This window comes from Microchirus variegatus, assembly GCF_963457635.1.
Source record: "Microchirus variegatus genome assembly, chromosome: 16".
Lineage (NCBI taxonomy): Eukaryota > Metazoa > Chordata > Actinopteri > Pleuronectiformes > Soleidae > Microchirus > Microchirus variegatus.
Genome location: NC_139817.1, coordinates 19,666,621 through 19,784,781, shown reverse-complemented (window position 1 = coordinate 19,784,781; position 118,161 = coordinate 19,666,621). Strand labels below are relative to the sequence as shown.

The 118,161-nt window shown below is 41.0% G+C and overlaps 10 protein-coding genes across 11 annotated transcripts in view; 3 read left to right on the top strand and 7 right to left on the bottom strand.

The window, feature by feature from the left end:
• sh2d3cb (SH2 domain containing 3Cb) overlaps window positions 1–7,208 on the top strand; it is a gene marked incomplete at its 5' end in the record, with an annotated part of 12,242 nt that extends 5,034 nt beyond the window's left edge. The window contains 8 exons of the mRNA XM_083902376.1: window positions 658–1,061; window positions 1,689–1,795; window positions 3,528–3,946; window positions 4,244–4,359; window positions 4,536–4,707; window positions 4,976–5,087; window positions 6,066–6,272; window positions 6,971–7,208. Of these exons, the coding sequence (XP_083758502.1) occupies window positions 658–1,061; window positions 1,689–1,795; window positions 3,528–3,946; window positions 4,244–4,359; window positions 4,536–4,707; window positions 4,976–5,087; window positions 6,066–6,272; window positions 6,971–7,140 (1,707 nt within the window). The 3' untranslated portion in view covers window positions 7,141–7,208. The remainder of the gene's footprint in view (window positions 1–657; window positions 1,062–1,688; window positions 1,796–3,527; window positions 3,947–4,243; window positions 4,360–4,535; window positions 4,708–4,975; window positions 5,088–6,065; window positions 6,273–6,970) is intronic.
• A 1,180-nt stretch (window positions 7,209–8,388) lies between these two features.
• On the top strand, window positions 8,389–10,982 carry tor2a (torsin family 2, member A; the record flags this gene model as incomplete). Its single annotated transcript, XM_083902156.1, has 5 exons — window positions 8,389–8,510; window positions 9,026–9,291; window positions 9,577–9,752; window positions 10,143–10,270; window positions 10,738–10,982. The coding sequence occupies exons 1-5, from the start codon at window positions 8,390–8,392 to the stop codon at window positions 10,980–10,982; spliced, it is 936 nt and encodes a 311-aa protein (XP_083758282.1). The 5' UTR covers window position 8,389.
• Window positions 10,983–34,386: 23,404 nt separating this feature from the next.
• On the bottom strand, window positions 34,387–37,423 carry ptrh1 (peptidyl-tRNA hydrolase 1 homolog). Its single transcript, XM_083902262.1, has 5 exons — window positions 37,177–37,423; window positions 36,235–36,454; window positions 35,560–35,659; window positions 35,440–35,485; window positions 34,387–34,663 (listed from the first exon to the last, which is right to left on the bottom strand). The coding sequence occupies exons 1-5, from the start codon at window positions 37,369–37,371 to the stop codon at window positions 34,400–34,402; spliced, it is 825 nt and encodes a 274-aa protein (XP_083758388.1). The 5' UTR covers window positions 37,372–37,423; the 3' UTR covers window positions 34,387–34,399.
• Window positions 37,424–38,405: 982 nt separating this feature from the next.
• Window positions 38,406–40,216, bottom strand: LOC310937984 (natterin-3-like; the record flags this gene model as incomplete). Its single annotated transcript, XM_083902375.1, has 2 exons — window positions 38,406–39,496; window positions 40,096–40,216. 2 exons carry the CDS (start codon window positions 40,214–40,216, stop codon window positions 38,406–38,408), a joined length of 1,212 nt encoding a protein of 403 aa, XP_083758501.1.
• A 4,789-nt stretch (window positions 40,217–45,005) lies between these two features.
• LOC310937983 (natterin-3-like) lies at window positions 45,006–47,037 on the bottom strand (the record flags this gene model as incomplete). The annotated part of the gene is made up of 2 exons (XM_083902374.1): window positions 45,006–46,093; window positions 46,938–47,037. 2 exons carry the CDS (start codon window positions 47,035–47,037, stop codon window positions 45,006–45,008), a joined length of 1,188 nt encoding a protein of 395 aa, XP_083758500.1.
• A 2,048-nt stretch (window positions 47,038–49,085) lies between these two features.
• LOC310938520 (disintegrin and metalloproteinase domain-containing protein 9-like) lies at window positions 49,086–71,794 on the bottom strand. The gene is made up of 24 exons (XM_083903036.1): window positions 71,364–71,794; window positions 67,588–67,688; window positions 64,256–64,314; window positions 63,607–63,685; window positions 61,700–61,776; window positions 61,360–61,552; window positions 61,193–61,258; window positions 60,353–60,424; window positions 60,031–60,200; window positions 58,570–58,651; window positions 58,341–58,474; window positions 57,999–58,170; window positions 57,705–57,797; window positions 56,048–56,152; window positions 55,854–55,944; window positions 55,492–55,597; window positions 55,150–55,333; window positions 54,767–54,847; window positions 54,508–54,613; window positions 53,351–53,498; window positions 52,824–52,926; window positions 51,160–51,189; window positions 50,969–51,021; window positions 49,086–50,663 (listed from the first exon to the last, which is right to left on the bottom strand). The coding sequence occupies exons 1-24, from the start codon at window positions 71,464–71,466 to the stop codon at window positions 50,594–50,596; spliced, it is 2,478 nt and encodes an 825-aa protein (XP_083759162.1). The 5' UTR covers window positions 71,467–71,794; the 3' UTR covers window positions 49,086–50,593.
• On the bottom strand, window positions 71,600–81,060 carry LOC310937982 (uncharacterized protein; the record flags this gene model as incomplete). The annotated part of the gene is made up of 8 exons (XM_083902373.1): window positions 81,046–81,060; window positions 80,888–80,959; window positions 79,946–80,042; window positions 75,535–76,956; window positions 73,394–73,457; window positions 72,927–73,051; window positions 72,678–72,705; window positions 71,600–71,717 (listed from the first exon to the last, which is right to left on the bottom strand). Exons 2-8 carry the CDS (start codon window positions 80,930–80,932, stop codon window positions 71,600–71,602), a joined length of 1,899 nt encoding a protein of 632 aa, XP_083758499.1. The 5' UTR covers window positions 80,933–80,959; window positions 81,046–81,060.
• A 3,594-nt stretch (window positions 81,061–84,654) lies between these two features.
• ercc6l (excision repair cross-complementation group 6-like) lies at window positions 84,655–91,013 on the bottom strand (the record flags this gene model as incomplete). Its single annotated transcript, XM_083902635.1, has 2 exons — window positions 90,976–91,013; window positions 84,655–88,432 (listed from the first exon to the last, which is right to left on the bottom strand). The coding sequence occupies exons 1-2, from the start codon at window positions 91,008–91,010 to the stop codon at window positions 84,655–84,657; spliced, it is 3,813 nt and encodes a 1,270-aa protein (XP_083758761.1). The 5' UTR covers window positions 91,011–91,013.
• Window positions 91,014–92,956: 1,943 nt separating this feature from the next.
• On the bottom strand, window positions 92,957–94,447 carry LOC310938223 (uncharacterized protein). Of its 2 annotated transcripts, XR_014593029.1 has the most exons (4): window positions 94,223–94,447; window positions 93,824–93,955; window positions 93,152–93,396; window positions 93,019–93,098 (listed from the first exon to the last, which is right to left on the bottom strand). XR_014593029.1 is itself a non-coding variant. In XM_083902700.1 (3 exons), exons 1-3 carry the CDS (start codon window positions 94,265–94,267, stop codon window positions 93,256–93,258), a joined length of 318 nt encoding a protein of 105 aa, XP_083758826.1. In that variant the 5' UTR covers window positions 94,268–94,447; the 3' UTR covers window positions 92,957–93,255. The 2 variants fall into 2 exon arrangements, 1 of the variants encoding a protein (XP_083758826.1); XM_083902700.1 differs by having other exon boundaries at window positions 92,957–93,396.
• A 3,036-nt stretch (window positions 94,448–97,483) lies between these two features.
• Window positions 97,484–100,109, top strand: nudt18 (nudix (nucleoside diphosphate linked moiety X)-type motif 18; the record flags this gene model as incomplete). Its single annotated transcript, XM_083903070.1, has 7 exons — window positions 97,484–98,239; window positions 98,327–98,516; window positions 98,619–98,729; window positions 98,863–98,965; window positions 99,143–99,266; window positions 99,375–99,499; window positions 99,730–100,109. The coding sequence occupies exons 2-7, from the start codon at window positions 98,352–98,354 to the stop codon at window positions 100,107–100,109; spliced, it is 1,008 nt and encodes a 335-aa protein (XP_083759196.1). The 5' UTR covers window positions 97,484–98,239; window positions 98,327–98,351.
• Between the last annotated feature and the right edge of the window lie 18,052 nt (window positions 100,110–118,161).

Here is a 118,161-nt window from a genome sequence, read left to right as displayed (position 1 = left end):
TGTGTATCTGCGTCCTTACCTTGTTTAAGAAGCCCTGAAGGTTCAAAACAAACAGTTCAGCCACTGCTGAGAACGCTGTGTTTTATTGTAATCTCGGGCTCAGCGAGATCTCTGAAAAAACCCGGTCCGATTACGTAAACACCGAAACAGCAGATCGTCCTGCTCCGGGCACTAGTCCGGGCACATCCGGTTGCGTACATTGAACCGCAGAAGAAGAAGAATAACGTCGGTTGTGGAGGTGTTTCACGAGCGACAGTGTCTTCTGACTCTGGGTCTGACTCCTGGTCAAAGTCATAAAAGGGACTGTGGCGGGGAGTCGTGACGAAGCTATTTTTAAACATTGTTAAAACAATGTTTTGATAATGAGGAGCAGTGCATCCACCGTTCCAGAGGGGGGAGCTGCGCTTCTGAGAGCGGGTGTGATAATTATGTCACTTCCGGGTATTGGACAATCACAAGACTCTGTCTTCTGGGTGAGAGAGTTGAGTCTCAAATCTCGCGGCTGGGAAACACCGTCAGAAAAGAGGATTTCTATGGGTTCGTTTACAGAAACTAGGAGGTTTTTGACCATAAAAACAAGTTAATGTATGTAAGTAGACCTCCATAACTAACATATGTGAGCTTTAATAACTTGTAGTGACTAAACTGTCTTCTCAGGTGTCAGAGAGCCTGCTGATGAACCAAGGCGACTTCCTCATCAGAGACTCTCAGTCCAGTCAGGGTGACTTTGTCCTCACCTGTCACTGGGAACAGAACATGCATCACATCCACATCAGGACCACGTCAGTTCAGTCCAGCGAGACCTTCCCCCAGATCCAGTACAGCTTAGAGGGTGAGGCCTTTGACACGTTACCAGCCCTCGTCCACTTCTACGTGGGCAGGAAGATGCCTGTGAGCCGGTGCAGCGGCGTTCAGATTCAGCAGCCGGTGAACAGGACGCTGCCACTCAGAGATCTGGAGACGGCCTTCGGCACCGATGTCAGTCAACAGTTCTGTCATCGAGGGCTGGGTCATGACTGCACAGGTGGAGAGGAGAAGGTGGAGAGGCTCCGCCCATGGAGGTACTGACTCACTTTAAATTAAACTGTTGCTCAGATGCAAAATAAGCGATGTTTCACTCACATGATCTCTCAGTGTCTTTACTCTCAGTCTGTTTCCATTCCAATTTTTCACATTAACTTTTTTTGATGAACCAGCTTTTCTCTTTTCTTTTTCTCTCAGACCAAAACACTTTTATCTAATATTTAATTGGTAACAATAAACAATACCAGATTGTTGAATCCTGAATATGGATACAGTGTCTGTAGGGCCCTCTACTGGATAAAAATGTATAGCAACCACAAGTTGACAGTAATACAACAATAATGTAATCTGCCAGGTTTGCCCATTCCCTACCACGCTACAACTACACAGAAAAGGTCTAAAAGGTCCACTGTGTCTGGACCACTGCCATGTGTCTGTCTGTTTAAATCATGACTTTCAAAGAGATTTTACATCTGAACGGTTCATGGGGGGAAATGTGCAGCTTGAAGCCCTGAATGTGATTTTGTGAGAGGTTAATCAATAAAAGTAGAACAGATAAAATACAACAAAATCTCCTTCATGTGACTGTTGCCAACATATAAATACAATGATGTCCTGCTTTCTGTGTGCCCACTCTCTCTCTCTCTCTCTCTCTCTCTGTACAGTCCTTCCTCTCTCCACCACAGGGAGGCAGATAAAAACCAAGTAGAGGATGAGCAGACTCAGGTGGCTGCTGAAGAATCCATCCCATCATCTCTAAACAGCAATCACAGTAGGTTTGAAACCAACACAAACTCTTATGTATTTAATGTTAAGGTTAGATGTAATAATGTGTGAAAAAGCACAAAGATCTGCTGTGAGTCCATTAAAAAATAACACAATTCATTGCAGAATTGAATGTGATTAATCGCATCTTCATTGATATTCAAATTATATATAATGAAATAATTCAAGTAAGCTTATTAAAATGCAGATACTAATATTAGAAGAATCTTTGGAGATTTTCTCTCCATCATCGTTCACATCCATCTGTTCATGCTAAGGTGGCATCAGAGGTCAAAGGTCAGCCACCACAGTTGTATTATTGTAAATCATTGGTTCTCAAAGTGTGGCCCACGGGCCAATGGCGGCCCGCAGAAACATTTCTGGCGGCCCGCAATGAATTACAGTTGATAGTTTTGATCCAGGAGGTACTAAGCTTGTTAAATGTTTATTGGACATTACTGGATACAGATCAATAAGTGTAAACAAAAATACTGGGTATATACCTGGTTTCTATATGGTGAATTTTAGTGTATTATTGGGTTATAAGCTGGTAATAAGCAGGTAGCTACAGCCCCCAATTACTAGCTATTTACTCAGTAAATATATGGTAACAGAAATGTGTTACTTGGTATTAACCTGTAATTAGAAGGTAAGAACAATGGCCAAAATACTGGGTAATTACCCATTAAATTATAAAGTGTTATTATATTAACGCTTAAATAACATTATATTAACGCTTATATAACTTAACGCTAAACTGTAGAACTGCAATCTGGTCATTAAAATGATTACTAATGGGATTTCTTTCTGTTTTTTTGGGAGGGGGGTTTCCTTTGGCGGCCCTCAGTCCAATGTTGGGTTCCTAAATAGGTATCAAAACTTTGAGAACCCCTGTTATAAATGAATCTATAATTCATTAATGAAAAACATAATTTAAATGTCATCAGACTCATGTCATGTGACTTGTATGACAGTCACATGACATTCCAAACACAAGAAAACTGCTGAATGCAAAGTTCACCGAAATCGCAATGAAGAGAAAACATGAATATTCTGACTTGAGGTCCATTGTTTTCATGACAAAATAATTGGTCTACAGACTCCAAACTTACAAGAACAAAACAGCAAAGTCATCACCCACGCATCGTACATACAATATCGATCATTTCCCACTCCTACCTTCCCCAAGGAGATTAAAAAGTATGAAATGTAATAAAGCCTGCTTCAGCAGAGGCCTCATACCTTCAGTCATCTCCAACTTAAACAAAACAAAGATGTATATGTGCTGTGTTACGACCAGGCCTAGAGGGAAAACCTGATCACAACAAGAATAAAGAGACTCCCTCTTCCCAACTCCCAAGAAACCACCATATCAACACATCAAACTAACCATGTTAAAGGTTTATTAAAACCAAGCACAAAATGTCTGCTGGCAGTCTGGCTGTGAGAGGTTTGACGAAGTCTTCTGCAGCTGGAATGTTCAGGCCTCTTATTCAGATTCACAAGGTAGAAGCACACCACGTGACGACCGTGGTGTCGTAACAACTGTATGTTATGTTTTTTCCTTTGTGTCTTTGTGTCTTTTCATGTCCTGTATGTTTTTTCTGCTGTGATTTTCACAAAGTGAGACATGGAAAATGAAAACAAATTTCTCCAAGGGGACAATAAACTTACTAAATAACTATCTAACCAACTAACTAACCAACCATCTTTGTTGTCCTTTCTCCTTCTATCTTCAGCCTCACAGTGCAGAAGCCTGTGCAGGAGTCAGGCATGCAGCGCGGCAGGCAGCGCTGCTCCATCTCCATCCCTCGCGATAGTCCAACCCACATCCTCTTGGAACAGCACCCTCCCCACATACCTTCCCCACCTGAACCAGACCCCCACCTCTGATCCAGAGGGAAGCTGCTACACTGAGCTGTACCTCGGCCCACAGACTTATGTGGAGAGGCTGTGGGATGAGAAAGGCTCAGGAAATGTGTACTCCTCACCTGTGGTGGAGGCAGTTTCTTCTTTTGGTCCAAGCCGGTACAAGTCCAACCTGATACCTAAGGAGAATAAACCATTGGAGGTGGGCATTCTGCGAAGGGTTAAGGATCTTCTAGCTGAAATCGACCCCAGGGCGGCGGCCAAACATATCACCAAGGCTGACTGCATGGTAGTATTTAAATTCCTGTTATTCATATTTTTTCCATCATCTAAGTCATAAATCATAGTTTGCCTGAGTGGGTTCCTTTGTTTGGGTAAAGAACAATCTCACAGAGCCACAGAGGATCCATCCTTCTTCTACTATCCACATGCAATAGATAAACAGTGGATTAGCAAAAAAAAAAAACATATTCACAAAACAGGGTGAGAGAGAGATGAGAAAGTAGTGCTAGGATAAGATGTGACAACATTTTGTTACACATCGAAACATTAAGTTCAGCCTAATAACTGTGTCTGTGTTTTCCAGGTGGCCAGAATTCTGCAGGTGACACCAGAGGTGCAAAGGATAATAGGAGTCAGCTCTGGGATGGAGCTGCTCACGTTGCCACATGGTCATCAGCTGCGACAAGACCTGCTGGAGAGGTTTGTTCTCACGCTGGCGTACACAGAAAACAGATTGTCATAGGTTTAACTCTGCTAAAAAACATTTAAACAGTGTTAAGGCTAATAAGACTATATAGATTTATGGGCTATATAGTACATACATATAACAGTAAATTACATGTTTCTTTCTCTGTTTAATCTATGTGTTTGTTCAGGTTTCACACCATGGCGATCATGTTGGCTGTGGACGTGTTGGGTTGCACAGGGACGAACGAGGAGAGAGCTTCTCTGCTTCATAAAATCATCCAAATCGCCGCTGAGCTCAAGAACACCATGGGAAACATGTTCGGCTTCGCAGCCGTCATGAGAGCCTTACAGCTGCCACAGGTAAACAGTACGTGACTCCACCACCAGTGAATTAATACTGATAATCAATAATTATTTTATTTATATAAATGACAGCAGGGAGTTGACTAAAAGAAACCCATAGTTGTAAAATGACCAGATTACCAGGATTATGTGACGATGTGACAGATGGGGCCTCTCTCATATCATCAGAGCGTTAAGATGTTTCTTAGCTGATTAAAAGAAGTGTGCAGCTCGTCACTCGCCGTCTCACCATCACTCACTGTCACTCATCTTTCATGTCCTTCAGGTGTCCCGTCTGGAGCAGACATGGGTGGCACTACGGCAGAGACACACAGAGGGCGCTGTTCTCTACGAGAAGACTCTGAGGCCATTTGTGAAGAGCCTGAATGACGGCAGAGGTAGCTGTTTCAACACATGGTTATAGATAAAATATTAATATTTATGGTCATTCTACTCTAACATTAGAACAGCTGACATATAATACAGTGTACAAGACAGATATAATGACAATTTCTGCCACTAGGGGTCTCTCACTCTCTCTCTCTCTTACACGTGTGTAGAAAGTTATTTGTGATAATGTTTTATTACATGTACAACATGTAACCAGGTTTGACTGACATTTCTACAGAAACTAGGGATGCAACGGTACAGTTTCTCCACAGTTTGGTATGTATCGCGGTTTTGGGGCCACAGTATCGGTAGAGTTTCGATATCTTAAAGGTGCATTATGTAATAAATCTAAAGCAACTGGCCATAAAATCCTCCTAATATTTCACAGAGACTCAGGAATAATGTTCATATAACAAACTGAACTCACCACCAACAACAGTACAGTCAAAATATTTGCATTAAAAAATAATATTTTGCAGACTGCAAATCATGTTTATGTTTTGCAATCATGTTTTGGCATGTGGCGCCACCTACCGCCGTCTACCGATCATTGCAGTCAGTAGAGTCTCAGCTGCCGAGCAACCATGGGTTGCCAGTTACGTCAAAATATGAAACCTAAAAGACTGCGGAATTTTGAATTTGAATGTAGTAACCGTTTTTGGCCACATTCTTACATATGGCACCTTTAAACAATAGTGCTCAGATCAAATGAAACAGCAAACATAAAACCACTCCTCCTGAGTGGATCTAATCACGCACCATTGTGCATTTTAATACAGTTTGACGGACTGAAACGTACCGAAATACCGTTGTTTGCCATTGCGTATTGAATTGAACAGGGTGTACCGAACGGTTCGGTAAAATACCGAATACCATTGCATCCCTAGCAGATACTCATGGACTTGCAGTGAATGTATTGATAAACAGTACAGGTATCAGTATGAGTGTTGAGCTCACCTTGACTGTGAGCATCTGTCTTCTTACAGAAAGCTGCCCGTTGTCAAATGTCACTTTTCCCCATGTCCTCCCGCTCTTGTCTCTGCTGGAGAAGACAGTGGCAGTGGGTGATGGGACAGAGCAGTGGGACATGGCAGAAGCCAGCATGGACGCAGTCATGTTCCACTTGGGAGCAGCGAGGACCATTGCACAGCTGGGTGGTATCTACCGCTCTAATGCTGAGAACAAGCTCCAAGGTAAAAACTAAAAGAGATCAGATGTGACAGGAAGTCTGGCAGACGATGACATCACAGTGGAAGAAAAGGTGCAGTGAGCAGGATCACTAGGATCCTGAGTTTTATCCACATACGTACTGTACTTATATACTGTATATACAGTTGTGCTCATAAGTTTACATAACCTGGCAGAATTTATGATTTCTTGGCCATTTTTCAGAGAATATGAATGATAACACAAAAACTTTCACTCATGGTTAGTGGTTGGCTGAAGCCATTTATTGTCAAACGACTGTGTTTACTCTTTTTACATCATAATCACAACACAACTACCCAAATAACCCTGATCAAAAGTTTACATACCCAAGTGACAGCTTGAAGTCTTTTGTGGTAGTTGTGGATGAGGCTCTTTATCTTCTCAGATGGTAAAGCTGCCTGTTCTTCCTGGCAAAAAGCTTCCAGTTCCTGTAAAGTCTTGCATGAACTGCACGTTTGAGGTCTCCCCAGATACCTCTGTCCTGTATGATCTGTCTCTGTCACAACATCATTCATTCATATTATTTAAAAAAAAATATATAAAAATAATAAAATAAATTATTATTTTTGTGCCATGAACCTGAAACGAGAAGTTAAAATAAATAAGAGACATTATATGATACAATTTTAACTGCTTTGTTGTCGACTCTGAAGTAACTAAGTAGTTACGTTGAATGTTGCAGGTTTCCAGGAGCAGGCGGAGGTTCAGGAGATCTTCCTCACCGACTTCCAGTTGAGGTTGCTCTGGGGAAGTCGAGGAGCTACGGAGAACCAGGCTCTGCGATACGCCAAGTTTGACCAGGTGCTGACCGCCCTGTCCAACAAACTGGAGGCTCCTGTCAGACCACACTGACCCCAGAGCTGAACGAGTGGACTGTCATAATCTACAGTGTCCCACGGTGTCCTATATTTAAATAAAGATACATTACAATAATGAGGAAAGCCAAGGGAAGTAAGAAAATAAGAAAATGAAAGTTACCAAACATTCTGCGAACACAAGAAGAGGAAGACGACGACGGCAGAGACGAACGATGTGGGATCATACAAAAACGTCCGGTGACTCAGGGATCTTCAAAAAGAAGTTGCATCCATGGAGATAAAACAATACAATAAAAACAGATTCACTGAGAGTTGTTTTGGTGTGGACATTGACTTCATCTAAATATTATCATCATAAGGTTTGGACCGTTGTTTGTTACTTTATAAGGGTGCTTTCACACCTACAGCATTTGGTGCGCACCAAACGTCTTTGGTCCTTATATAAATATATGCAATATACTCAATAGAAATGACAGGTAGTGTAATAGCATTGAGATGGATTGAAGAAGTCAAACCCCTGAAGTCAGTCATATGTTCAGACTCCATGGCTGTACTGCAAAGTTTTATGTCTGGAAATTCTTACATAACAATACATATTTCATTGGGTAAAGGAGAAGGAAAAGCTATGATTAAAGTGGAGATTATGAAAAGATGGCAAGAAGAGTGGGAGGCTGATTGCAGTGGTAGAAAATATTTCAAGGTTCACAATCAGGTTGGGGGGAGAAGAATTAGAACAGTGGGGTTTGACAGAAGAACAGGAGTAGTGTACACAAGACTGAGACTAGGACACACAGGCCTTAATTCAACACTGCAGATATTAGGGAAAAGTGATGGTCTGCGTATAGAATGTAAAGTTGATGTTGAGCAATGTACTGTACAAAATATAATGTTTTCAGACGGGAATGGAGTGAACAGGAAGTAGAAACAGGAATACACAACATACCGGAAGAACAAGGTATGCAGAGGAAAATAATTAAAGCCCTTATCAGTTACTTAAAGAATACAAGATTAATGGAAATAATTTAGATAAATGTATTTACTTTTTTATTAAATGTATTTATTTATGTATGTATTGTTATTATTATTACTATTATTTTATTGTACTTATTTATTTATTTATATTATTTTCTCCTGTGCGTCTATCCCATCAAGTCCCTTTACACACTCCTGTACAGTAGGTGGCGGTATACGCAAAGAAAAGCTGTAACCCGCCATTAATAAGAAAGAAGAAGAAGAGTGCTCCGGTTGTATTTAGCTTGTTTTCGTTTACGGTATCCGCAAACATGTCTGTGATTCGTTGTGTTGTCTTTTTATCACTTTATAACCAAGTGTGCGGCGTTTTTCACAAACTTTACTGCAGCGTGGCAGAGAACTGTGAGTGCGACTTCAGACCCAACATCAAAGGTAACTCAGCCTTTCACGATTCACCCTCCCGTTTCCGTGTCTGTGTCCCGGTGTCTGTGTTCACTGTCCCGGTGTCTGTGTTCACTGTCCTGGTGTCTGTGTTAGTGTTGGTGTGTTCTGGTGGTGAACCGGACAAAGTGCCGCTCCTTTTCATCTTATTAAAAGTCTGTGTTCACGAAGAACGACTTCACATTTTCACTCGTAGCTAACGACAAAAGATGAAGATCACGTCACTGTTGTGTCGTACTTTACAAACTCACTTCACTCCGCAGTGACTGAAATCCCCTCATTTACAGCTTCGTCCTTTAAGAAGCTGCTGTCATACTGACACTGGTGCAGGAAACATGGACGAAATGAGAAGACTTTTACCAGGATTGGTAGATACTCGGGGTTGTGATGAACGCACTGATGATTCCAGTTAATTAAACTTTAAGAAACAACCTCTTCCTGTAAAACCATGTTAAAGCGTCAACGTTAACGTCACTTGTGTGTTCTGTGTTTGTCTCCATGATCAGACTTGGAGTGGGACCTCTACAAGAATATTTATGGACAACACCTGGCCCAGGACATTGTGTCAGAGGAGGTTTCCACGTTCCTTCAGAATAAAAGCCCCGGGCGGCCCCTGGTGCTGTCCTTCCATGGCTCCTCTGGGACCGGAAAGACACTGGTCAGCACAATGCTGGGAAATCATCTGTACGGCTCAGCCATGAGCAGCCCATATGTCCACCAGTTTGTCCCCACCCTGCACTTCCCCTTACCTCACCTCATCAAAGAGTACAGGGTAAGTTAGAGTTCGGGTTTCTCTCTTTTGATTCTCTAATGTACTGGGATATGGTAAAGGTGCAGTTTTCACACACGAGACATGAGTTTCTCCAGAATCTATATTTCAATCAAATTTTATTTACAAAGCCATGTGGTCACACACTGGACAGGTCACCCGTCCATCACAGGGACACATAGACAAACAACAACTTTTCACTCGGGCACAACATGAGTAAACAAAAACAATCCCATGACAGGACAATGATATGCTGCCTCCAAGACATTTCCCTCCTTTCATTTGCAGGTGGAGCTAAAGAGCTGGGTTGAGGGGAACCTGACAGAATGTGGTCGCTCTGTCTTTATTTTTGATGAGATGGAGAAGATTCCTCCTGGTCTCATCGATGTCCTGGAGCCTTTCCTGGGCCCTGATCATGTTGTGTTTCGTACCAATTACCGCAAAGCCGTCTACATCTTCATCAGGTGACTCACACTGACATCTGAACATGGTGGTGGTTTTTCCGCTGCTCCACATCTGCTGTTTGTCTGTGGGACATTCAATGCCACACTAAACCACTGCAGTAAGCTTTTTAACTGCTCTGCTTCCAAACTGACGCTGTACTATACTGTAATAGAATACATTAATATAGTACACACTGATCTGTGCATATTATACACAGTCTCCTGCTGGTTTTCAATGAGCCAGCCCAACTGTTCCTGGTCAGCCAACAGTGCAGAGATATTTAACCGTCCGTGTCTGCAGAATTGGCCAAAAGTCTTCAGTAATGAGTTGCAGAAGTTTGTGGAGGTTGTGCACAGCTGTGATGTTGTCATCTCTCTTTTCTTATGTGATTTATTTCATTGTCCCTTTAGCACCACAGGAGAGAAGGTGATTAACAAAGTGACAGAGGAGAATCGTAAGGCTGGGCGGGAAAGAGAGGAGATCAGGCTGACTGATCTGCAGGATGACATCGCACACACACTTTACAACCACAACACAAGTAAGTCGCCCACAAATCATTTCAAATTAAGTTTAAAATGTATGCATAATACATATAAACATGCAATTTATCAGTGATAAACTATTAAACTTCTGTTAAATCTGTGAATATCAAAGGTTGAAACATCTAATTTAGAGAAGAAGTCATTTAGTAAAAGTTTAGCAGTAGCTTTTCAAACATCTGCTTCCTGTTGAAAGTTTAATGAAACATAAGATGACAAACATGTTCAGAGTTCAGCTGGAGTATTCATTAAGCTTTTTGTTAATTGGTTAAAGTTTGGGCCTGAGACTAAGCCTCCGTGTGTCAGAGCTGGCTCTCAGAGCAGATTTTGTTGACTGAAGGCTCTTTGTCATAGAAATGACTATAGAAGCTACAGTGTGTTTTTGTCCCCTCCTCATGTTCAAACCAAGCCTGTGCCTGCTACTCTTTTAAAAATGAAGAAAACTAACATGAATTTCTTTCTTCAGACGGCTTTTTTCAGTCCAGCATCATCAAGAAGAAGCTCATAACCCGCTTTGTTCCCTTCCTGCCGCTGAGCCGGCACCACATTGAACGCTGTGTCCGTTCCCAGCTCTGCCAGAGGGACAGCTGTAACCGCAGTGACGTGGTGGAGGCAGTAGGGGGCGACATGATCTACACTCCTGTCCCTGGACAGTATTTCTCCACCACTGGCTGTAAAGCAGTTTCTGCCAAAATCAACTTTTTCCTTTGACTTGAGGGGAAACTGCGATGGAAAATCCACACGAGGCCAATCTGTTTGAATGAGTTCGTGCCACTGAGATGTCCAGAGACAAGATGTCCAGAGACATCCAGATAATGCACCTCAGGCTGATGTTTCTTCACTAAAGACTCTACATGTCCATCTGTGAGGACAGGACAGTTTGTCCAGGGTACAAGACACTGATGGTGAGATGTCTCATTCTACCTCAAAACCCAACTTCACCGTACATTCATGAAGTTGGTTCCATGTGGGATGAACGTGACTCTTTGTCTTAAAAGAATCGTCTTTTCACATTCTGGTGGAAATATGGAAAAGATTGTCTTTCTATTCGAGGGTTCAAAGTGTTCATTTTTAATATATTATATTTATTGTAAAGAACGCTGAATGTTTTCATTTGACAGAGAGATGCAGTGTCAGGATTTTACATTTCAACATGTTAAAGAGTGATGTAATAAACGTGCACAATCACAGTCTTTCTCTCTATGACGACTACAGATTCAGACTCTTTTACTTCACTCATTTTGACGCTAAACCACATGTGATCAAGTTAATTGTAAGAAGATGTAATAATGTTGGTGAGGATTAGGATTAACTGTGTTAGACGACTGAAAACACATGAAATAATAATCACAATAACAATGACTCGTTGACTTGAACTTAAACAAATTTGAATTTATTGCATATAAAAAAGTGAAAGGTTTAGAATTGACTTTAAATAACTTGATTGTATATTTATATTGTATATTGTATATCTTTACCCAGGGATTCCACTGAATGCCTGTGTTCTATTTTTAACTGATGACGAGGGGAACAGGAGGTATTAATTTCAGTATAATTTTTTTTATAAATATAAAAATTTATGAATACATTTTGTAATGGTGTTGTTCTGATTCTTGGGTTTTTGGAATCATTTGAATAATAATCATAACTAGGACTGCACACAGTCGTTCCCTGACCGGACTGTGAAATGTGAATCCGTAAAACCGTTCGACAACTTTTCACCTGTGAATCATTTAAGTTGGATTTTGTGGCGAATGTTCGAAATTCGCCAAAACGGCGAGGGTTGCCGTGGCCACAACGTTTTTGAATCCGCCACGCCTTTCAACATTTCAGCTTTGATGTTTCTGGTACAAACTGGCATTTTTTGGGGGTACGACAACCACACTCGGACAAGGGTGCAAATTTCAAAAATGGGTGCCGAAATTCAAAATGGCTGACTTCAAGTTGAGTTGAGGAGAGAGGAGTTAACCCTGAGGATTTTGGATTAGAGGTAATTGGAGTGGATTTTAGGATCATAAATTGGATCAAAGCTGAAATTGGATGAGTTTACATAATTTTATCCTGTTTTTAATCTGAAGCCAAACTTCAAATGTGTTTGGTGAGAATGGGAACAACATGATTATTGTAAAGATTAGACTTTGATATCAAACATATTAGACTTTAAAGTGAAATCAAACACAGATTAGACTTTAAAGTGAAATCAAACTCAGAGTAGACTTTATTAAACCTCTGTACAAAACAGACTGTTTTCTCTTGGTGTCTCTCTTCATAATTTGAACATAAACTGGTTTATTATAATTATCTCTATCAATGACATATGCCTTTAGCCCTTTATTAATCTTAAATCTTAATCGTAAAGTCCTTTATTTTAATCAAGTGAAATATGACGTCGTCTTCTCACATTAATCATTTCAAACGACTGCACTCTGACTATGACTTTACACTGGCACTTTTCTGCCAGCAGGTGGCAGTGAAGGTTTTACACTATTAAAGTGTGGTGGAGGTGTGGTTTTAGGTCACTGATATAATATATCACTGATTCTTGAAACTTTGGCAAAAACATGTCCCACTAAGAAAAGTGGTAATTCTGTTGGAAATTAATAACATTTTCATGAATAAAAAGAATCAACGTCATAGCCAGGGAGTCCTTTGCACATATGTAAAGTTCTTTTATAGGTTCATATAATAAGTATAAGTTTTATTAATTTAATGATTATATGCTGGCCCACTGCCTGCAAAATCAGTTGTCCTCGGATAGGAGATAATAATTTCAACTTGATTAAAAAACAAAAAGTAATAATTGAATTGAATAATATCTTTACCAAATTAAAGAGCACATTGTAATGTGTATTAAAAACTACAAACGGTGCGTTTTGAACAATATTTACTATTATTTTGTGGTTGCTGAAAATATGTCCCACATATTCGTCTCCACGTCAGATATTTATAAAAAGCAATAAAATCAGGCAAATAAAAGGTCAACTATATTCCTGAGGACCCCATTTTCAAACTCTACTGCATTCTTCAAGGTTACTCAAGCTCCTGTAGGTTTGCTATTTTCTCTTAAACCTATTTTTGGACACTGCTACTGTCACAACCATAACATGTCAACACCGTCTCTGTTGTATAAAAAAATATTAGATTAGATTATGTTTGTTATATGTATCTGGTAAAGGTTGTGAAAACTCTTGATCCTTGGTCAGTTCATAAATACTTGACTTAAAGCGGACCTAGAGTGTTCCTGTTGCACATATATGTTAGTTATGGAGGTCTACTTACATACATTAACTTGTTTTTATGGTAAAAAATCTCCTAGTTGCTGTAAACGAGCCGATAGAAATCCTCTTTTCTGACACTGTTTCCCGGACGCGAGTCCTGTGATTGGCCAGTATATTCAGCACACCCGCTCTCAGAAGCGCAGCTCCCCCCTCTGGAGCGGTGGATGCACTGCTACTCATTATCAAAACATTGTTTTAACAATGTTTAAAAATTCTTCACGACTCCCCGCCACAGTCCCTTTTATGAGTTTGACCCGGAGTCAGACCCAGAGTCAGAAGACACTGTCGCTCGTGAAACACCTCCACAACGGACGTTATTCTTCTTCTGCGGTTCAATGTACGCAACCGGATGTACCCGGACTACTGCCCGGACCAGGACGATCTGCTGCTCCGGAGAACCGGTGTTTATGTAACCGGACCGGGTTTTTTCAGAGATCTCGTTGAGCCCGAGATTACAATAAAACACTGCGTTCTCAGCAGTGGCTGAACTGTTTGTTTTGAACCTTCAGGGCTTCTTAAACAAGGTAATGACGCAGATACACACTAAAAAACAGCGTTAATTGGAACTTCCGGTCTAGGTCTGCTTTAATATTCTGCCCCTGTCTTTATGTGGTTGCTGGACACATCTTGTGTCCGGTTTAGCTATTTTACATCATACATTAGATTCATGTAAAGTTGCCATCTAGTGGACACAAGAAGGACTCTGTTAACACAGCTGTGACGTCACTCTGGGAAATAAGATTTGTCTGGGCTTTTTATGGCCTTTAGGAAGATTTTTCAAATATGAAACCCCATGAATTAAAAATATAGATCTATAAAAGCCTGTGTCCATATCTCGAAGTGCTCTGTGGACACTTTTACAGGCGTCTCTTTTACTATTGTGGTCAATGGGAAAATTGCTTTTTGGGCCCCATGAGTATCTTTTTTTGTTGCAGTACCCAGTGTGGCCACCATGACAAAATTGTCTTCAAGGCACAAGGGGCGATTTTTTAATACATCCATAGTCTAACTGCAGGAGATGACACACAAACACCATTTTAGACTTAGGCCTCCTGTTAATGCTGACACATCCCCTCTCCTTTACTTACATATATATGTTCATATATGTATATGCTGTGATGACTTCATTACTCACAGCCTCTCCAGAATCACACCAGTGATGTGAGGGAGGGAAATGAGGGTTTTGAAGGTCAAAGCATAAGCACAGGTCCTCTTTTTCTGGACAATGAAACACACACTAACCCCTGATGACCTTCCAGCCTATTTTCACACGCTCCCTCCCTGCAGAAGGGCCTGTTTCCTTGTTTTTGTTTTTTCCTACTCGTATTTTTCTTTTTTCTCCCTCCTCATCCCTCTATTCCTCTCCCTCCTCATCCCTCTTACCTGAACTTCATGAAAAACAGTGTTAAAAAGTCACTTTCACCTCTTGCTTTAGCTCTTCTCTCCATCCCAGCCCTCCCTTCTTCCTCCCCTACACTGGAGGCATGGAGGGGGCAACAATAGGACACTGCTCCTTCCTCCCCTCCTCCCCACCCACATCCACATCTGTGAGTGTCCCTCTGTCTCCTCATTCTTCTCCCAAACCGCTCCATTATTGGGCCTCTTTCACTTGTAAATGCAGCCAGTGATACTTGTGATGGGTCTTTTATGCGTGTGGCCGGGGTCAGGAGAAAGGTAGTGGCAGGGAGGGATGGGGTGGGGGTGAGGACTGAGGATGGCATGAGGGGAAAGTGACGGGGGGGGGGGGGGGGGGAGGTGCGAGTTTAGGGAGTCTTGTGCTGTTTTTGTTTTTCTTGCAGGCCAAAGTGTGCAGGGACAATTGTGACAAAGAGTTGAATTCTTTTTTTAGTGTGTGCAGTCATTTGGACAAACCCAGCTCCTGCCTCAGATTCCTGCAGCTGCAGTTAATGATGAGAGGGAAGGGAACCAGGATTTACTCTGCTCATCCCTCAAACTCACAAGTTACATATGAAAGCAGCTACTTCAGACTGGCACTGACGTCCAGACACTAAAGACACTAACGTCCAGACACTGCCGTTTTACTAGGTTAACCACCACTTAAACAAATCACTAATAATAACCTATGTCTCCCACCAAATAATATCATAATTATTCTGGAGCTGACCCAAAATGAAGATCACGTCATGTATAAAGTTAAAAATATAGTTTTATATTGAAATATAATAACTGTAGTTTGTTGTATTTGGGAAATTTAAGGACAACAAAGTAAAACACAGAACTATGCAGACCAGTGTGTGTCCTGCATTGTTTGTGTAAAATAGATAACTTTGGGTCAGTCCGTGAATCACATGACTTGTGTTCTTCTTTACAGTAATTCCAGCTAAAGGCAACTTTTTTATGGCGCACTAGAAAATATTGGAAAGTCCAGTGTGTGTGTGTGTGTGTGTGTGTGGGTGTGTGTGTGGCAGAGGGCAGACCAAAAGCTAAAACAACACATAATCCCATAGGACAGTTGTCAGGCCTTGACACGATGGAGGCCACTCAGCACGCACACACACACACACACACACACACACACACACACACACACACACACACACACACACACACACCCACACACACAAACACACACACACCCGCACACACACACGCACACAGTGAAGGGGTGGTCTCAGTGGCAGTCAGGTCTCTTAGGTCTCCAGGACAACAGGTTAACAAAGGGGACACTGTGGGGGGAATGTGAGGCCGTGTGTGTGTGTGTGTGTGTGTGTGTGTGTGTGTGTGTGTGTGTGTGTGTGTGTGTGTGTTTGCATAGCTATCTTTGTGAGACCCAGCGTGATTTTTAAACCTTTGGAGTGAGGACCTTTTTGGAAAGTGAGGACATTTAGGTCGGTCCTCACTTTTTTTTCACTGTAATGGCCTCTAGAGACTGTTTTTAGGCTTCTCTCAAAGTTTCAGAGAGGACCTCAGAACGGTGGCAAACTGCAAAAATCGAGTAAAAAATGTGTGTGTGTGTGTATTACCTAAATACACACACATTTACTCTCTGCTGCCCCCTATTGTCTTTGCAAAATTACGACACCCTTTTTATGCTGTGGTGCCCCCTATGGTCTTGCATATTTACTACACCCTTTCTACGCTCTAGTGCCCTCTATGGTCTTGCATATTTACTGCACCAAAATGACTACAATTACACAAAACACAGTCACGTTTGTATTCATTAAAAACAAGCACATATTTTAAATTGTATGCAGAAATGTACCATTGTGTTATGTTTTATTAACAAAATTAGAGTTTTTTTTAAAGTAATTCTAGCAGTTTATTATAATGACAATGTAAAAGTAAACAATTACGTTTTTCCCAAATATTCCATGTATTTTAGGGCTGTGGTGGTGATAGTGACTGACTGGTGACTGATACACTGATAAATTGAAATAACAGTTTTATATGTTAAAAGATTTATATATTAAAGTTGAGTTATAACTGTTTTATCAGATCCAGAGTCAAATCCATGGATGATTGTTTTCATTAGAGGCTAATTATGGCAAAACAAATGTATTACTTTATCCAATTCCCTCTGAAACAACACACACAGAACAGATATGAGTATGATAATTACCACACAGCCAAAATAAACCATGTACTCACCTAAATTAAGCAGAGTAAATTTAGATTTAGTCAAGTTTTTACTCACAGTTGATGGTGTAGGGTCACTACATTTGTCATTTAGAGTAAGCACAGTGCACACCACTGAATGTCCATTTTCCATCACCTGGAGGAGTTCACTTTCTCTGAGCTTGTTCAAATGGAACGCTTGATTTTTTACACAAAAACTCAGGAAATACACAACTTTTCCCTCTATTTCCTGCCAATCACAGGGCCCACATATGATTGACAGGCCTCTAGCACCACTGACTGTCATGATGCATTCACTGACCAGGAAATCTCATTAACAATGCTAACTTCGTTCTTAAATTTGCAGAATTAAACCCAGTTATACACTGCTTTCATGTGCTCACTTGTTGGTTGGTGTCTGCGTTACAATGATATGCCAACATCTGTGTACTGTATTACTGATGCGTGTCTTTGTCTGGAGACATGGAGGTATAAATAATGCAACAATTATGTAAAATAATAAAATAACTTATTAACAATATATATATATTGATATTAGCAAAATCAACTTTAGAAATTCAGGTTCAACTGAATGCCCAACTCTTTCTGACAGGCATTTGTGTTATTGACTATCCAACCAGACCTAAACTAACCCTTAGATATAAGTATTCTTACACACACTGTGTGTGCGTGTGTTTAAGGGGTGTTATATGTAGCTAACTTACATAGCTAGGTGAAGTTTAGCTGTGCTAATATAGCTACACTACACTGCCTTCTGTCTAACTGTTCTATAGCCACATTAGGAGCATGTCTTTCTGGTCACTCTTTTGCTCAGTTACTTTGGCTCTTACTAAAGCCTCTTTTCCACTATAGTCCCAGCTCGCCTCGCTGTGGCACAGCACGGTTCAGGTTGGTTTTCCACTACAAAATAGTACCTACTCAATGTGAGCAGAATCATCACTGCACAGCTCCATGAAACTGCTGTGACTTTGTTTGTGACACACAAACGAGTGACAGTGACTTGTAAAGCAGTTGTTTTCAGTGTAACTGAATCATTAGAATCAGTTAAGCTCTTAACCAGCACTTAACATAATGTCTGTCCAATTAAATGTGGTCCAGTGAAAAGAACCTATTCTGTGTCGTCACAAAGACAACAGTTGATATCACTGATTCAACTGAGAATAAAATAACGAGCCAAGTATCTTGGACATTAGTGCTGACATGTCATCATCATGAGTCTGTGATCTGAGATGTTGTCAACTTCAAACCTGACATTGGCTAAAGTTCTTTAAATCCTTCTTAAACACTTTTTTAATTTCTTCTGATGGATCAGCTCACACATGACATGATTAAGATTTAATGTTAGTATTAATAATATTAAAAATGTATTTATAATTTAAAATAAGTAAGGTTGTATGTTCATGTAAGTGACTTAAACAGAGACACATTCATGTTAACATCAGTATTTTGTAGTTAATTGTTGTGACATCTATGAAACTTCAGGCCTGAAAGTTCAGGTTCACTGTGAGTCTGAAGCTCAGCCTCCTCTGCTCCTCCTCCCCCACCCTGCCCTGAGCTAACCTCTGAGCATGTGCTCACCTAGCTAACACTGCACATGTTCACCTAGCTAACACTGCACATGTTCACCTAGCTAACACTGCACATGTTCACCTAGCTAACCCTGCTCACCTGCCCCTCTCTCACCAATTAAGCACAGACTGAGCGGAGTCGCATGGACAGAGAGGACAGATTTAGGAGAAGACTGTGGAGATTAAGAAATCATCATCAAAAGGATGAAAAACACTTTTTTCAAAGAGACGGACATGAGGAGAGAGACAGACAGGATTCATGCAGAGAGACAGACAAGAGACAGACAGGATTCATGCAGAGAGACAGACAGGATTCGTGCAGAGAGACAGACAAGAGACAGACAGGATTCATGCAGAGAGACGGACAAGAGACAGACAGGATTCGTGCAGAGAGACAGACAAGAGACAGACAGGATTCGTGCAGAGAGACAGACAAGAGACAGACAGGATTCGTGCAGAGAGACAGACAGGATTCGTGCAGAGAGACAGACAGGAGCAGTGCAGACAGAGGAGAGAGACAGGAGGAAAAGTCTGCTGCACTAGTTAATTTTACATCCATGTCACTTAATTATTAAGTTTTAATGTTAGGATTAATAATATTAAAAATGTATTAATAATTTAAAATAAATAAAGTATTGTATTGTATGTTCATGTAAGTGACTTAAACAGAGACACATTCATGTTAACATCAGTATTTTGTAGTTAATTGTTGTGACATCTATGAAACTTCAGGCCTGAAAGTTCAGAACTCTGAGGTTCACTGTGAGTCTGAAGCTCAGCCTCCTCTGCTCCTCCTCCCCTCCCCCACCCTGCTCTGAGCTAACCTCTGAGCATGTGCTCACCTAGCTAACACTGCACCTAGCTAACCGATTTAGTGCAGACTGAGTCTCATGGACAGATTTAGGAGAGTATTGTGATTAAGAAATCATCATCATCAAGTGTGAAAAACACTTTTTTCAAAGAGACACAGACATAAGGAGACACAGAGAGACACAGACATGAAGAGACACAGACACAGAGAGACACAGACATAAGCAGACATAGAGAGACACAGACATGAAGAGACACAGACAGAGACACAGAGAGACAGAGACACGGACACAGAGACACAGAGACACAGAGAAACAGAGAGACAGAGACACAGAGACACAGAGAGACAGAGACACAGACATAAGGAGACATAGAGAGACACAGACATGAAGAGACAGAGACACAGACAGAGAGACAGAGACACAGACACAGAGAGACAGAGACACAGACACAGAGAAACAGAGAGACAAAGACACAGAGAGACAGAGACAGACACAGAGAGACACAGACATAAGGAGACATAGAGAGACACAGACATGAAGAGACAGAGACACAGACAGAGAGACAGAGACACAGACACAGAGAAACAGAGAGACAGACACAGAGAGACACAGACAGAGAGACAGACACAGAGAGACACAGACACAGAGAAACAGAGAGACAGAGACACAGACAGAGAGACACAGACAGAGACAGAGACAGACAGAGACACAGTAAAAATGTCTTTATAATTTAAAATAAATAATGTTGTATGTTCATGTAAGTGACTTAAACAGAGACACATTCATGTTAACATCAGTATTTTGTAGTTAATTGTTGTGACATCTATGAAACTTCAGGCCTGAAAGTTCAGGTTCACTGTGAGTCTGAAGCTCAGCCTCCTCTGCTCCTCCTCCCCCACCCTGCTCTGAGCTAACCTCTGAGCATGTGCTCACCTAGCTAACACTGCACCTAGCTAACACTGCACATGCTCAGAGCACACGCTCCTCCTTCACCAATTAAGCAGACTGAGTCTCATGGACAGCGTGGACAGATTCAGCAGAAGATTGTGGAGATTAAGAAGCCATCACCAAAAGTGTGAAAAACACTATTTTCAAAGTCAGTCTTTGCAGGTAAGAACTTTTTTAACACTTTTTTTTTAAACTTGTTTTACTTGTTAATTAAGAGTAATACATTTTAGCTTTTTTAACTTTTGTTTTGTTCAACAACCTGAACTTTGACATTACTGTTTCACTATCTGAATGTTTAATATAGTTTTAAAGTAAGATAAATTTAAAGTGCAGTACTGCAGGTGTGTGTGTGTGTGTGTGCGTGTGCGCAGCAGGGTGAAACTTTGTCTGTGACACAAGAGTGGATTAAATATATGACATTTGTTTAATATTGATTTAGAATTTATCTGCACTGCCTGAAACTAAGGTTTCAAATGTTTAGACCTGATGACTGTAACATGGTAACACGGTTAGCATCTAGTTAATGATGGTATAGTGGCTCAGTGAAGATAGATTTTTATGACGTTCTCATGATTGTGTTTTACTTGCAGCTGGTCTCTGTCCCTGTGATGTCTAGTGAGTCTTCTGATGTGGATTGTGACGTAAAGGACCCACACTATGATCCCATTTATAATGCATCAACGTCCAGTGATGAGGATGAAAATGTGGACACGAAGTTTGACAGTGAGCAGCCCAAATCTAAAGATGCAATGTTGGCTGACGAAGATCAGGATGAGGATCAGGATGATGACCAAGATGTTGATCAGGAAGAAAATCAGGATGATGACCACGATGAGGATCAGGAAGAAGATCAGGAAGATCAGGATGAGGATCAGGAAGAAGATCAGGATGAGGACCAAGATGAGGATCAGGAAAAACATCAGGATGATGACCAGGAAGAAGATCAGGATGAGGATGAGGAAGAAGATCAGGATGATGACCAGAATAATGACCAGGATGATGATCCGCTTAAAGGCAAGTTCACACTTCGAAAAAAAAAGAACCTAAGAACTTATGTGAAGCGGCAAAATAAGAAAACAAAGACAGACAAAACTGAAGTTAGAGTTAATGTGACTGTAAAGACATGTACAAAAAGAGAAGACAACAAAAGAGCATGGGACAAGAAACATTATTGTCTCTATTGCCGTCAGCCAAATGCCAAGATGGCGAGGCACTTGCAGAGAAAGCATATGGAGGTAAAGGATGTGGCACATGCATTCAGCTTTCCATTGAGGTCACCACAAAGAAAAGTTCTTTTAGAAAAAATAAGAAAAAAAGGTGATTTTAAGCACAATGTGAGGGTCCTGGCAGAAGGCAAAGGACAGATAGTAACTGTTAAACAGCCGTCTTTTAAAACATCTGCAGGGGAATATTTGCCTTGTAAATTCTGCTATGGCATGTTTTCTAAGACTGAATTGTGGAGACACCAGGCCTCATGTAAATTTAAAAGTACAAATAAGACAGATAACAACAAAAAGACAAGGGGGGCAGTACAGAGTGTTTCAGCACGCCTGCTTCCTATAATGGCTTCATCTAGTGGATGTCAGACTATTATTAATAAAATGAGACAGGATGATGTGTCCTTCCACATCAGGGGCGATTCCTTGATCTGCAACTATGGTGAATCACTGTATGCAAAACACGGCCGTGTGAAGTCCAGGCACAACTACATATCTCAAAGGATGAGGGAGCTTGGCAGATTCATGTTGATTGTCAAAGGTATGGACAGTACTGTGAAGACTTTGGAAGACATATGTGTACCCAAGAAGTTTCTGCTTGTTGTGAATGCAGCCAAGAAATTAACGGAATTCAGTCCAAGAAAAAATGAATACGGGAAACCCTCAACAGCAGTGAGAGTGGGATTCTGCCTGAAAGGAGCACTGGAGGTGTTGATTGGGCAAACTCTCATGAATGATGATGACCTGGCAGAAAAAAAGGCAAAAAAGTTTTTGGAGCTATTGGAAAAAAATTGGAAAACTCATGTTTCGGTATCTGCTCACCAGACCATGCAAGAGAAGAGATGGAACAAATCCGATGACATTCCCCTGACAAAAAATGTCATGGCACTTAGAGACCACCTCAGGATGGTGGAAGACAAAGCCAGGGCTGAACTTGAGCAACAGCTGAGTTTGCCAGCATACAAGGTGTTAAATGAGAGCGTTCTGGCACAGCTCATTGTTTTTAATAAGCGTCGTGAAGGGGAAGCATCGCGCTTGACTCTCGAAGCCTACAAAAAAGTCAACACCAATCCTGTCAATGAGGATATTTACAGCACTCTGTCTCCTTTAGAGAAGGAACTGAGCAAACAGTTGACTCGCATTGAGGTCCGTGGAAAAAGAGGGAAGAAGGTGCCTGTGTTTTTCACACACAGGATGATGGAGTCAATCCAAGTTTTGATGAAATGGAGAGATGAAGCTGGTGTTCCCACTGACAATCCCTACCTTTTTGCCAGAGCTGGTGTGCTAACAAACATACGTGGATGTGACTGTCTGAGGAAATATGCAGAGGAGAGCAAAGCAGAAAACCCTGAGCTCCTCAGGTCAACTAAACTAAGAAAACAGGTGGCTACACTTTGTCAGCTCCTGGATCTCGGCGAACAAGAGCTGGAACAAGTGGCTCGGTTCATGGGTCATGACATCAGAGTTCATCGTGACTTTTACAGACAGACTGACAAAACCTTTCAGATAGCCAAGATTAGCAAGCTTTTGTTTGCTATGGAACAAGGAAATACCACCTTAATAGGGAAGAACCTCAACACACTCGATCCCTCTGTGTGTGGTATGTATGTACACACACTGTTGTTTTTATGTACACACACTGTTGTTGTGTAACAGCGGTCTGTGTTGTTGTTTTTTGTCAACACTTACTATAGCTGGGCAATAGGTTTGATAATTACACAGACTACATATTTCTAACTGGATAAAATTGTTTCTTTAAAAATACTCTGTATTAATATTTGATTATTGGCTTTTTCTTAGGTGAAAGTCCCCCACTGACACAGAGTCAAGTGACCTCTCTGATAGAAGCAGAACAAGGTGAAGTGAATGAAGGTAAGGTTTTCAAACTAAAGTCTATTTTTTTATCTTGTCTCTGTTAAAGCTGCAGCAATTCATTAATTCAATTCAAAAAGTGAATTTTAGCAAAAATATTCATACAATATTTGCTTGTCAAATGTAAGAATAATGCTCATCTTGATATCTGAGTTATAATTGAAATGTTTTACTTTTTTTCAGTTGTTGTTCTCACATACAGTGAATTCCTTTTACAGACACAGAATAAGGTCTATGGGTTTGTTTGTTTTGTCAGATAAAGGTCATGACCTCTGTTCCCCCGCCCCCTGCACTGAGGATGGGGATTCTAATGATGATGATGATGGTGAGTGTGATGTGTTTTTAATCACAGATTTTATATTAAAAACAAACTTCCACCTATTTCATTAATTAAAAGACCACAAGAGTGATACTTTTCTCTTAAGAATATTAATTACTTTTCTAAATTATAATTTTATTTTATATATATATATTTATATATATTTTTTAGGTATTTTTTTCTTTATTATTTATTATTATTTCTTTTTATATTGCTCTTAACGTATTGTGTTATTGTGATACATTTGTGAAGAACAATTGTTTAATAATGTTTACATATGAACCTCGACTGACGTGCTTTTGTGTTTTTATGTGTTTCTGTTGTAGATCAGAATCCAAGCTCAAGTCAAATAGCTTCACAGAAGAAAAGACAGAAACAGACCAAGTCTATGAAAGCAAGAGGTCATTTCCTGTCAACTTGACAAACATACTTTGACTTCACTTACTCCATATGTAAATACAATATCTGTTTGATAAATAAATGTTTGTTTGATTTTCAGACAAAGGCTCTAACCTCATCTCTGCTAAAAAGAGAAGTGACCCCTGCAGTGAGGATGAGAGTTCTGATAATGATGGAGGTGAGTTCTGTGTGTTTTAATCAGGAAATCTAAAAGACTTAGACCAGGTTGTTTTCTGTGAGAGACTTTGACCACAAACACACACACGGAGACCCTCCATCCATCCATTTCCTACCACTTTATCCTCCACATGAGGGTCGTGGACTGCTGTAAGATATTTAAGTAAAAATAGGTTTTTATTAGGCCTTATTTTACAATTCAGTTTCACTGTTAAACTTCAGTCTTCACTCGTGTGTCTGAAGTGTCCTCTTGATCTGTGTCTTTTCAGACTGACTTTAGTTACTTTTTATTAACATTAGTTGGTAACACTGTCAAACTATCACAACACAAGACAGTGAATGACAGCAGAGAGAGAGGCAGGGCTATGACATCACTGTTTTCTTAAAGTAATGTAGTGCAGTAGTGTATCTGTTTGTGGTCTCTTATCTGTAATATTTTTGTTTTGTTTGATTTTCAGACAAAAGCTCTGACCTCATCTCCACTAAAAAGAGATGTGCTCCCTGCAGAGAGGATGGACATTCACGTAACTGTGAGTTATGGGAGTTTGTTACCAAGTTGATTGTACTGTAAAAACCTCAGACCGTGTTTTTAATACTAGTTTTATCCTCTGAAATTTGAACGCGAGTAGCCAAATTAAATACACATGAGCCTGACTATTCTGACCATAGATATACATAATACAGGCTAGATGTCTTACGGCAGAGTCTCGAAAGTCTGCACTGGCGGCCATCTTGCCACAGTCAGCTCGCTCACCCATAACGTGTTGTAGTGGTTCATGGACTTTTTTAATACCCATAATTTGCTCAATTTTCTACCGATTTTCAAACGGTTTGGTTTATTATAAACATTTAACAGAACAGAAAGGTGCAATGAATATACACACACACACAAGGTATTTATGTTATCAATATATGGGTGACTAAAACTCAGAATAAAGAATGGCAACCTGAGTTATATGTATACTTTTCTAACAGGAATATTGTATGTTGTATTTTAGTAACCCTTATATTGATTTAACATAAATACCTTGTGTGTGTGTATATACATTGCAACTATATGTTAGGTTTAATGTTATTTAAAGCCCATGGTTATATTTAACTACATCGCTGACATTCATAAGAAAATTGAGCAAGTTATGGTTATTTAAAAAGTCCATGTACCACTACAACACATGTTATGGGTGAGCGAGCTGACTGTGGCAAGATGGCCGCCAGTGCTGATGTTCGACTCCATTGGCTGGCAGTGTGGTCGAGACATCTAGCCTTTATTATGTATATCTATGATCCTGATTATTTGTGTGATTTCATTGACTAACAGCTGCATTTGTCTGTTCCTGTTATAGACCAAAGTCCAACATCCACTTGTGCTCCAAGTCTTTCAAAGAAGAAAGCAACAGGCAAGTTCTTATAAAACAAAAGAAAAAGCATTTGGAGTCCAGACTGTGTTTATATCTCCATCTTCTGTCATTTACAGAACTACCCAGAGTAAAGGAAAGGAGGGTATGGAGTGAAGCAGAGAAAACTGCAGTTCGTAAACATTTGACAAATTACATTGAAGAACGCAGAGTTCCTGGGAAGGAACCGTGCATGAGATGCAAGGAGAAAGAGAAAGTCTTGGAACAAAGATCCTGGAAAGACATCAAAAATTTTGTGTACAACACCATTGTCACTTTAACTCGAAAGGAAACTTTCAGGCAGTGAACGTTTTTTTTAAAGTGCATTTTTGTGCATTAAGGCTGTTTGAGCCAATAATGTGTTCATAACACTGGTTAAGTTTTCTGCTGCTGCAAAACAATGCAGCAATTGCAAGTTACAATATAAATATATATATATATATATATATATAAATATATATGTGGGTCTTCCTCCAGGAGTTTCCATGTTCTCCATCTGTGTTTGAGTTTTCTCCGGGTTCTCCGGTTTCCTTCCACAGTTCAAAAACATGCAGAGGTTAAATGTTTAAATGTTGACTTAATTGACTGTAGGTGTGAGTGTGAATAGTTGTCTCTGTGATTGACTGGTAACCTGTCCAGGGTCTGACCCCGCCTCTCACTCTGTCAGCTGGGATTGGCTCCAGCCCGTGACCCTCATGTGGAGGAGAGAGCGATAGAAGACGAGTGAGTGTCAGAAATTTCAAGGAGAGAATTTTAAATTTTAAACACATTCTCAACGTTTGAGATTTTTGAAAATATTTAATAAAACTAATACAGTCAATGTTTGAATTTGCAGATTTATTTGTTATTTTTTAATGTTGATGTATATTTTAATATTAGTTCAGATGTACATCTGTACTTGTTTACAACTTTTTATTTATTTGGGTCATCATAATTTTATAATATCTTAAATTTACTCTTCTTTTCAGACTGTAATAATATTTATCTGAGTCTTAACATAAAACTGCAGCAAAGGAAGACAGTTATTAACATGTTTTGGCCACAAATGACCACCAACAGTTCCCCCATTCAAAGTCCTCACTTCACTAGTGATACCAATTTTTTAATTCTTTTTTCAAACACCATTTTTTAAGATGCTGAAGTGGTAACTGGTTTCAGGGTGCCATCTTGTGTGCAAATGTATTTTTTTTTTCCCCTTCAGCATAGCAGAAAGGGTGGTCCTCACATTGATAGTGCTGCAGCTCGGACCTCACTTTGATACCCATACAAGAATGTGTGTGTGTGTGTGTGTGTGTGTGTGTGTGTGTGTGTGTGTGTGTGTGTGTGTGTGTGTGTGGTGGGGTGATCTGAAGGGGGTTCAGGTTGACCTTGGCCTCTGTGCTGTGGTCAGATGGGGTGCGAAGGACACTGGTCATGAAGAGCAGGGAAGAATAAAGGCTGTGATACTTTTCACTCTCTTCAAACCTGATTTATGACACACACACACACACACACACACTCACACACACACAGCTGACCCTGGGTTTTTTAGCATGGTAACTTTCCCACCACAAATGATTGATGGAAATAATGCTGAAAGAACACAGATCGTCCAATCAACTGGTCACGCCCAAAATGAGGCTAAAAACCAAAGGTGACTTTGTGGCAGCAGCCCTCAGGCTCAACAACAACCTGCCCTGACACATCCACTCCGTGGGATCAATTGAGGTTTTTAAATCCTCCCTTAACCCTTTAAGCAGGTATACTACTCAACCATTTGGTCGACCACACTTTAAGTCACTATATTGAAAAACGCATCAAGCTGAACTCACTAACACTTAATGTGTTCTGAATGTTGTACTTTATGGATTATGCAAACAAGGTTTATTATGAACAGACGTCTCAACCGTTTGGTAGAGGCCTGTATCTGAAATATAGTAGGGTCTAATAGGGTAGGGTCTAAAAACATATATATATATATATATATATATATATATATATATATATATATATATATATATATATATATATTGATTTTCGTTATTGTTATAAATAAATAAAATAAAATAATAAAAAATGCAAAGAATTTTTTTTTTTTCTTGGTGTGTGCTCCATAAAGTTTGTGTTGAATTGAGTTGAGTTGAGAAAGAGGAGGAGGTGCAGCTGCTGAACCCTGACTCTGACTCTGAGGGATGATGAAAAAATACAGAGGAATGTGCAGAAAGGTGATGTCACCTTTGTGATGCTCCTTCCTTCATCAGCACCAGTGTCCTTGCTGCCCGTGCACATGTGTCACAGTGATGTCACAGTGGTGTCACAGTGATGTCATCAGACTGTGGAGGCAGTTCTTGATACTTGGAAACGCTGTGATATTTTGTAAATCCTTCTCCTGTATTGTGAGCATCAGCAATCCTCTTTCTCAAGTCTAAACTGATTTATTTTGTTTTTGATGATATATATATATATATATATACAAACATATATATATATACACACACACATATATATATATATATATATATATAAAATGATGATTTTATCGACTTTACACAGCTTAGTTTGTTTTAGTTTGAATCAAAAATGTGCTGAAAAATAAAAGCTTTGATCGTTTTCAGGCCTTCACCACGCACACACGAACGCGCAGATCACAGCATCAATTGAGGCGAACGAACGCACCCAGGCCGTGATGACGTGGTGTTAAAATCAAACAAACCCCCAGAAAAAGCAAGAGGGCAGAGTTAAAACGAGATCTGCTGACGCTGCTAAAAATAAACTTTTGTTTTTAATTAACGAATTAAACATATTAATTCAATTCAACTAAAAAAAATAACTAAAAGTTTTCTCAAAAACAAAAACTTGCAAAATCTCGCGTCAATGAGCCGACAATATTACATAGTAATTTAAAATAGAGACATTTAGTATTTATTGAATTTATTTAACACTAAATTAAAATAAAACATTTAACTAAAAACAACTTAACGAAGAAAAACATAATGACATTATGTAAACATACACACACATATTTACTTAAACATACAGGTCACCGCATCAAATTCAAATTTGAATTTTACATTTGTGACGTGAGTGAAAATTGAAAAGTAAGACATGCACGGATTTAAAACAATAACAAAAAAATGTTGCTGCTAATTCTTTTATTTTACTTTATTTTATTTTTCTTCACACAAACGAAGTCCGTCTTTATTTTCTTGTAATGTGTCTTTATCCAAAGGATGAAAAAGGGTCACGGTTTGTTAAACAAAATTAAAATGATACATTCCTGAAGAATTATGCAAATTAAATAATCCTCAAAATGGCAACAAAGGGCAGCAACAAAGACTCAGCGGTGGAGCGACAATAAAGCGACAAATAAAGGGAAAGTGAGCTCAGGCCTGACGCTCTCTGTGTGTGTGTGTGTGTGTGTGTGTGTGTGTGTGTGTGTGTGTGTGTGTGTGTGTGTGTGTGTGTGTGTGTGTGTGTGTGTGTGTGTGTGTGTGTGTGTGTGTGTGTGTGTGTGTTTGTGTGTGTGTGTGTGTGTGTGAGACACACTCTCTCTCTCTCTCTCTCTAGTCACAAAGTTCACTGCAGATCCAGGTCCTTCAGTTAAAACAGAAAAGAAAAATTATTTAAAAAGCAAAGCAAAGTTAAAGGAGGAGCGTTGCGGCGCGCGGCCCTGCGCGAGGCCGCAGAAGTGAAGAGGAGAAATAAAACATTTAAAACAAACGATCGAAGAATTGTGTTTATTATTGACGTGGATGAAGGTGCAGCGCAGAAGCTTCAGCAACAGATGTCCATGCACAATTCTCGGGCAGGATTTGAAATTTCACAAGAATTGCGTTTGGACAATCAGCAGCTACAGCTCAGTGATGATCATCATAATAAACATCATTATAATAATGAACATATAACAATGATATTAACAATAATAATAAAAAAGAAGCAGGTCAGTGTCTCTCGTGATTATTGTCCTGTTTCATTCTCAGTCCGCTTCTTCACAAACAATCCTGAAATCCTTAAAAACGCATGAGGTGCAAATATCTGCACCTGTTCACACGCAACTCTCTGCTTCCTTCCTTCCTTCCTTCCTTCCTTCGTGCATCCTTCCTTCCCTCCTCCGTTCTGCCCTGGTTCAGCTCCAGAATGAAACGCGTTCGTCTCTCTTCACATAAACCTGTAAAAAAAAAAAGTGATGGAATGGATGAAATCAAATGAGTGTGAGCTCGTGCACCTGCTCCTCCGCGTGTACTTCCAGTTCAGAGTCAGTGAACGCATCACGCGTCCACCGGCAGGAAGGAAAGAGGAGGAGGAGGAGGGGGCTGATGGAGGGAGTAGGTAAGAGAGGCGGGCTGCAACAGCAGACGTGCTCCCCCTCCTCACTCCACTTCTTCCCGCCCCGGATGGACACAGTGCGCGGGGAGCGGACGGCGCAGATCGCCACCATCATCAGCGCTGTCTCCACCATCAGCATCATCAGCATCAACTTCCTCCTCATCGTCAGCAGCAGCGGCGGCTCCATCTCTCTGTGTCCGGTTCAAGGGCCTTTATTCTGGAGGGTCTTCAACAGCAAGTGCCGGTGACACAGAATCACCGAGAGAGAGAGAGAGAGAGAGAGGGAGAGAGAGGGAGAGGGAGAGAGTGTGGACACACACACACACACACACACACACACACACACACACACACACACACACACACACACACACACACACACACACACACACACACACACACACACACACACAGCGGAGGTGATGATTAATGTCCATTGTGCCCAGAGAGAGAGAGAGAGAGAGAGACCAGCTGTGAGTGAACAAACCTCTTAAAGAAACAACAGTCTCATTTATTTATTCATTACATATCAGCAAATCATTCATTCATTCATTCACAATAACATCATCTGTTAAACCATGACACTCACTCACTCACTCACTCATTTATTCATTCATTCATTCAATCACAAGCATACTTACATATGAGTGTGTGAGTGTGTGAGTGTCAGTGGTCTGTTTCTGCAGAGTCAGACCTCCCACAGGGTCTCTGTTAGACCTGATCCTGAAGAGCATCAGGAGGAGGTGGGAGGAGGAGGAGGAGGAGGGGGAGGAGGAGGTGCTCCTCCATTCTTGAATAAATCTGGGGCCTGGGTGTCCAGCCCTGCTGACCTCTGACCTCTGACCTCTGCAGAAGAAAAGTTATTGAAGCCACTGCTGAAGTTGACCAGTGATGAGGGGCTGGGAAAGTGGTCTGATGGAGTGTGTGTGTATGTGTGGGGGGGGGTCCACAAGTGTGTCCCTGCAGGACGGAAGATCCCAAATAAACTGAGTACAAACAAAGTCTGGTCTCGTTTGTTTCTCGTCTGCCTTTCTTCTTCTTTTTCTTCTTCTTCTTCAAATGAAAGGAGTGAGCGTGGAATACTTTTTTGTCTTCTCTGTTCTTTTTCTGTCCCTTATTCTTTGGTTTGTTGTTAGTTATAGCTGTTTTTAGTGTTTGGGTTTGATTTGGCGTAATTTAATTTAGCTGTTAGTTTGTTTTTTGTGTGTTTTACCGACCAGACTCTTGTCTTGTTGGTTTTGCCACTCGGTCGCCGTCATGGCTTCCAGTGGTGGCTTGTCAGCACTGTCACGGAAGCACAGCATTACAGTTTTTCTCAATTGTTTACACATGCACCAATCCCCTGAACCAACTCTGCTAAACTACAAGCACAATTCCTGCTTTACACTCAAACTGCAGTTGTAAAACACACTTTTTTCAAAACACTACACACAATTCTCTGCATTTGGCACACTTTTCATGAAGAAAATCTCTTGTTTTCACAAAGAACACACTGTCATTCAAAATTCTAAAGTTAATTTCCCTACTATGCAAACTGACTCATCACATGGGAAAACACCTGTCACACAGTTTTACAATTTGCAATCAGTGCGTTAGCATAAAAGGGTTCTGTTTTGTATGTAGACCACTGTGCAACTTTGTGTTGGTTGGGATGGACACTGTGTACATTGTTTTTGTGGGAAATATATAGGAATACAATATATTTGTTACTTTGTATTTGTGTGTTTTGAGTATAAAAATAATCCATCCATTATCTACTGGAGGATGAAGCGGTAGATAATGGATGGATTATTTTCACCGTTAGTCGCAGGGTGACATAGGGCGATCGGGGGTCACACCCTGGACAGTTCACCAGTCCATCGCAGGGTCTATAAAAACAATATTCTAAAATATTTTACACACTTATGTATGTAAAGTGTTATGTAGTAAGTGTAACACTAAACACTAAACAAGGCCTAAGTTATTATGATCGATGAAGAAGAAGTGTTTTCCATTCATCATAGTGTTTTACATTGATCACATCAGTGTTCAAATGGTTCTTATAAATGTCTAATGATGTGATGGTTTGTCTGTGTCATTTGAAAACAAAATACCATTTTGAGAAGAAATAACATTGTTTTGAATGTAAAGTTTCATTTTGCAGGAGAATTGAGGGGTTTTGCCCATAGTGTGTGTGTTTTTGGATTTTGTGTGTAGAGTTCTGAGAGCATGAGGCATGCTTTCAGAAAATGTGTGTAAATAATCGAGAAAAACTGTATTAGGGCTGTCAAAATTACCGCTTTAACGCAGGAGGATTAATTTGTGGAATTAATCACATTAAATTAGATATGGCATCATCAGGACCTTTGCCTGATGAACTCACATGATTGTTGTTTCGTTATTTAAATGCTGACACAGTTCCTTTTTAACTTGTTTTGTTGCAGACTTCTAGTCTAATCTTGATCTTGATCATATTGATTAACACTGTTAGAATGACAGCAGAAGGAGGTCATGCACGTTGTTTAATTTTCTGTGTAAATCTCACTTTGTTGTTGTTGTTGTGACTGAGCTATTGCAGGAGCTACAATATGTCTGAGCAGACCAGCGCTGCATACAATTACCTGTGATAGATAGAATAAAGCTTTTTGCTCAACTGTTCTTCATAGTTTAAGTCTCATCACTCAAACCGTTGTGAATTGATCCAAAGAATTGGGCTGAGGTAGCGAAGGCTGACCTTAACTCCCCTCAAGAAAAGAACAGCCGACCTCCAGTGGAGGATTTTACACGGTGCCATCACCTCAAATGCTTTTATCTCTGTTCTTAATCCTTATCTCCTTTCTGTTGCATTCAGGAGACAGTTTTTCACATTTTTAGCGAGAGTATTAGAGACTCACAGTTCACTCTTCACACTTTTAACCAGTGTTTTTTAATTTATTTGATGAAACTGTTCGTATTGCTAGTCTTATTTACGGTGCAGGGTACAAGAAAAGTAATCCAATAAAGTGGCAGTTATTAAATTAAATACAACTTAATTAAAATTAAATTGTTATTGAAAAATAAAATGGAAAATGGTCCAAGTCAAGAAGCAGCCTCGATGTGGTGGTGTAACACAAAATGCAGACTGAGGCTTGAATTCAGTTTTTACAAAATTACTGGAGATGTGGAAACTTTTAAAAACATATAATGCGATAAAAACATTCTTTGTACTGTTTTTAAAGAAAAACTTCAATTTGCAAATTTTCTTAGTTACTGATCTGTTTATTTTAATATTTATATTTTTTTTATACTTTGTTTAGCATTCTAGCACTACAATACAATGTCGTAATGTACCCTGTAAAATGTAAATGTTAAAAAAAAATCTATTTTTTCCCTTTCTACTTCTTCTTCAGCCTCCATCGTCAGAAACAGCAAAGTTAAAGGGCACTTCCTGTTTTGGGTGACGTACTTCCTGTGTGTCTTGCAGACATATTCAGGTTTTGAGCCGATCAGTCAATTATGTGCGATTTAAAGAGAACTTGATTCAGACAATCTACTTCCTGTGTGCAGGTAAAAAAAATTTGCAGATGTGTGCAGGGCATCTGCGAAACATTCTGATAACTTTTGATCTTGGATGGGTTTCGTACAATTTGACATGTTTTTCGCTTAGCTACAATAAAAGCCCTAGTGAGATGGAGGTTAACGGCTGTCCCTGCTCTGCCAGTCTACAAACCTCTCTTTGTTGGTGTCATGATGTGATATCGTTTCTCTTCACAAGGACCAAACTAACAACACCAATACATCAGCAACAAAAACCACCAGGTTTCTCTCTGAAGCTGCTGTGAACTACTTTGTGTATATATTTGTACACACGTGTTACAGTAGAAAAGATACAATGATTATATTCAGATTTTATTTTAGTGTCCATGTCATGTTTTTCACCAAAAACTACATGTATTGTCCCTATAAGTGCATAATTGATGTTACAAAAAGAACATATAATTCTGTTGATCACAGACTTTATTGATATAATATTAACCTCCATGAGTAAACTCACAATGCTTTAAACTTCTTCTTTTTCTTCAATCAGACAAAATCACATTGTCCATTAATGAGACAGTGAAATGAAGAATTAGAATAGAAGAATAGAAAAACAATAGTTTGCTTGTAAAAACATTTAATTTAAAGGCAGCTTTGATTTGTGGTTAAACTTCTGCTCGTGTTGCTTCAAGGTCTTTGACTTCAAGAAATCACTCAGATGAAACAGAATCAGTTTCTTTTCCTGAGTCAAAGTTCAGCAGCAGCTGCAGTAGAGTCTGAGCATTTGTCCTCATCCCTGCTTTGTGCTGCTCGTCTGCCCCCTTCTGGTGAGGAGGAGCTGGACTGAGAGTCCTGTTGCTGGGACAGCAGGGACAGGAGGACGTCCACACTCTGGACGAGCACAGAGTCCAAAAGCTTCCGCTCCTCAGAGGAGAAGTGACCGAGGACGTGACGCTCCACCGACATTTTCTCCCGCGGCCGACCGATCCCGACACGGAGTCTCTGCATGACCTGCAGAGGAGACATTTGAAATGTCCTCATCTATGTCCTCCACTTACAAACATTAGATTGAGATTGGTTGTTTCAGTAACGCAACAAAATACAAGAAAACATGTAGCAATTTTAAGTAAAAATGTAAAGGGAGACTTATTAAATCCCAGGACTTCAGGATATGACTTACATACACTCACCGGTCACAATCAGACAAGAAAATATATGACACTATATAATACATGATTTCAAAAAACAGAAAGCCTTGATTTAAAGTAAGTGACTTTATTTTTCATTGTCAGAAAATATGCTCAGTACATTTGTATTTTCACAATAATAGAAATATTTAATGACCAACAGTTAATATAATTTAGTCTTTTCAATTGTCTTTCATTTAATAACTAGTGAGCTCATATAACATATGGTTCTTTACATCTATAATAATCTATACTCATCATCTATACTCATCTATAATCATCTATCAGGTAAAATCTCATTGAGACCCAGGGTCTCATTTACAAGAGAGACCTGTTCCATAATCATCATACTCATCAGGCTTTTAGCTAGGATTTTTTTAGAGGGTGTCCCCTCCTAAAATTTGCAGGGCATGTGGAGCTTTTGAAAATTTGAGGTAAAAATGGGGCATTCTGAGGCTTTTTGAAGGACCATTATGGTGACTCATGAAGTAAGGGTCCTGCTGGCTAAAAGCCTGATACTCATCTATAATCATCTTCACATCTATAGACTGTGAGTTTAGGGGAAAGATTCATTCCTATCCATAAATGAGTGATACTTACATCAGTGTGAAGACAGTCCACACAGGACCGGACTCCATTATGACCTCTGCAGAGAAGAGGTCAGACGTCATTCTGCATCATCACACTGACTTTAAACAGAGAAAACAAAAGATGAGCGACCTGGCACTTCCTCCATGTTTGACTGCGATCTTTCCCAGAGGTTTGTCCAATTCATCATGGACCAGAAGGATGTTCTCAGGCTCAACGCCGTATTTTTTAGCTGGAGGAGAAAAGAACTCATTAAAACTTCACCTAAACAAATACTCAACAAACTGATGTTTAGCTATAATTCAAGGATTAAAGGAGCCAGACTTTATATGAATGATATGAACACACAGTGTTAGACGCGCAGCTTGTGAACAGGCTAACTAGTAGAAGCAGTATTTAAAAGATGCTGATGAGGAATTGCCTGCTGTGGCTTTAGTACCCCCAAGAACAAGAATTTAAATCCTATACTTTATATTTTGTTTATAAGTTTATAATGTGAGTTATTTACAGTGTAATGTATGTATATTTACCAAGTTTATATAGGTTTTTTTTTTTTTAAGTGATTTACAGTATTTTATTGTTCTTTACATTTATATTTTCACATACTTTATTTACTTTCAAAATTACAAGGTTTTTCCATATTATTTCATTCATTTGGAATACAAACCTTTTGAATTCTTACATTTTTCGTTGGCGTCAGATTATTTATAACATAATGGTAATGAACACTGTTTCGGAAGGGCCCCCTGGGAATTTTTACTTAGGGCCCCAACAGACTCTAGAATCGCCGCTGCACAGTGACCTCACCTGCTTTGGCCACAGACACTCCATTGATGTTCATCAGCAGCCTGGGTCGCAGCAGCACCACGTGTGTGTGCTGAACCTGTGACACGATGACCTCACCACACACATGCTTATCTCCACGCCAGCGCTCAGCCACGTTGAGACGAGAGGCCAGAGCTCCGAGCACCGCCATGCCCACACTGTGCCTGGTTCCCTCCATCCCAGTGTTCCCCAGCCCCACCACCTGAGACACACAAAAATACACACACAAAGAAAACAGTCCTATCAAAACCAGTTTGATTCATTTTTTTTAAACAAAACGTAAAGAAAAAGAATGATGAGAACAGTTTAGTTATTTAAAGATTCACGTAAAACTCCCTATGAATATTGTGGGTTACTGTACTTCAACAAACAAACTGATGATCACAGAAAATGAGCAATGATAAAGTTAAAGACTCTGACATCAGCTGAGACACAAACAGCTGCTGCCTTGTTCTGGTGAAGGTTCTGGTACTGATCCACTGCTGTCAACACAAACAAAAGTGGACTCTGTTGTGACTCTGTGGTGTCAGTCACTGCTCACAGACCTTGAAACACTGTGTAAACACTGTGCTCTGACAATGAAAAGGTCACGTCATCACAGCAGAGGTCAACGCAAAATGTCAGTCTTTCATCCTACAGATGACAAATATGACACATTCAGGTAAATTCTTATTTAAATGAAGCAAACACACAAAGTGTTTGGTTTTCTCTGTGTTGAACTGGGTCCGTTCATTATTATTATTACCATCAGCCAATCATTACACTGATGCAGTTTTGTTTCTAAAATAAGTAAATCTAACACAAAGCAGCACATGGGTGTGGTAATTTAAATAAACTGTGTCAACTTATATGTATAATGTGAATAATGTGTGCAGAGATTGTTGAGTAAAGTTGAGCACAGACCCATGGTTTTAAAACTCTTACCATCTTTGTGCGTTGATGTGAATGAATCTCCGCCTCTGAACGCATCACAGCCGTGAACGCATCACTCACTAAAAGCCGGTTTATCACTCTGCTCACGAGCTGACGCATTGTGAGGAAATTTATCAACGTTTTGAAAAAGTGACAGAAACAGCGAAGAAACTTGTTTAAAAGTGAGGTTTGTTTCATTCTTCGCATCAAACAAACGTCATTTTACTACGTTTTCGCAGTATTTTTTATAGTAGCGTCATTAATGTGTCACTGCTAACATTAGCTTACAGTAGCTTCTAAACTAACAGTGACTTAAAATCACGACAGAACTCAACGAAACAACGTAGGACGGCGCGATTACATCCGATTCAACGTCCTATTATTTTCTGTATCCGATTATTGTTGTATTAAATCAGTGTCCTCTTCTAAACATGAGCATGTAGCATTAGCATGTATTCCTCAAACGTCTCCACCATAAACTTTGGTCAACAAATACAACAAAGACAACTCCGTCTGCAACCTCCCTCTCTACACTGAGCGACACCGCCATCTAGCGCGGAGACCTAGTATTGCACTTATGTAAAGCCACCACAAAGGTCATCTCCCCAGTTCTTCATTAACTTACATTACAATGATTGTGTTGTTATTGTGTTATTTGTCATCTTTGTGCTGCTTCTTAAATAATGTGAGCTATCTTCAAACTGCAATAAGCCATTAAAAAAAACATGTTTTCATCCTATTTTCATCCCAGTCTTATGTATAGACTTCTATTTTCAGGAATAAAAGATCATGATACATGAATGAACCCCTGTGTAGAAGCTTCATATCCATTATTTCATAGTAAACTTTAAAGACGTGAAAAGTAAAATGAGAAATGATCCCTGGGTGTAAAAGTGTGCTCGTGTAGAGGTGGAATTCATAATTCTAATGTTAAATACATATAATGTTAAATAATTACATGTTAAATAATGTATGCTGTAGATCTCACTGACACACTGTCTTCCCCTGAGCACCTGAATAAATCTGTGATAAACCAGAGAGGAGTTAGACATATACAAATGTAAACATAATTTCACTGTCTCTGAAATCTCTTTGAATAAATTATCTAATAACTGATCATCATATTGATTTATTGTCTATCAGTGAAACAGGTTAGAATATGACACAAATACACAAAGGCTTTGATATTTTTAATGTTGTTTTTATTTGTGAAACACAATGTTTTCTTCCGATCAGCTTCTTCATTCCTGGGCTGGAGGACAGGGAACAGCGTCTGCCACAGGCTGACACCTCTCCACCACAGCGTTGATCTCACCCACGCTCAGGTCTTTGTATGTTCCTGTCACGTAGGTCCAGTGAGTTTCCCCCCTGTGGTTGGTTCTGCTCAGTCTGCCGGTGAAGGGGATGTCGGCCGTCATCTTACGTCCGTCCATCCTCACAGCGCAGGAGTGGTTGGGCAGAACCAGCAGCTCCACAGAGAGAGCGTGGCTGATGGACTCCACTGTGGTCGTCCCCTCTGAGAAGGTCACCGTCTGCTCCTTGGTGAAGTCCACATTTCCTGGACCAAGGATGGGCACTTTGGCCTTCATGGTTGAAATGGAGCCGTTGCGGGTTTCTCTGCCAATGTCCCAGAATTTCTCCACTGTGCTGGTTTTCTCCAGCGTCACCGTCTTCTCCACAGATCTGCACTCCAGGTTGGTGACCTTGGTGATCTTCAGGGCCTCTGGGGGATGTTGAAACAGCTCCATTTGATCGATGCCGTACTCCACGTGAGAGATATGCTGGCTGTAGCTCTCTCTGTTGATGGCCAGGACCTGGTAGCTCTTGTACCAGTACTCGTCGCCCTCCCAGGGGAGGAAGAAGGCCTCGTGTTGTGTCACCACTTTACCGAGGCCGTACTTGTTTTTGCCGACATAGATGTCTCTGTTTGAGCACGTCTTCACAGCGTACTGAGGAGTGGACCCATATGAATCTTCAACCCACTCTAGGAACTCAAAGTGGTCCACGTTGACCAGTACTTCAAACTTTGATGATGCATATTCATTGTCAGCATACGGGTACTGGCAGAAGCTCCCTTTGCTTGCTGTGTAGAAGCCAGCTTCACAGTTGACTTTGCACACGTAGTCGACGCGCTCAGTGTAGCCGTTAAAGATGGCGACGGCACCGTTGGGGAGGGAGCCATTCCACGTGACCCACTGGAGGTTCACGTGTTCGTCAAACATGGCGGTGGAGCGTGAAGAAAGCTCTGTTTCAGGGATATCGTTGACTGTAGGAGCGTTGAGGCGTTCCCGGGAAGGGACGACATTTTCCAGTGTGGGATTGAGCCACGGCTCTGCATGGACAGACAGGTTTGAAATAGTTAAATAAAAATATACAACTATGTTATGTGTGTGTGTGTGTGTGTGTGTGTGTGTGTTCTTGTACTTGAAGCATACTGAGGACCAGGGAGGGTTTTTAACCAACAAAGTGAGGTCAAGTGTTGGACCAAACATTTTTGGTCAAATTTTTTTTTTAATTTTGGTCGACATAGTATAAGTATGATGTTTTTGTAAAATTTTGGACTAAAAATTTTTTAAAAATCCTAAAAGTTTTCCAGCCCTTTTTGCTCTGGGGCTCCACCTGCAGACATTTTATGGTACTGCAACCAATAGTTCTATATAGATGATAGATTCTATATATAGATTCATAAAGTAGATATTTGTAATTGTGTTGATTTATAAAGTGGAAATGCTGGTCCTCACTTTGTCAGCAACCCAGTCCTCAGTATGCAGCAAGTACAAGAATGTGTGTGTGTGTGTGTGTGTGTGTGTGTGTGTGTGTGTGTGTGTGTGTGTGTGTGTGTGTGTGTGTGTGTGTGTAGCAGATAATAAGAGAATAAAGAGGATAAAGCGGTTAGAAAATGGAAGATGTTAGGATGATAGAGTGACTCACTGCTGACTTTCTCCTGTCCCTCCTGTATTTGTGACATGTAGAGCAGATGGCCAGACTGTGGCGCTGAGCTGCAGAGCTGCAGCTGCAGCACTGTCAGGACCACAGCGACACACCACCTCATCTGGACACACAGAAAAGTCAACAAACTCAGAGTGAATCCCAGCAATAACCGTGATGATTTGTGATTTGATCCCATCATGCTCTTCTGTAAACAGCTTATGTCACTTAATGTCCTGTTCTTTTGTGAAAATGGGATTCAAATCTTAAAATAAGTCATTTAAACAACACACACACTCCTTATCACAGACAAAGATCGTACAATAGTTGAATATTTATATTAGATTTATTTAGGTTTTTAGAGCAAAAAGTAAACACACATGTTTATGTTAGTTTAACATGTGTAACACACACTGTACAGAAATATAAGTGAACAAATAGTTCAACACACACACTGATCCACAGGTCATTATTAATTATTATCAATTGTTCTCTAAAACCAGGAATAAATGTTTAATCCGCTCTTTCAAATGAGAACAAAGCTAGTTTTTACCTCGACAGAATCCTCCCGCAGTGATGAAACCTGCAAAATGTGCAGCGTTTTAAAACCGTCCACTGATTACCCCCCCCCCCCCCCCCACACACACACACACACACACGCATGCACGCACGCACACACCACGTACAATAAAAGAGTGCATTGATAGTGATCGTGTTAAAGTGTTAAAGGCAGCAGAGCACAAGGTTAAACTGAAGAATCACTGATTAAAGTCTCAGGAGCAGGATTTGGGTTTGATTCATTCATAATTCTCAGTGTAATATTTACTTATGTGATCTCAGACAAATTTAGACTTGTCCACCTCCTCTGAACTCTTACTCTTTTCTAGTTGTGGCCCATCACAAGAGACACAGACAGGGGGCGCTGTTACACTGACTTTTAGGCAGCCATTTATTAATCACCGCAGGGTTGTGTGTTTTCACTGAGATGAGTCTCTGTGTCTCAGGCTGGACCTGGTGCTTCCTTACAGTCTCATGCTGTCCTGCACCACAACCACAAGCACCTCACATTGAGTCACATGAGTGTCAGTACTGAAGTGAAGTACTAGAAGTGTATAGTGTCAGTAGCTCGTACTTTAACAGAGGGATCTTTAGTCTTTTCTCAGTGTCCTTCACGTGGGTGAAGGTCACATGAGTCTTCCTTTATCCTTGATGAGGCCACGTCCACCTGTCCAACAACAGTACGCACTGTACCGATAACAGGGTTATTTAGTGACTCCGCCCCCTCCTCCTGTGGCGATTGTGCTCCGATGAGACGATTAAAAGTGCTTCGTAAGTATGTTTGTCTGGGACGTCTCTCGTATCTGCGTGATGTCCAAAGTGCTGCGGCTCTGTCTCCGTGGAGGACGCCGGTCAGATAACATTGATTAACATCAGCTTTATTAGACGCTCATGTTGAGTCGTGATGTCATCGGTGTCCTTCACTTATCTTCAGCTCGGTCTCAACAAGGCAGAGGTCGTGGAGACAATTAGAGGTCATGACTATAAAAGCAGCGAGATTGGGGCATCAAGAACACAAACTCCTAATCTTTGCTGACGACACATTGGTCCTAATAGCACATACTCAAGAATATGTCCCCCCACCACTTGATACTGTCAACACATTTTCTGAAATCTCGGGATCCAAGGTGAATTGGAGCATATCGGAGAACTTAGGCTCCGTAATATGCAATTTTATCAAGAGGCTTTTCTAATGACTCAAATATGCTCACTCAGGCTGGAAAGTAATAATAGACCACTATGGGTTCAGATAGAGCAGGAGTTGAATGAACCATTTAATGCAGCTGACTGCCTAAGCCTAACCCAATGATGTTGCAGACTAAAACCATATGGCATAAGATACACAAAAGAGAGAAATCGTCTGCCTTCTTATCGAACTCCACATCCCTCTGGAATAACCCATTATTGAAGACAACGGGGAAGCCATTTTACTGGAAAGACTGGTGTTAACAGCGTCTCTACCAAGGAAACGTCTTGAAATCTGAGGGAACAATTTAATTTACAGAGGAATGACTGGTGGAGATACTTCCAATTTAGAGACTGCTTATTTCAGGTGAGCAAATCTGAGTCAGAACCTCCCTTTATGATCAGATATAGATGAACAATTAAAAAAAAAAAAACTGTCTCTTACCACACAGCAAGCTCACTTTATACCTATCTAATAGGAAAATACAGTGTAAACACCAGAGGACTGAAAGCATTATGGGAAAGAGATTTAGGGATAGCTTTTGAGAATGATGATTGGAACTCAGCAGTAAACCAAATACTTCTCCCTAGAGATGCCAGATCGAAACTGACTCAATACAAGCTCTTCAATAGGATTTATTTTTTTCAGCAAAGTTACAGATTATGGCTCTGATACCATCTAGGAGACATATTGCACAGATCCGCGACAACCTGGGAACTCAGGCTTGTGTCTCCTGAATATCACTAAAGATATTAAAGGTGCATTATGTAATAAATCTAAAGCAACTGGCCATAAAATCCTCCTAATATGTCACAGAGACTTAGGAATAATGTTCATATAACAAACTGAACTCACCAACAACAACAGTACAACCAAAATATTTGCATTAAAAAAAATATTTTGCAGACTGCAAATCATGTTTATGTTTTGAAATCATGTTTGGCATGTGGTGCCACCTACCGCCGTCTACCAATCATTGCAGTCAGTAGAGTCTCAGTTGCCGAGCAACCACGGGTTGCCAGTTACGTCAGAAAATGAAACCTTAAAGACCTCGATATTTTGAATTTGAAAGTAGTAACTGTTTTTGGCCACATTCTTACATATGGCACCTTTAAATATGTTAATATGTGAGTTAGATAGGTTAAATATGTTAAACACTTGAAATGGCTGAACATTGCCATCACCACTGCTAAAAGGGTAATAATGAGACGTTGGAAGGACAGTGAACTGCCAACTTATCAAGAATGGTTTAACACTCTGGCAGAAACAGCCTCTTACGAGCGTCTCACTTACAAGATAAATAATAACTTGGACACTTTTTCAGAAATCTGGGAACCGTTCCTGACACATTCCAAAGAAACAAATACAGATTAATGTACAGCTTGTTTTCTTTCTTTTACATACATAATACATAATACATTTAGCCACTAAAACAAAACATTGCTTCCTTTATGGCTTTGTTAAATATTATTTATTGTTGATTTTTGCACTAAGCATATTGACCATATGGACCTATATGTATATGTGTATGTATGTAATTTTACATGTATTGAATATCTATTTTATAATATTTGTTTGTAATTTTTTGTTATGCAATCAGATGTACAGTACTGGAAATTATCATTTGATTCGTCATTGCTTTAAAAGGAAACAATAAAAAAAAGTATGATGGAATAAGTCAGAGGTCAAAGGTCACAGACAAATATTCAGCTCAGTCTGAGCTTGTTGTTTATCATATATCATATATAGAAATCATATTTATAAGTTGTTGAAACAGCAAACCCTGTGTTTAACGGGGTTGTTCCATTTGAGGCTCAGACTCTCTTCATCTTGATTTATTTATATTTATTATGAATAAACTCAGGTTGATTTTTCATGGAAACAAACAAGAAAAACTATTCAAATGTCACTATATGCGACCAACAAAGGGGAGTTCTAATATGTTCAGAATGTGCTTTAATGCGGTCAGAAAACTGTTTGCTGTGGCCTTCTCAAAAGTAACTTTGCCTTCCTTATAAAGGCATTCTCTCCCCTGGAGCAGGACCTGAACCCATCTTTTCACAGGTGAGACCAGAATCAATCACCAATAAAACATAGAGATTAATCCCGACTCTAAATTAGGTTCATATTTCATTACCATAACTCAAAACATTGTTACTTTAAAACTATTCTAAACAAAAAACCTCTAAATGGCTCCAACAGTTATGTTGTAGTGACTGTGTATAAGCATCGTTGCATCGTGGCTGCCTGTGACCACGGTCCCTTTAAATTGCTTGGTTGACGTGGTGTCACGTGCTGATGGGTAAAGAAAAATAAATCTGCGTAGTCGATGATGGAGATCGTCTGCTGTTGTTTTCTACAATTTCCACAATGTCATATAAGTTATAAATCAGACTTCATTTGTGTTTTCTTGATTAAGCTGCAGAATCCGTCTCTGTAGCAGGACATTATGATGATTATGAAGTGAAAGATATAAAGCTGTAACCATGGTAACTTTGTCATAATGTTTGTGTTGTGTCACTGGATTATTTGTTTCACCATCTAATTTAACTCTAATTTAACTTCTCTTTTTTTAATCCCTCTGTTTCACGTGCAGTGATTAAAGCAAACAAAGTCCATGTCTTCAGAGGATTCATTGAGTCATTGGTGCCAAAAGTCTACGAGTGTCAACTATTACTGGATGCCACCTGATGCTTTGTTATCGCCATAGTAACCAAAACCCATCGTCCAGTTGTCTCTTTTACTTGAATTATACCAAGCTGATGACCGTGTTTGCATTTACTGCATATTTATTACTAGCTTTGCTTTGATGGCTTGAAGAAAGAATGGAGTCAGGTGTTTTTATTGTTTCCTTACCCTAATGGAAACCCTAAAGGACAATGGGAGGACAATAAGAGGACAGTGTCTTTCATCAGTCTAAAACTGCAGGGTCTCGCTCTCTTTAAGTGTTGTGTGACGTATAAATCAGGCTGGACTTTGTAATAAAGCACTCTACACTGTACTGTAAGTCAAGTGTGTGTGTGTGTGTGTCAGATAAAGAGATTGACTATAGAAAATGGACATGATCTTATTTTTATTGACAGACGAACAAATATCAGCTCTTTGAAGGTTTTTTTTTCTTGTCTTTGTCTCTGTCCGTCCATCATGGTCATGGCTCAGCGTCCGTCCATCATGGACATGGCTTGGCGTCGGCCACAGGTTCGCATCGGTCCACCACAGCCTGCACTTCTCCTATCTGGACTCCGTCGTATGTCCCAGAGATGGATGTCCACTGAGTGTCTCCGTTGCGGTAGGTGCGGCTGAGGCGCGCCGTGTATGGGATGTCAGCTTTGATCTTGCGTCCCTCCATGCGGACTCTGCAGGAGTGGTTGGGTTTGACGCTGAGCTCCACAGACACAGAGTGGCTGAGTGACTCCACCCTGGTGGTTCCTCTGTCAAACTGCAGCGTCTTCTCGCCGCCCAGCTCGATGCCTCCAGAGCCGAGGAGGGGGATTTTGGCCGTGATGCTGCCCGTGATGCCGATCATGGTGCCTCGGCCGATGCTCCACGTGGTCTCCACCTCTGTGACCTTTGAGATGGTGACTGTCTTTTCCACCGTCTGGCACTCGTTGTTGGTGACCCCGGAGATCTGCATGGTCTCAGGAGGATACTGGAAGATGGCCACTTCATCAATGTCATACTTGACATCGCTGATGTGCTGCGTGTAGGCATCTCGGTTAATGGTCAACGCCTGGTACGTCTTGTACCAATACTCATCACCTTCCCAAGGCAGAAAGAAGGCCTCAAACTGGGGAACAACCTTTCCAAGACCGTACTTGTTCTTCCCAACAAAGATATCAACACCCGAGCAGGTGCGCACAGAATTCTGTGGCACTGAGCTGTATGAACCGTCCTTCCACTCCAGGAACTCAAAGTTGTCCTTGTTGACCAGGAACTCAAACTCAGGAGCATAGTACTCACGATCTCCATAGGGGTAGCGACAGTAAGGGCCCAGGCTGGGGTTGTAAAAGCCCGCTTCACACTTGTACTTGCAGACATAGTCTGTGCGCTCGGTGTAGCCATTGTAGATGGAAACGGCGCCGTTGGGCACCGAGCCGTTCCAGGCCAGCCACTCCAGGTTCACGTTATCAGCGAACATGAAGGAGGACGGCTTGTCCTGTTGCTGCTCCAGGCCAGCAGGGGTCAGAGGAGACGACACCACATCGTTACCAGTGGGTTCAGGCTCCAGACCCTCCAGCTGTGGGTTCAGTAAGGAAACTGCAGAGAAGAGAGTTCACGTTGTTATTTCACCATTTATTTCAATGTGTGTGTGTGTGTGTGTGTGTGTGTGTGTGTGTGCATGCGTGCGTGCGTGCGCGTGTGTGTGTGTTCTTGTCCTTGCGGCATACTGAGGACCAGTGAGGGTTTTAAACCAACAAAGTGAGGACATATTGGCCGGTCCTCACTTTGTTTTAATTGAAATCACTTCCTTAGGTTGCTATAACATGCTATTCTCAATTTGTAAAATATATATATATATATATATAGTATGACTTTTTTTGTCAAATTTTGTACCAAAAATCTTGGGTACATTTTTTTTTCAAATTTTGGACTACATGACATTTTTGTCAAAAAAAAAAAAAAATTTTGGACGATATAGTATAGTATGACGTGTGTTGTTGTGTTGATTTATAAAGTGGAAATGCTGGTCCTCACTTTGTCAGCAACCCAGTCCTCAGTATGCAGCAAGTACAAGAATGTGTGTGTGTGTGTGATGGTATCACAAATACTGTGTGTGAGCAAATAATAAGAGAATAAGGAGGGTGAAGCGGTAGAAAATGGTGTGAGTGACATGTATGTGACGTGTGTGTGTGAGTGTGACGTGTGTGTCCGTCCAGGTATTACTAATGTTGTTGGGACCTAAATCTGTTTACACAGTCACATTATGGGGACAAAAAGTAAGCCCCCTAAATGACTACATTTTAAGGTGAAGACGTGTTTTATGGTTAGGATGAGGTCAGGATTAGGGTCAGGATTATGATTAGGATTAGGAATGTACTGTAAGTCAATGCAATGTCCTCAAGTCATGTACGTCGAACACGTGTGTGGCGTGTGTGTTTACCTCTCCTGTGCTGTGAGCTCTTCTTCACAATGTCCTGCAGACGAGCGGACGTCAGAGTCAGCAGCAGCAGCAGCACAGACGACACAGACAGAGACTTCATCTGGAGAAATAAAATAATCTGTCAGAATATTTCTACACATTTATCTTCATTATTACTTTTTAATTAGTTCAACTACACGAACAACTTCATATTTGTACGATTGATAAAATATTAACTTATAAAAGAAAGAAATATTGATCCACCATCAGAGATTATTATTATTTTTATTTTTTATTAGCGATGATGATTATGATGATTATGATGAAGCAGCACTCACCGTTGACAGTTGCTCTCTGTATGAGCGTCTCGTCTTCACTCACTCGTCGTTTATATACTCACTGGTTTATGACTCAGCTGTGACTTTGACTCTTTGTCCACAGCTGATCACGACTGTGTTTGGATTATTTACAGTTTAGGATTATCTTCACTCTTTACAAGCTGAAACAATGAGTCCTTTATTATTAGTAGTAGTTTTATTATTTTCATCATTCACCTTTAGTTTAGTGTTCAGGAATAGTTCTGGTTATCTAATAAATCCACTTTATTCTCTGTGTTTGACCAATATTCTATATTATTATTATTATTATTATAATATATTGAATATTATGTTGAATGCTTTACTTTAAAGCGGACCTAGACCGGAAGTTCCAATTAATGCTGTTTTTTAGTGTGTATCTGCGTCATTACCTTGTTTAAGAAGCCCTGAAGGTTCAAAACAAACAGTTCAGCCACTGCTGAGAACGCTGTGTTTTATTGTAATCTCGGGCTCAGCGAGATCTCTGAAAAAACCCGGTCCGGTTATGTAAACACCGGTTCTCCAGAACAGCAGATCGTCCTGCTCCGGGCACTAGTCCGGGCACTAGTCCGGGCACATCCGGTTGCGTATATTGAACCGCAGAAGAAGAATAACGTCAGGATATTCTGACGTGTTTCACGAGCGACAGTGTCTTCTGACTCTGGGTCTGACTCCGGGTCAAAGTCATAAAAGGGACTGCGGCGGCATCCACCATTCCAGAGGGGGGAGCTGCGCTTCTGAGAGCGGGTGTGCTGAATATGTCACTTCCGGGTACTGGCCAATCACAACAGTCCGTCTTCTCAGTGAGATTTATGTCTGAAATAGCGCGGCTGACAAGTGCTTCGAAAAGGACAGATTTCTATCGGCTCGTTTACAGAAACTAGGAGGTTTTTGAGCATAAAAACAAGTTAATGTATGTAAGTAGACCTCCATAACTAACATATATGTGCAACAGGACCACTCTATGTGAGCTTTAACATCAGTCTGCAAGTTTGTGACACTTCACTGTATCATTGTTCACTCCACTTATTAAACAGCTATAATTGTATAATAACAGCTGTCAAACAAAGGCTTTTAAAAACCAAAGTCACAATAAAACACATTTACACTGAAGAAGAAGGAGGTGACTTTCTCTTGGTGCAGGAGAGTGAGCGTTTACAAAGAACACACACTTTTCTATTAAAGCTGTGGAATATTCTTATAAGACACAGCCTTTGGTTAAAGGTTTTTTCAGTCATGCGTGAGAAGAGCACACTTTTTAAAATACTTCATCTTTGTCCTTCAGGTCAAACACAGCTGATCATTTTAAAGATAAAGTTTCTGCACACAGTAAATGAAAGGTGACATCATTGAACAACCTGCTGCTGTGATTGTGTTCTTCTGAACATGAACGTTATAAAGTATTAGATAAATTATAATAAAAGGATAAGATTCAGGATTATTAACAAGTCAAACTGATAAAATGATCAATGTGTCCTTTAAAGCTGACCTTCAGCTCATCAATGATAACAGATTAACAATCTGCTCAGCACACAAAGTTGATCCAGGACCTTTGCTGAGCAGTTACTGAGCTTTCAACGCCACCTGCTGGAGGTTTGACACACAAACACAGATCTGTTTAAGAGACATTCTGCAATAAAAGGTGTTTAAAAATCTAGATTCTTGCGTCTCATCTCTGATATGAATGCTCCTCCCACATTGACGAGTTACGTTGTGTTTAGACTTTCTTGTCTCCAGAGGAGGAGCTGGTCCCTGAATGAGTGTTTACAGCAAACAAACTTAGAAAGAAAATAATTTATTATCAAAGCAGTGACAGCGTTTTGTTTGTTGTGGTGATGAGATGGTCCTCACAAGGTTAGTACTTTAATACACAGTTTCAGCATAAATACAACTGCATTTCCTTTGACACACACACACACACACACACCCCTGAACATCCTCTCAGGTAGAATCATTAACAATAATAATAATAATGATAATTATATTATTATTGATGTTATTGTAATAATAATAATAAAAACAATAATAATAATAACCACAGTGTACAAATATTCAGTCTTATGTACCAGAAACAAAAAACACCCACTTTCTTTATGATTGATCCTATAGTTTGATTAGATTATAGATTATAACAAAAAATTAATTATAGGTAGAGTTTTTTTCATCCTTTATATTACATCGTCATTTCTTGTACTGCCAGATAAATGTAAGATTAGAGCAGAAGTTTCCTCTGAAATGAAAAAGGTAAAGTTCCTCAAAACTAAATACAACACTGCAGGTGATTCATGTGAGGGGAATTTTTTTTTAAAGTTACTGCGTTAATCCCAGATTTTCTGGCAAGTTTCAAACTGCTGATGAAATGAAAACGACAGAGATTTGGTTGAATACTTTAAGTCTTAAGTTCTTTCAAATTTCACGACATCAGATAAATGAAGTGAGGTGAACTAAAGTAAAATATGGAAAGAGATTCAATTATTTATACAAAAATAACAATCTGCAGGGAAATAATCATTTGTTTCCGTTTCCCCCCAAAACCGAAACGGTATTAAAATCCTTAACAACACAAAGGGTAAAATTAAGATTAAAACAACTTGATTTGAATCTGCGCGTGATTGTTTTAATCCTGGTCTGTGCAAAAACACGGCAACTTAAAAACACACTAAAGTGGATAAAATAGCAGATTAAAGATTTACTGAGCATCAGTCAGATTATTGGTGGTGTAAAGATCCCTGTGGATCCAAGACACAGTTGACTCCAGGGCTCAGGCTCTGAGGACCTGTCCTTCTCTGAGGACCTGTCCTTCACTGAGGACCTGTCCTTCTCTGAGGACCTGTCCTTCAGATGATGCAGGGACAGGAAGTCTGGACACCAATCAATTCCCCCTTGAAGACACTTCAGACCGGGCTATGGATTCTGATGCATATTGTATTTGTACCATTGTAAAGAAAGAGAGCAGCAGGTGTTGTCGACCAAGCGCTCCTGCACAGCAGTAGCAGGCGTGCATTACATTCCTATGACAGTGCAGTGCAGAGAGAAGAAAAACAACAACAAAAACGTAAGTGACGAGAATCTGTCTTCAAACTGACCAATCAGAGCGAAGCACTTAGCCCTCTATGTTTTTACTTAGCATGGGATAGCATGATAGCATGTGTTTAGCTGAATTATATTTGAAAACAGGACAGGTGATGTCATGTGATGTTGGTTTGTTTCAGAGTCAGACAGCAGAGCACAGTCTCATAAAGTCTGATCCTGGTGGTTCAGTTTGGCTGTTGCTAGGTAACCAGTCGTGAGGGTGACAAAAGAGGCAAAGCATCAAGGTGGTTAAACGGGTGGAGCGGGGGCCGCTCTTTGAGGCATCAGAGGTTGTCCTGCAGCAGAAGGTTTTGGTTTTCTGAAGAAGAAAAACAAAGTGATCGCCTCTACAATCAGAACATCACACAATATTCAATGTGTTGTTCAACTTTGGCAAAAATGTGACAGATGAATTTTACAGAAGTGTGATTGACAGGTGAAGTTTGACATCAGAGAGCAGAGGACAGTCATTGGTCTGTTTCCTCATGGTTCAGTTAATATTTTACACAAACAGACATTTGCAGACTTTGTTTTTTGTGGGTGACAAAGTCAAAGGAGATGTTACTAACATTTTACACAACCCTTAATGTAACATTGTAATATACTGTGTGTTACTCTTCTTACAGAGGAGGAGGAGGAGGTCTCAGAGCATGGCCTGGAGTGCTGCTCTCCACCACCTGATCACACAAACACCAACCATTTAAGATTAAAGCCAGGGTGACAATGGTAACAAGTATTACAGTAATATCAGGAGTATTACAGTAGTATGAGGAGTATTACAGTAATATTAGTTCAATGTGAGGAGAAGAGTTTACCTCCTGTGGTGGCAGGAGCTGAGCGTGATGCTTCACATGGAGAGATTAAAGGATGTTAGTGTTAGGACATGAACTGTCAGACACCATGATCTTAACTGACTCAACTTAGACCGAGTTAAAAGGGAAATCTATGACAGGCCGTTTGAGAAATAATTCTGTCTTGCGCTCACATCTTACATCATACTCTCTCACACACTACTACTGTACACTACTATAGTCACAAACACACACTTACTACTATAGTTAAACACGCACACTTACTATCATACTCGCTGACAAATACTGCTATAGTCACGCACACTTACTATCATACTCTCTGACAAACACTGCTATAGTCACGCACACTAACTATATTACGCTCTCACAAACACTACTATAGTCACGCACACTTACTATCATACTCGCTGACAAACACTGCTATAGTCACGCACACTTACTATCATACTCTCTCACAAACACTATCATACTCTCTCACAAACACTACTATAATCACACACACTATCATACTCTCCGACAAACACTATCATACTCTCTCACAAACTCTACTATAGTCACACACACTTACTATCACACTCTCTCACAAACACTACACTAAAGTAGTACGTTGTAGAATATTTTCCACCCCCGCAAAATAATAATAAAATCGGCACATGGACCTCGACAATCGACTCTCTAAATGTTGTGAAATTCCCATCCCTAGTTGCCATTAAGGTTAGCTTGAGAGGATCCGCTCCACCCTGATACACTTGTTGCTCCAGGTCTGAAGATCTGCCACATTTCCTCATTGTGTGACTATAGTAGGATTTATGAGAGCGTATGATGGTAAGTGTGCGTGACTATAGTATTGTTTGTCAGAGAGTATGATAGTAAGTGTGCGTGACTATAGTATTGTTTGTGAGAGAGTATAAAAGTAAGTGTGCGTGACTATAGATGTGTTTGTCAGAGAGTATGATAGTGTGTGTGACTATAGCAGTGTTTCGCAGAGAGTATGATAGTAAGTGTGCGTGACTATAGATGTGTTTGTGAGAATGATAGTAAGGTGTGCGTGACTATAGCGGTGTTTGTGAGAGAGTATGATAGTAAGTGTGCGTGACTATAGCAGTGTTTGTGAGAGAGTATGATAGTAAGTGTGCGTGACTATAGTATTGTTTGTGAGAGAGTATAAAAGTAAGTGTGCGTGACTATAGATGTGTTTGTCAGAGAGTATGATAGTGTGTGTGACTATAGCAGTGTTTGTCAGAGAGTATGAAAGTAAGTGTGCGTGATTATAGATGTGTTTGTCAGAGAGTATGATAGTGTGTGTGACTATAGCAGTGTTTGTCAGAGAGTATGAAAGTAAGTGTGCGTGATTATAGATGTGTTTGTGAGAATGATAGTAAGTGTGCGTGACTATAGCAGTGTTTGTGAGAGAGTAGGATGTAATGTGAGCACAAGACTGAATTATTTCTCAAACGGCCACTCATGGAAATCTACAGATTAATTTAATCATCTCCAGGTTAGTCAACTACAGGTTAATTAACTGAGCAGCTTCTTCAGTTTATCAAAGAAGAGATGAACAACAGTAAATCATCATCATCATCACTTTTATGTGATCTGTTGCTGAAGCATGAAACAAAGTTGTGATGTTTATCCAACATGAGAACACAAGCAGTGTTGTCTCTTACCCCATCTTTGACAATGTTGCCAGCATTACTGCGAGTGACAGGTGGAGGTTGTGCTCTGGGAGGGGGCCCCCTGCTGGGATTGGCTGAAGCTGCACCGTCACCTCTGAGGACAGAAGGTGAGAAAAGTGGAAGCTGAAAACATTTCAAAAACATTCATGTGGACAGGGCTGAGGACATCACAGACAAGAGGACATGCGGACTATATCAGACATGATGAGACAAGGAGGTGCCTGTGTCTTTCTGAGGAGGTGAACTACTCTGCTTGTTTTGAGAAGAACACCAAGCTGGAAGTTCTCCTGGAAAGCTCCTGACATCCAGTAACGCAACATTAGATGAACATTCAGTATGAAGACGGTAGCTCATCTCTTTCATAAAAAGTAAACATGATAGAGAGCTGTTGTTGCCCGGGGCGACAAAACAGTCGAGGACGAGACAGCAAGAACATTTTCAGATCACTAAACAGAGTGGGACATAAAACACTCTCAAAGTGAGCAGAGAACACAGACTGTGTGTGTGTTGACACTCACTGGTATCCTCTTGATCTCTTGTGGCGGCTCAGCCCAAATCGTCGCATCAGCTCATTCCGTCTGAAAAAAACGAAAACTCCCAGAGCGAGCAGAGGAAGGATGAAGAAGAAGAAGACGAGCAGACCATCTCTGAGCGAAGTGTCTTTATCTGAGGACACACAGACACAGTTACAGCTCCACTGAACTCACACTGCTGCAAATACCGTTATTTTCCCACTAGTCTTGGTGACCAACCATTCACACATTCATACAGTGCATATATGCAGCTCTTTGTCTGTCACAGGAGCTAGGGATTGAACCCCCAACCTTTTTGGCTGGAAGACAACCTTCTCTACCACTGAGCTGCCCGAAACCAAAAAACAACACTTGACACTGTGAACGTTGAAATCTGGCCACCCAAAAATTAAGTTGTGTTGATGATTAGGGCTGTAACGATACACAAACTCACAATTCGATTCGTATCACGATTTCTGACCCACAATTCGATACATTCCACGTTTTTTTTTTTTAATTTAAAAAACATTTTATTTAAACAACATTTACTTATATAGCAACTTAATGTAACATTTAATAACACTATTTTGGAACACTGTGAACAGATTTGAACATAAATAAATAAATAAATAACCAAAGATTTCTCTCTTTTCTGTAACAAAATAATACTGTTTAAAAAACGTAAATGATCAATCAGACTGGGATTTGTCCCCAAATGCTGGGAAATGTATGTGTTTGTTAGAGTTAGACATGGTTTTATGACGCTTTTGTTGCTGCGTCTGACGCTGCCCCAGGTAGCGGGGACATCAGTAAAGAAGAGATTAACGCGATTAAAAAACATAACGCGTTAATGATGACTGTAATTAATTAATCACAATTAACATGATAATTTGACACCCTAATAAAAATAAGTTTGGTAGCACTAACAGCTCATATCTTGTGGCTGACTGGAAAAATAACTGGGAGTTAGAAAGAGCGTGTCGCTCTGAGTATCGCGACTTCAATTTCGATACGCATATCGTTACAGCCCTACTGATGATACATGTACAGAGCTGGGCATTGATATTCTCGGAGGATTTAACTGCCGACAGCCCTGGATCTGGATCTCAATGAATTTAAACAAACAAGATGGATTTAGGCTCTGATTAGGCCACAGTGTGTACCATTCCACGTGGGTCCACTGTCAATGCTGCCGCCATAACCTTTGACCTCACAGAAGGGTGGAGCCCAGCTGTCGTCGCAGTGACAGTTCCTGTTACTGTTGCACACCTGGAAGCAACAGAGAGACACGTGAGTGTGTGTGATGGACTTAGAAACACACACGATCAGGTCAACAGACAGACAGACGATCAGGTCAACAGACAGACAGACACGCACACGATCAGGTCAACAGACAGGAACAGAGAGACAGATGCGTCTCACCCCGTGTCCGTGACACTTGGTGTCCACATCACAGTCGTAGTTGAGGACGTCAGCGCTGCGGCACTCAAAGTTCACACACACCTGAAATCCACAGAAGCACAGCATCAACACCGTCTTCCACTCTCCTTCACCTCTAGTCGCCTCCTTAACTTCTCTCCTTGTTTCTTCTTCCTTCCCCTAAGTATCTTTACCTCCTCATTTCCCTTTCTCTCCTCTTTTATTGCCACCTCTTTCCTCTCCCTCCCTCTGATTTTCCCAATCCCATCTCTAGCCATCTCCTTGTTTCTTTGCCACCTCTTTCCTTCCCTCCCCACTTCCCTTTCCCTCTTCCTCAACTTCTCTCTCCTCCTCTCTCTCCTTCCTCTGTCCCCCCCTGGCCTCACCTTGTTGTCTCCACACTTGGTTCCTTCGTTCACCATGCCTGGATCAGGGACGTCTGATCCCAGCATGAAGTCCACGCCGTAACATTTGGTGCCAGCGATTGGCGTGCTGATGATTGACGGTTCTATGCCAAAAACTGTCTGCGCCTGAACGTTGGAGCACTGTAGTTTCCCACACAGAGCGTTTCTATGGAGACGGAAATGGGCATCATGTGGCTGTGGAGGTTTCTCCATGTGTGTGTGTGTTTAAAAACTCCTTTGTAATCACCCTTAATTTTGTTTGAATAAATCTGAAGTTCATGTTGTCATATGCAGGTGTGTGTGTATGTGTGTGTGTGTGTTTACCTGCTCTCACACTTCTTGTAACCGTAGTTTAGGTAACCACAGTTTCCAAAACGATCTCCTTTACTGTTGACATCTTTGAAACAGATTCCTGGAGCAGCCTTTGCCTCTGAGGAGGGAAGAGGAGAAGAAGAGAAGAGGTAAGGTAGGAGGAGGATAAAAGAGGAGGAGAGCAGGAAGTATGAAAGAAAGTTTGTGATGGAAGATTCTCCCTTAGAGCTAATAGGACATTATACCACCACAATATTTCTGCAGCTCTAACAAATGAAACTGAGTGAAAGGTCTGTCATTTATATCATATTTCACACGTTTGAAACCTTACACTGATAAACTGTTTCATTGCTTATGTATTATAAACATTATACTTGGTCCAAATATGGCCTGACACTGCCCGTCATGGTGCTGGCAGTTCCCATTGTAACAATAGGCCTGCCGATCCTTGCAGGGCTGCCCATTCTGAAACACACACACACACACACACATTATGATTGTATGTTAATACAATACATTACTATTATTGTTATTATTATCAAAGCTGGCTAAAAAGATGGAGTGTCACCTGGGCGAAGACGTCACTCTGGCACAAGGACGAGGAGCCGTTACAGTACTCTGGAAAATCGCACTCACTTGTGCTGGAGCGACACACTGTTCCACCAGGGAGGTACTACACACACACACACACACACAAAATTGTATAGATTAATATTCATGCTTCAAAGAATAAACCAATGAAGAATCTATGAAAATATTTAGGAGGCTCTCATGAACAGATGAGAGGATTCATGCCCCTCATCTCTTTTTTGTCCTCTCTGTATGAAATGCAGCCCGAATTCTTTCTCTACACACTGCTTTATCCCCACATCCAATAATGATCTTTATGAGGAGGATAGAGTACAGTCACCATGAAGTGCAGGGGATCTGAATAGATCTTAGTAAAGTTGACAGACACTTTTCATTGTTTTCACTCCTTGGTCTCAATCTTTGTGTAGAAGACGCTTTAGCACTGTGATTAAAGGAATAACAGATGCATCAGATGAGCTGATGTCTTAAGTTAACTGTTCAAAGAGAGAACCTTCTCTGGAGTGAAGTGAATGTTGCGGGGAGTTCATGATTTGTAACGTATGCAGCCAAGTTGCACTTTTGCACAAAGAGACATTTAATAGGTGCTGTTCCACAGTGTACTCACATCTTGTTGGAACCGTATTATTGGTGTTCAAACTGATCTTGGACAGACTTTAAGCAGGAATAGACAGGCGCGTGCTGGCGTCATCACATTTCAGTGATAAAAGTATTTCTGCCAAAAACCGAAAAAGATCCTTTTTTTTGCCTTTTTTGGCCACATTTTCAGTGCATCTCTAATCATCAAAGTGTTAAAGCTATGTGTACCTGTGTTTAAATCTCACATAGAGTGGTCCTGTTGCACATATATGTTAGTTATGGAGGTCTACTTACATATATTAACTTTTTTTTATGGTCAAAAACCTCCTAGTTGCTGTAAACGAGCCGATTGAAATTCTCTTTTCTGACGCTGTTCGATGTTTCAGAGTGAACTTTCACCCCCAGAAGACAGAGTCTTGTGATTGGCCAGTACTATTCAGCACACCAGCTCTCAGAAGTGCAGCTCCCCCCTCTGGAACGGTGGATGCACTGCTCCTCATTATCAAAACATTGTTTTAACAGTGTTTAAAAATAGCTTCTTCACGACTCCCCCGCCGCAGTCCCTTTTATGACTTTGACCCGGAGTCAGACCCAGAGTCAGAAGACACTGTCGCTCGTGAAACACCTCCACAACGGACGTTATTCTTCTTCTGCGGTTCAATGTACGCAACTGTATGTGCCCGGACTAGTGCCCGGAGCAGGACGATCTGCTGTTCAGGAGAACTGCTGTTTACGTAACTATTACAGGATTTTCAGAGATCTCGCTGAGCCTGAGATTACAATAAAACACAGCGTTCTCAGCAGTGGCTGAACTGTTTGTCATTGGTAATGACGCCTATGAACAAGGCGTCATTACCTTGTTCATAAACAAGGTAATGACGCAGATACACACTAAAAAACAGCGTTTATAGGAACTTCTGGTCTAGGTCCGCTTTAATATGTTGATATTTTAGCAGCAGCTGTTTGTCTCTGCTGAACAACACTGTCTCAGTCTACACAGATTCCAGCCACTGGGTGTCACTACACATGCACACAACTGTCAACAGGCAGGTGTTTACCTGACACTTGTAGCAACATTCTCCATAAGCACACTGAGCTCCAGACTTCAGTCTGCATGTGTGATACTCACAGCAGGGGTCCTTCTCACACTCCTGCACACACACACACACACACACACACAAAGAGGGAGAATAAGTGAAAAGTTGTAAAGGCTGTTTTCAGATTTAGTGGAGACAGTTTTGTGTTGTTGTTGTTGTCGTTGTACATGTGTGTTTCCAGCTGTATCACTTCAGATTTAGCATGACACTGCTACTGTTTCACACAATCACATAAAGACAGATGAAAGAGTCGACCTGCTGGGATCCACAGTCACACTCCTCGCCCGTGTCCACCAGTCCGTTTCCGCAGTAGGGGGCGCTATAGGCATCATCAGACTGGGGGACATTCAAGAGACACGTTCCCCCCGTCGACAAGATCATCTTCTCAAAATCATCAGCGCTACAGCTGCTGAAGTTTCTGGAACCTCTGCAGAAAGGAGGAGGTAGAGGGAGAAGAGGAAGCAGAGGAGGAGAAGAAGAGGAGAAAGATGGATAATATGAGACATGGGGGAAGAGGAGGAGAAAGAGGAAGAATAATGGAGAACATTTTAATTAAAGTGTTTTGTTGGTGACTGTGCATGCGTGTGCGTCACATACGTGGCTCCAGAGTTCATGATGCAGGCGTTAGCGGGGCAGCTGCAGGAGCGTCCGTCGTCGTGGTTCATCCCAAGATTGTGACCGAGCTCGTGGGCCACGATGGAAGCGAACGAGGGAAGCTTATTATTAGTGAACTGAAAGAGAAAGCGAGAGATGAAGTTACCATGTTTCCAAAGCAAACAGTCACTGAAGGACAGGTGGCACAGCCAATGAGAGGAGAGCAGCATACCGCGTTGATCCCTCCCCCGTGACTCCTGGAGCAGACGGTGGAGATAAAGGCCATCCCAGCCGTTTCTCCAAAGCCCCTCCTCCTGCAAACACACATCATCTTCAGACAATAACAGTGTGTACATTTCTACATTAAAGTCATCATTCATATTGTTTAGAGCAGTGCGACCCCCAATTTAACATGCACGGCTGTCCGCGACCCCCCCCACCCCCGCACACACACACACACCGGTGTGAACGCATGATGGGTATGATGGATAAAGCACTGTCCGCGGGGCTGAAACAACGCCCGATCAATACACCGTTGGCTACGTCGCATTAACAAATCTGACAAGCACTTATGATCACACTTCAGCTATTAGTATTTATTTAGAAACACTTTTGGATTTTTTGAAAAACATACAGCAGCATTGTGAGGGTAACTTTTCACGTGAGTAATAGACCGACAATTGTCGCTACATCCCGTCGTATTGCTGATAGTTGAGCCGGTTAAAATGTAAACAAATAACGCAAACTTTATTTTTCTTTTTAATGAAATAAAATGATAACTAGGGACGGGAATTACACGGCATTTTGAGAGTTGATTGTCGAGGTCCACGTGTCAAATTTTGTCTATTTTTTTTTTATATTTTTTTGCGGGGGTGGAAACTATTCTACGCTGTACTAATTCATTTTAAGCTCAAAAACATGGCTGTACTGTCCAATATTGACCATCAAAGAAGCGCTAAAAAAATGAGGGGCAAAAAAAAAGGAAAAACTCGCCGCTGGCACGGATGCGTCTCCAGACGGCTCAGGTTTTTGAACCTGCGCTCGTTAGGTGTCCACCAGAGTGAAGGATCTTGACTGGGTGACATGCCGTCTTCATTTGTGTAGCGCTTGTGTTGTGCCCCTCACCCCCGTCCTAAACATAATGGGGGGTAGGGTAGGGTTGTGCGCATGCCGGGAAAGCAGTCAAACTGCTCGTCGTCATTCTAACGTCTGATCGGACGCTACATTAATTTTGATTTTAAAAAAAAGATATATATATTTTTCCAAAATGATTTGGCGACCCCCAGAAATCATCTCGCGACCCCAATTGGTTTAGAGAACGAATGTGACACTTTTCTCTTGCACAAACACTGTAAACAAACCAAACATCTCACTTTTGAATGTTCATGCTGTCATATACAGGACTTATAACTGTCTATATATAACTGTATAACTGAAAAAGGCTGTCTAATAAATAAAAATAAAGCAACAAAACATTTTGAAATTAGCATAGATCTGCATTTGAATCATGGAAAACAAAATGACTCCTATTTAGAAAACAGTTTTTTAGCCACAGTTTTCCTCTGAAGCTTCATGAACTTCAATTCCTTTACAAATCAAAGGTAATGATGATGAGAGTGCACTGACTGACACTCAGTGTGTGTGTGTGTGTGTGTGTGTGTGTGTGTGTGTGTGTGTGTGTGTGTTCTCTGACAGGATAAGTTGTGCCGAGTCATGGCGGCGGCGAGGAACCAGTTCCTTCTCTCTCCACTGGATGAATCGACTCAGCACTTCTCCTGCTCCTCCTTCAGTGCTGATCTTGTTCTGCTGAGTCCAGATCTCCAGACCGACCAGGACCACACGGATGTTCAGCTGTATGTAGATCTGCATCAACACACACACACACGCACACACAGCAATATTTGTCTGCAATATTTGTTCACATACAGAAGAACTGCTTTGACAACACTGCAGCTTTGTTGGTGTGTGTGTGTGTGTATGTGTGTGCGTGTGGGTGTATGCGTGCATGTACTCACACTGTCGATGAAGTTGGCCAGATGAACCATCTCCTCTCTCACTGCCGTTTCATTTTTATTCATGAAATTATACTGAACACAAGAACAAACACAAGACAAACTTAGTTTTTCTTGATTCAGTTGTTCACCCCTTTCACATTCACCCCGTCAAACTAACCCTAACCACAAGGTTTTCCATGTGTATGAAATGAACTATAATGACTACGTCCACTGCTACACCATAAAGGTTTAATTCATATTTAACAATAGAGAGGACGCAGAGTCACCGTGATGTCTTTAAGTGAATCGAGATGATGAATATATGACAATGTAAAGCTGTGGTTCATATTCAACAATTATTATTTAAATAATGAGCAGTCGTGCCTTCACCTCCCTCTCCTCCTCTTCAAAGCCTGTGATTTTGATTCTGATATTTATAATTATTGTTTCATTCGGTGAGAAACTGTCCACTTGCAAAGTGCTAATGAGATGAAAACACTAATAGATTTTAGATTGTGATGAATAATCACTAAAAATCAGTGCTGTGCAGCTTAGCAGCCCAGTTTACAGCTGGACTGACTCCGACACTGACCACTATTTTTATTACTACATCCAAAAAATAAACCACAAAATAAAACTGTTTTCTTTGACCCACTCAGCAGAATGACTTTGTTCTCTGGCAACAGTAATATATGTAGTGTTAAACAGCCGTATCAGTTTTAAACAACTTGCATAAGATAACGGCATGTGAACAGTGTGATACATCTGGACATATTTACTCAAATACTAACAAGTGTATTTGTTGTTACTGTGAGTGTCCCCACTATGAGCGTAGTGTGTTTGTGTGTGTGTGTGTCTCACCCTGTCATTGTCGACCACCAGTAGTAACTCCACGTAGTGAGTCTGATGAAGAACATCTCGCTTCACCTGGAGAAAAATAAGTTCCTTTATGATTTCAAAGATCCCCAGATTATAATATCACACCTGTGTGTGTGTGTGTGTGTTTTTGTGTGTGTGTGTTAACCTACTCTGCTGTGCCGTCTGTGGTGAATACTCTCAGGTTCATGCTCAGTGGTGTTGCTGTGGACATGTCCATCGTGTGATGTCCCACAACCCCGGGGCTGTGATGTCACATCCTGCAGGCGGTACAGCAGGTGTTGTTCAGGGGCGGAGTCTAATGGCTCAATACCAAAACTGTCATCAGTGAGATGTAGCACTCCTCTAAAGACACAGAATTAAGAAAAGGGGAGGTAAACATCACAATTACACTAAATTCTCACAGCACCCATAATCCACATTGGTTTACAGTTTCTGTGTGTGTGTGTGTGTGTGTGTGTGTGTGTGTGTGTGTGTGTGTGTGTGTGTTACCTGAGGCCGTTGCAGACGCTCATAGCGACAGAGGAACCGTCCATGCCTTGAACGAAGCCCCTGTAGTGACAGTGATTCTGTAAAACACAACATGGGTGAACCATTACTGCAGTGACACCAACAGGGGGCAGACATCAGCAGACGGATGTGGTTCTACTGTTCTTAAATGACTGCAGTGTCAGTGACAAATGAATGACAACCGCTCCTGCCTCGACATCAGAGGTCTTGAAGCATTTTAGATGACACAGGGACATGTGCTGCAGCCGTGTTTGCGTGTTTGTCACGTAGGGTTCGAGATCGGTCGGAGATGAAGAGATCAAAGGTAAATGTGAATAAAATATAAGACATTTGAGACATTCGTCAGACCGCCGGCCACCGATTGGCCAGAGTGTCGTTACAGGAAGAGACGTCAGATCCAAGATTAAAAGCCAAACAATGGTGAACTGTAGATCAGTTAAAAAGACTTAACAGTCCTAAAAATGTGGGTTAATCTCCAACAATTACCAGGGAAATGTCTAAAATCTCAGTATTTAACAGAGAAGTCTGGTGTATTTAGGGACAACAGTGCTGATCACAAACCCTGCTGCTATATTTCAGTCTGAGTCTGATTCTAATGATTCAGTTACACTGAAAACAACTGATTTACAAGTCACTGTCACTTGTGTGTGTCACCACAGTTTCACACAGCCGTGCAGTGATGACTCCACCCACTTCAAGAAGGTACTATTTTGTAGTGGAAAATCAACCTAAAGTGCGCTGGGACCATAGTGGAAAAGGGGATTTACCTCTGCCCCTGATCCCTGAGTGCAGTCACCTGTATGTAACACATTGATATTTATTAGTGGTGGGCATGTTAACGCGTTAACGGAGGTTAATGGCATTTTTTTTGTGTTTTGAAATCCACAAATAAAAAAAATCCAATTTGTAACTTAAATAAAGATGTCATTTGTAAATAATGTGACATTTGTAAAACTGAAATTTGCATCTGTGAATTGTGATTTCGCATTTGTGGAAACGCCAGAACACGCATTCCTCGCTTTCCACAGTTACGTATTTTTGAGACATTCTTTGCATGAAAGTCGCACAGATCCACACGCATGTGTAGATTGTGATCCACGCGTATTTCTTGATTTGTATGTGTGTTTTGAGATCCACAGATAAAAAAAAAATCAAATTTGTAACTTGTATGTCGATTTTTACAAACAAAGTGTGCTTTTGTAAATAACGTGACATTTGTAGAACTGAAATTTGCATTTGTGAATTTTGAGTTTGCATTTGTGGATTGCCAGAACACGCATTTCTCGCTTTTGTGGATCGCAAAAAACACACATTGGAGTGCATGGTATATTTGTCTCAGTAATGCCTCCCTTCATCAGCAGGTGGCAGTGTTTTCCAAGTAGAATCTAGCTTCAATCCGCGAACAAGACGCTCATTAGTTTTTAATATAAAACCAGAAAAAAAAAAAAAAAACACGAAAAAACCACTTGTTTTCTCGGGTTCTCGGGTTTACAAAACCTAAATGAAAAAACGGATAACGACTCGTTACTGATCAGTTCTGTCAGTCAGTGGTCACTCGGCTTGACTGCGGTCAAATCAGCCGTCTCTCGTTTTTGCGTCGTCAAGCCAGCCACTCCAACCACAGTGCTGCTGACTGACAGTTCATATAATACATCCATGCTCTTGTTTCACGGCCCGTAAACATGACGCCACACGGGTCTTTTTCCGGTCAGTCGTCATGGAAACGGCGTTGTGCGTTAACTTAGTGGCCACCTCTAATATTTATACCTCATACAAGACCACTTCACCTCAACTGTCCCTTCAAGGTTGTACACCATGGCACATGTGAGGGAGGAGTGTGTGTTTGTGTGTGTGTTTGTGTGTGTGTGTGTGTGTGTGTGTGTGATTACCTGTACAGGGGGTGTGGCTGTGATCACTGCTCCGCTCTGACTGTAGGTGAACACAGTGAAGTCTGCAGGGAGCAGCAGTCTGAGAACAAGCACAAGCTGTTGTTCAGCTCACTGTAAACAGGTCATTGCTTATTTCTGACACAGATGGCGGAAAGATCTAAAATGCTTCTTTTTTAATGTATCTTTCATCTTGCTTATCTTTTTTATGTTGTTTTTATTGTTATTTTGTATCAGAGTGATTCAGAATCACGTCTGTTAACAGCGTCAGCAGCGCCTCTTATCATGTGAACTTCATCAGTGCGTTAGTACACTGATGCAACACTGGAGATACAAGAGCACAAAACAAATCCCTTCTGAAAGAAACACATGAATTTAAAATATCGGACAATAATATTTAAAATGTGTATTAAAAGAACATTTTAAAAACACAAAAAAAAACTGAATAACAAAGCAAATATCTGAAAAATGACTTCACACAATCAGAGTTTTGATGATCAGGGAGAAGGGGTTCTCTCTCTGTTCATGAGGGCAGGGTTAGGGCTGTGTGTGTGTGTGTGTGTGTGTGTGTGTGTGTGTGTGTGTGTGTGTGTGTGTGTGTGTGTGTGTGTGTGTGTGTGTGTGTGTGTGTGTGTGTGTGAGACAAACTCACTCATTTCTCTCCAGATGAACGACATGATCATTACCATCCACCGTGATTACGTAAGACACCTGCAGAAGCAGAAAGAACCTGTGAGGACCATTCACAGACACTGATGGAGCAGGGATTGGAACTGTAACTCAGTTATTAAAGGAGACATATGATGCAAAATTAACTTTATAATCATTTCAATAGTTATATTTGGGCCTCTGGAGGCCCTATGAGCAGGCAAAGTGTCAAAGAAGATCTCTGTGGTCATCCTCAACCCAAGTACAGGATATAAAACACGCAATGTTGGCTTTTTGCAATCATTGTGACTTCACAATTAGACATTCCTGGAATTGTTGTCTCGTGGAGCTCCGCTTTGTCCCTAAAAAACATGAGAGTGCTGGCAGAGGGCAACGGTATCCGAAAAAGCGGAACTTCGCAAAGTGTTCTATTCTTAGCTGCACGAGCAGGGACTTCGGGCAAGATGGCGCGTTGAACTTGAGTCGGACGCTGCAATAAACTTGTCCCAACGTTCCAGCAACTCCGAACAAGCCTCCAGGCGGGAAGAAAAGTCAACATGACGTGATGGAAGTCTCGAACCTGACCATACTAGAAGCCATTCGAGGTATGAAAAAGCTTTGAGCTAAACAATCCAGCTACATGCTAGCTGGATTGCCGAAAGCGGTGCAGTTTAATGCCGAAGAAGTTAAGGAATGCAAGGGAAAAGTGAATGAATTGGAAAAACAACACCAACTCCTCAAAACTGAAAATGGCGAACTGAAAGAGGGAATCAGAGAGAGCAAGAAAGATACAAGATGTGGTGGTGCCTGTAGCTTTTAGGTTTGGAGGAGAAAAGTGACGAATATCTCGGAGCAGATACCATACAGCTCTTCAGGAAGATCACTTCTAATTTGGAAGCGCGCCAGCTAGAAGAAGCCGTCGATGTCGTTCACAGGGTCAGGGCGAGAGAAGAACAACCAAGAGCAGAACTGCTGTTCGTACGGAGGTTAGTCAAGGAAGAGATCTGCGATTTTGTAATAAAAGTATTCCTCAAAAATACAACTTGCCTAATAATTGTGCACACAGTGTATCAGAAGTTTGTTGTTGAATGCAATACTAGAAAGGATTGAGAAACAAGAACTAACACCCAGTATGAAACAAGGTACGATTATTCCCAAACACAGCAAAGATAAAAGAACATTAGACAACCTAAAGACCTATCACACTTCTCAACACTGCTTATTGTCACAACTTATTGATGAAACGCAATTTGGTTTTCTGGGTGAGCGATCTACTCAACAACATACGACTGGTTTTGTATCTGATTGATTATAATCATGTATTGTCAAAGGACGGGTTCATTCTTTTTCTAGACTTTTATAAGGCTTTCGATTCCGTGGAGCAATAATGTGGAACTGAACTCCTGGTTACTTCTGTATTTGGGAGGGTTTTGTTCTCTAAAATGGAAAGTTTATCAAGAGCTATTTAACCAGACTGAGACTTTTCAACAATATAAACCTCAAATGTATTTGGGAGAACAAATATAAAACAGTATATTATGTTATGAATGGTGTTCTCAAATTAAAATGGCTCAGTGATTTTATTCTGCACGACTCTTTCTTTTAGCATTCCCAATGCATTTTTTTTTTTTCAAAAATGGGAGGCATCGATTTTCTGTTGTGCTGTGATGATGATATACTGTATGTAACTGTATGTATGCTATCACTATCAGCAGCAAGTTCTCCTTTACTGGAATTTTTTTATTTTATTTTAACTGCTGACGTAGTTTTCCTGTGTCTCATTTGCATATTTAAAGAGACAGGCACTCAAAACCGACTGTTCTGAACAGGGCTGCTTTGGCAGGTGATTGAGCTGCTGTGGTGCTTCATCCTTAAGGTGTTTTGACCAAAGCATGTCACAGACATGTTCATTAGGACACCAGGGAACTAGGTTCACTTACAGAAATAGGGTATAATATGTCTACTTTAATATCAAACGCAGAAAGGTCAGTGTGTATGTGTGTGTGTGTGTGTGTGTACTCTAGCACAGTGGGGTCAAAGGGCATTAGAGGACAGGTTGTTTTTGTGTTTTTTTACAGAAAAACTCTAAGCCAATCAGGTTTTAGAGAGAGCCAGGCTCACAGAAAGCTGGAGTTTATGCTTAACTAAGCTAAGTAGTTGCAGATCTGCTGCAGTGTGAACCTGAATATCTTTATATCGCGAACGTCAGAGAAATAACACAAGGACGTTAAAAGACACATTCACACGTTCACAAGCTGAACTGAACTCCGGTTAAACATTTGTGTGTGATGTCATTTCATTTACATAATTAACACAAAAAACACGTCATCATCTATATAAAGTTCATTTATGTTTATGTCTCAGTAAAATTTAAGGTTTTATTTACATTAATACTTATTATAGTAATTACAGTGATAGTTCACACAGGTTTATTTAAAAGAAATTATATAATCTTTAAAAATGCTTATAAATTATTTCATCAAATATATCTGTGCACTTTTTATATGGACACCAAAGGAACTAGGTCACATGACTAGAAAGTGAGTTCAGACCATGTCCACAGTGAATGCGTAATCTATTCTAATCTAATCCAGCTTCACATGTAAATAGATTAGAGCAGCCAGTTCACAGTGAAAATTATCTGCTGTTTGTCACTAACACAACACTTCCTGTACACATTTAGATAAAAATAACTCAGCTGCAGAAATTCAATCTATTGTGAAACACTTGACTGACAGATCCACAACTTCAAACTGTGTAGTTACAAACTACACACACGCACTTTAAAAAGAAATGTGATAGCGTGCAGACACTGTCTGAGTCGGCATCAGTCACTGCACAAATGCTCACATTACAACAGTTTGTGTGCGACATGATCTACACAAGCACTCGTGCATGCGTGCTTTTAGCGGCAGGCAGTGCGAGAGTAGCAGGCTGCGTCTCACTGAACAACACAAACGCGAGCGCGGCAGCCATTTACCTTTTCACATCAGTATTTTCCCCCCCGACTGCGAAAAGTGTTGAAAACACAGAAAAATCTAGTCAGTCAGTCAAAATTCGACCCTAAAGACGTCGACCCGAAAGAGAATATTGATCCTCCCGTTGGCTATTATTGTTTACGTCCCCAGGACGACGGGACGCTGTTCATTTTAATCCCTGGCCGACAACCGCTAAATAACAGAGGAGGGCTCATGTGACAGAGAGCTGAACCGACCAATCAGCTGCTCCAGTGCTGAGTTTGCTTTCTAAGGTCAGAGGTGACAGAGCAGCCAGATAATGAAGCACCCACAGGGACACACATGCAGAATATTATTATTATTCAGTCAGAATAATTACCTGACGGGGAAGTCTCCCATCAACGTCCCGCCTCAGCCTGCCTCCTATTGGTCGAGGGATGGTCAGCTGATAGGCAGTGAGGTGTTCTGTCTGCTGAGAGGCTGTGGGCAGAAACAACTGTTCAGGGAACACATTCATATACACACAATAACACATTCATATACACTCACACACATATTCAAAAGTCCTGAACTGTCCTTTTGAGAGAGACAGAGAGAGAGAGTGAGTGTGTGTGTGTGTGTGTGTGTGTGTGTGATGACTTTACCCCTCTCCATGCAGAAACACAAACAAAAGCACAGACACACAAACACACAGTTTGCCTCCATTTGTTCAAACAAACACGAACAATGTGTGTGGGTAGCGTTGATGATGATGAGTAACCATGGTAACAGCTGTATTTTTCTCGCGTCCCCCCCCACAGGCTGCCTGGAGTAACAGCAGTGTCCAACAGTAGTAAAATGATTTTAGTGGTAGTGAAACCTCGCGTCAATGATTAGGAGGCTTTGAAATTAATCTGCTGGTCACCCTCGGTTTCATTCATAAAGGTTCCACTTCAGCTGAAGTCACGTGTATGCATTTAAGCTCAAACTGAATATTTACCAAACTGAGTTGTTAGCAGCTTTTTTTGTCCGTTTTTGTCAAAAAGAATGAGCCCAACAACAGCTGACATGACGTCACCACTGCTTTAGACAGACACTGCTCATCAGATACACCATCGAGCCTGGATGTGACACGTACATGTGAGCGTACTTTACTAAGTTTACCAAGTTTCACATACTTTTTCTGCATTACATCCGTCACATGGTCACTGCTCCACTGCTCATGACATTAAGACCTGCACTACTGTTACTGTTGTACAGGGAGAGTCACTGCAGTCCCAGAGCCCAGAGAGCAGGATGTTTCCAGTGGTATAGTCACCGCTGCAGATGCTGCTGACAGACCATCATCACATGACCTCCACCCACTGAATCACATCCTTTCTCTCACTCTTCCTGACCATAACCTCTGTGCTCAGCTTTCTCTCCTTCCTGCAGAGATAGACTTAGGCCAAACAAGTTTCACACACTCATCTAAAACTCACATAAGTGACAAGCAACTGAACAAAGGCCACGCAGTCCTGTGATTTACAAAAATCACAGAAGAGAAAAGTAAAAAGTCAGAGCTAAATCCAAAAAAACTGAGTGAGTCACCCTTCAGGGAAACAGGTTGTGTGTGTGCCCACATATTTAAGTGTTTGTGAATATCAGCTCACAGACACACAGTTTATTTCTTGTCAGAACTGAAGGACTTGGGTGTGATCAGGAGCCGACAGCACTAATCTGCTTAATGCTCAGGCCACAAGAGTACACACACTCTCGAGCCGTGTGAACCCTGACTCCACACCCCCGCAACGATTACATGCGTCCCTCCATACTGTAGAGAATGTCCCCATTTCTCAGCTTTACAAAGTAAACAAAACATACAGGAGGAACAAAAAAAAAAGGGTGTGCATATAGCATAACACAACACACGTGTACAGCCAACAGGCCATGAGATCCCATCCCATAAACACCACCATAAATCACAGCAGCAAAAAAACAAAAACAATAAAACACAACATTCACACAACCCCCCTTAAAATAGAGGGAGTCAGAAAACCTGAACAGGTAAGTTAACAGTCACTCCATCACATAGTCCCCAAAGCGAGCAGGACGCGGCGATGACCTACCAACGCCAAGGACCACACAAGGTCCCCAACCTTGTAAGGTTCGTGCCTCAACTTGGTGTCATAGGAAGTCTTTTGCCTTTTGCTTGCCACAATGTATTTGTCATTTGTCAGACTAAAAGCAGTGTCCAAGCGCTGTAGGAAAGTCCTCAGGGGATCCATCCGTCGGCCTGCATTGCACCATCGGCCCCAGCAGCACACCACACCCACCGGGCGTGAGGAAATAAGATGTGAACCCGGTGCTGGCGTGAACACTGGTATTGAATGCAAAGGCACCATGCAACAGGAAAGAGTCCCACTCACCCTCACATGACAAAAGTGTTTTAGCCAACTGATCGATAAGGGTCCTATTAAACCTTTCCACCATACCATCAGACTTTGGATTGTATGGGGTGGTATGTGTTTTCTTCACCCCAAGCATCCCTGCCTCCTCATATCCGTGTGCAGCGTTTCCATGACACCATGTTCCAAAATGTAACTCTGAAAGTGACACTCAGCAACTTGTGCTGGCCTTTTGGTCAGTGATGGCATACAGGTTTACGAACTTAGTGAAATAGTCCTCAACAACCAAAACATACCGGTTGACTTTAGAGGTGACCGGCAATTCAAGTATGTTGGCTGCAACGCGTTGGAAAGGCCTCTCCGTCTGTGAAGTTCTCATAGGGGCATGATGTCGGGGGAACTGGGGACTTTCTCCTTTGACAGGCATAATACTGATCACACCAAGACCTACCATCACTTTACATAGTGGGCCAATTACATATACACTCCTGGCGTGTGCCAAGACCCTTTCATTGGCAAGGTGAGCTGTCAAAGGCATGCCATGGAGGTGTCAGAGGACCTCGGGTACCAAGACTGCAGGGACAACAACTTGTGTCGTTCGCCCCACATCAGACAGCCACACAACCCTGCACAACAGTCCATCAATGAAAGTCAGTCAGGGAAACTCATACCACAGTCTCTTCAAACCCCGACCAGCAGGCTTTGACTTCCACCTAGGGCAGGCATGTCCAAAGTCCGGCTCAGGGGCCAATTGCAGCCCATGTTCAAATTTCCACCCCGCAGCCTGTTATAAAATCAATGATATGTGGCCCGCCAGCACTGTTGACCTGAGTATTAAATGAATGTGTACAAAAAACAACCATTTTATATTTTTCCTGATGATCAAAGCCACCGTTTTGAATTTAGAAGCATTTAATAGTGAATAAATATGTAATGTTTCAAATGAACTGAGATTATTTAATATTCACTAGTGTTTCTTTCCACAGACAGACTCTTTCTTCATTTTATGTGGTCTTCATATACGAAAGGCAGAGTGATTTTGGGAAAAACATTGAAGGATGTCATTTGCAATAAAAATTTCATAAAATAGATCATTTGTATTTAATGTTAATGGTTCAAAGAATGTCCCACACATTTTCACCTTACCAAATCTGTCCCTCTATGCAAAAAGTGTGTGGACACCCCTGGTGTAGTACTACAGTGTTTATATATTAGTATAGAGCAGGGGCCTTAAACTCAATTGACCTGGGGGCCAATGCGCATCTATTGTGGTCAAGAGGGGGCCAGCCTAGAGAACAAAAAGTGGGGGAAAAAAACAACTGTTCACAATATTGCATCATGATATCACACATATACTTAATAATACTATTTATGATGCAAAAATGTATAAATATCAAAAACAGACATTTATTTTAAATCACATAAATAATAGTGTAGACAACTGTAATTAAAATTTGTTTCGGCCCCTGCCATTTGTGGCTCAGGCCCTAACAAGCGTATTTATATAATTGAATGTTGTATATAATACTTTTAATCATGGGGTAATAATAATGACCAAATGTCTTATTATTACTGTTATAATAAACATTGCTAGCAAACATATATTATGTTCTATCACCTCGCTGGCAGCTGTGCCTCAGGTGTTTAACTGTGTTTAAAAGACGGTGAGGTTGTGGGCCAAGTTTTTCATTATAACATGATATTAAGTGGGGGGCCGCATGTAATCGATTGGGGGCCACATGTGTCCCCCGGGCCGCCAGTTTGAGACCCCTGGTTTAGAGTGTCTTACCCCCGCAGAGACTCTCTCCGCTGAGCAGCAGCAGCAGCAGTAGTAGTCCGCAGACCTCCAGGACTTCCCCTCTCGCTCCCATCTTCTTCCCGTTCTGCTGCATCCTCTGCCGGGGACTGTCCTCCTCGAAATGTGCTCGGTCGTTCTGCTGCGGAAGTTGTAGTAAATGTTGGACTTGTAGAAGTAGTACTTGTAGTTGTAGTTGTCCTCCAGGCGTCGTCCACGCCCGCAGAGTCTCATGCTAAACACTCGGCGTTGAATTTCTTCCTCGGCCGAGCCATGGCTGTCTGTCCCCCGCTGATGATCCGACCTGACAGCGGCACCGAGGAGTGGTTCTGTGGGACTCTAGTTGACCTGTGAGCAAAGACACGGACTCTATGGGACTTCGTAGGACCGTGGACCTGCTGCAGTGGTATAGTCCCTTTCCTCGTCCGCTTGTAAACTCAACCACCCAAGACAGTGACGTCAGCGGAAGCTTGGAGAGATGTACCGGAGACTGCCGGGTTAGGCTGCTGTAGCGCCACCTAACGACATGGATAAGCACTAACAAGTAAAGGGTCATTCCACTCAGTTCCAAAAGTTTATTCCAGACGAATACCAATAATAAAATAAGAGTTGCATCAGGTCAAATATAGATGGAATCTTTGAATCAATTGAAATTCTTTAAAAAAAAAAAACTGTTTTTAATAATTTTAATAACAGTTATTTTATATAATAATAATTATAACACACACACACACACAAACAAACAAACAAACATGTAATAGACCTGTGGTGTAACAATAAAACTGAAGTGTAACAAAGTTCCCTGAACACAGAGTGTTGTTGCTGCTGTTCTAATGTAAGACATCGTCTGTGGATAAAGAAAGGTCAATTATTTTATTATTATTTTGTGTGTTTCTAGTGAGTTGTGTAGGAGATTTTAGAGATGATTGATGAGTCATTGAATCATTAAACATTTACAATCAAACATGATCCTACTGAACTACAACTAACTAAAAACCATGGCTTGTCAGTCTCCAGTACTGCGGACACGTTATGCTGAGTTGCACTACTCACTCTATTAGTTTAAGGACAGTATATTTAATTTTCTTTAGTCAGAAACTAAATATAAAATCTAATTTAAAAAAAAAAGGATCTCAAACATGCATACATGGACAAAATCTGAGGTTTTATTTTCGTTTCACATAAAAGACGCAACAACTGAATCAGCTCTGTCGATTCAGGCTAAAGCTGACAATGTGCAGACAGCAGAATGAACAGGTTACAGGAAAAAGTTGAGACAAAAGACAAATGAAAAGTGCTGATGTTTACGTCTGCGAAACTTCATCCAACTTGGGCTCTGAAACACAAAGGACAGCTGTTGTTAGGACACCGTTGATTATGTAAAGTCCTTAACATCAGTAATAGAATACACATATGTGATATATGAAACCAGAGGTTATAATATGGCACTCTGACCATAACCTGCTTATTTATGTCTGCAGCATTAACTGACGTGGTGAACTGTTGCTCATTTCATAATCTAATCTTGAGGAGAAGGAACATATTCACTTAACCCACCTGGGAATTTGAACTCAGGAAAAGAAGAGAGGTCTCCACCACCGTAGAGTCTCTGTAGCTTGCTGATCTCCTCTGCTAACGTCTTCTCAAAATCTGAGTCTATGTCAATGAGTCCTCCACTGGCCCTGAAGAACAAGGGCAAACATCACAGAACATCACATAAATCCTCTGACTAATCAGACTGCTCAAATGTCATCAATCATCACATCGTTGAAGAATTGTCTTTGTTCCCAGTGCACAGTGCAGTACAGTACAGTATGCAAGGTCTCCCTCCTGCCAGCAGGGGGAGACCTTGGAACATTATGGTGTTCCTCCCTCTTTGTTTTTGGGTGTAACCCTGGCAAGAGTGTGTGTGCATGTGTGTGTGATATCCTGGACAAACATCAGCAGTTGTGTTGATCTTTGAGTAAAACACGAGCAAAGAAAACAACACAACTAAAAGAATAAGTGGAGAGAGTGACACTTACTGGCTTTTTGTGGAATACTCGCGTATGGAGTCCAGGAAGAGCTTCTGAATGGGGTCCAGATGACCTGAAAGTCAAAAAAACAATGAGTTTTTCTACAAAGAAACAACGATTATGATCCCTCTTTGACTTGAACATTGTCACATTAACAGTAACTCCCATGCAGAGGTGAGAGTGGTGGAGGTAGAGGCAGCTACAGAGGACAGACGGGAAGGAACCAGTGAAAGGTGAGATGTTCATCAGTCCACACAGCAACCAGGCTACAATCTCACCAAGTGCTTCAACAGTGAAAGTTCACATTTACAATTTACCCATTACCATAAAGTAAAAAAAGGGAGGAGCAACGTAAAAAAAAAAAAATGACAGGAAAGGGCCACGAAAGAAAACTTAACGAGTGAAAACAAAAGCAAGCAGAACAGAAACGCGTCACAACACAAAAAATGAGACATTGGTAGTTGTGTTAATTATCGATCACTACAGCAGATCATCTGCCTCCGACTTGCACTGTCTCTCATGTCCTCTTCTGTTACACCACCTGTCCTCATGTCCTCTATGAACCCTCTCTGAGGACATATCCATCTTCAACATCCTTTGTCCAATATCATCATTATCCTCCTATTGACCAAACCATCTCACCCTTAACTCTTACTTTATCTCTGAACCATTCAGCCTGACCTGTACCTGGAATATGCTCATGTTTAATCCGGTCCATCCTGGTCACTGCCAGTGAAAATCTCAGCATCTTCAGCTCCGACACCTTCACGCCACCTCCTGTCTTTTAGATGCTGTATCCAAGCCATGCATGAGAGCAGGTAACTAATAACATTTCGATTAATGGTGTGGACTGTCCCTTCCAGTGCTATCCTTCTGTCACTTCCTGACAAGTGCTCTGGTCTTTGGATGGTTGACCCCAGTCATTTAAAACTCTTCTACTCCTTGCATCTTCACTGTATCACCTGTCTCACCTTCTTAAGGCCACATTATACTTCTCCGTCTCCGTCGTGGTGACAGATACGCACTGCAATTTCTCGCCCGATCACTAGGGGTCGCTACGCAAGGTTGTTGTGCTTTTGGCTACAGTGAGCAATGGTGTCTGAGAGAGAAAGACTGTTGTTGCAGAATAACATTGAAACAGTGGCCGTTTCTCACTTTACGGTGTCCCAGAACGCACTTTTAATATAATTCGAGGCAAGAAATTAGCCATTTAGAGTCTAAACATGCACTGTGTGTATTAAGATATGAAGTATTTATAGTTTGGGCAGACACGTTGTCCGCGGTGATCAGCTCCGCCTCTGTGGACGCTCAGTGCGCACTGTGGCCAGCACAGAGCAGCGTTAGCTTGGCCTGTCCTGAGGACCAATCGCAGCCTTTGCCGTCTCCGCTGTCCCCTGACCCTGTCCCTATATATATATATATATATATATATATATATATATATATATATATATATATATATATATATATATATATATATATATATATATATATATATATATATATATATATACAATATTTTGTGCAGCCGGAGACGACGCAGAGGCTCTCCATCGACACAGAAGTATAAATAGGGCTTTTCTCCTAACTGTCATTCCTCTTCTCTTCAGTGCTTCCTCCACCTCTCCAGCCTCTCTTCTACCCAACTCTCACCACCATTCAACCAAATAAAATAATAATGAGTCAAATATATTCAGATATAAGTGCAGTTAATAGGCGAGGAGTGGAAAAGTGTCCAGACAAAGCAAGACAAACATTAATGCAGGTGAGGTGACACAACAACGATGATGACAACTACAATAACGTTGACATGCAAGACAAAAACTGAAGCAGCACAAACACACAACACAGCGAGCTGAATTAGCTACATCAAAGACTTCATATGTGTTTGATATTTTCTGGCATGAAGAATGGAAGGTGTTGTGATCTGGTTATGGACTAAAATGCATCAGGTAACACAGTAAAATAAAAAAAAGTTCTGCAAAGCTGCAACAAAACTGTTTGTGATGTTCTTATCTTTACAATATATCTGTATATTCATCACAAACGGCTACTGTGTATTTGTATATGGTGATAACTGCTCATAGACCGCAGGATCCACAGAGGAAAAGGTGAAGGATTATGGAAGAGAGGGAGGTTGTAGTGTGTACCCTCAGGTGTTTCAACTGGTTCAGCCAGGGCCTCCATTTGCAGTTCTTCTCCTGCAGCTTCAGCTACAACTAGAGCAGGGTCCACGAGCTCATCAACACCGTCAACAGGAGCAGAAACCTCAGCCACAAGCTCTGGGGCCACCTCGGCCGTGGGCTCTGGAGCAGAAATCTCAGCAGCGGGAACAGATTCCTCAGCAGGTGGAGCTGCAACATTTTCAGCTATGGATGCAGCAGCAGTTTCTGCAATGGCTTCACCCCCTGATGCAGCTTCAGCGACAGCCTCAACCACGGGTACAGCTTCAGCCACGGTTTCAGCCACGGCTTCAGCGACAGCCTCAACCACAGGTACAGCTTCAGCCACAGCCACGACCACGGGTACAGCTTCAGCCATGGCTTCAGCCAAGGCTTCAACCACGGGTACAGCTTCAGCCACGGCTTCAGCGATGGCTTCAACCACGGGTACAGCTTCAGTGACTGGTGGCATAATGGGTGGAGATTCAGCTGCAGCAGTGGGATCAGCAGATTCAGAGGTAGCAGCTGGAACAGATTCCTCAACAGGTGGGGCTGCAACACTTTCAGCTATGGATGCAGCGGTTTCTGCAATGGCCTCAACCCCTGATGCAGCTTCAGCGACAGCCTCAACCACGGGTGCAGCTTCAGCGACAGCCTCAACCACGGGTAAAGCTTCAGCAAACGCCTCAACCGCGGGTACAGCTTCAGCCACAGCCTCAACCACGGGTGCAGCTTCAGCCACAGCCTCAACCACGGGTACAGCTTCAGCCACAGCCTCAACCACGGGTGCAGCTTCAGCCACAGCCTCAACCACGGGTACAGCTTCAGCCACAGCCTCAACCACGGGTACAGCTTCAGCCACAGCCTCAACCACGGGTACAGCTTCAGCCACAGCCTCAACCACGGGTAAAGCTTCAGCCACAGCCTCAGCCACAGCCTCAACCACGGGTACAGCTTCAGCCACAGCCTCAACTATGGGTAAAGCTTCAGCCACAGCCTCAACCACGGGTGCAGCTTCAGCGACAGCCTCAACCACTGGTGCAGCTTCAGCCACAGCCTCAACCACTGGTGCAGCTTCAGCGACGGCCTCAACCACTGGTGCAGCTTCAGCGACGGCCTCAACCACTGGTGCAGCTTCAGCCACAGCCTCAATCACTGGTGCAGCTTCAGCGACAGCCTCAACCACAGGTACAGCTTCAGTGACTGTTTGCATAATGGGTGGAGTTTCAGTGGCTGGTACAGATTCTGACAGAATTTCTGTCTTGACAGTTGATGCTTCTGTGACTGCATTAGTTGCAGCAGCTGCTGCTGCCGTGGCTGCTGCTTGAGAGACGTCTTTCTTGGGAGGTTCAAATGGCTTGTGCTGGACAAGTTTTTCGACATCGAAGTATGTTTTAACCTGTTTTTTATCTAGGATGAAGGAGGGCAAGCAAACAAGATGCATTATTTCAAATACACATACATGGTTGAAATAACAAAGTGTACAAACCTGCATTCAACAACATTTACAACATATGGTTATCAAATCTAGATAAAAATACTAGGAACTCAAAATAGTTGAATTCAGACAAAATGCTTTCACAAAAAAATTTGAATGATTTCTCAGTACACACATTAAGAGGTCAAGCACAAAGCCTGAGACGCCGTCCCATTATTTGCCACATGACCACCTAATAATGTCATGAGTGGGTAATACTGGTCAGGCTGCTAGAACATTTTGTTGTAACAGTTCATAAGCATACACTGACAGATGCAAACACACTGGTCAGCAGCAAAGATGGGAGATCTGAGGTAGTAGCAGAACTGCGGTTGTTTGTATGACATCTGTAAATAACCTAGGCTAAGTGAAGAAAGGCAGAAAGTAAGGGCCAGAGGAAGCATTTTGACAAGGAGAGTCAAGACAGCAAGAAACCGGGATCACTTCATCTCCCTCAGCAACATCATTAAAGGGAGGGAAAGGTGTCATTTATCCCTGGAAGAGGGGAGAACAGCCGAGGAGGAGAGATGATGCAGGTTATTTAGAATGTGACAACAAGGGACAGGGACAAGATGGGAAGAGAATGCTACTGAGAAGAAGGAAGAGCTTGGGCTGAACCACAGTGATCAAGTTTCTTATACAGACAAAATATGAGGTTGTTCAATGTCCAGAGAACCTACTAAAACTCAGGGTCGAAAAGTGGATTCACCATGTCTGTGCTCCAAGCTGGAACGTTTGGCATGGCCTATAGAAATCTGCTTACCAATCTAATTTGGGCTGCATTCTGAACAATGGAATTAGATTTGTGTCAATCCATCTATCGATAAAGCAAGTTGCATCTGTGTGTCTGTGACGGGCATATCTCACAGACTGTTAGTCAGATGCCCCTAATATTTCGGATATGGGTTAAGCATGGCCCAATGGTGTGCATCCTTGATTTTAGAGTAATTTTTTTAAACACCAGGCAGGCAGTGGCTCATCAGCAGCAGCTGCGCTGTCTGGAACAGGGAGGTGGGAGTGAAGAGGCTGTCCTCACGGTGGGTGAGACATTTTCACATGGTTCAACGCAGAACATGGTGTTATACTGAAACTACGAAGTCGGTGTCCATTCACCAATACACAAGCACATATTTATTTAGCATTAGCATGCTACAACTTTGCGCCTAACTTGGCAAACCTGTTTCCAGAGGTAAGCTAGTGAGGCTACGATTACCATTATCGTAGGGCTAATATAATACAAACTCTGCAACCTCATTAGGCACAATGAAAAGTTTATTTTCTGTTCTTTAATTTTTTGTTTTGTGACCGTCAGCCTAATTGAAAATGAAAGCATTTGCGTTGTGCCTAATGAGGTTGCACAGTGTTTGTATTATGTTGGCCTTTACCTTCCTTATCATGCATTATCATAACTGAAAAATCTTCTTCAGCTCCCACTATAGGAATACATACATATAGTATTTTCAAACAACACTTTTCATGAATCAAACAACACTTTTACAGAAGCAAAAAATGTTATTGATTCAATCATTCAAAAAATATATTATTTTATTGTTTGCAAATACATTTGTTCTTTGTGCTCCCGGACTTGTTCTTTTCTCAGTGGTTTTTAGCAGATTTATGAGATTAAAAGTACATTTCCATTTTATTAAATATATTGACTCACACCCACGACTTCTCCCGCTGTTCATGCGTTTTAAACATATGAGCCGTATCTATATTGACTGATCAGTTCAGTCTGTGTGTGTCACCTGCTGCTGGCTGGCTCGCAAAAAAAAACAGAGCAGAGAACACATCAGGGAGCACAAAGAACAAATGTATTTTCAAACAATAAAATAATATATTTTTGAATGATTAAATGTGTTGTTTGATTCTGGAAAAGTGTTATATTGAAAATATTGACACAAATCTAATTCCATAGGCCTGAGAGCTGGGGGTTCTCTCAGACCAGAGAATAACCAACTAACTGGATGTGCTCTGGAGACAAACACATGGATAGATTGGCCAAGCTCTTTTTTTAGAATGTTTAAGAAATGCATTTTCACATCCAAGTGTCTGCAGACCACTTCTTTTCTAGTGTTAAGTGTTGAGGGGACAGAAAGTACAGAAATAACCTGGGTTACATTCTCACATGCCATGCCACCCTTAACTTCAACCTGTGTCAGCTGCTGCTGCTGCTGCCGAAACAGCATCTACAGTTATATTCATTTTTCACTGATGATGGGAGTGGGAAACGCTAGATTAACTTTCCTCCAGCACAAAGATTTTCTATGGGATTAAAGTTTGGACTCCAATCCGAATGCTCTTGTCTGTCTCAATTAGACAGACGAGAGCATTTTGGAATTCACCCAAAAAAAACAATTTGATTTTTAGCCTGGGTGAACACAGCAGTCTGCCAGTAATTTCATTATGCTCTGCAGACACGTCGGGCAAGGACGAACCATTCACAATGCCCTGGCATGCTAGAGGCGGGCTTAACGTGTAAGCGATTGAGAAGAACGTCTAGCAGCTTTTAATCCCAAAATGGCAGCCAGCGAGGAGCAGCGGTCTTTTGATTTGGCCCCAGCTTCTATCTTAAGCAAAGAGTGAGATGCTCTCTGGCGTTAACCAGGCTATGGTCATTCGTTGATTTTATTCATTAGTTGACCCACATTTTTCATCAGCTAATGTTCCTGATGACGTCATGGAGAAGGGGATGGTAATCACCTCTGATTTATTCAAAGATAAACTATTCAGATGAGAGTTATGATGCAGATTCAGCCTAAATAACATGTACTACAGTATCTCTGTGGCCCGTGTCACTCAGCTCGAGTCCGTCTGTGTTCTTTCCAAATGTAAAGCTGTATCAAATAAGAAAATAACTACACAGGTACCTGGCATGTTCATTTCTATAGAATCAGCCACATGTTTGAAGTCCAAACTCACCTGAGCTGCTTGATTTCAATGATTTCTTGTTCCCACCAGACTTTGTACTTAAGGCCACAGCTGCAGGTGCTCTTCTTAGAGAAGTCCATCTCTCAGCCTGCACACACACACACACACAAACACACTTCAGTTCCAACCATAACTGAGTCAACTGGAATAACTAATAAAAAGTGATTAGCTCTGAGAAAAAGCAGTGACACAGCTGTGTAAGTTAGTGAGGCTGCCTTGTGTTGCATTTTTAAATCCTTTTCAAAGACATTTGTTATTTTGATGTTGACAAGTTTAATCCTGTTAATTGACCTTTTTTCTTTTCTTAACAGACACTGGATACTAAGGTTCTGCACAATACAAGTGATACATAATAATGTTCACTTATTATCACATGACATTTAAGTGACCTCTACTCAACACAACAGCTGAGTTTAACCTAAAGCACAGAGGTCATTTAACTGCAAGTTAACTAACTCTTTAATTGACCCACTTATCTTCACAAAAACACTTTTTAAGGTAAAGCTCAGGATAAACTTGGAACGTTTGTTAACTTTAGGGATCAGGACCCTTTACATTGTTCTGTAAATACTCTGAGGCCTACACATCCATACTGTGCACATTTCAAGAACATTGTGTCCAGTGTTGGCCCCTGAGATGTTGCATAACTACAGAGAGACAGTGAGCACAGTCATCTTCTGTTAAATTCACATGCATCACTTTTTCCGTTTTTGTTTTTTAATTTTACAATCTAGTCAAGACTAAAAACTTTGTTGCCCTGCTTCAAAGTAGCTAAATAAGTGATTCCAGTCTAATATGATGACTTTCCTTTAGAAAAGCATCCTGAGGCTGAGGTCACAGACTGAACAGCACGTGGAGGAGACAGAAGAGAATTTAATTTAATTGAAAATAATTTACATATAATATTTTTTTTTACATTTAAATGTAAATTACCGTGACACAGCCCATGCGTCCCATTCTCAGCAGAGAGGCCGCCATCTTTGTGTCGAGCCTTCCTGAGCTGCACTTAACAAAAACATCAGGAAAAAAAAAAAAACATCATTAACACACATTTAACAAAGTCAACGACAGCAGAGGAGACTCTTTCTCACCTCGTGTGAGGAAAAATGAAAACGTCCAACAGCAGCAGCAGAGCTGGAGAGTTTTAAAGTCAGGACTCGAGCAGCATCTGAACCAAGCAGCTTTTATGTAACACACACACACACACGGCAGAAGCGACATGGGTCACGCCCCCTTTTCTAACATACACACACACACACAGACAGCGAGTTAACTCAGTATGACCACATTTAAACGTATTATCCATCATGCACAGCGGCTCGCTGCGTGTTATTTACTGTGCTTTAGTTCTTAAGTTTGCATTTTTGTTTAAAATGTTGGTAAAATGTTATTCTGATGCGTGAGGACACTTTGTTACCGACGACTGAACACATGTGTAGTACATTTTGTACCCTGTCGAGGGGGCGTGTCGTGTGTGACGTAATACTCTGACAGTTCACCGCTCCGTTCATTCCTATGAAGCATGGATGTAAATCTGGATCTGGATCAAATCTGGATAGAGCAACGCCCCCCTCTGCCTTTTTTGTGTCATGGTGGCCACTGTGGGTACTGCAACAAAAATCCCATGGGGCCCAAAAAGCAATTTTCCCATATATATCCCTATATTTTAAATTCATGGGGTTTTATATTTGAAAAATCTTCCAAGGCCAGACATACGGAGCCCCGGACATGACAAGGTAAAAAAAAAGATTAAATTGTGGACACAATATAGCTATAATGTGCGCACGAAATGTTATTCCGTGGCCACAAAAATAGTAAATTGTGTGGACAGTGATTAAAATGCAGACTTTTTTTTGACAGTGAGTGATGCGTTGTCACTTTTCAGCACCTGTGTGGTGAGCTTTACACACGTTGTTTTCTTGGCTTGTGATGTTCTTGCCAACTCAAGTGAAGTAAAACAGTTATGGTACTAACCTTTCCTGTGTAAGTCTCCACCATGCAATATCAACACCACACTGTCTTTAAGCCTCTGGAGTTGTGCGTAACCATGTCTTCAGGCGGCGCAGATTGGAAAATGTTCTCTATGATGATTACCAGGACATTTTCTCTCCGCAACAATTTATAATTATTAGTTTAACTTTATGAGAAATGTGAATAAATTAAGACAATGAGGGGGTTTTCGTTTACATTTGTTGAGTTGAGTTGAAGATAAACGGGTTAAGTGAAAGAATCAGGAGTTATAAAACTACTTTTAACACGTTGTTATTGTTCCTAATAATGAGTATTTAATTCTATAAGGGAAAGTCAGGCAAAAACAACATGATTCCTGTAACACATATAAACTAATCGCCACAGTCAATTAAACAATTTTTAGTGATCATTTTCATTTTTAATTAAGTCATTATACTTTACAGCTTACTGTATTCACTATTGTTGGTTTTGCCATTTATTTACAAATCCATGGTTTAAACTCGAAGCTAACATATTAATTTTGGGAATTAGTAACGATGTAAGACTTAATACAGAAATAACAAAATGGGAATATCTTAAACTTGATATCAGAAAACAATTGATTACATTTGGGAACAAAATTAATGAGGACAGGAAATTAGAAGAGTTAACAGAAGTGAGGAACTTATGAAACTTTACAGTAAATAAGTTTGGGGTGAAGAAGACAAAGAGAAGGTTAATATTTTGCAAACCAAATTGGATGACACGTTCATGAACAAAGCTAGGGGTGCATATTTAAGGTCTAGAGCCCGGTGGATAAAAGAGGGAGCGAAAAACACCTTATTTTTGTAAGCTGGAAAAACGCAGACAAGAACAAAACTCTATTCGCAACCTTGAGATTGATGGGGAAGAATGTATGGATCCAAACGTATTTCTGAAGAAATTGAAAAAAAAATGAAAAACTGGATCCCAGTTATAGACGATCATTTTAAAGAAATTTGTGAGGAGCATTTAAGAATGGCTGAATTTGATTGTGCAATCAAAATGACATCTGACCGTTCTCCAGGGCAATGAAACAAGGGATAATTAAATTATTACCAAAACCGGGTAAAGATAAAAAATAAAAATAAAAAAAAGAAGTTAATCTGAGACCAAAGATCTTCACAAAAGTATTTGCTTTAAAACTAAATGTAGGATTTTCTGAAATAATAACCTCGGCAAAATCTGGTTTTCTCAAATGAAGATCTATCCACAACAATATCTGCCTGGTTCTGGACCTTATTGATTACATTTAATTATTTAATTGAGGATGACGGCTTCATGTTGGTTTTGGACATTCAAAAGGCATTTGATTCGGTTGAATCTGCTTTTATTATTGACACATTTAGAAGGTTTGGCAATTTATTTCTGGATATGATCACGATGATACATACATACGACATTAACAGCTGCGTTTCCCTCTCTGAAGGCATATGTCCCAGGTTCAGGGTAGAAAGAGACATTAGACAAGGTTGCAGTATCTCACCCTTGTTATTTATTGTTGTGGCAGAATTATTAGCAATAGCTGCTAAGAATTCAAACATTAAAGTACTAGAGATAGACGATCACAATTTAATAATGTCAATTAGCTGATGATACAACTTTTTTTTTGTAAAGAACAAATTCCATTAACACTAGAAATAATAAACATGTTTTCCTAAGCCGCAGGTTTACATCTGAATCTGGATAAATATGAATTTACGAGTATCCACAGTCTTCATTCTATAATATTCCCATAAAAACGATGGAAAATATCTTGGTATCTGGGTAACCAAAAGCTCTGATGTGAGTGAGAAGAAGAATATTATTGATAGAATAGATCAATGTAAAAAATCTGAAATATTTTTAATATATAAAAATCAAATGGCTACAATACTTTTTGAAAGGTGGTCAGGAAATCTGGTTTGCAGTACCTCATCTTGTCTGTAAGTGGGAGGTATTCGATTTTCATTAGTGTGTGATTTTGAAGTTTTTAAGTGACCCATGAAACTCAAGATATCACCAATAAGTATTGTTAAAGTGGAAATTGGCTTTCAAACATAATTTCAGCCCTCATAATGTTCTGTTGCTGTAAATAATCCCTAAAATGCCATTTTGATTGAGAGTGAAAACATTGCACACACATTTATGAAGCTAAATAAAATCACAGAACATTTTAAAAACAATTCTAACTGATTAACAATCATTAAAATTAAAATAAGTGCACATGTGGTGGACACACATCAAGACATTTGACAGAATAGACAGCTAATCAACTGGACAAATCAACTGATAATGAAACATATTTAATAGACATTTAACACATTCATGTTCAACTGTTGATGAAACCGAGTTTACTTAATAACCTAATCACCTACAAATGTAGCTGTTCTCTCTGTAAAAAAATTATATTAATATGGTGACCACATTTACTGTCTGCTGCTTTAATACATTCAAACACTGCTGTAAATGTATGGAAAGATTTAAACGTGTTAACCAGTGGAAGCTCAGGCTACATTTATGTCATGTTTTCATTTGAAAAGAGCATTTTCAAACAATCGAGCTGATCAGGAATGTTCAGGGCTCTAAACTTAAGAGTGGGCTGGAAGGCAGACATGCATGAATACGAAAACATTGTGTGAATGCAGCCTCAGAGTCACAGAATTGAACTTGTCAAACAGTCATTGTTTGTTTCCAACATTATTCACCAGAGGGAAGAGTTTGAGTCCTCTCTAACTCCTATGACTCAGTTGTCGGTACAGCTGAATGGTCATGAGCTGAATCTCTGGATCTCCAGGTTTGAGGTCAATTGCTCTCAGGAAGTAGCTCAAGGCGTCATCCAGCTTCCCTTGGCTCACGTATTCTTTCCCTTTACTGACCAGGGAGTTGTAACCCTCAACATCACAGTCAATGAGGCCATTTTCCCCACACATCGTGTCCATATTGACTGTGCACTGGTCCATCCTTTCGGTGGAAGAGAGCTCAGGTTCGCTCGTTGATTCCTCAAGATTGCTGCCAATGTCCTCTCCTGACTTACTGGTGACTTCTGCTGACTCGGAGAGCTCCTCCTCCTCCTCCTCCTCCTCCTCCTCCTCCCCAGAGCTCAGAGTCTCTCCTGTGGTCTCAACCAATTGAAGCTCACTAGATGAATTGATAAAGTTTTCTTCTTCGGCCTCATCAGAACGCTTCTCTGAGCTGCAATCATCTTCATTGTCGCTTTCATCACCTTCTACCATGTTCAGTTTGTGGTTGTCCATGCCTTCAACGATGGACTGAAGGAGAGACCTTCGAGAGGCTACAGAGGTGTTTCCTCCGACACTCTTTCTTGACCACAGAGGGGTGGAACCAGAGGGTACCGATTTGGGTGTGGAGGCTCCAAGCACCTGGAAGGAGTTTTCAAGTTGCCTCACATTGTTGTCAACATCCTGTTCATCTTCACTATCATAAATCACTGCTGCCCTTTTCTTCTTGGTAGCTACAATAGAATCGTTAATTGATTCTTCCATTTCATCAGCATGGCCCCTGATGAGGCTGTCTGCAAGAGCTTCTTTGTGTTGCCTCTCAGAAAGGGATTTATTTACATTGAAACTCCCCTCAAACTGCAGCTGTGACAGCAGTTTCTTCTGTTCACCTTCAGTCTCTTCTTGAACATCATTGTCTGAAAACATGTCACTGTCCTCCAGCTGTAAATTGAAGTTACCTTCAAAGGATTCCAGTCCAGCACTAACTCTGGATGATGCGTCCGCTTTAAAGCTTGTGATGGATGTCTGCAACATGGACAGTCTTTTGTTCTTCAGAGGTGTGCCACAACTGTGCCCAACATCCATTTCAGAATGTGAAGTTAAATATTGCTGTTGTTCATCTTCATCAGCTACTGTGACATATGCTAGGCTGTCCTCGGCTGCTGAATGATGTGCAGCCTCAGAATTTGCTGATTGGTCCATCGGCTCTTGTGCCAAGTCATCAGCCACATCTGATGCATCATTAACAGACTCCACCAACAACAAAGACTCCTCAATCACCACCTGTGAAGAAGTGTTGTCTTCTTCCAAGTAACTCTGATCCGGCTTGATTGGCTGGTGTTTTGGGGAATCCAGGTTGTGCTCAGAAAGCTTGCCTTGGCTTATGTCTACCACAGGTTGCTCCTCTATCACACTTCCATCTGCAGTAAGGTCAATAACTGGGCGACTCAGATTCTGTTGGTCTTCCTCATTGCCTGAACCCGAGTGGTTTAAGTCCACCACAACCTGTGACCCGTTTGAATTGTAGTCATGTTGTGAATTCAAAGAACTTGGGCTTAGGTTGCTTGTTTTTTTCTCATGTGAACGCTCTCTGTTGTTGTTCACTGGTTGTCTGAGCCAGGCAGGCTCTGTGCTGGAAGCCATGCTCTCAGTAAGCTGCATCTGCAAATCCGACTCCGCCTTCATCAGTTCCTGCGCCTTCTGAACACGCCCTTCTATGTAATTGTGCTCCTGCTGGTCCTCAGGGGCCTCATCATGCTTGATTTCGAGGGAAAACATGAGGTCATGATCAGAGATGCCAAACATCTCCATGCTGTGTAGGTGGGCAATGTGCTCATCGAGTTCTGGGTCTGTCCGTCTGTGTCTGGAATGCATGGCCTGAAGCTGCAGTTGAGTGGATGAAGACTGAGTATTCTCCAAGCTAAAGAGCTCTTTTAGTTCCTGTTTGCTGAAGTATCGGAAGGGGTTCTTCTTGTCTCCAGTGTTTTGTCTGATGAGAGAATCTTTGAAAATCTGACGTCTGTAGATTTTCTCCTCCACTGTTCCACAAGTGATCAGCCTGTAGATGACAACATTTTCAGTCTGGCCAATGCGATATGCCCTGTCAACAGCCTGGGCATCTGTTGCTGGGTTCCAGCTGGGGTCATAAATCACCACTCTGTTTGCTGCTGTCAAAGTGATGCCAACACCACCAACCTGGGTGGTCAGTAGAAAGACAGAGTAACTACTGTCTGTCTGGAACAGAGAAATGCGCCTCTCCCTCTCTACAATCTGTGTAATCGTGCCATCCAGTCTCAAAACTTTGAAGCCTCTGTTGCCCAGGATGCGTTCGATAATGTCCAGCACCTTCCTGTAATGAGCAAAGACGAGCGTGCGGTGGCCTTCCTGTTTCAGCTGCTCAAGGAGAGGAAACAAAAACACAAGTTTCCCAGACTCGGCTATTAAAGTGTCGTCAGGAATATTGGCGATACTGTGAGCTTTGGTCTCCACGTCATCATTCACCTGGTTTTCAGAAGTGCTCTCCTCCAAACCCAGCTTGGCAATCGCTCCTGCAGAGAGGAGTCTTGGGTGGTCGCACAGCTTTTTTAAAATGGTTAATTCAGCAAGAGGTGACCTGGTAGTTAAGAGCAGTTCCTTGATGTGGTCCAGTGAAATAAACTGCCTGTATATGTCCTCCTGGATGGGGCTCAGGTATGTCCAGACTATAAGGTCATTTTTTCTCGTCAGTGTGGGCATGACTGCTCCGCCATCTTTTAGAGGATTTGGAACGAGAGTATCAATGTTTTCTGAGTGTTCCTCTTTACCAAGACGTGCGCTGTTCATTTTGTTTTTTTGCACCTCCGATTTTGTTCTCCGCAGGAAATACGGTTTAATTATTGCCATGAGGTTCTCCGACATCCGGGAGCCAAGAGCCTTCTCCCCTGGTGTGGCGTCCTTCTCTCTAGCACGGGTGATGGGGTTTTCATACTCTGTTTTGAAGGTTTTGGCTGTACCGAGAAGAGTGCCTTGACAAGCAAAATCAAAAAGTGCCCACATTTCTCTTAGATTGTTTTGGACTGGAGTTCCTGTGAGAAGAACTCTGTTCTTTGAAGGTATGGCAGTGGCACTTTTAGCCGTTTTGGTAGTGCTTGTTTTAATTTTGTGTGCCTCATCCAGGATCATGTAGTCCCATGTGAACTCTTTGCCATGATATGAAGACAGCTGCTGCCAGTTGTTCATAAGCATAGTGTATGTGGTGATGATAACGCCACCTCTCCTCTGGACTTTCTCTAGATTCCTGGTCCTCTCTCCTTTGCTGGTACCATGAAACTCCTTGACTCTCATGCCAGGAGTCCACTTGGCAAACTCCTTCATCCAGTTGGTGATGAGTGAAGTTGGCATGACCAACAATGTGTGTTTGGCCAGCTCATTATCATACATACCAGAGAGGAAGGATATCACCTGGATGGTTTTACCAAGACCCATGTCGTCTGCCAAAATCCCGCCCTTACGACCATCTCTGTAGAGACTGTACAAGAAGCCAACTCCATCTCTCTGGTAGTCATAAAGTTTGTCGTGCAACTCTTTAAAAAGTAATAAACCGCTGTTGTTGACATTGACAAACTCTTCATCTTCATCCTCAGAGTCATTCTGAGCAACAAGTTCTTCAATTTTCTTTATTCTCCTTTCAAGTTTCTGACTCTGGTGAAGGTTGTGAGCGAGTTTAAAGAACTCGAGCGCTTTGTGCATGTCCCCTTGTCTGGCAACATCTTTACCATCCTGAATGAATCTGAAAGACAAAAAAGTAATGGGAAGTTACCAAGCTGGATGATTTGGTGAAAAGCATTATCATAAAAACACTTTAAAATGACTAAATTTCTACGTTGATATGATATGGAACTAGACAGAAGCTGAAACTATTATTAGAAATGATTAAGAAAAATGCAAGCAGTAAGGTACTAAATGAGCTGAACATTTATATAAACATCTTTTTAATAAAATTTATAAAAAATTATAGCAGTTAGATATTTATTCAAAATCGTTCAACACCAGTTTACAATTAAGGGACTGGGATCTGGGAAATCACTGTCGATTTCCATTTGATTCACCAGGTCCCGATTTGATTACATTTTCAATTAAATTTTGTTTAACTTAGAGCCATTTCAATTTCCACACCAATTCTGCTTGGATATTAGGGATGCAACGGTATCGGTATTTTACCTAACTGTTCGTTACACCCTGTTCGGTTCAATACACAACGGAAAACAACGGTATTTCGGTACGTTTCAGTCCGTCAAAATGTTTTAAAACACACAATGCTGCGTGATAAGATCCACTCAGGAGCAGAGACATGAGCACAGCGCCTTCAGCGCGAGTAAACGAGTCTCTGAAAAAAGGAAGTTTGAAGCGGCACCGTATTTGTATAAGTCCGCTGTGTGAGATCTTTTAGGATTTAGCGTAGACTACGATGAGAATGAGAAAATGAATGTCAACAAACAAACCACGGTGTGCAAGCATCCGTTATGCAGCGCAGTGAAGTTGGTTTTGAAGTTGGCAAGTTAGATATTCGACAGACACTCGCTCTACAGCGCCACCCAGAGCAAGCCTCTCATTTACATCGTCATCACCCGTCTCTTTCACTTGGAGCAGCATGGTGTATTTGTAGTTGTAGTTTCTGTGAGTAGGTTAAAATTGTGTTTATTTTTGTCGGATAGCACAAAACTTTATTTATTTTTAATTTGTGTGGTTTTATGTTTGTTGTTTCATTTGATCTGATGTGCACTATTGTTTAAATAAAGTTTGTGGTGTGATTATATCTGTGCTTTTAATTATTTTTACAATGTAATATTACCTTTGCTGGTCTGAGCAGTTTTATAAGATATCGAAACCGTACCGATACCATGGCCCCAAAAACGAGAAACTGTACCGTTGCATCCCTATTGGATACGAAAGAGAATTTCTCAGAACTAATGCCACAAGCTGTATGTCCTTCTCACCCGGAGCATCTCAAAATTATTAATATTTATAAAAACCTCCATCCATCCATCCATTATATATTGCTTTATCCTTTCTGGAGGGTCGTGGGCGGTTGCTGTGCCTATCTGGGTTATTTTGACTAAAGCATGACACAGACATGTTTATTAGGGCACCAGGACCTAGTTTAACAGGGTATAATATGGGACCTTTAAATGACGCAGGGCGTTCAAGTCTTCACGATGTGCGCGTGTCATTCAGAACGCAAGTCAAAATAAGAGATCTTGCAAAACAAAACTTGCAAAATAATCAATTGTATTATTTTGGTGATCGTTGGGAGCCCTAATCGAAATTCAATTAATTGCACAGCCCTACTTGATCTTACGGTTCTCCTAAGAAGGCAGTTAAGAACACGTCTGGGAAACACCCATATCTTAGCGCTCCTTCTTAGCCATTCCTTCTTAAGTCCTTAAGAAAGATCGAATCTGGGAAACGCGGCCAATAACTGTTGTAGAACTTTCCAGCAGTTCAACATTTTTAATAGTTTTCTGAGTCTGCTCACTTGCTCGGACAGCTGCATCACCTGGTATCTTAGGGGTTTGAGAAGTCAAAACATAAAAATAATATAATTATTTGAATTTCCTAAAAAATTTATGAAAATTAATCGGTTTTATAGAATAAAGTGATAGATGTCATGAAAAAATTAATTTTAGTTTTTCTTTTAGATAATGGACTTGGACACAAAAATATGCACGTCATGTCATTGACCCATATATATATAAATATATATATATATATATATATATATGTATATATATATATATATATGTATATATATATACATATGTATATATATATACACATATATATATATATATATATATATATATATATATGCGTGTGTGTCTAAGTCTAAAATATATATATTATTCTACAGTGCTGAAATATTTGAATTTTAATTTAACAAAAATGTATTCACAAATTAAATTAAATACTTAAAATGAATGAAAATAATAACAATATATGTACATTTATTAAAATGATTTTCTATGTTCATTTATCAACACTGTATTGATTCTGCGTAAAAAATACAGTGATTCTGCAGTGGCTCAGAGAAACATCTACTGAGTAAATCTCTAATCTGAGGCATCGCTTTCATGCAAGCTCAGAAACGTGACCATGTGAAAATGAGGGCAGATTTGGGAACACTCAGACCAACTGATCGTGACATAAGAATTTACTTTCACTTGAACTCCCACAAGAAAACCTTTGTCAGCAGACTCAGTGGATCTGATGTGGGTTATTTTTTTTGCCTCACCTTGATGAATACAAACAGTGTGTGTGTGTGTGTTCCATTACCTGTGATATGCTTCCATCGTGTCTTCTGTATCCATGGACAAAGATCTGTGGAGACAATCAAATAGCCGACATCTTCAGTCATCAATACACAGATCTACCTCCATTACATTTAATCACTGACACAACTACAGAACAGCTGGTTTATAATCTTCAATGTTTTATTATTATATTTCATGTCAGAGACACGGAGTTCTTATTCCTTAAAGTCTGAAATGTAGTCAAATGTGCGAGTAGTGCCTCAGAATGGTGCAGAATACAGTAAAATAGCTTAAGAGCTTCTTAGATGAATACTACAGTAATCTGTCCTCCTGCTCACCTGGACTGGACCTGTATTCAACACCTTCTAATTTCTGTAAACATTTCAGATGAATATTATAGAAGAGGAAACTGAATAAACGCGCTTTGGAATAACAAGAGATGCTTCGCTGCAATGCATTCTAGTGAGAACTTCCTAGAGTTGCCTTGCAGCAGCAGACACTAATAACAAAAACACGTCTGCTATTAACGTGGAGCTAACCGTTCACCAGCGTTAACCATGGAGACGTTAGCACTGAAGCTAACTAACTGTTCACCAGCGTAAACCGGGCAGGTGTTAGCATTTAAGCTAACTGTTACTGTTCTTTACTCACTTTTCCAGCTTCTCACAAATATCCGCAGCTTCGCCATCGTGATGAGAAACCTCCATCCTGACGCTGGTGATGGTTCACCGGGTGAGAAACGCCAAAGTACCGGTGTTTAAACGGGTGTTTGAATGTTTAATTCCGTCGTCACATGAATCAGTCCGTGTGTGTGTTTTTGTTTGAACCCAGCCCGCTTCCCCCCGCCAATTCTCTGTAACCAACCAGAAAGGATACGGAAGTGACGTCACGATGGCGTTATCCAATTGTAAATGCAAACGCCTAGTACAAGACACGCCTACTCAACACTGATTGGGTCACAGAAGAGACTGCGTCTAAAACGTGATGACGTTTATGTAGGCGAAGAAGGACGAAGAGAGAGAACCTGAGAGTTTAAAAACAACACAAAACGAACACGAAACAATGTGTTATTCTAACAATGACGGAGGAAAGGGCAAGAATGTATAAAGAACACATTTTGATAATGAACACTATGAATTGTCATTATTTGTATATATTAAATCAGTCATGCTGTAACTACAGCGATTGTAACAGCCTGTATTGATATAACAATGATCATTGAGACAGGGGTCTCATTTCAACCAAGACACGTATAAGATAAACTACAGGCTCTTCATTTCGTTTTTATCCCTTTTTTTTTTTAAATCTTTAAATGACTCTGAGAAGTTGCACACAGCTTTGCTAATTTGAAAACATGTGACCTCAGTTCTACAGATAAAAGATTTGATGATGAATAATATATTTCATGTTTAGAAATAAAAAGTTATGTGAATCACAGCCAACAGTGTCAAATAAAATTTGATTTGATTCAATTCCGTTAGCCTACATATATTTTAGGACAGGGAAAGTCTTCATCCATGTGTATTTTATTTTCACTCTTGTTTTGTGTCAAGATTCCTGCATTTTTATAGTTGCTCCAGATAATAATGATTGTTCTCTGAACCCCTTCATTTAGAAGTAATTTAACAATTTGCCTCTCAGACAGGGTTTAAAACAATATCTATATATCGCACCGCTCTCCCCCAGGGGGGCCCACCCCACTGTTTGAGAAGGACTGAGTTTGACCAACTTGTAATTGGCAGCATCTGTAAGCACCTACACACCGGAAGAGCAGCACAGTTTACTGCTTTTATATATTATTTTAGTCATGTGTTGTCATATCAATATCTTTCATTAAAAATAAATAAATAAAAAATGTAGAATTAATTATTTCCTGTAATTAAATGGAAAAATTCTACCCCCCCCCCCTTCTTTAAATGTATCATTCTTATATTAATTTATTTATAAATCACTTGGTAAAACAGTGAACACATGATGAATATAAAAATGTCAAACGAGAGGTGAAATGTTTTATTAGAGAAAATGAAAACAAGTCCAGTTCCAAATTAAATTTAAAATTGTATCTCTTTTAAAATAATACATAACATACAATAACTCACACATAATTTGAAACAGGTGGATTCTGTGTGTGACAGTAACAATCAACTGTTAAGAATAAAACATCACAACACGTGATCAAATGTCTGTTATAACGGCACTTTTCAGACTTTCAAGGTTCAGCTAAGGAGAAATAAAATACATGTTTTTACATCTTTTTTTATTTTAAATTTTTTTAAAATCAGTGATGAATTCATAGATGAATTTAGAGTAATGGAGCTGCCTCCAATGCTTTGACCTTAGCAGCAAAGGTCAGGACCCTCTTCTCCACTTCAGCGTTGATCACGGCCTGAGACGCTCGTGGGTTCTGACGGACAAACTCTGAAATGCCAAGGATGCACTCGCTCTGCAGGGAACACACACACAGAATGAGCACCATAGCGTAGAACACAAACACACGCACACACACACGCACACACACACACACACACACACACTTTTTCGGGTTAACTGGCACTTTGTGAAATATAATTATTAATTGTGTCGTGCAATAGCGCCGATACCAAATTATTTTTTTTGTCTACACTGTTGTATTGTATACAAGCCTTTATATAGCTAGTAAAATAGTCATTGATTTTCCAGTTTGTCTATGGTTGTCATTTTTAAGTTCTAATTCCTTTTTTGAGCAAAGATGGCCCACCCACTTTTGCACTGGCCCACCCAAAATATTATTTCTGCCTACGCCACTGACACACACACACACAGAATGAGCACCATAGCGTAGATGACACACACACACACACTACAGTGCAGCTGTGATTGAGGAACAGAACCTTGAAAGCGTCGACTTGGTCCTGGCCGCTGATCCGGTTCAGCAGCTCTCTGCCCACCTGAACACCTGTGACTGCAGCCAGAACGCTGCGGTCCTCATCCGTCTGCGAGGACAGCCACTGCAATAGCGCCATCTGCATGAAGGACAGAGACATTTTAAACATTTGACTTCTGAGCAGCAAAGTTTACGTTGTAAGAACTGATTTCTCCTGAAGTGCGACGAACAAACTTTAACTGTAAGAACGTTTAATATTAAATATATAATTATTCATCTGGTTATGACCTGAACTGAGGTTACACAGAGCTCTGCACTAAATACACTTTGCTGTTGAATAACGTAAAGTTTGAACAAAGTCATTGGAAGTGAGTGAGTAATATAATATAGTCTATGATTTTCTTACCTGTTGAAATAACTGTGCGTTCGTCATTTCTCCTGAACGCGACATGACTAAAACACGCGTGTACACAGATAAACACAGGAAGCAGGGATTTAAAACGATCTCCACTAAAACCTCGAGACTTAACCTCACGCAACAAACAACAGCTAAATCCTCACTTTGACACAAAAACACAGAAATATACGAAGATTGAAGCGACTTGAAAGGAAGACGAGCAGCTGCACTTCCTGTTTACGTCACTTCTTCTACGGTGTTTTTTCAGAGATCCTGGTCTGCTGCTGCTGCTGCCCCCAGCGGCCAAAGCACGAACATACATTGAATAATTAATGTAACTTTTTTTAAGTTACTTTGTAGAGGAATAATTTGATTATGACTTCGATCATTATTGATTCACAAATGCTGCTTTTTCAGGTGGAAAAAGCATCAGTTTATAATAAAATAAATAGACAGTATTTCCCTGAATAATGTGCAAGTACCATCTAAGGTGAATACATGAAGACATTTATTTATTGATCTTTTTGAACAAACACCCAAAAAACAGTGATTTAATTATTTGACATTCATCACACTGAGCACCTATCTGAAGGTCAGAGGTCAGCTCTTGGGTCTTTGGATTTGACGAAGGATCCCAGCTGTTTGGTGTTGACGTCCCTCAGCTGCTCCAGCTGTCGCTGTCCTCGCCGGTACAGATACTCGATGTGCATCACGTCTGTTTTCTTGATGCGAGCGTTGTCCCTGAACTCGTCTCTGATCCGTGGGATGAAGCCTGGCTTGTCCCGCCCGGCCCGGAGGAATTGACGGTACAATGCCAGGACCTGCTTTTGTAGCTTACTGTGACGCAACATCGAGAGCCAAACGAGAAACACACTTCTTCCAATGTCCACCAGTCCAACGTGTGATTAATCTGAAGGGAATCAGCTGATCACCGAGTTCTTTAGTGTGAGACCCACACTGATGGTGATGTGGAGGACGAAACACCTTGAACACATTTGTCTCTTCACTGTTTTGTCTTATTGCAGTCGAGCTGGAGGGGAGCGAGGCGAGCTCTGATTGGCTGAGAGGTGAGAAGAGCTGTTCAGGGAAACTGCAGGAAAACAAAAACACACACTGTAAAATAAAGGCAACAACAACATCAGTGCAACTACGAGAAAGAGGAACACACAGACCAGGATCCTCACAGACCAGGATCCTCACAGACTAGGATGCTATACATACATATGCAGTGATATGCAAAAGTTTGGGCACCCCTGTAAATTTTCATGATTTTTTCTTTATAAATCATTAGTTGTTTGAATAAGACATTTCAGTTAAATATATCATATAGGAGACAAACGCCGTGATATTTGAGAAATGAAATAAAGTTTATATGATTTACAGAAAGTGTGCAAGAATTATTTAAACAAAATTAGGCATGTGCATAAATTTAGACACCACAAAATAAACATTTTGTGCATCCTCCTTTTGCAGAAATAACAGCCTCTAAACGCTTCCTATAGCTTCCAGTTAGAGTCTGGATTCTGGCAGAAGGTATTTTGGACCATTCTTCTTTACAAAACATCTCCAGTTCAGTCAGGTTTGATGGTTTCCGAGCATGGACAGTCCGCTTTAAATCACACCACAAATGTTCAATAATATTCAGGTCTGGGGACTGAGATGACCATTCCAGAACGTTGTATTTGTTCCTCTGCGTGAATGCATTAGTAGATTTTGAGCAGTGTTTAGGGTCGTTGTCTTGTTGAAAGATCCAGCCCTGGCACAATTTCTCCTGGACATTGTTCTCCATAATCTGCTGATATTGAGTGGAATTAATGCAACCCACAACAAGATTCCCAGTCCCTGCACTGGCCACACAGCCCCACAGCATGATGGAACCACCACCAAATTTTACTGTAGGTAGCAAGTGTTTTTCTTGGAATGCTGTGTTCTTATTCCGCCATGCATAACGTCCCTTGTTTTGCCCAAATAACTCTATTTTAGTGTCATCAGTCCACAGCACCTTATTCCAAAATGAAGTTGGCTTGTCCAAATGTTTGTGGCGGGTGCAGAGAAAATACTTTTTCTGCATTACTCTTCCATACAGCATCTCCTTGTGTAAAGTGCGCTGAATAGTTGAATGATGCACAGTGACACCATCTGCAGCAGGATGATGTTGTAGGTCTTTGGAGCTGGTCTGTGGGTTGACTGTGACTGTTCTCACCATCCTTGGCCTCTGCTTATCTGAGATTTTTCTTGGTCTGGCACCTCGGGCCTTAACTAGAACTGTGCCTGTGGTCTTCCAATTCCTCACAATGTTCCTCACTTTATTTCACTTCTCAAATATCACTGTGTTTGTCTCCTATACGAGTCAAAAGTTTTAGAACAACCCAATTTTTCATTTTTTGTTGTGTGAATTTGAAGCCATTGAAGTCCAATTAAATAGTATGGTTGAATTGAAATGGTAATCAATGACACCTTGACTTTCTTCTTTTTCTTTTTACCTCTAGCAGTTCACTACTTACATTTGTACCAGTTCAAGCTATTCATCGGACTTGAATGGCTTCAATTTCACTAAAAAATACTAAATAAAAATGGGGTGTTCAGATGTTGTACGTGTTCTGCTGTAATAGTACAGAGCTGGTATTTGTAATACTCTAGTACCAGCAGTACCACAACAAATATTGCGGTAAATACTGTGGTATCAATAGTAGGCATACCATTATAAATACTGTGGTGTCAGCAGTACATCAGATTACTATTAATGCTACACAAGTGTAAGTGAAACAAACACGACTACAAACGTTGTTACAGCTGTAAAGACAAGCGTGAAAGAACCAGAGTCACGAACCTGCTCGACTGTGACGATGAACAAATGGAGCAAACCCCACGACAGCAGCGTTAACTCTTTGACTTCTATTATCTGGACTAAATTACACAAATGTGACCTTACAAATTACAAAACGTTACGTCACATAACCACAAACACGTGACTTGCTACAATATTTCACAATAAAACATCAACGTGAATTCCAAAAGCGATTCAAAGCTGGAAATACACCAACAAACAATTTCATACAACGTTTCAGCTTTTGGTGTAAAACGAATTTAATTAAGTCTCAATCATTTATTATAAAAACATTCTGGATGGGGAAAAAAACACGCAAGTACAATTATTTTGAAGGTCGCAACCCGGAAGCAGAACTCCGCGCTCCTTGTTTAGGTTCTGGGTTAAAGATTATGTGAAAACGACAGAAGCAGCAGCAGCAGCAGCAACAACAGAAGCAACAACAGAAGCAGCAGCAACAACAGAATCATCAGCAACAACAACAGGAGCATCAGCAACAACAGAATCATCAGCAACAACAGAAGCAGCAGCAGCAGCAACAGAAGCAGCAGCAACAACAGAAGCAGCAGCAACAACAACAGGAGCATCAGCAACAACAGAAGCAGCAGCAGCAACAACAGGAGCATCAGCAACAACAGAAGCAGCAATAGCAGCAGCAACAGAAGCATCAGCAACAACAGAATCATCAGCAACAACAGGAGCATCAGCAACAACAGAAGCAGCAATAGCAGCAGCAACAGAAGCATCAGCAACAACAGAATCATCAGCAACAACAGGAGCATCAGCAACAACAGAAGCAGCAATAGCAGCAGCAACAGAAGCATCAGCAACAACAGAAGCAGCAGCACCAACAGAAGAAGCAATAGCAGCAGCAACAGAAGCATCAGCAACAACAGAAGCAGCAGCAACAACAGAAAAAGCAGCAACAACGGAAGCAGCAGCAACAGCAGAAGCAGCAGCAACAACAGAAAAAGCAAGCCGCAGCAACAACAGAAACAGCAGCAACAACGGAAGCAGCAGCAACAACAGAAGCAGCAGCAACAACAGAAGAAGCAAGCAGCAGCAACAACAGAAGCAGCAGCAACAACGGAAGTAGCAGCAACAACAGAAGAAGCAATAGCAGCAGCAACAGAAACATCAGCAACAACAGAAGCAGCAGCAGAAGCAACAACAGCAGAAGTAGCAGCAGCAGATTACAGGTTGGTCTTATTTATTCCCGTCATTAAAGAAATATCTAGTTTTAATCTCACCCTGGATTAAATAAATCTAAATTTTGGTTCTGGCAGAATTCAGAGCTCTGAGCGTGTGGATATGATGGAGGACGGGTCCTGGCAGGTTGAGGAGCAGGTGGAGAGGCTGCTGAGTGGACAGGGGTCAGAGGTCACCACCTGTGACGTGGCCCTGGATCAGAGCAAACCAGCGACTTTGAGAAAGAACGTGACTTACATCGTCTGTGCCGTCATCTTCAACCAACAGGTGAACATCTGAACATCTGCAGGTGAACATGTGAATATCTGAGAGGTGGTGTTGAGAAGAGAGGAAGTAATTTATGGCACGTGTGTGTGTGTGTATCTTCAGGAGGAGGTGCTGATGGTGCAAGAGGCAAAGCCGGACTGTTACAGACTGTGGTATCTTCCTGCAGGGAGGGTGGAGGTGGGGGAGAGTCTGGAAGAGGCTCTGAAGAGGGAGGTGAGACACACTCACTCACTCACTCACTCACTCACTCACTCACTCACTCACTCACTCACTCACTCACTCACTCACTCACTCACTCACTCACTCACTCACTCAAACCTACCTACCTACCTGTGTTTGTGTGCAGGTGAAGGAGGAGGCGGGGTATGACTGTGAGCCAATCACGTTGCTGCTGATCCAGGAGCAGGGACCACAGTGGATCCGCTTCATCTTCCTGGCTAAAGTCACAGGTCAGTGGTCAGAGGTCACATGGACCAAGCTCATATCACATAACATAACATAACATAACACATCCATGGTTTTATTTTGACCTTTGACCTTTTGACTGACACGGCATAGAGTTGTGATGAAGATGCATTTCTTCTGTCTCCCTCTGTCTTTTTCTCTTCTTCTGTCTTCTTCTTCAGGTGGGGACATAAAGAACCTGTCAGCAGCAGATCAGGACTCTCTTCAGGCATCGTGGTGGGACAAACAGTCGGTCCTCCCTCTGAGAGGACGAGACATCCTTAGTCTTATTGACTGTGGACTCAAGTATGAAGATGTTTGAAGAGATAGTTCCATTTTTTTGTGTGGTTGTACGAGGTTCAGACTCAAGACTGTGCCGTGTGTGTGTGTGTCCTGCACCTGTGTTGTCTTCAGGTACCTTCATGATCCGTGGCATCCTGAGACGTTACCTGTTGACCTGAGCTCTCGCCACCTGGTGCAGAGACTTGTTCTTGTCTTCACTAACGCTGAAGACCAGATCTGGATCCTGCTGATCAAAGGTATGAAAGTGAAAGTTGTGGGTTCAATTACAGGCTCCACTATTCTACATGCGAATGTGTCCACAGGCACAGAAGACACTTAACCCCACATTGCTCCTAAGTGTGAAAGATGAGTGAATGAGTGAGTGTTTTATAAATCCAGACCATTTAAGTGTCTAAACTCAGGCTCTGGAGTCAGCAGTTAATATTTCACACAAACACAGGGGTATAATTGTGTGTCTCTCCTGCAGCACCAGTGCTTCACCTCCCCACAGCAGCAGCAGTGAAAACCCACGCAGTGACCTGGGCAGCAAACATGGTGGTGCAGGAGGCCATGCCGTCAGTGTACCACGACCATGACGTCAACACACTGGGTGTCTTAAGCCTGCAGCACAACGGCCGGCAGCACGGGAAGAGCGACGGCGTGTGCTTCAACACCCTGGTCAAGCTGGTGCCAGACCACGTTCAACGCAACGAGGACGGAGAGACGGTGTGGACACAAACTGCACAACCTCCACCTGTAGAAAACCCTCGATACGTGTGGTTTGAAGTTCAGAAACCAACGCTGCGAGAGAGACTGCTGGAAAAGACCAAAAAAACCTCAATCTTACCTCTTCATAGCCTGTACTGACCACAAGGAGGCAGCAGAGACTCTCTCCTGTGGGACAGTTACTGTACATAATAATAATAATAATATATAAATGTATATATGTACTGTCTAATTGATTGAAAAAAAGGAGTTTATACTGAAATTAAAGTGTCATTACATTTTGTTTCACTGTAAAATTTAATCTCGTTTCAGGGGAACTTATATATATATATAAATGTAACAGGAACTTTGTTATGGGCTGAAATATATGTGCCACCAGGAAACTGAATTTGAATCATTTATATTTGAATTTGAATTGCTAAACTTGAATTATTGCATTAAAAAACTGAATCTGAATAGTATAATTTGAAATAGAATTTTTCAAATTCAACACTCCATATACTGTATCTTCGCATTCAGTTCAGTTCTCACAATTCAGATTCAGATTATTGTGACAGACGAAGGAAGAACAATTGAGTGCAGATACAGGATAATCGCTTTTTCCCCCCGCCAGAACAGCAGAGAAAAAAAATAAAACCCTGAAATAAATATTTTTTCTGTGTCCAAGAACACGGTTATAAGATCAATTGAGGCGAGAAATTAGTCATTTCGAATTCAAAAATGTGGCTTGTGTATTAAGATGTGATGTATTTCGGCAGGGTGGGCCGTGCCTACTCTAGGCTGTCAGGGAAAATTTGAGGTTGAGTTAATGTGATTTGATTATTTATTTATTATACTTTTACTGTGTACTTTTTGAGTGTAGCAGATTGTTCTCATCTCATCCTGTCAAAATCCCTAACAGAGGACAAGGTTAAGTCTATTTCGCCCATCTTTAACATGGAATAAAAAGCTTATTTTACATAAGTAGTACAATATTCATACACTACTGAACTAAGTACTTCCCAGACTACCTGTGTGAATAATATCAAGTACTTTTACTGTGTACTTTTTGAGTAATCCTCTGTCAAAATCGTTAACAGAGGACAAGATTAAGTAGATTTTGCCCTACTTCGACATTGAATTAAAAGCTTATTTCCCATAAGTAGTCCAAGATTCATAAACTACTGAACTAAGTACTTCCCAGACTACCTGCATGAATAATATCAAGTACTTTTACTGTGTACTTTTTGAGTAATCCTCTGTCAAAATCGCTGACAGAAGAAAAGACGAAGTCTATTTCGCCCAACTTTAACATGGAATAAAAAGCTTATTTTACATAAGTAGTCCAAGATTCATACACTACTGAACTTAGTACTTCCAGACTACCTGTGTGAATAATATCAAGTACTTTTACTGTGTACTTTTTGAGTAATCCTCTGTCAAAATCCCTGACAGAGAAGATTAAGTCGATTTTGCCCTACTTCGACATTGAATTAAAAGCTTATTTCCCATAAGTAGTCCAAGATTCATACACTACTGAACTTAATACTTCCAAGACTACATGCATGAATAATATCAAGTACTTATACTGTGTACTTTTTGAGTAATCCTCTGTCAAAGTACCCAACAGAAGAAAAGAAGAAGTCTATTTCGCCCAACTTTAACATGGAATAAAAAGCTTATTTTACATAAGTAGTCCAAGATTCATACACTACGGAACTTAGTACTTCCAGACTATCTGCGTGAATAATATCAAGTACTTTTACTGTGTACTTTTTGAGTAATCCTTTGTCAAAATCCCTGACAGAGAAGATTAAGTCGATTTTGCCCTACTTCGACATTGAATTAAAAGCTTATTCCCATAAGTAGTCCAAGATTCATACACTACTGAACTACATACTTCGCCGACTACCTGCGTGAATGATATCAAGTACTTTTACTGTGTACTTTTTGAGTAATCCTCTGTCAAAATCCCTAATAGAGGACAAGATGAAGTAGATTTTGCGCTAATTCGACATTGAATTAAAAGCTTATTTCCCATAAGTAGTCCAAGATTCATACACTACTGAACTTAGTACTTCCAGACTATCTGCGTGAATAATATCAAGTACTTTTACTGTGTACTTTTTGAGTAATCCTCTGTCAAAATCCTTAACAGAGGACAAGATTAAGTAGATTTTGCCCAACTTCGACATTGAATTAAAAGCTTATTTCCCATAAGTAGTCCAAGATTCATACTCTACTGAACTAAATACTTCGCCGACTACCTGCGTGAATGATATCAAGTACTTTTACTGTGTACTTTTTGAGTAATCCTCTGTCAAAATCCCTAATAGAGGACAAGATGAAGTTGATTTTGCCCTAATTCGACATTGAATTAAAAGCTTATTTCCCATAAGTAGTCCAAGATTCATAAACTACTGAACTTAGTACTTCCAGACTATCTGCGTGAATAATATCAAGTACTTTTACTGTATACTTTTTGAGTAATCCTCTGTCAAAATCGTTAACAGAGGACAAGATTAAGTAGATTTTGCCCTACTTCGACATTGAATTAAAAGCTTATTTCCCATAAGTAGTCCAAGATTCATAAACTACTGAACTAAGTACTTCCCAGACTACCTGCATGAATAATTTCAAGTACTTTTACTGTATACTTTTTGAGTAATCCTCTGTCAAAATCCTTAACAGAGGACAAGATTAAGTAGATTTTGCCCTACTTCGACATTGAATTAAAAGCTTATTTCCCATAAGCAGTCCAAGATTCATAAACTACTGAACTCCTCTGTAGGCCAGGGTGAGAGGGCGATGGTTCAGTCCAGCTTTCCTGAGCAGTCTGATGAAGTACAGTCTCTGCTGGGCTTTTTTCACTGTGGCTGTGGTGTTGCAAGCCCAGCTCAGGTCAGATGTGACCTGCAGTCCCAGGAATCTGTAGCTGTCTGTCCTCTCCACCTCGGCCCCACTAATGAAGAGAGGCTTTAGAGGGGGAGGTTTCTTCCTGAAGTCCAGGATTATTTCCTTGGTCTTGTCTGTGTTGAGGAGGAGGTCGTTCTCATCTCCATAGACAACGATGTGGTTGACCAGGGCCCTGTATCCTGACTCGTCTCCCCCCTTGATGAGCCCCAGGATGGTGGTGTCATCAGCGTATTTAATGATGATGGAGCTTTCCTGGGTGGAGACACAGTCATGTGTGCACAGGGTGAAGAGTTTTGGGCTGAGGCAGCAGCCCTGTGCTGACTCTGATCTCAGCAGACACCCGTCCTCCCATCTTCACTGCCTGTGGCCTTTCGGTCAGAAAGTCCGGGATCCAGTTGCAGGTGGGAGTAGGGACTCCAAGGTCTGCCAACTTCACGATCAGTCTGCCTGGACGGATAGTGTTAAATGCAGAGCTGTAGTCCAGGAAGAGCATCCTGGCATACACTCTGCTGCTCTCCAGGTGTTGCAGGGTGTGGTGAAGAGCCAATGCTACAGCGTCGTCCACTGATCTGTTGGGGCGGTAGGCGAACTGGAGGGGGTCGACAGTGTCTGGAACCATGTTGTTGATGTGGGTGATATGTACATATATATGCGTATATATATGTATATATATTAGGGATGTAACGATACACTCGACTCACGACTCAATATAGTTCATGTTTGTTTGTTCACGATACGATTTTCTCACGTTTTTTTAATTTTTTTTTATCAAAATGATCTACAGACAAATTATGACCAAATAAAATTATCTTTTATTTGTAGGAAATTTTATTTAGAGGAGCTTTCTTTACAGAAACTCTGTAAAACAGTTTGTCCTCTTATAAAAAGTGCAACTTACATGGTCATCTTAAACAACAATACATGAAAAATATCTCCTTTCTTTAGAAACACTCTCACAAGTAAACTGGTGTTAACTGTTGTCCTGATAATTTCTTGCGCTCTTGCGTTGTTATGGGGGAGAGGAGATGCAAAGCCTCTCGTCAGGGTGGTTTGCCCCCTCTGCAATTTTTGCTCACGAGGTGGCGTAACGTTACTGTGGTGGCAGCTAATATGCTGCTGCATGTTGCTCGTGTTGCCGCTATATGTTAGCAGTCTCTTGCAATATTTACATGCTGTTTTGATTCTGTCTGTCCATTTCTCACCGGTTGAATATGTGTATATAGGGAATCCAAAATGCCGCCACACAGGTCTTTAAACTTAATGGGTCACACTACAGGGTCATGTACTATCACCCTGAAGTGGAATTAGTCTGTGATAACAGGGCGTTTCCTTTTAAATTGAATCCAAAATCATGTGTAATTTGTGTCGAGTGTTGAGGGTTATTTTGTCACTTAGAAATGGGACACCCCTTAAATGCAGATACGTCTTCAGACTGTAGGGGGCAGAATAACGCGAAAGCTGCGTCCAGTCTGTCAACTCCAAAAACAGAAGAAGAAGAACACATTTATGTCACGATTATTTATTACGATCCGTTTGTCAGTCAAGTTATTAGGTTGTCAGTTAGTTATAAGATGATACTCATACAAATACCACAACCACGGACATATTCAGCTGACAGTTACCACACACCACGGCTTATTGAAGGGTAAACGATAGCAAACGATCGTGTGTCCGCACCGGCCGGCTATTGACAAAAGATCGTAAAATAAAAATAAATGTGACGCAACAATAACGTCAGTAATCCATAATATGGGCCTAAACTAAGATAATACAATGGTTTTCATAATTATTATATCTCTATTAACAAAGAAAATACTTAATTTGTAGCGTACTCGTTTCGCTGCTATCGACGCCATCTTTCTTATGTGAAAACACGCAATGCATCTTGGGTAGCCCTTGCTCCCAAGGGGGGTCTCGGAAAATCTCAATATTGAGGGCGATACAGCCCTTAAACTTGCCCCTCAACTTAATTTTTCTGAGAATCGGGACAGCACTTGCACTAGAGGGAGCGCGCATTTTTGAGCTTGAGGATTGAGGGTTAAGCAAGGAAGTGGAATTCACCCTAAGTCTCTCGGTTGGCCTGGGGAATGCCTCGGGATTCCCCCGGAAGAGCTGGACAAAGTGTCCGGGGAGAGGAAATCTGGGATTCTCTGCTCAAGCTACTACCCCCACGACCCGACCTCGGATAAGCGGTAGAAAATGGATGGATTGATGGATGGATGGATGGATGGATGGATGGATGGATGGAGGGATGGAGGGCAAGTTAGATTTATGTGGGTACCAGCGCATGTAGGGGTGAGGGCGAATGACAGGGCAGATAAATTGGCAAAGAGGTGCATTAAAGAAAGGAAAAGTAGAGATGGAAGTGAGTGTCAGTCAGAGGTTAAGAGTGTCATCTGGGGGAAAATCAATAAAATGTGGCTAGAGAGGGTAGAGGGAGGCATTTGCATTAAATACAAAACAGCATCAGGGTAAACAGGGCAGGTATGAGACACAGAAGAGGGGAGGTAATGATAATGAGGTTAAGGTTAGGGCATTGTGCGCTGAATAAGTTACTTAGATTAATAGAAGCAGCAGACAGGATTGTGTGAGAGGTGTCAGGAAAAGGAAGAATCTGTGGAACATGTACTTTTGAGGTGTAGGGCATATGAGGCACATAGAGTGGTGATGAAATCTAATCTAAAGAAATTAGGAGATCAATAATTTAACTTCAAGGGAGTAATGGAAATGAGGGAGAAAGCACAACTCAGGGTAGTAATACATTTCTTAAGGGATACAGGGCTATTTCATGGGGTATAATATAGGATAAAATTGGGAAATATGTAGGGTAAGAGTATGTGTATGGTGTGAGGGTGGCCTATCTCTGGTCCACACTCCAGAGCAGAAGGGGGTGGTAATCCCACAGATGGATGCCAACCGTCGTAAAACTAAAAGAAGAAGAAGAAGCGAATGAATAGTTGAGACGGCGACCAGAGATAGTGAGCGTGTTGAATGTTACTGTGCAATCGGCTAATAAAGCCGAATTCTCTTCAGCAAAAACGGCCTGTCGTGTGTGTGCCACCACGTAACAACTGTGGAGTAAAGTCTTGGCCGTTCCCAACCACGGTCAGGAGATAAAGCAGGAAAGGTTGATGAATTCATTAATAATGTGTTCGTCTTGATTTCAACCTATCAACGTAAAGCCGGCAGATCCTGTATCTGTGCTCGATTGTTCTTCCTTCATCCTTGAACTACCCAGACGTCTGTCACAGTAATTTGAATTGTGAGAACTGAATGCGAAGCTATATGGAGTGTTGAATTTGAAAAATTCAATTTCAAATTATACTATTCAGATTCAGTTTGTCAATGCAATAATTCAAGTTTAGCAATTGTGTAGCGAGCAAGCACAATGCTGTCTTTCCAGAGAGCATGCGCTGTTGCCCACAAAGTGACACAAACTGAAGATAAACGTGTTTCACTTCTCACTTAACACTCGTCCTCATGAAAAAAGCAACTTTAAACTTCGACAATCAGTGACCAAACAAAAGTTTAAGTGTTAAAATTCAACACCGGACTTGTGGGTCTGAGGTGAATCATCGAACACACAATAAAAGATGTTTGTGGGATTAAAGTTCCCAGCATAACTTTGATCACAGTGAAGTAAAACTCATCCACTCACTCATCTTACTTATGCTTGATTTTTATTTACTACCATCATCATCATCATCATCTTCATCGGCATCCTCTTCCTCATCATCATCATCATCATCATCATCATCATCATGTGTGGACAGCTTCCTCCTCCGTCTTCACCTTCCTGATGAAGTTGTCATTAAGGTTCTTCAGGTGCTTGTTACGGTTCTCCAGACGCACCAGCCACCCGTCTCTCAGCCTGAAAACACACACACACACACACACATATCCACTGGTGTTTATGTTGTAAATAGCTTGTGTGATTTAAGCTTTAGCAAGTAAGATTTATTGATTCAAATTATTAAATGATCATTATGCTTTAATGTTCATTGACTTAGATCAGGGGTTCTCAAAGTTTTGATACCTGAGGGCCAATTTAGGAACCCAACATTGGACTGAGGGCCGCCAAAGGAAGAAAAACGGAAAAAAACCAGAAAGAAATCCCACTTGTAATAATTTTAATGACCAGATTCTACTGCAGTTCTACAGTTTAACGTTAAGTAATATAAGCGTTAATATAAGGTAATTTAAGCATTAATATAATAACACTTTATAATTTACTAGGTAATTACCCAGTATTTTGGCCATTGTTCTTACCTTCTAATTACAGGTTAATACCAAGTAACACATTTCTGTTACCATATATTTACTGGGTAAATAACTAGTAATTGGGGGCTGTAGCTACCTGCTTATTACCAGCTTATAACCCAATAATACACTAAAATTCACCATATAGAAACCAGGTAAATACCCAGTATTTTTGTTTACACTTATTGGTCTGTATCCAGTAATGTCCAATAAACATTTAACAAGCTTAGTAGCTCCTGGATCAAAACTATCAACTGTAATTCATTGCGGGCCGCCAGAAATGTTTCTGCGGGCCGCCATTGGCCCCCGGGCCCCACTTTGAGAACCAATGACTTAGATCATTTAATTAGTCGTGGATATTTAATGTTGGTGAATCAAATTGTTTCACTGATTCTTGTTATTTAATAAATGATTACTTTTGTTCACCTAAAGGAACGGTCTGTGTCTTTTGTACATGAATATTGTGACAAACGGGGGTTGAGAGAGTCAGTGCTTGGATTCATACCTTCATTACTGTTCAATTGGGATATCTTTGATATTATAGTCAATTACTGTGATTATTTAGACTGATTTTGAAAGGCATAGGTTGATTGTCTTTTCCCTGATTTAGGGTGGTGCCCCGATCTAAAGTTAATTAATTATTAAAAATAATTAATCATTCATAGCCATATTTTCTCACCAATTACAAGGCTGGATCACAACACTTATGTCATTACATATCCTGCTTTCCACTATCCTGCTTTTGGACAATTGGATCTTGGATAAATTAAGCCAGGATAACCAAGATATCCTGACTTTATCCCTTATCCTAGTTTTGTGCAACGGGCCTCAGGGGCCCGCTTCAGAGACCAGGGGCCCGTTTCAGAGACCAGGTTTAGTGAAAACTCTGAGTTAGTTAACCCTGAGATGAGGGGAAACTCTGTTTTTTTGGTTTCAAAACGCCAGTTCAGCTTTACTCTGAGTCAATTACCCTGGCAACATACTCCGTGTACCTAACCTGCTCACTGGCAGGTTTTCTTCAACTAACCCTGAGTTTCACCTGCTCTTAAGTTGAAGCCTGCAGACTGAAGGCAGTGGCAGACATTATGGTCTGTCCTTTTCTTCAAGAGCCAGTTGATGTCAAGGCGCAGGTACTAGTAATCTGCTTTCTGAAACCAGCAGACATTATACTGGTTATATACTGGTTATACTGGTCATATGCAGTTTATACTGGATATATATTGGTTATACATACTGGTTATACTGGTTATGACGTTACACAGGTGAACAATTCCTCCTGGGAACATTATGGGATTGAGGCAGTGGAATAATCTTCCTGATCGACAGGAAGTTTGGCACAAACTCAGTGAGGGAAGAGCACAGAGCTTTTTTTAAACAGCATTTACAGAAGATCACCATGTGCTCGCTCTGATGGTTCAAATAAAGCCTGGTGCCTTTCAATGTTGTCCAGTGCAAGTTTAAAAATATCTTCGGTCTCTGGGAACAAAGAGTGAAGCAAATGTGGACGTGCTTGAAATCTGTCTTAAAAAAAAAAAACTTCCCATTTGATTTATATGATTTATGAACATGTCAGTCACACGTAAACATATCATGTCACACATAAACATGTGATGTCAGTCACATGTAGATATGTGATGTCACACGTAAACACATGATGTCCCACGTAAACATGTGATGTCACACACATAAACATGTGATGTCAGGCACACGTAACATGTGATGTCAGTCACATGTAGATATGTGATGTCACACGTAAACACGTGATGTCCCACGTAAACATGTGATGTCAGGCACACTTAAACATGTGATGTCAGTCACACGTAAACATGTGATGTCAGTCCCACGTAAACATGTGATGTCAGGCACACTTAAACATGTGATGTCAGTCACACGTAAACATGTGATGTCAGTCACATGTAGATATGTGATGTCACACGTAAACATATGATGTCACATGTAAATATGTCACACATAAACATGTGATGTCACATATGACGTCACGTAAACATATGATGTCACACATAAACATATGATAGTCACACATAAACATGATGTCAGTCACACGTAAACATATGATGTCACACATAAACATATGATAGTCACACATAAACATGTGATGTCACACATAAACATATGATGTCACACATAAACATGATGTCAGTCACACGTAAACATATGATGTCACACATAAGTAGGAGATGCTGTGCTATGATCACACCAGGTGACCAAGTACCTGCAGACATTATACTGGTTATATACTGGTTATACTGGTCAAATACTGGTTATATACAGGTTATACTGTTTATGTAGAACTTTCCAGCAGGTGAAACTGTATGTGTTAGTGATGGGTCGGGCAACACCGATGCGTCAGCGCATACAAGGGGCGGATGAGGATCCTGAGCCAGAGGTGATGACTGAACAGGCCGAACCCAACCTCGATGTCGATGATCTCCTTTGGGTAGGTAAACGTGAAACTCCCAGACTCAGATGCTGAGAAGGCCACGGGCAAGACGGAGGCCTCTGCTGAGACAGGCCCAGAAGATGACATGAAGTACCAAGAGTCTGAGGGCCACAGAGATGACGACGGACTCAGGGGTGATGGGCTCGGATATGACCCCACGGAGAAAGACAGCGGAGACTGGTCTGGTCCAAGTGGGAGGAAGGACGAGACAAAACCAACCCAGACTCTGGTACTTCCCAAACAACTAAGGGGAGAAGACAACAACCTTGTGCAAGAAGACAAGCTTTTGGTGATAGCCCTCATTAACTTCTCTGAGAGAGGGAAGAAAATGAGAACCGGGATTGACCACACTGAAGAAGAAGTGGATGTAAAGACACCAGGGCTCTGGAGCCCTCGTTGTGTCCCACTTCCGTTCGCTGGACGGAACCCCGTCATGGTGTGTTTTGGTAAAGGATCGAGACTTTCCCCTCCATCAGTTGGTGGCGTGTTTTGGGGAAGGATTGCGTCATCAAGGACAAAGTGTGTCATCTACAGACTTTAAACCCTTTAATTATTCATGTTGTATGTAGTACATTCCTACCCGATGTAACCCACTAACTGTTTGGATTAGTTGTGACCTATTCAAAAATCAGTAGGCCAAGTGGGAGGTGTAGAACTTTCCAGCAGGTGAAATTGACTTGTATGTGTTAGACGTTACGATTAAGTTCATGGAACATGCGCAGTTTAATCAAAGCATCAAAGCGCAGTCGTCACCAAAGCTTTGTTTTGTGTCATCAAGGCTTTTGTCATCAAGGCTTTGTGAGCAAAGCTTTGTTTTGTTATGCTGAACCTCTGTTTTCCTTTCTTTAAACTGTAAATGCCCGTCAGAACCTGTACCATTTTTCGGTTTACAACCAATTAGTTGGTGTCTATTAAGGAGTGTGTGAAATAAAACTTTGTAAAAGACACTAAATGTTGTTCTGCTCTCTCTGATCAGAGCCTCTTATCCTCTGGTCTCCGTGTGGTGACTTGTGTGTAATGCAATGTTTAGTGTTTAATAAAGTGTCTACGTGTGGACTTTGAGTCAGCAGCAGATCTGGTATCTTGCTGACAGCTGCTGCGTTATCACCGTCACAACAGCATTGATTTATTTCACCAACGAATCAAACAACATTTGTTTGTGAGGTGGACCAATGTCAATGTGCACCAGTGAGAATAGCAGACAAGAATGTAGAGTGCTTATGTGTAACCCATTGCTCACTGTGTCCATGCCACCTTCCTGTCGAGTTTTCTGGATTATACCATTTGTCCTCTCAGCTGCTGATAATCTTCCTGACCGCACACACATACAGACGGACAGAGAGAGTTTTTTCTGTTACCGGTGCCCTGTTTGATCAAACACCGCCTCTAAAATCCTGAGCTTCTGCTAAAAATCCACCACATCTGACCTAAAAAAAACACATTTGAACGACTGCTGTGGGCCAACATCAACAAATCACGTGTTTAAAGTTCATAAACTTAAGTTAAAGCAGCAAACAACCACAAACAACCACATTCACCGCGTGTTTGTACCTCATACACTCATTCAAATAATCTAAACTATCACTTTAACACAAAGAAACATTACATACAGATATTCAGTCTCTTACATACAGATCTTTTTTTGTTTCATTTTTGGTCCTGCCTTGCATTACATTATCTTACTAAACTGATCAATTCTGTGGATTTTAGACACTGACAGCACGGTGGATTAGTGGTGGAACAGTGAGAATGTGCTGGGTTTGATTCCCGGTCTGTGTGGAGTGGAGTGAACAAACAAACATGAGTAAACATGAGTAAACATGTATGAATTTTTACCGTAACCCGGAGCTGGAGCCAATCCCAGCTGTCATGTGGTGAAAGGCGAAATTCACCCTGGAGAAGTCACCAGTCCAGAGAGCTCAGTCCTCAAACCTTCTCTCTGTAAGATGTTTTTCTTAAAACAAATTTCTCCTACAAATGAAATGATTTATTTCTTCACTACGGTAACTAAGTATGACACTAAAATATAAAGCTAAAAATATGTCGACTAAAGGAGTCATGAAGTACATTTATGTTTTCTAATTTCAGCCTGTGTGTATCTGGGATTTCTATCAGTGTGTCAGTCGTCTCTGTCACTCACCATGTTGTGATTATCACCTCCGCCCTCCTGCAGCGCTCTGCAGATAGCTGTGGGGTGGTGGGATACAGGATCACACATAGCCGGGGATTAAGACAGACATGGTATCGATGGGCAGGGGATTAGGGCTGAGGGGTAATGGATAGCCAAGGGATTAGCTGTGATGGGCCGAGGAGGTGGTGTAGGGTTAAGGTGCGATGAAGGAGGAATAGGCTGGAGTTAGGAGGGATACAACATAATGCTGGAGGTTTAATCGCAGCATAATGTTCACACACGTGTAAATGCTGTTGTAAGTTTGTGAGCTGATCGCAGTGATAAGACATGAATCAAACAAACACAGGTTTGGCTTTATATTCTTATATAAATAAAACTGGATTAGAGTATGTCCTACACTAGGCATCAACTGTGCTGCAACCACGATGAGATTCAAACCCACACATGCAGAAGACGATGGATTAGTCCACTCGGTCCTCTTAAGTAAGTAACCTTGAGTTTGAGTTGAACTTTGTTTTTCAACAGTCAGGTTCTAAACACGAAAAAATGAACACCTACATTCAAAGGACTGGGCAGTGAAATGAAACCTTAGGTAAGTGACATTCACTTACACGTAAACAAATATCTTCACATCTGTCCTGACTGAAGCAGACAGATCTGCACAGATTGAATATCTAAAAGTCTGACATAAAATAATCAGACAGTGTGAACATCTGCTTAAGGTTTATCGATTTCTCTGGTTTTCATTTCAGTGAAGTGATGGTGTGAGTCGACCTTCAGGTTCAGGTTCAGGCTACAGCTCAGCTGATGTTTCAGCCCATTAATGAATAGCAGACCTTTAACAAGCATACTATGTGTGAGGGTCAAGTGTGATGGTATGCAATCCACCTCCCTGGGACATGTTTCTGTTGGTATTGAGACGCTGTTTTTAGATGAGTCTGTGAGCCAGACTATCAACTCACCACAACTAAGACGAATCAGTGTCACTCTCACATCATTATTTACACATAGTATGGAGAAAGATACAAAATGATACACTTCTAACACTACTCAGTCTGTAGTGGGTTTGGTCTAAGGCGCAAAGTTTGCCATTAATACAGCTCCTCCTCAAAGTGAGCAGAGTCATCATATCAGTGTGGTGATGTGGTTTTCTACGTGACACAAACACAAACTAGTGACTTGTAAATCAGTTGTTTTGGGTGAAACTGAATCATTAAACAGATTTGTTGACAGAATGGTTCAGTATTTCAGACTCTGAACTGGAATAACACTGAACGTGGTTGTGATTGGGCTCACGATCGCCAGATTTCAGCAGTGCGGTCTGTCTGTCTGATCTACTTGTATAGAGTTCAGCATTGTTCTTGGATTTGGTGAGGCTGATTCTGACTGACCAATCAGTGACTGGCAGTCTATCGACATCATTATAGTATCGGCTCAGCTGAACCTCGTCAGAGCAGGAACTAATAAAAAAACAGGTACCAGGTTCTATCACTGATGGAGGAGAAGAAAAACAGCAGGTACCAGGTTCTATAACTGATGGAGGAGAAGAAAAACATCAGGTACCAGGTTCTATCACTGATAAAGAAGAAGAAAATCATCAGGTTCTATCACTGATGCAAAAGAAGAAAAACATCAGGTACCAGGTTCTATCACTGATGGAGAAGAAGAAAATCATCAGGTACCAAGTTCTATCACTGATGGAGAAGAAGAAAAACAGAAGGTACCAGGTTCTATCACTGATAGGGAAGAAGAAAAACATCAGGTACCAGGTTCTATCACTGATAGGGAAGAAGAAAAACATCAGGTACCAGGTTCTATCACTGAAGGATAAGAAGAAAATCATCAGGTACCAAGTTCTATCACTGATGGAGAAGAAGAAAACCATCAGGTACCAGGTTCTATCACTGATAGAGAAGAAGAAAAACAGCAGGTACCAGGTTCTATCACTGATGGAGAAGAAGAAAAACAGCAGGTACCAGGTTCTATCACTGATGGAGAAGTAAACAAACAGCAGGTACCGGGTTCTATCACTGATGGAGAAGTAAACAAACAGCAGGTACCAGGTTCTATCACTGATGGAGAAGAAGACAAACAGCAGGTACCAGGTTCTATCACTGATAGAGAAGTAAACAAACAGCAGGTACCAGGTTATATCACTGATGGAGAAGAAGAAAAACAGCAGGTACCAGGTTCTATCACTGATGGAGAGGTAAACAAACAGCAGGTACCGGGTTCTATCACTGATGGAGAAGAAGAAAAACAGCAGGTACCAGGTTCTATCACTGATGGAGAAGTAAACAAACAGCAGGTACCGGGTTCTATCACTGATGGAGAAGAAGAAAACCATCAGGTACCAGGTTCTATCACTGATGCAGAAGTAGAAAAACAGCAGGTACCAGGTTCTATCACTGATGGAGAAGAAGAAAAACAGCAGGTACCAGGTTCTATCACTGATGGAGAAGTAAACAAACAGCAGGTACCGGGTTCTATCACTGATGGAGAAGAAGAAAACCATCAGGTACCAGGTTCTATCACTGATGCAGAAGTAGAAAAACAGCAGGTACCAGGTTCTATCACTGATGGAGAAGAAGAAAAACAGCAGGTACCAGGTTCTATCACTGATGGAGAAGTAAACAAACAGCAGGTACCAGGTTCTATCACTGATGGCGAAGTAAACGAACAGCAAGTACCGGGTTCTATCACTGATGGAGAGGTAAACAAACAGCAGGTACCAGGTTCTATCACTGATAGAGAAGAAGAAAAACAGCAGGTACCAGGTTCTATCACTGATGGAGAAGTAAACAAACAGCAGGTACCATGTTCTATCACTGATGGAGAAGAAGAAAAACAGCAGGTACCAGGTTCTATCACTGATGCAGAAGTAGAAAAACAGCAAGTACTAGGTTATATCACTGATGGAGAAGAAGAAAAACAGCAGGTACCAGGTTCTATCACTGATGGAGAAGTAAACAAACAGCAGGTACCAGGTTCTATCACTGATGGAGAAGAAGAAAAACAGCAGGTACCAGGTTCTATCACTGATGCAGAAGTAAACAAACAGCAGGTACCGGGTTCTATCACTGATGGAGAAGAAGAAAACCATCAGGTACCAGGTTCTATCACTGATGCAGAAGTAGAAAAACAGCAGTACCAGGTTCTATCACTGATGGAGAAGAAGAAAAACAGCAGGTACCAGGTTCTATCACTGATGGAAAATGAGTAGATTGGAGTAGTGCTAGAACTTTTGAAGTTTTAGAAAGGTAAAGTGGTCAGGGTCAGGGTCAGACTGTATGATGATGATGATGATGATGATGAGTAGGTGTTTGACTGACTTTTTGAGTGCGCTCTTGTTCCTCCTTTGCTCTTCGTTCTCAGCATGCTGACACTCACAATGAATCCTCTTCTCCCAGACCGTCTTAATGTGCAGTCTGTCATGGATCAGAGCCAGGTTCATCTGCAACAACACAAAACTCACGTCAGTGCTTCTGACTCTGACTGTGTGGACATTAAAGGTGCATTCATACAACTATCAAGAAATGTTACCAACATAAATATAGAGTAACGATGTGACATCACTATGCGGCTCAAAGTTCATGATCTCCTGCATATCACGTTTGTCACTTCAACACAATATTAAACACAATAGTCAACAAAATATTTAACACAGATACTAATGACACACAGCAGGCAGATGAGGAACAACAGGAAAGTATTAAGCCTCAGCTCAAAGTGACCAAATAAAGAGTACATTTTTTAGATCAGGGTTAATGGAGTTCAGAGCCTGTAACTTCATACATGATTATTCTGGTGTCTTCTCTGACTTCTTCTGTAACATCATAAATACATACATGATTATTATGGTTTTCACTGCTTGGTTTGCCGTCACAAAGGCTTTGGTTTTTGTCTGATGTCTGTGCTCAGCTGTGCTCTCTAACGGTGCTGAAGTATCTTATGTTGAATGTTTAAACTGAAAGGAAAAAGCTGTTTTATGATGGGATGACACTGGCTTTAATGATTTTACATTGAACATTTATTTTAAACAGTTTTTAAATTATTTCTGATAAATAAAGAAAACACAAACCTTTCTTTAGTCTTTCAGTGTCCTTCAGTCAGGGATCAGCTGAGCGTCTGTCAGTCAGTCAGGGTGGATGAGTGTGTGAGCCCCCCCCACAGATGAATGTATGACATTATTACTCTGCTCAGTAAATATGTCACCCTCCCTCCCTCTCTCTGTTCTGTGTGCTGCTCTCTCATCCATCCCCAGTGTAAGTGTATGAGTGAGTGAGTGACAGAGGTGTGATGAAGGTGTGAACTTATTTATAGATGCACTTGATTATGGTCTGTGTTTGTGTCACTTAGGATACTCTGAATTAGGGCTGCAACGATTGTTCCATTAATCAATTATTAATCAATTACATAAACGTGATGATCGAGTGACGATCGAGTTACAGCAAGCACAAATTGTGGCAATCGTGTGCCTCTGTCATTCATTGCCATGTTGAGTGAGCAGAGCTTTCACACACACTTCAATAAGTAAATAGTAAATAATATGACATTTCTCACGCTGATGAAAGTCACCGCACATAAATGAGTAATCTAGGCAGATTGCTCTGTGTAGTTCATTCAAACAGCCGTCTTGAATCAGCAAACTATCAACCAAATACTTTACACAAAACCTGGATCACTGGATATCATCACTAGATAACCATATACACTACATTAGGGCTAACAGAGATGGAACAGGTCGATGTTTTTGTTTAAAGAGCACGGTTTACCCCAGAAAACCTGCTAAGCCCAGTGGTAGGGCCTCTGTGGCCAACTGTGCTTTTGTAAAAGTTAAAAGCTGACAGGAAATTTGAAATCATGACTATTCTGTGTTATTGTAAGACATATATTAACAATACTTAATCACCAACTATAGAGTCTTACAAAAAGACACACTCTTGAAATCAAAATAAATAATATGAATTGTTTTCACTTAAGTTAAATGGGGGGGGCACTCGCCGATTACATGGGGGGGGGCAGCACCCTTGTTCCCTGGTTTAGAAAAATCTGTCGTGTATAAAAAAAATCTATTTAAAACAATAACAAACAAGCAACACTCAGCCTGGCAGGGGAGCAAGTAAAGCCTGGCGGTCCACCAGGGTTTAATTTGGGTTAGGGTTAGGGTTTGGGTTCTGGGGGAAACCATGGAGAGCATTGTTCAAACACTTATATGTTTTTAAAAATGTTTATAATAAAGGTGCCATGTGTAAGAATGTGGCCAAAAACGGTTACTATATTCAAATTCAAAATACCGAGGTCTTTTAGGTTTCGTTTTTTTGATGTAACTGGCAACCTCGGCAGCTGTCGCTACTGACTGCAATGATTGGTAGACGGCGGTAGGTGGCGCCACATGCCAAAACATGATTTCAAAACATAAACATGATTTGCAGTCTGCAAAATATTTTTTTTAATGCAAATATTTTGGCTGTACTGTTGTCGTTGGTGAGTTCAGTTTGTTATATGAACATTATTCCTGAGTCTCTGTGACATATTAGGAGGATTTTAGATTTATTACATAATGCACCTTTAACAACTTATTTATATTACACACACGTTTATGAAAAAACAAAAAACATTAAAAGAGTTTCCACAACGACTGAATGAAATCCATCGGACGACAACTAAGTCATAAAATTAAAATAACACGAGAGGGGAGGTGCCACACACACACACACACACACACTGGTTTTGCATTCTTTGTGTGGACACTCATAGACACAATGCATTCCCTAACCCTAAACTTAACCATCACAATTAAATTCCTTAACTTAAACTCAATTCTAACCCTAACTCACAGCCTATTTAAGAAATGTGCACACACACACAGTTGTTTCCATAACTTCAGAAGACCTTTCATTGACTTAAGTGAACTCTGACCTTCACCTGACTTTGTAACCTAACCATGAATCACGTCCTATCCTTTAAAGTCTAAGGACAAACTGTCTCTCTGCTGTCTTCTGACCCCAGGAAGAAGACAACAAGTAGAATTAGAAGAAGTAAAGTCCCAATAAGATGAGTGTGTAATAACTGGAAAACAGCCACGTGTACTGTCTGTCTGTCTGTCTGCTCCCTGACAGCTGTTACATCCTGGGATGACAAAGAATAAATCCCTCACAGCGCCTGGGGACGCTGACATCACCCTGAAGACGACTATGGACACTCATCTACAGTCTGACCACTGACCGTCCTGGACATAAGTCAATGTCTGTCCTCTGAAGTGACAAAATCATCAGTGCATTTTATTTCGAGGACTGTGATTTCAGTGTTCAGGTCAGAGGTCATGGATCAGGGATGTTTTGTGATGTGTCCCCAAAATTACACAAATACCAGTGTGCGTGTGTGTGTGTGTGTTAAATCTGTTCACACAGTCACACTTTAGGGGACAAAAAGGAAGTCCACAC

Bases quoted from the DNA above. Each gene is read 5' to 3' on its own strand.
- ptrh1 (XM_083902262.1), bottom strand. From the start codon at position 37,371: ATGCGAAGAATGAAACAAACCTCACTTTTAAACAAGTTTCTTCGCTGT. The intron at 35,660-36,234 runs GTGAGGTCACTG...TTTCTCCTCCAG, and splicing joins AGTGTCTGTGGCCAAAGCAG to CTAAAAAATACGGCGTTGAG. The intron at 35,486-35,559 runs GTCGCTCATCTT...TCTTCTCTGCAG, and splicing joins AAACATGGAGGAAGTGCCAG to AGGTCATAATGGAGTCCGGT.
- LOC310938520 (XM_083903036.1), bottom strand. From the start codon at position 71,466: ATGCAGCAGAACGGGAAGAAGATGGGAGCGAGAGGGGAAGTCCTGGAG. The intron at 67,689-71,363 runs GTAAGACACTCT...TTCTGCCCACAG, and splicing joins CGGAGAGAGTCTCTGCGGGG to CCTCTCAGCAGACAGAACAC. The intron at 55,598-55,853 runs GTATAATGTTTA...TTCCCTCCTCAG, and splicing joins TCAGGCCATATTTGGACCAA to AGGCAAAGGCTGCTCCAGGA.
- LOC310938223 (XM_083902700.1), bottom strand. From the start codon at position 94,267: ATGTCGCGTTCAGGAGAAATGACGAACGCACAGTTATTTCAACAG. The intron at 93,956-94,222 runs GTAAGAAAATCA...TCCTTCATGCAG, and splicing joins ACGCACAGTTATTTCAACAG to ATGGCGCTATTGCAGTGGCT. The intron at 93,397-93,823 runs GTTCTGTTCCTC...TGTTCCCTGCAG, and splicing joins ACCAAGTCGACGCTTTCAAG to AGCGAGTGCATCCTTGGCAT.